Source organism: Heptranchias perlo, unplaced genomic scaffold (assembly GCF_035084215.1).
Source record: "Heptranchias perlo isolate sHepPer1 unplaced genomic scaffold, sHepPer1.hap1 HAP1_SCAFFOLD_50, whole genome shotgun sequence".
Lineage (NCBI taxonomy): Eukaryota > Metazoa > Chordata > Chondrichthyes > Hexanchiformes > Hexanchidae > Heptranchias > Heptranchias perlo.
The window spans coordinates 5,692,788-5,802,710 of record NW_027139516.1 but is presented as its reverse complement, the minus strand read 5'-3'; the positions used below and the strand labels follow the sequence as shown (position 1 = coordinate 5,802,710).

At 47.9% G+C, this 109,923-nt stretch overlaps 1 protein-coding gene across 1 annotated transcript; it reads left to right on the top strand.

The window, feature by feature from the left end:
• The first annotated feature begins 57,756 nt into the window (after positions 1-57,756).
• Positions 57,757-108,872, top strand: LOC137314010 (NACHT, LRR and PYD domains-containing protein 3-like). Its single transcript, XM_067979696.1, has 10 exons — positions 57,757-58,257; positions 90,226-90,321; positions 94,759-94,925; positions 95,773-95,944; positions 96,050-96,115; positions 103,278-105,015; positions 106,446-106,532; positions 106,695-106,865; positions 107,013-107,180; positions 107,353-108,872. The coding sequence occupies exons 1-10, from the start codon at positions 57,789-57,791 to the stop codon at positions 107,438-107,440; spliced, it is 3,222 nt and encodes a 1,073-aa protein (XP_067835797.1). The 5' UTR covers positions 57,757-57,788; the 3' UTR covers positions 107,441-108,872.
• Positions 108,873-109,923: the final 1,051 nt, after the last annotated feature.

Sequence of the window (109,923 nt, the reverse complement as noted above, 5' to 3'; positions counted from 1 at the left end):
CTCCCTGTCTGCCTCCAACTCTCTCTTTGTCTCTGACTCTCCCTCTCTCATTCTCTCATTCTCTCTGTCTCCCTCTCTCTGTCGCTGTCTCTCTCTAATTGCCTCTCCCTTTCTCTCCCTCTTTCTCGCTCCCTCACTCCCTCTTTCTCACTCTCTCTCTGTCTCCCGTTCTCCCCCTCCCCTCTCTCTCTGTCCCTCTCTCTGTCTCCCCTCTCTCTATCCCTCTCTCCCTTCCTCTCTCCCTCCCTCTCACCATTTATGTGAAGTACACAGATCCTGATCAGGTCCACAGAAGTGACTGATTTCCAGCTTTGCCCATTTTGTCTTGCGGTCAGTTAATTAAAGTCCAGCTGAAATCTTTAGTGCCGCGACTTTGAACAACAATTCACGTGTTGTCTGCAAAGCAAATGCTGCCTCAATAGGTCAGATTATCAATAAAATATAATCTCAGAATCAGATTTAAGATCCTTTCATATTTATGTGCTGCTAATATAAAATGCACTTTCCATCCCCTGGGAAGTGTAGGGGATGGAGAATGAAATGGGATTTAGTTCTAGTGCTTGAAACCCTTCAGCTCTTTCTATGATTTCACTAATTTAACAATTAGATTGAGTGGGTATTTCACCGCGTTCTTCAGCTCCTCTCTGAATTTAGTTTGGGTCAGGACATAAATACACGTGTTTGTGCAGGAACTGAGAAGCCGCAGCATCTTTGCTGTGCGATCTGTGAGATAAACAGGGTCAGTGTAGGAGTAAAAATACCGAATGTCTGCAATTCGCACATAAATGTAAAATACAACATATGTCAGCCACAACAGTATAAAACTGCCCGATATACTGAAGAGTAAAATGATGGATTTCTTTCGGTTCTCCATCTCTGGATCGCTCTGATTCTCTCCATTGCTGCGGCCCCGGAGTCCCCTGCGGACTCGACTGGACACTAAAATACGCCTGACGGTCAGAACATTGAGAAGCAAAATCAGACAGAACGGGAGACAAGGGGTTAAAATGACGTCAAACATGTCAAATGCGGCCCATGAGGGGGAAGAACGGAAGCTCGGTTTCGTCACACAAAACAAGGGAACATTATCAATTATATATACAGCTTCAAATGCAAAGTACCAGGGGACATTCACCAAACAGCCCAGCACACTCACTGTTCCCAGAACCACAGCCGCTGTTCTCTCGGTGCAATATTTAGTTTTCAGCTTCACACAACAAATGGCCACAAATCGATCAAAGGTGAAAGCGACTGTGAACCAGACAGAAACATCCGTGGCTGCATTACTCAAGAAGGCAATAAAACTACACACGGGAGTAATGTGCAGGAATGACCGTGTGAAATACATCCCAACAATCCAATTCAGTATCACACCAATGATAACGACCAGGAGATCGCCCACTGCCATTCCCACCAAGTAGCGACTGATACATTTGGAGAGACCGCACTTTCCTCGGGACAGGATCACAATCGCCACCAAATTAACTGTAAGAGAGAGAAAGGGAGACAGAGAAATTACTGATCAGACCTGGAGCCAAAGCAGCAAATTTAGAGGATCTGGGGTGAAATTTCCAGCTTTGTTGCTGCTTCGAAAGGTGGAAAGTGATTCATTGACCTGGGCAGCGCTTTCGGGCAGAGAGATGTTTTTAAACACGATGATCAATAATGAATTGGGAGATGGATACAGAAAGTGAATAAAGTGAGCCCCGGATCCACTGGAAGGGCTGAGTGAGGGCACAGTGCCGGTGGGGAAGGTAGAAGGGGTTTTACACACCGGGAATCCAGCGGATTAAAGCCAGATTTGGGCTCCAGACGGATGGGAAAGAGAGGGAAGTATCGGAAGGTGAGGGGACAGGGGAGGTGCAGCTTGTGTGTTGCTCTGGGTTAAGAGAGTCGACAGTGAGTGAGACTGGGAGGGAGTCAAGGAAAAGAGTAGTGTACATGAACGTATCGGAGCTGGAGAGGAGTCAGGATTAGATGGTTTGGGAAAACGGACAAACTGAAGGAACCGACGAGACAGAGGATTCATTGCAGTGAGAGGAGAGGCTGGGATTCACAGGGAGAGACTGTACACAATCCAACTAATACATTTAACTATTCATTTCTGTAGTTATTGGTGTCAGGGAACCTGTGTTTGGTACAAAATGTGTTTAATAAATTTAAGTTGCAAATTCAATGAATCTTAAAATGAAAGTATTGATAAAATGTATCACGTTGTTATTGAACTTATCCGAGCTTGAAAAATACAGTTTCCGAATAATTGATTACAATCAAGAAATTTCTGATTCTATTTTTGAAGTAAATTTTTAATTATGTTTACTGTTAAGTTGGAAAGCAAGGAACATTCACAAAAACAGACTGAGGACCTGACAGGGATATGAACATGAGGAGCGAGTCCCACAATAAAAACTCACCCAATCTGACCACATCATAATAACACCTTCAAATCACATTTTCTATGTTTAATTGTACTGGAAGTTTCAGCAATTCATTCTGATGAATTATTCACACCACAGCCTCTCGCTTTCCCTCTCAGTCGCCCTCTCCATCACTCACTCTACTCTCTTTCCCAAGTCCATTTTCATATCCGATTAAATCCTATCATCCTGTGCCTGTATGCTGTTCACCAGCCCCGTGTTCCACCGATCCTATTCTCAGTCTCAGTTTATTAAATAGTGAAGCCTCTGTGGAATAGTTTAATGTTTCTACAGATCATTCAATTCTCCACCTGTTCAACAACACTGTTCACTTCGTCTACAAATCATGGAATAAACAGAATCGATTGCCTCTCCGAGGCTGATCTCACAATAATTGAGATTCCTTTTCCAGTAATTATAAAGTAAAGTGATAGATTGCGGGACTGTTTAATTAACAAAACGCCAACATCACACTTATAATCTACAGATACATAGAGGGCCTCCTGATTCCAACAGGGACAGTGCAAATTGAGACAACAAAACAACAAAACATTTCATTTTCCAGTGAAGTCCAGTGACAGTCAGTGATTTCATCCACAATGAAGCAGAGAAGGAGATGTGAAAGAGTCAGCAGCAAACTCAGTTCAGTAACCAGATATCTGAAGCGACGTCAGATACACACATAATGAAATAATATTTCATAACCAATAAATACATTGAAATCCCAGTTAAACTGAAGCATGTTATTGGGGAGTGAAGACATTGCACTGCCTCCTTTTAACACTGAGACCGTGAGCTGTCTTATTATCAATCATTGAAAACACATTGATGAAAACATATTCCAGGGCAGGGTAGTTCCACAACAAGAAAACCTTAACAGCTCCTGATGGTCTGATACCAACTCTTCGCCCAGATTCCTCATTGCAATACATTCAGTGCAGAGAATGATCCAGTAACAATGCCAGGGATGGATATACAAAGTTCATGACAGATGTAATGCACCTCCTGCAAGACTGAAAGAGCAGAGACTTAACACATTCCACCATTCAACCAATAGTACAGAACAGGTGACTGTGTAAAATATGCAGGGGGAAAAACAATTTGCCAAGTACAGCAGAAGAGTTAACACCGATTTAGACAATTAACAGCTGAAATAACGGCTTACCCGGAACTCCAACGGCTGCAAGAACAGGATAATAAATACGTTCTATCTGAACCATCACTAGATATTCCATTTCTGTGAGAAGCACTGACTTCTGTTACCCTGGAAACCACAGCTCCAGCAGGCACTCTGAGCTGATCCATTCCAACAAGCCCTGATTTATACAGGGGATAAGTCTCCACTGACACGGTTATACTCCTGATCATTGCTATTACTTACAATCAGTTTAACAAACACATTACATCTGCAGCCTCGACTCCGATATAAATAATGTGGTGAATAGAACACATAGATCTCAAAGTCCATGTTATTCTGTTAATCAGATCTCTCTCAGGAATAAAGTTTAAATCTGTTCTCATACAGGACTGATCCTACAATAATGAGTGGCTCCATTTATAGTTTTTATATAATTGTATTGACCATGTTCACTCCTGGAGATTCATTTATAAATGTTACCGATTCTCCGCAGTGTGGACTGAATCCAGGGACAGGAGCAGACCCGTTACACTCTGTTCCTGCAGTTTCCCAGTTAAAATATGAATTGTGAGTCTCTGACACGAGGACAGTTAAAGGGCAGGTTGAGGATTGCAACCGAGAAATGCCTGTGGGTGATTTTAGGGGACGGACACTCCGTTATTTTACTTCAGATGTTTACCCGTTTATTCTACATTGGTGAACGGCTCCAGTAAAATTGGCCCCGTGTAAAACCGAGCTCAGCTCATGACCTGATCTGACCTCCATCACAAGGCCCGGTGATTCCCTCACCCGCCTCCATTCCTTCCTCAGCCCATTGCCATTGAAACCCTCATCAATGCCTCTGTCCCCTCCAGACTCCATTCCTCCAATGCCGTCCTGGCCGGCCACCCAAACTCCACCTTCCATAAACGTGAACTCGTCCAAAACTGTGTAGTCTGTGTCCAACCAGCACCAGGTCCTGTTCGGCCTCACTGACCCTCACCGACTTCCGATCCCATATCCATTACATTTATAATTCTCATTCTTGGGTTTAATCCGCCCCACGGCCCACCCTTCCCCATCTCCACACCTACAGCAAACCACCCGTCACCTCCTCATTCATCGGACACTGACCTCTTTTGCTGGGACCACCCTCTCTTGGTTCCACTCACCTATCTGATCAGAGCCAGGAGAAGCTTCTCTTCCCGCCCTATCACCGTTATCTCTGATGTTTCTGAAGGTTCAATCCTTGACTCCCTCCTCTTCCTCATCTACATGCTGCCCTTTGGTGACACAGTCCACAGACATGGACCAGCTTTCAGATGGTTGCTTTCAAAACTACAACCTCTCTTGACCCTTCCAATGTCTTTGTGCTATCAGAGTGACATTCTGTTCTGGATGAGCCACCATTTCATCCAGTTAAAAATTGGGAAGTCATGATCTTTGACCCCACAATCTCCACATCCTTTCTTCTGATTTCGTCCCCACCCATCTCTTTTGGATTCGACAGTCCCTCACCAATCATCCTAGTGCTTAGTGACCTGCCGTGGCTTCCAGTCTCCTAAGCCGTGAAATCAATTTTATTCTTCCTTACACTTAAATCCACCAGGCCTCACCCCTCCCTTTCTCTGTAACTTCTTCCAGCCCTGCCGCCCCTGCCAAACACTCCGCTCCACCACCTCTGGCCGCTTGTGCATCCTCAGTCCATTTACCCTACTTTTGACAGCCGTGCCTTCAGCCATATCCACGCTCCAGAATTCCCTCCCTATGCCATCTCCATCTCCCACTCCACCTTTCAGGTTTCAGCCGTGGTTCAATGACAGCAGTGTCGACTCTGAGATCGAAGGTTATGAGTTCATTCACACTCCAGAGACTTGAACACATAATCCAGGCTGACATTACAGTGCATTACAAGGGAGCACTGGACTGTCGCAGCTGTCTACTTTCTTAGGACATGTTAAACGGAAAACCAATCTGCCCTCTCAAGTTGATGTAAACGATTCCAAGGCAGTATTCGAAAAAGAACAGGGGAGCTCTCCCTACTTTCATGGACAATATTTATCCCTTAACCAACATTACTAAAACCGATTTTCTGCTCATTTATCTCATTGCAGTTTGTGGGAACTTGCTGCGTGCGAAATGGATGCCACGTTTCCTACATTACCACAGTCAGTGCACTTCAAAACGTACTTCATTCACTGTAAAGCGTTTTGGGATGTCCTGAGGTCTTGAAAGGTGCTATATAAAGGAAAGTTTCTTCCTTCTTTCAGACTTTCTATGAAAGCCATCCCTTGCTTCATGTTTCTGTCATCCCTCGTAACATCTCCTTCTTTGGCCGCGGGTCCATTTTTGTCTGAATATACCTCAGTAAATCGGCTCAGGATATTTATCTATGTTAAATTTGCTCTATAAATACAAGTAGTTATTGTTATATTTTACCATCCTCCACTCTCTTCATCCCACCATCGGTGGACAATCCTTCAGACATCTAAATTCAACTCTCAAAAACCAACCTTATCCCCTCCGTCTCTCCACTTGCTTCTCCTCCTTTTACACCCTCCTTAAACTCACTCGTTGACCCAGGTTTTCACCAGTCCTCCTGATATCTTCCTATTCCTTTAGTGCCCGTTTTTACCCATTCCTCCATGAAACCCCTTGGGAATGTTTATTGCATTCAAGACGGTCTGTGAATGCAAGTTATTGTTAACTTTCATTGGAATGTGTTCATTATTTGTCCAATGTATGAGCAGAAGTAATTTTTGGCCTAATATTCTTGTACCAGAAAGAGATTTATAAAATAGACGGACTTGTGGAAATAAATTAACATTGGCCACTGCTTGTGGACACTGTTATGTTCGAACAACATAAGTCGGTTTATCTAAAACCATCGAATTGAAAAAGTGGGCAATCTGGAGCTTGGATGTCACTGAAGGCATGGCTGTCAATAGTTGGGCGAATGGACTGCGAAGGCATATATGATGAGACCAGTTACAGTGACCGGGGTGAAGGTTTATTAGTTATTTGTCTTTCTTCTCTTTGGTAAAACCCGTTTTATTTCTATCTCGGGCGATTGGAACTTAGAAACATAGAAAATAGGAGCAGGAATAGCCCATTGGTCCATTCGAGCCTGCTCCGCCATTCAATATATTCTTAGCTGATCCTCTATATCAGTACCATATCCCGCTCTCTCCCCATACCCCTTGACGCCTTTTGTGTCCAGAAATCTATCTAGCTTCTTCTTAAATATATTCAGTGTCTTGGCATCCACAGCCTTCTGTGGTAGAGAATTCCATCGGTTCACAATCCTCTGAGTGAAGGAATTTCTCCTCATCTCAGTCCTACCCCTTATCCTGAGACTGTGAACCCTCAGACAGGGGAAACATCTTCCCTGCATCCAGTCTGTCTAGTCCTGTCAGAAATGTATACGTTTCAATGAGATCCCCTCTCATTCTTCGAAACGCTAGTGAATACAGGCCTAGTCGACCCAATCTCTTCTCATGCGATATTCCTGCCATTCCAGGAATCAGTCTGGTGAACCTTCACTGCACTCCCTCTATGGCAAGTATATCCTTTCTCAGCTAAGGAAACCAAAACTACACACAATACTCCAGACGTGGTCTCACCAAGGCCCTGTATAACTGCAGTAAGACATCCCTGTTCCTGTACTCAAATCCTTTTGCAATGAAGGCCAACATAACATTTGCCTTCCTAACTGCACCTGCATGTTTGCTTTCAGTAGCTAGTGTACAAGGACACCCAGGTCTCTTTGTACATCTACATTTCCCAATCTATCACAATTTAAGTAATTCTCTGCCTTTCTGTTTTTCCTTCCAAACTGGATAACTTCACATTTATCCACGTTATACTGCATCTTCCATGTATTTGCCTATTCATTCAACTTGCCTAAATCGCCTTGAAGCCTCTTTGCATCCTACTCACAACTCACAATCCCACCTAGTTTTGTGTCGTCAGCAAACTTGTAAATATTACATTTGGTTCCCTCATCCAAATCATTGATATATATTGTGAATAGTTGGGGGCTAAGCACGGATCCCTGGGGGACACCACTAGTCACCGCCAGCCACCCCGAAAAAGACCAATTTATTCCTACTATCTGTTTCAAAAGACCAATTTATTCCATCTCTCTTAATATGATGTAGCTTTATGAGTTATTCTCTTTGGTTAAAGCCCATAGATCCAGAGTTTAGTCTGCGGTTTGATGGCCATTATAGAAACAACATTCAACCCACAGAGAGCACAAAACAGATTCTCCCGAATGAGGCCCGGGAAGGGAAACTGTATGGGGAAAGACGTGAAATTCCGGGATTTCTTCTATGGAAATGGAGGAGAGGAGACTTAAAATTCAAATCAAGAAGTTGTTTGATAGAGTAATAGAGAATGATTGCAACTTTGGTTGTGAGGATCAGTGGTAGAGTAATACAGAATTAATGTATCCTCAGGTTGAGAGGATCAGTGTTAGAGTAATAGAGATTACTGTATCCTCTGGTTGTGAGGATCAGTGATAGAGTAATAGAGAATTACTGTAACCTCTGGTTGTGAGGATCAGTGCTAGAGTAATAGAGAATTACTGTATCCTTTGGTTATGAGGGTCAGTGATGGAGTAATACAGAATTACTGTATCATTTGGTTATGAGGATCAGTGATGGAGTCATAGAGAATTACTGTATCCACTGGTTGTGAGGCTCAGTGATAGAGTAATAGAGAATTACTGTAACCTCTGGTTGTGAGGATTATTGACGGAGTAATAGACAATTACTGTATCCTTTGTATGAGGATCAGTGATAGATCAATAGAGAATTACTGTATCCTCTGATTGTTAGGATCAGTGATAGTGTAATAGAGGATTACAGTATCCCCTGGTTGTTAGGATCAGTGATAGTGTAATAGAGAATTACTGTATCCTCTGATTGTGAGGATCAGTGATAGAGTAATATAGAATTGCTGTGACCTCTGGTTGTGAGGATAAGTGAATGAGTAATAGAGAATTACTGTATCCTCTGGTTATGAGGATCAGTGCTAGAGTAATAGAGAATTACTGTATCCTTTGGTTATGAGGGTCAGTGATGGAGTAATACAGAATTACTGTATCATTTGGTTATGAGGATCAGTGATGGAGTCATAGAGAATTACTGTATCCTCTGGTTAAGAGTATCAGTGATCGATTAATAGAGAATTTCTGTATCCTCTGGTTGTGAGGATTATTGATAGAGTAATCGAGAATTACTGTATCCTCCGGTATGAGGATCAGTCATAGAGTGATAGAGAATTACTGTATCCTCTGTTATGAGGATCAGTGATGGAGTAATACAGAATTAATGTATCCTCTGGTTTTGAAGATCAGTGATAGAGTATTAGAGAATTAATGTATCCTCTGATTGTGAGGATCAGTGATGGAGTAATAGAGAATTACTGTATCCTCTGGTTGTGAGGATGATTGATTGAGTAATGGAGAATTACTGTATCCTCCGGTTGTGAAGATCAGCGATAGAGTCATGGAGAATTACTGTAACCTCTGGTTCTGATAATCAGTGATAGAGTAACATAAAATTACTGTATCCTCCGGTTATGAGGATCAGTGATAGAGTAATCGAGAATTGCTGTATCCTCTGGTTGTGAGCATCAGTGATAGACTAATGGAGAATTATTGTATCCTCTGGTTGTGAAGATCAGTGATTGAGTAAGAGAATTACTGTATCCTTTAGTTATGAGGATCAGTGATGGAGTAATACAGAATCACTGTATCATTTGGTTATGAGGATCAGTGATCGATTAATAGAGAATTACTGTATCCTCTGGTTGTGAGGATTATTAATTGAGTAATAGAGAATTACTTTATCCTCCGGTATGAGGATCAGTGATAGAGTAATCGAGAATTGCTGTATCCTCTGGTTGTAAGGATCAGTTATAGACTAATAGAGAATTATTGAATCCTCTGGTTGTGAAGATCAGTGATAGAGTAAGATAATTACGGTATCCTCTGGTTATGGATATCAGTGATAGTGTAATAGAGAATTACTGTATCCTTTGGTTGTGAGGATCAGTGATAGTGTAATACAGAATTAATGTATCCTTTGGTTTTGAAGATCAGTGATAGAGTAATAGAGAATTACTGTATCCTCTGGTTTTGAAGATCAGTGATAGAGTAATAGAGAATTACTGTATCCTCTGGTTTTGAAGATCAGTGATACAGTAATAGAGAATTACTGTATCCTCTGGTTTTGAAGATCAGTGATACAGTAATAGAGAATTACTGTATCCTCTGGTTGTGAGGATCAGTGATAGCGTAATACAGAATTAATGTATCCTCTGGTTTTGAGGATCAGTGATCGAGTAATAGAGAATTACTGTATCCTCTGGTTTTGAAGATCAGTGATAGAGTAATACAGAATTACCGTATCCTCTGGTTATGGGGATCAGTGATGGAGTAATAGAGAATTACTGTATCCTCTGGTTGTGAGGATCAGTGATAGAGTAATAGATAATTACTGTATCCCCTGGTTGTGAGGATCAGTGATGGAGTAATAGAGAATTACTGTATCCTCTGGTTGTGAGGAACAATGCTGGAGTAATCGAGAATTACTGTATCCTCTGGTTGTTAGTATCAGTGACAAGAGTTCATTAATTCCAGCTCATCATGAAAGAGTTTAGTTTTAAATTCTTCACGCACAGATTTTTTGAAGCATGGAATATTTTCCTTCGGGAATGGAATAACCAGACAGAGACAATTGCAACTTTTACCATTGCATTATTTAAGAGAAAATTGAATACATATTTGAAATTGATGAAGATCAGGGGTATTTGGAAGAAAGTTTGCCATTTCATGCATTTCGAATTGCTTTAACCATGAACTGGCACTGACACGATGGGCCCCTGTTTTGTAAACCGCAATGCTTCATGTTTCTCCTAGATTGAGATTTGTGATGTGCTTGAATGATCCTGAAGGCCGCTGTGCTGCCCTATATCTCACAATATGACAGTGTAACCCAAGGATGTAACAATAGTTCCCCCTTCTAATCTAAACTGGATCGTCGTGTTTCTGCACTGCCCAATGCCAAACAATATGATAGTGTAAACCAGGAATGTAACAATAGTTCCCCTTTATAATTGGATCTGGATATTTATGTTGCTGCATATCTCACAATACGACAGTGTTAACAAGTGAAGTTACAATAGTTTCTCTCATTATCTGAACTGGATATTCATGTGCCTGCAACGACCAATATCTAACAATACGCTAATATAACCCAGGAATATAACAATAGGTCCCCCTTATAATCTGAGCTGGATTTTCGTGTTCCTTCACTGTCCAATATCTCACAATAGGAGAGTGGAATCCAGGGATGTAACAACAGTTCTCCCTTTAATCTAGACTGAATATCCGTGTTTCTGCACTATCCAATATCTCATAATACGACAGTGTAACCCATGAATGTAACAACAGTTCTCCCTTTAATCTGGACTGAATTTCCATGTTTCTGCAATATCCAATATCTCACAATACGACAGTGTGACCCAGGGATGTAACAATAGTTCCCCCTTTAATCTGGACAGGATAATTATATTTCTGCACCGTCCAATTTCTAACAATACGACAGTGTAACGCAAAGATGCATCAACAGATTCCGTTTTAAAACTGAACTGTATATTCGTGTTTCTGGACTGCCATATAACTAATAATACCACAGTGTAACCAAGGGACGTGACAGTAATTCCCCATATAATCTGAAAACTGGATATTCGTGTTCTGCACTGCCCAATATCTAACTATATGATAGTGTAACACATGAATCTAACAGTAGTCACCCATGGGATTAAAGGGACAGTGACAGCGCGGAAACAAAATTGACAAGGAGACAGACAGCAGAGAGTAATGGGAACAGTGGTTTTTCAGACTGGAGGGAAGTATACAGTGGTGGTCATGGGAACATAGGAACATAGGAACGGGAGTTGGTCATTCAGCCCCTCGTGCCTGCTCCACCATTTGATATGATCACGGCTGATCTGTGATCTAACTCCATATACCTGCCTTTGGCCCATATCCATTAATACCTTTGGTTGCCAAAAAGCTATCTATCTCAGATTTAAATTTAGCAATTGAGCTAGTATCAATTGCCATTTGCGGAAGAGAGTTCCAAACTTCTACCACCCTTTGTGTGTAGAAATGTTTTCTAATCTCACTCCTGAAAGGTCTGGCTCTAATTTTTAGACTGTGCCCCCTACTCCCAGAATCCCCAACCAGCGGAAATAGTTTCTCTCTATCCACCCTATCTGTTCCCCTTAATATCTTATGAACTTCGATCAGATCACCCCTTAACCTTCGAAACTCTAGAGAATACAACCCCAATTTGTGTAATCTCTCCTCGTAACTTAACCCTTGAAGTCCGGGTATCATTCTAGCAAACGTACGCTGCACTCCCTCTAAGGTCAATATGTCCTTCCGAAAATGCGGTGCCCAGAACTGCTCACAGTACTCCAGGTGTTGCCTAACCAGGGTTTTGTATAGCTGTAGCATAACGTCTGTCCCCTTGTACTCCAGTCCTCGAGATATAAAGGCCAGCATTCCATTAGCCTTCTTGATTATTTTCTGCACCTGTTCATGACACTTCAATGGCCTGTGTACCTGAACCCCTAAGTCCCTTTGGACATCCACTGTTTTTAACTTTTTACCATTTAGAAAGTACCCTGTTCTATCCCTTTTTGATCCAAAGTGGATGACCTCACATTTGTCCACATTGAATTCCATTTGCCACAGTTTTGCCCATTCACCTAATCGATCAATATCGCTTTGTAATTTTATGTTTCCATCTACACCGCTTACAATGCCACCAATCTTTGTGTCATCGGCAAACTTAGATATGAGACTTTCTATGCCTTCATCTAAGTCATCAATAAATATTGTGAATAACTGAGGCCCCAAGACAGATCCCTGCGGGACTCCACTAGTCACATCCTGCCAATGTGAATACTTACCCATTATCCCTACTCTCTGTCGCCTTTCGCTCAGCCAATTTCCTAACCAAATCCGTATTTTTCCCTCGATTCCATGGGCTTCGAACTTAGCTAACAGTCTCTTATGTGGGACTTTATCAAATGCCTTCTGGAAGTCCATATAAATAACATCCATTGACATTCCCCTGTCCACTACTTTAGTCATCTCTTCAAAAAATTCAATCAAGTTTGTCAGGCACGACCTACCTTTCACAAATCCATGCTGGCTCTCTCTGATTAACTGAAAATACTCGAGGTGTTCAGTCACCCTAACTTAATTATAGACTCCAGCATTTTCCCCACAACAGATATTAGGCTAACTGGTGTATAATTCCCCAGTTTCCCTCTCTCTCCTTTCTTAAAAAGCGGAGTGACATGTGCAATTTTCCAATCTAGAGGGACAGTTCCTGAATCTAGAGAACTTTGAAAGATTATAGTTGGGGCATCTGCAATCCCCAGGGGTCAGCAATAGGACTGCTCGATTTGATGTATATAAATGACCTGGACTTGGGTACAGAGGGTATCATTTCAAAGTTTACAGATGACACGAAACTCGGAAATGTAGCAAATAATGTGGAGGATAGTAAGAGACTTCAGGAGGACATAGACAGACTGGTCAAATGGGAAGACACATGGCAGGTGAAATGCAATCAGAGAAGTGTGAAGTGATGCATGTTGGTAGGAAGAATGAGGAGAGGCGGTTCTTCCTTTCGCAGTGAGTAGTGAGCCTCTGGAATGCGTTGCTGGCTGGTGTGGTGTGTGCTGACTCTCTGTCTGCCTTCTCCAGGGAACTGGACCGGTTTTTGGCTGGGCCAGAGATCGTAACATAGAAAAGGTAAGAGGATTTACAATTAACGTGCGACTGGTTTCGATCACCTGCTGGGGTGAGGGAGGAATTTTCCAGTGTATTCTATCCCTTAAAGGCCCTGGATTTCTCCCAAGATCTTTGCCTCTCCCAGGAGATTACATGGCTCCGGGCGGGGGAGAGGGAGTAAGTGTCAGTAATGATGATCCAGCCATCACGAGTGAGGGGCCAGGCTTGATGGACCAACTGGTCTTTTACTGTCCGTCATTTCCGTTTGTTCGTCTACATCCCCAGCTCGTCATGGTGCTTTCAAAGAAACGATCTTCACACAAACCCACACCTGGGGCATGTCCTGCGTCTGCCCTTTGTGAAACCAGACTTAATGTCTCTGCGTCTCACATTATTTTCCTCTGAAGCTCAAGGACGCGAATTATTCTTGCAGGCCTCTGCTACAATGTGCCTGATAATTTCTAGTCCTGTCCAACCGTCCGCTATGGGACTATACGGCTGATGTCCGCTTGGAGCACAAGAGGAGATGATTTTAAGCCCAGTAAATCATTGGCTGGTCTTAAGACAGTAAGCACTCAGTCCTTCTACCCTTGGTTAGAGGTCTGTTGGATTCGGGGTTGTAGCTCAGTGGTGTTGCGCTTGCTTTGCGTGTATATATTTCTGGGTTCCATATCTAACACCTCCACCATTTCTTTCACCAGAATGTCCCACAGAAAGACGAATCGTGTTTTCAGAGGGAAGCGAGTTCCAACTTCTGAGACAAATATTCAATTGTCCCGGAGCAGGACTTCATCTCATGGTCCCCTCAGCAGCTCAGCTCATAGCAGCCGTCGACTGACCGGAATTCAAAATTTGAAACCTGAATTGCTTGGGGATAGATCCCGAGAGCTCATACACGCGAAGCATGCGGTCTATCACTGAACTCCACCACCAGATAATGAAGACCTCTAACCAAGAATAAAAGGATTGAGTGCCTCACTTTCCTCAGGCCACCCCGAGGATTTACTGGGCTGAAAAGCATCTCCTTTTGTACTCCAAGCAGACAACTATACCTGAGGTACGCGGACCTGATGCAACTGTGGGTGAACAGAAGAAACCAGGTCTCGCCACTCAGAGAAATGAGAAACGGAGCGTTGAGAATAACGTCTGGGAGAGGGGGAAAGTCTCCTCGGGCTGTGCTGACCATTATTTCTGATTCAGGTCGCCGTTCTTCGAACGCTCCCGTTATCAGTCACGAGGCTGAGGGTTGGACAGGACTGGAAATGCTCAGGAACATTGTAGCAGAGGCCAGCAGGAATATTTCGAGTTCTTGAGCTTCAGAGGAGTGCAAGGTGAGGCGGGGAGAGCATTGAGTCTCATTTCACTATGAAAGGACGCAGAACTTGCCCCAGGTGTGGGTTTGTGTTCAAAGATCTTTTCACAAAAAACACCTTGACGATCTGGGGTTACAGACGGACATGACGGGCAGGAAATGACCAGTTGGTTCATCAATCCTGCCCCACATGCCTGGAGCATCGTGACTGGACACTTCCTACACACACCACCCGCCCCACCCACAGGAAACATGGAATCTCCTGGGAGCGGTTACAAACCAGAAATAAATCCAGGGCCAATAAGAAGGGGAAGTTCTGAGAAATTCCTCCTCGACTCCCTCAGGCGATCGAATCGAGTTCAGTGGATCACACTGACCATTTGTAGGTTAATTGTAAAACCACTCACCTTCTATATGATGCGATCTCTGCCCCAGAAAAGAAGCCGTCCAGATCCCTCGAGAAGGCAGAGAGAGAGAGTCAGCAACCAGCACATCAGCCGGGGATGCATTCCAGAGGGTCAGTACTCTCTGGGATAAGAAGAACCTCCCAACATCCGGACGATTGTTACATCTGTGTGGTCTAAACGTCTGTCTGCTGCTCCTCCCCAATCTGTGAAACTGGAAATAATCTATTTCTTCACTCAGAGGGTGGTGAACCTGTGGAATTCTCTACCACAGAAGGCTGTGGAGGCCAAGTCACTGAATATATTAAGAAGGAGCCAGATAGATTTCTAGACACAAAAGACATCAAGGGGTATGGGGAGTCAGTGGGAAGACAATGTTGAGATAAGGGATCAGCCATGATCATATTGAATGGCGGAGCATGCTCGAAGGGCCGAATGTCCTACTCCTGCTCCTATTTTCGATCACTGGGCACGCTATTCAGCCCCAGAATTGGATCCATTTAAAAGGCCGTGCGTGCTTCAATTGAATTATATCGTGTGCAGAGCGTTAGGTTTTCATCGATGTGAAGAAGCTCTTGTCTGTCCTTTTGTGCAACGGTGAGGAGAGGCAAAGAGGATCTTACCAAAATTCGAAACATAACGCGGTTGAAGATGCCAGGAATTCACCCCGGGACCTCATATATGCGAAGCATGCGCTCTACCACTGAGCTGTATCACCACAGAAAAGCAAGAGCCACTTTAGAAATAAACTAGTTGGCTTTCCGTTCCTTCTCTCCCAGACAACGAGATGCCCAGCGGTCCCACTTGCTCACAATGTTCAACCTTTGCTTCACTTCACGGGGTTTCTGCTCCTCTTTACTTTAAAATTACTTTAAACCTTCCAAAAATTATCTGCTGAAATAAAAAATACAATTGCCAATAGTCAGTGACTGGGCTGAAATCCAAGCTCTGAATCATAGAGTGAGATCGAAGAATGACAGAGCGTCAAACAGGAACAAGAGCTGGGGTTGCTTGCTCGACATTGCACCGTCACACATTCCCGTCAGTCGGCGGCTGAGCAGGCCGTGAGATGAAGTCTTTTGTCCAGGACAACTTAATGCTCGTGGAGCCTCAGAAGTTACAACTCGTTGCGCTCAGAAAGATCGATTAGCCTTTCCTTGCGTAATTCTGGTGAGAAATATCTTTGGAGATGTTGGGGATTAAACGCAGGACCCCGTACATGCGAAACATGCGCTCTACCACTGAACTAGATCTCCAGATAACAGTAATCTCCAACCAAGGAAAGAAGAACTGATTGTCCTCATTTTATGAGGCCGCCCAAGTTGGGTTTGCCCAGTGGTAGATTATTTCTAGTTTCCCAGTACAGCTGCAACACTGGCATTTACCCAACAAATGTGGAAAATTGCCCAGGTATGTCCTGTCCACAAAAAGCAGGACAATTCAAATCCGGCTAATTACTGCCAATTAATATACTCTCAATCACTAGCAAAGTGATTGAAGGTGTCGTCGACAGTGCTATCAAGCGGCACTTACTCACCAAACACCTGCTCACTGATGCTCAGCTTGGGTTCCGCCAGGACCACTCGGCTCCAGACCTCATTACAGCCTTGATCCAAACATGGACAAAAGAGCTGAATTCCAGACGTGAGGTGGGAGTAACTGCCATTGACATCAAGGCAGCATTTGACTGAGTGTGGCACCAAGGAGTCCTAGTAAAATTGAAGTCAATGGGAATCAGGGGGAAAACTCCCAAGTGGCTGGAGTCATACTTAGCACAAAGGAAGATGGTAGTGGTTGTTGGAGGCCAATCATCTCAATCCCAGGGCATTGCTGCAGGAGTTCCTCAGAGCAGTGTCCGAGGCCCAACCATCTCCAACTGCTTCATCAATGACCTTCCCTCCATCATAAGGTCCTCAGGTTTGAGGGTCGAATCGGCCTCTAGTAACAGTGTAACGGGCTCCAGAGGTCGAACAGCCTTAAGGTACTTGCCGCTATTTCTTCGAAGATGGCTGCCGTAATAGCCGCCATTTTATCCAAAATCGCCACCGTACTTGCATACAAGTTGTTATTGTTGTATTATATGTTGTGGTGTTGGTCGAAATATAAAGACTGCCACTCTGGGATCCCTCTGAGGTGTCTGGGTGCACTCTGCGATCCATGGGTGCACTCCGGGTTCACTCAGGAGTCCCTGAGACATTCTGGGGTCACTGTGGTGTCACCGAGGTCAGACTGCGTGGTACTTGCCGCAATTTTGTTCAAGATGGCCGACGTACGTGCCGCCATTTTGTCCAAGATGGCCGCCGTACTTGCCGCCATTTTGTCCAAGATGGCACCCGTACTTGCGGCCATTTTGTCCAAGCTGGCTACCGGACATGCCACTCTCCTGGCCGTGTCTAAATAGACGTATATATATATCAGACATATATGACATAAATATTATAAATACATGTTATATTCGTTGTAGATGTTGTGGTGGTGGTCTAAATATGAAGTCTGGCACTTTGGGGTCCGTCTGGGGAGAACGATGCCACCCCCAGAGGGGACTGACCGAGGCCTCCTCTCCCAGAGGGGACGGACCGAGGCCTCCCACAGCGGGGCCCGACCCAGGCGTCCTCCAGAGGGGAGCGACTGAGGCCTCCTCCACATGCAGTACCCAAACAGGGCCCACGAGATTTCGGTCTGTTTATTGCCCTGTGATTTAATTTCCTCTCTGGGCCCTGGTTTTGGGACCTCGGTTTAACATGTTCCTGTTCGATTGTGACCGTTGTGATTTAACCAGGTTAAAGCCTGGGGTTAAAGTAGCCCGGCCTGCAATGTTATACAAACACGTTAACCCAGTTTGAGACAAACAGGGGCCGAGAGGAGATTAACGTCGGAAACATGAACCCCTGTACGGGCTTCGAGGGTTTGTTATAATTTCAAAATGATGCTTGTGTTTCGGGGAGATGCGACAACTTTGAGGGGACAAAGCGGCGATTTGAGGGATTTTATTGGAGTAAATGAGGAGAATCTGTTTCCAGTGGCAGAGGGTCGGTAACCAGAGGACACAGATTCAAAATAATTATCAGAAGAGCCAGAGGTGACATGAGGAAGGCATCTTTTTTGCAGCGCGTTGTAATGATTTGCAATTCACTGTGTGAAAGGGAGGTGGAAGCAGATCCAATGGTAAATTTAAAAAGGGAATTGGATAAATACTGTAAAATATCATTCTGTGATATTGCAGCAGGTTCATGGCGGCCATTTTACGTTGAACGTCGAGAGGCCATTTTGTGGAGTCCCAGCTGAGCCCCTTTGCTCACAGTCCGTCTCACCATTTGGTGTAAATTGCATACCAGACCCTCACCCCGGGTAAGACCCACCCACTTCAATAGACCGACCGGTCACATCTATGATGCCATTTAGAGGAGGTGTGATGTAGTTTCCAGGAAAAATTATTCAATATTTTAAAATAGGAAAACCAGTAATTTAATTTTTAATAATGAGGAGACCAGGCCTGAGCTGAAGTAAACGGTGGAGTTTTATTAACACAGCACACGGACAACAACTTACATTTATATATCGCCTTTATAGTAGTGAAACTTCCCATGGTACTCCACAGGAGCATTCGTACAAAATTTGACACTGAGAAACATAAGGAAATATCAGGGCAGGCGGTCAAAGAGGTAGGTTTTAAGGAACATCTGAAAGGAGGAGAGAGAGGGAGAGAGGTGGAGAAGCTTAGGGAGTGAATTCCAGAGCGTAGGGCCTCGGCAGCTGAAGGCCCGGTACAGAGGGACACGTTCACACACACACACACACACACACGGTTCACAAGACCAAACAGTCACGTCTGCGATGCCGTTTGGAGGAGGTGGGATGGAATTTCCAGGATCCTTTACTCAATATTTTAAAACACTAACACCATTTAAAAAATAATAACGAGACCAGGCCTGAGCTGAAATAATCGGTGGGGTTTTATTAACACAGCACACAGACAACAACTTACATTTATATTGCACCTTTATAGTAGTAAAACGTCACAGGGCGCTTCACAGGAGCCATTCATGTGACACCGCGACTCACAAGAAGGCATTAGGACGAGTCACCAAAAGCTTGGGTAAAGAGGTAGGTTTTAAGAAGCGTCTTAAAGGAGGAGAACGTGGCGGAGAGGTTCAGGGAGGGAATTCCAGAGCTTATGGCCCAGACAGCTAAAGGCACGGCCGCCAATGGTGGAGCAATGGCAGTGGTGGATTTGCAAGAGGCCAAAATATTGGAGCGTAGAAATCTTGGAGGGTTGCAGGGAAACTTGTTGCAGAGTCAGACTCCTCACTGGGAGGGACACACACTGTGCAGAGGGACACTTGTTACTCTCGATACTTTCTGTCTGTACAAAGACCCAGTGTCCCAATGCATCCCAGACTGAGCCCCACCCTGGGCCCTTCCTGTCTGTACATTGACCCAGTGGCTCAATGCATCCCAGACTGAGCCCCACCCTGGGCCCTTCCTGTCTGTACATTGACCCAGTGACTCAATGCATCCCAGACTGAGCCCCACCCTGGGCCCTTCCTGTCTGTACATTGACCCAGTGTCCCACTGCAGCCCAGACTGAGCCCCAGCTTGGGCCCTTCCTGTCTGTACATTGACCCAGTGTCCCACTGCAGCCCAGACTGAGCCACACCCTGGGCCCTTCCTGTCTGTACATTGACCCAGTGTCCCACTGTAGCCCAGACTGAGCCCCACCCTGGGCCCTTCCTGTCTGTACATTGACCCAGTGTTCCACTGCAGCCCAGATTGAGCCCCACCCTGGGCCCTTCCTGTCTGTACATTGACCCAGTGTCCTACTGCAGCCCAGACTGAGCCCCACCCTGGGCCCTTCCAGTCTGTACATTGACCCAGTGTCCCACTGCAGGCCAGACGGAGCCCCAACCTGGGCCCTTCTTGTCGGTACATTGACCCAGTGTCCCACTGCATCCCAGACTGAGTCCCAACCTGGGCCCTTCCTGTCTGTACATTGACCCAGTGTCCCACTGCATCCCAGACTGAGCCCCACCCTGGGCCCTTCCTGTCTGTACATTGACCCAGTGCCCCACTGCAGCCCAGACAGTGTCCCACCCTGGGCCCTTCCTGTCTGCACATTGACCCAGTGTCCTACTGCAGTCCAGACTGAGCCCCACCCTGGGCCCTTCCTGTCTGTACATTGACCCAGTGTCCCACTGCAGCCCAGACTGAGCCCCACCCTGAGCCCTTCCTGTCTGTACATTGACCCTGTGTCCCACTGCAGCCCAGACTAAGCCCCACCCTGGGCCTTTCCTGTCTGTACATTGACCCAGTATCCCACTGCATCCCAGACTGAGCCCCACCCTGGGCCCTTCCTGTCTGTACATTGACCCAGTGTCCCACTGCAGCCCAGACTGAGCCCCACTCTGGGCCCTTCCTGTCTGTACATTGACCCAGTGTCCCACTGCAGCCCAGACTGAGCCCCACTCTGGGCCCTTCCTGTCTGTACATTGACCCAGTGTCCCACTGCAGCCCAGACTGAGCCCCACCCTGGGCCCTTCCTGTCTGTACATTGACCCAGTGTCCCACTGCAGCCCAGACTGAGCCCCAACCTGGGCCCTTCGTGTCTGTACATTGACCCAGTGTCCCACTGCATCCCAGACTGAGCCCCACCCTGGGCCCTTCCTGTCTGTACATTGACCCAGTGCCCCACTGCAGCCCAGACTGAGCCCCACTCTGGGCCCTTCCTGTCTGTACATTGACCCAGTGTCCCACTGCAGCCCAGACTGAGCCCCACCCTGGGCCCTTCCTGTCTGTACATTGACCCAGTGTCCCACTGCAGCCCAGACTGAGCCCCACCCTGGGCCCTTCCTGTCTGTTCATTGACCCAGTGCCCCATTGGGGACCATCCAGCCCCGGATATCCGGCAGAATCAGCGCTGGGGGACCGGGTGACTGAGTCTCGTGACCCTGTCACTGGGCCTCTGACGTCACAATGGGAGACGACGCTCGCTCAGCTCGAGCTGGAAACCGTTCAAGGGCCGTTCGGATTTAAACCTGGAGCGCGGCCGGTTAAAGGGGAGGGATAGAGAATCGGCCAAAAATGTTCATATAATGACACCAGGAATGGTTTTAAATTGAAATGTTCATATAATGAGACCAGGAATGGTTATAAATTGAATTGTTCATATAATGACACCAGGAATGGTTATAAATTGAAATGTTCATATAATGACACCAGGAATGGTTATAAATTGAAATGTTCATATTATGAGACCAGGAATGGTTATAAATTGAAATGTTCATATAATGAGACCAGGAATGGTTACAAATTGAAATGTTCATACAATGAGACCAGGAATGGTTATAAATTGAAATGTTCATATAATGAGACCAGGAATGGTTATAAATTGAAATGTTCATATAATGAGACCAGGAATGGTTATAAATTGAAATGTTCATATTATGAGACCAGGAATGGTTATAAATTGAAATGTTCATATAATGAGACCAGGAATGGTTATAAATTGAAATGTTCACACTGTCACTCTCCGTTCGGGTCTGAATTCCCGCAGTGACTCCAGGTGTCTCCTTCCGTTTGGACTGAACTGATTCCCCCTCAGCCTGTAACAGATTAATGATTAAACAGGAAATAAACAGATTGAACAACAGTGTAAATAACAGGGAGACTGGGGTTAATATTTCAATAATAATCACAGACCAATATCACCCATAAAAGGGACTGCTTCCCATTGATATTTTGTTAATTACATTAATCTTTAACACAAACACTCACCAGATACACTCCAGATTCCTATGGGTCAGTATGAGGGAGCAGAAAGCGGGGACAGATCGGTCTGTGAAGGAGTTTGATCCCAGGTTCAGATCCGTCAGTGATCGGTTTGCACTGAGAGCGGAGACGAGATCCTCGTTACAAGAATCTGTGAGACCATTACCCCATAACCTGGAGATCAGATGGAGGAGAAGGAGAGAAATAACAGGAATCAGAGTAAATTCTCAGTATTTGTTTGTATTATTATTACTCACACTGACATGAATGTACCATGTTAGACATCCAGTTATGATTAACACAATCTCATACAGTCTGATACTTACCACAGTTCCTGTATTTTACAGTCCGGGTTCCTCAGAGCCGCAGACAGTGGTTTCACTCCTGAATCTCCCAGTTTATTTCTCCCCAGTCTAAACACAAACAGAGAGTGAGAAACAAACTGAATCCAAACCCCGATCTGACACAATTTCTCTCTGATACTACATGAAACACTGAAAAATCTTCAGGAAATTAACTGCCAGATTTCCCTGTCACTGACAATGAATCTCACTCTGCCCAACGCCTCATATTCAGGGACTGTCAGTAAATGTATTTATTAAATAAAGTGCTGTCTGTTTGAAGACTTTAAATGTCCCTCAATCCGGTCTCATTCCCTGATGATCAGAATTACCCTCCTGGAGGTCAGTGACCGGTCCCGTCATGTTTGGGGAAACTTGTCTCATTTCTGCTGTTTGTTAAATCCCAGATTTTATGGGAATGAAGCGATTTTCCCCGAATTAAATAATAAAGCGGTGATTACCTGTACTTTATGCAGTATCATATTAATCTGTATAATATCTCGGGGTGAGTTATATTTTGAAACAACGCTAACGGCTGCTGTAAAATCCGTGCCCCAGAATTTTATGTAACAAGGAGAGTTTATTCTGTTCTGTTACAAGTTTTAAATGTCCCTTTACTCCTAGTTTCTAGGGGAGGGAAGTCTCTCACTTTATTCCCATTAAACTGGCTCAACATTTATTTCGGGTGCAACGGGCCCGACAGTTTTTGGGGAATTTTGTGAAGATCCCCACCCCGTGCGGGGCCTCACACACAGTGGAGGAGATTATGGGAAAATCCCGGGTTCAATGCCTCCTGCTGTCCCACCGCTGGCCGGTGTGCGTCTGTACTCCTGGGCTAATAACCCACATCCCCTTAGATTTGAACTTATTCACCAGCAGACTTTAGCTCCCAAATCCCACTGAAGTGTCGGCCTGGATTAATGAGCGAGGGGCCTGAATCCACGACCTTCTGACTCAGAGGCACGAGTGCTGCCAGCTGGGTGAAGAGATGGTGGATGTATTGGAGAGTGTGAGGGGCAGTGTCATTGATGAGTTAAGATGACGGACCGCCGTCCTGCGGGGAAAGCTCAGCTCGCCCACTGACGGTTGACTGCCCGAAAGCTGTGTTTTGCTCTTCGTTACTGAATGTTTGGTGTTTCTGCTTCCCTCTCCTGCACACGTTGACAGTCCGGTGACTGTCACTTGCCCGCACACCTCGGTAAGAGGGAGGGATGCTCCGTCACACAGACTGCTGCAGTTCGTGTCGGTATATGTGCAAGTAACAGTGAGAAGGAGCCTCTTCAATGGACGTATCTCAGGCAGTGAGAAAAACAGCAATAAATATAATTTATTGCAATTACATTATCAGACTCTTTCAGTGACCTGTATTTACTGATCCGATAAAGACTGTAAAATCCCGACTTGTTCACAAGGATCCATTTTAGATTGTCCAGTTATTAGGGAATTACTAACAGATCCTCTTATCATTTGTCATATTTGTGTTGAATCTGCTTCTCTCTGGTTTAACTGAACTGTTTGTTTCCCTTCATTACGGAGCAACAATACAATCCGTGACTGTTCCACAATTGGCCAAACAGTTAGAGACAAATAAAAAGTTACCTCAACACCTGGCATTTGTGCAGTGCGGGTCCCAGCCTCTGGAGTCCTTCACACTGAATGGAGCAGTACCACAGATCGAGGTGTTTTATTGTATCACAGAGTCCAATGACATGAGAAAGAACCGCACAGTCAATCGGGGTGAGTTGCAATGCTTGCAGTGAGTCCCAGTGTCCAAATATAAGTGTTTCCACAGATCCCACTGTGACCTGAGCCAATGTTTTATTCTGAGACTCAAACAGGTAGTGGATTGTGTTCAGGAGGTTCCTTTTACCAGTTTTACTCTCTGTCTTTCCAATCTCTCCTTCAACCTTCTCCTTCACCCAGTCAATCACTCCACAGATTGTTTGATGAAGAAATGGACCGAGAAACTCCTCCAGGGGCCGAGCTGACTGTGAAGAGGAGAGACCAACAACAAAACGTAGAAATATCTCAAATCTCCCATCTTCCTTGCTGTGGGCTTCACTGAGGATTTTCCCGATGTCCGCTGGATCCGGAGTCAGGAATTGTGCGAGTGCGGCTACAAACTCTTGGATGGTGAGGTGCGAGAATGTGTAAACCACACTCTGGGCAGAATCATCTCTCTCCAAAAGTTCCATCATGAACCCAGACAGGAACTGGGAAGGTTGCAGATTGTACTTGATCAAATCTCCATTTTGAAACACAATCTTCTTCTCGGAGACTCCTGTGAAGGCCATCTCACCGATCTTCAGTAACACGTCACGGGGGGATTCAATCTCTCGGCCATGGTTTTTCAGAATGTTGTAAATATAGTAGGAATATAGTTGGGTGATGGTCTTGGGAAGTCGCTGCTGTTTCCGGTCTCTTTGTGTGAAGAAGGGGCCCAGTGACAGACCGAGGATCCAGCAGTAGGAAGGGTTGTAACACATGGTGTACAGGATCTCGTTCTCCTCCACATGTTTGAAAACAGCTGCTGCCACCACCTGATCTTCAAAAAACTTGTTGAAATATTCCTTCCGTTCTTCACCAACAAATCCCAGGATTTCAGCCCAGACACTGATCTCAGCCTTTTCCAATAAATGTAATGCAGTGGGGCGGCTGGTCACTAGCACTGAACATCCTGGGAGCAGCTTGTGCTGTATTAAACTGGACACAATATCAGACACTTGACACCAGTCTTCAGGATCTGTGCAGATGTAATCAGCCTCTGTATTTCTCCGATTGTCAGCAAAATCGATACTTTCCTTGAATTCATCTAAACCATCGAATATAAACAGTAATCTCTTTTGGTTCTTCCAGAGCTCTCCCAGAATATTCCCAAAGTAAGGATACAGATCCAGTATCAGATTCCTCAGGTTTATTTTACAGTTAATAGCGTTCAAATCCCGGAATTTAAAACTGAAAACAAATTGAAAGTGTGGGTATATTTTTCCAGTGGCCCAGTCATAAACAATCTTTTGTACCATTGTTGTTTTTCCAATCCCCGCGACTCCGCTCACTGCTGCTGAACTCCCAGATTTGGATTTTCTCTGGGAAAAACTGCTCTGGAACAACTGATCAGTTCGGATTTTTTCCAGTTCTCTCCGGAGATGTTTCTCTCTCCACTCTTCATGGTCTCGGCCTCTTGCCAGCAGTTCATGTTCGACAAGTGTCCGATCTCGAACAGTAGAAATGACCGTTAGCTCAGTGTATAGACTGACCAGCTGGAAAATCTTAACCTTCTCCTTTATTAGGATCGTGTTCACTCTAAGTGTTTCAGTTTGGACCCGGAGTGATTCCTTGTGTTTCTGTTGAACATCTTCAATTAGAGCAGACAGACAGTGGTTCTCAGTGTTAGTTGTATTGACAGAAAAACAAATTCTCAATATCACTTTACTATTCAGTAAAATGTTCCGAGATTGAATTCACAGCTTCAATAGAGGTGCGAGCAGGAAATTAAACTCAGTTACTGAAAACCTCGCTTGAAAGTGAATAATGGCAGAGAAAAGTTTCAAATCCTCACTTGATTCTAATATTTACTGAAAATGGAGAGATGGATAAAGGTGATATTTTCTGTCTGATGGTTAACACTATCAGCCCTTGCCCCTACAAGAGACATCTCATTACAAATCCAAACGTGATTATGCGAAAGTAGAGGTTCTAGGGATTAATCTATGAGTCTGTCAGTGGTGCTGACCTTCTGCGGAAATGGGAAAGAAGGTATTGGCTATCAGTTGAAGAGGGACAGACTGTGAATGGACAGAAGTTCCACTGTTCAACCTCGCTGGTGAGGAAGCTTTTAGTAACGCGACTCGGGTATGTTATCTGGGGTATTACCTGCACTTCTATAGTCACTTGATCACAGGTAAAGGTTACTGCCCTTCTGAAGGCACAGTGGGGAATCAGAAAGATTATTTCTGATATTCGGAGGTTTGGTTGAGGGAATGGTGAGAGGGTTTGATATGTTTTGTTTGGGCAATAGACTCGGTATTGAAATGTTTCAATGCAATTCCCAACATTAGTAAGGGTATATTAAGATATGAAATGGGAGCAGGAGTAAGCCATATGGTCCGTCGAACCTGCTCCACCATTCATTAAGATCATGGCTGATCTACCTCAAATCCACTTTCCCGCCCTATTCCGATGTCCAAAAATCTATTGATCTGTATTGAATATACTCATCGGAGAAAGGAAACAGTCTCTCAATCAACAAAATAATTAATAACGGAGAAAATTGAATGTCAGAAATACGAAGGGAAATCAGGGCAATTTTCTGACCCAAAGTTTCAGAGAGCGAAGTCCAGTTACCAGGGAAGGACACTAAAGGGGCAAAGTAAGTGGGATCAAGAGACAATTGAACGTGTTACGGATAGACAGGAGGGGCAGGTGGGGTCATATCTCGAACAGGGACAGGCTTATTTGGGCCAAATGGCCTTTTCCTGTCCCTTATCATTCTCCTGTTATCTTGTGTTTCAGAAATTGTGAACAAATTTTCCGCAGTTTTACACCTACATTGAATGTGTTTTCCGAACAGTCCAGTCATATCAGCGATTAGAATTAGAATTAGAACTACTGCCCACATCACTCAGTGTGATGTTATAGCAGAAAACATTCACAGTTCATTTCAACTGTTCTCCCAATAATTATACTCTGTTGTTTCATTTTAGTCTGAATTTCCCATAATGAAAGTTTGGGAAATTACAAATCTCTTTCCATTGGTCATTATAATGGGTCTAAAAAGACCCTGAGTTAAAGGACTATTCTTTGAGGAGAATAAGTTCTTTCATTCTCTGCCATTAGGACGCCAGTCCATAAGTTCGGAATTACCTTGAACATTGTCTTTCCCTCACATGTCTCCACGAATTAATTATCAATTTTGTGAACATCTGTTCATGTTCTCAGATCAGATCAAACACTTTCACGTCTCGATCTGTGCTGTGAAATGCTAATATTTTATCCACTGCTTTCCCTGCAGTTGATGGTGGGTCAGGTTTCTCGGGGCGCACGTAACGCTTAACGTCTGGCTCAAGACACCGCTCTTTAATTGTGAGCTCAGAGCATCTGTGCGGCACATAGGAGATGTGTATGGGGATTCACAGTGTATCGGGATGCTGCCAGGTGTGTATGGGGATTCACAGTGTATCAGGATCCTGCCAGATGTGTATGGGGATTCACAGTGTATCAGGATCCTGCCAGGTGTGTATGGAGATTCACAGTGTATCGGGATCCTGCCAGGTGTGTATGGGGATTCACAGTGTATCAGGATCCTGCCAGGTGTGTATGGGGATTCACAGTGTATCAGGATCCTGCCAGGTGTGTATGGGGATTCAGTGTATCAGCATCCTGCCAGGTGTGTATGGGGATTTAGTGTATCAGGATCCTCCCAAGTATGAACGTTTTTTCACAACTCTTTCAATCAGCACCTGGAATGGCTGGAGTAATAAAACATCTGCTCATTTACAAATAATTTAGAAAAGCGAATAGGAACGGATTGCGCAGAGGGTTTGAAGATTATTAACAAATCAAAATCAAATTTTATTCTCTTTCCTCCACCCTTTGAATTTCTGATTCCCAGATTCTGACAATCTCGAAACAAACGTCTACAGTCAAACATTCTGATTCTCAGAAGTGAAATAAACAGTTTGAAATCTCCATTTCATCAATTACCTTTCAGGTGACTGGGTATTTCAGATAAACCTCGTCCGATGTTCATATAATCAAATGGATCAGGACCTGTTTAAATCAATGAGCTTTCGTGAAATCAGAGCTGTGTAATATTACAATAAATGCTGCAGTGTTTCAATCCGAAATTGAATTCACTGTGTGATTTTACCCGTACCAAGTTCCTGAATATCTTTCAGTATTTTGTCCAACTTTGGTAATCTGTGGTGCATTTTCAGAAAGGATTCCCACATCACCCTTCGGGCCCGAGAGCCTTTCTCCATCACCAGATTTAGGAGAAGTTTGAAACTGCCCGCCCTGTTTCCATTCTCCACAAGCTCAGTGACTTTCTGTAAAGAATAATAATGAATATATTGAGCAGCGAAGTGAAAGACAAAGACTGAGAATGAGAAGGAAAGGAGCTGCTCCGTGATGGGATCTCCCAGTTTATATTGAGGAGTGGAGTGAAAGACAATGACTGAGAATGAGAAGGAAAGGAGCTGCTCCGTGATGGGATCTCCCAGTTTATATTGAGGAGTGCAGTGAAAGACAATGACTGAGAATGAGAAGGAAAGGAGCTGCTCCGCGATGGGATCTCCCAGTTTATATTGAACACAGAAAGTAATCATTGGGCCGGGTATTGATCCATTCTGAACATGAGCAGAATATTCTCTAAACACTTTGATTCAGTCATTAACGGGAATGAAAAGTGATGAAACTGCCATGGAAATGAGAAATATCGTTCTCGGAGAGTGAGGAATCACTGAGAATCTGCAGTAGTTTTAATGGGACTAGTTTTCTCTGTCCTTCAGTGTCCAACATGACATCAGATTACTGATTGACAATATGATACTCTTGTTTCTCACATTTACTTCCTGCTCTCACAATTTGTTGATTTGTCTAAAAATAAAACAGCAGCGAATCTGAACTGAAGTGACAGGGAAGGGACGATTCTCAAGTTAGGGAATCAGCTGGGAAACTGGCTGAGAAATTATCACTCCTGCTTCATCAGTGAGGAGAGCTGACCAATAATAATAACGGTGTAAAATATCCGTCACTTTTCAGTTCGTAATTAAATGTCTGACATCCAGGTTTCTGCACATCCGCTGTTGGTATGAAACCTCAGGAACCGGGAGCACTGATGCAGCAATGGGGCTCATGTAGTCGGGACTGTCATCAGCAACAACGTACATTTATATAATGCCTTTAATGCAGAAAAAACGTCCCAACACTGGACCACTACTGCTAGGGTGATGATGAGATGTACAAGATGCTAGAGCCAGAGCAATAGAGAATTCTTGGGACGCAGGAAGGCCGTAAGGCAGAGGAGGTTACAGAGAAAAGGAGGTACGAGGCCATGGTGTGGCTTAAACAGGAGGATGGGAATTGAAAAGTGAAGGCATTCGAAAACTGTGAGGCAATAGGTGAGTGAGCACAGGAGTGAGAGGTGAGTGGGACCTGGGGAGGGACAGGGTACAGGCAGCAACGTTTTGGATGAGCTGAAGTTTCCCGAAGGCAGAGGATGGGACGCCGGCCAGGAGAGCATTGGAATAGTTGAGTCCAGAGCAAATTTCCTCCAATGAATTATTGGAAAGACCAAATCCATCCCTTTGTCACCTACAGACTCCATTGTTCCAATACGCCCCTGGCCGGCCTCCCATCTTCCACCCTCCATAAACTTGAGCTCATCCAAAACTCTGTTGCCTGTATCCTAACTCGCACCAAGTCCCATCACACATCACCCCCTGTGCTTGCTGACCGACATTGGCTCCCGGTCCGACACAGCCTCGATTTTAAAATGCTCACCGTTGTTTTCAAATCCTTCCTTGGCCCTCGCTCCTCCCTATCTCTGTAACCTCCTTCAGCCCTACAACCCTCTGAGATCTCTGCACTCCTCCAATGTTTGCCTTTTGCGCATCTCCGACGGCAATCGCTCCACCATTGACAGCCGTGCCTTCAGCTCCCTCGGCCCTAAACTCCGGAATTCCCTCCCTAAACCTCTCCACCTCTCTACCTCTCCTTTCCTTTGAAGACACTCCTTATAATCTGCCTCTTTGACTAAGCTCTCCTAATATCTCTTCATATGGCTCAGTGTCAAAATTTGTTTGATAATCGCTCCTGTGAAGCGCCTTGGGACGTTTTACTATGTAAAAGGCGCTATATCAATGCAAGTTGATGTTACCCAGTCCTTTCTCCGTATAGATACTGAACGATCCGCTGGATATTTCCATCTCATCGTATCATTGGTTCAGATTCAGAATATTTGTAGTTTCATCCATTTCTCCTCTATTTTGCCTGTTTCTGTTCTGTAACATTCTATGATTCTAAGATGTGATAGTCTGTCAGTTCTGTTTTGTTATGTTTAAATAATCCAAACTCATTCTGTATCCAACCCACTTACGCGGTACTCCTGTCCACTGAAATATTTCTCATACGTTAATACGAAGTTGACGCCCTCCACCCCCTCTTCAATCGCCTGTTCTAGTCTGTCCCGGTAGAATTTCGTCAACTGGAACAGTTGGTAATCGTCGCACTTTGTCAGGAACTTATTGATTGCAGTGTTCGGATCTGTGAACAAAAATGGAGAAAACTAAACACATTATCGACTTTCTATCCGGGCGGCTACATTTCCTCTTAGACCAAACGGCTGAAGCCTCCTGTGAGGCGCATTATCAAACACCTTCTGAAAACGCATATATACCGCGTGTGCTACATTCCATTGAACTGCAAAGTCAATTCTTAAAAAATAATATTAAAATATGTCAAATACGACTTGATCACAGCGAATCGCTTCCAGCCTCCCCTGATCATCCCCTGTTTCTCTAAATTTTCACTAATTCGAACTGGAATTGCAGATTCGAGGAATTTTCCCACTACTGACGGAGACTAATTGGTCTCGTTACCCGGTTTATCTTCTCTCTCTCTTGAACAGAGACATTACTTTGTCTCTTTCTAATCCATCAGCACAGTTTTTTTTATCCAAAGTGTCCACCCTGACCTCATTTAACCGCATCAGTTGTGGGTCATAAGAACATAAGAACGTAAGAAATAGGAGCAGGAGTAGGCCAATCGGCCCCTCGAGCCTGCTCCACCATTCAATAATTCATGGCTGATCTGATCCTAACCTCAAATCTAAATTCATGTCCAATTTCCTGCCCGCTCCCCGTAACCCCGAATTCCCTTTACTTCTAGGAAACTGTCTATTTCTGTTTTAAATTTATTTAATGATGTAGCTTCTCCAATTTGGCTATTTTTGTCAGATCCAAATCCTCCTCTCGTTATCTCTAACTCTGGCCCCACATGCTCCTCCAATGCACCAACATTCCCACTAACACCATCAATGTTAGAATCTTCATTAATCGCCCATCAAAATGTTATAACCAGAAAGATTTTGATCTGAGCCCCTCGTAAACCTAAACCGTATGGTCTCATAGATCCAGAACCATATGTATTAAGCTTCTGAATTTTCAAATGTGTTTGGAATTATTTGCACATTCACAGACACAACACTTAATCCCACCTCCGATTTTGTCGGAATTTTAAACATTATTCGCGTTCATTTGGACAACCAATTACTATCTCTCATTACTTCAAAACAATAACTTTATCTCTCACTACTTCAAAACAATAACTTTATCTCTCACTATTTCAAAACAATAACTTTATCTCTCAATACTTCAAAACAATAACTTTGTCTCTCAATACTTCAAAACAATAACTTTATCTCTCACTATTTCAAAACAATAACTTTATCTCTCAATACTTCAAAACAATAACTTTATCTCTCAATACTTCGAAACAAAAACTATCTCTCAATACTTAAAAACAATAACTTTATTGATCACTACTTCAAATCAATAACTTAATATCTCAATACTTCGAAACAATAAATTTTATCCCTCAATACTTCAAAACTATAACTTTATTTATCACTACTTCAAATCAATAACTTTATCTCTCATTAGTTCAAAACCTCCTTCCTTTCTTCCTGCTCATAACTTTTCATTATTTCATAAATCTTCTGTTTCTGCTCCAACAATTTTATTAATTCCACTCTCTCGCCTCAGATCCGGATATTTCCCACCCTCCACTCAGATCAGCTGAAACCCTTCCCTCCTGCTTCATTCATCCAGTCTGTAAAACGATTGTTGGTCGGTTTAGATAATGACCGTCCCTTCCCTTCTCCCTGAACTCACTCTCGTCCCCAAGACCGTGAACCCTTCCCTCCTGCTCCAGCCCTGCAGCCACACATTGACCTGTTTCAAATTTCACTCCTTATGCGGCCCAGTGTAAAACAATCCGGAGATCAAAACCTGGAGGCCTTGTGTTTGAATCTACTGCCTCAGTCTTAATATTCACTCTATAATCGTATTTCTTTCCGTGTTATTGGTTCCGACCATGGCTATTCTCTGTTTTCCTTTCCTTCCAAGAGATGGTCCCACCTGTTCCTGGAAATTCTTCCCTCTGGCACCAGGAGGCAACTTGCCATTCGGGACCTGCTCAAGGCTGCAGAAGAGTCCGTCTATTTCCCTGACTAAATAATCTCCCACCACTATCGCTTTCCGATTCCTGTGTCCCACCTGCCTCTCACCCCCGCCCCACTCGGGGTGTCCCCCTGCTCCCCAGTCTCATACAGTTACTCAGGAAGACCATCCTCTGAGTCACTTTCTCTATCCACCTTACAGTCCCCAACACCAGGTAACTATTGGACAGTTCCAGTACTCAGGAGATCCCTCCACCTGTGACTGCACTGTCCCTTTAGATGGTCACTCACTTCCCTCTATGAACACAGTATCTGTGCTGTTACCTCTTCCTGTGTGAGCTGAAGGTTCCTGTTCGTGATCTGGACCCTTTGTCAGGTCGGAAAATCAATTTTGAAGAATTTTCTGAACCTACCTGTGTCCATTCTCATTCTTGTTGATGATGTTGGATCTTCTCCCCTGCTTGAACCTTCAGCCATGGTGGTGACAGACGTTCCCAGATTCTGATGCTCTGTAATAACTATAATATTAATAGGAGGGCTAGACAGAAATATTACAATGAGCAGAGCAGCGTTGCCTTATTAAACATGATACCAAGTCCATCCTCTCCCATCAGTACATAGCTGTCAGCTCTGGGATCGAGCATTTCCCGAGTGCTATGATCAACACTCCACATCAGGTGTGACACAGACAGCTGTACAGTGAAACCCAGTGAGTCCCGCTGATCTCCACAATCCAGTTCCAGTCGGGCTGCCGTCGGTCGAGACTCTGCATTGGGAGCGCCTATTGGTAAGATTTACTCACACAGTACAGGACAGAACCAGCCATATTCCTGAGGTAGTGAATATTCTGGAGGGAATTTTGGAGCGGGGTGATCATTGATGAATTAAATGACCCTTCACTCGGTTTTACACAGTCTGGGGCATTTGTATTATTTTTATTCACAAAATTGTGGTGAATATTTATGATTTGTTGAGTTTCGTCATTAAATTCAGATACTTTATGAAAATGATATCTATCAACAAACACAATATATAGCGGGGTGTGATTCCGCTGCTCTCTCTGGGCAGTGACTTCCTCCGTGTGTTCATGGAGATATGTCCTGGTTGCTGCTTTTATTAGAATATATTTACCACAGCACTCATGGTGTTAGCATCTGACCAATGCGCACTGTAGGAGGTTAGGAGATTTACCACTGTTCTAATATTAGCACTAATGAGCACTGTAGGAGGTGAGGAGATTTACCACTGTTCTAATATTAGCACTAATGAGCACGGTAGGAGGTGAGGAGATTTACCACTGTTCGAATATTAACACTAATGAGCACTGTAGGAGGTGAGGAGATTCACCACTGTGCTAATATTAAAACTAATGATCACTATAGGAGGTGAGGAGATTTACCACTGGGCTAATATTAACATTAATGAGCACTGAAGGAGGTGAGGGGATTTACCACTGTTCTAATATTAACATTAATGAGCACTGCAGGAGGTGAGGAGATTTCCCACTGTTCTAATATTAACACTAATGAGCACTGTCGGAGGTGAGGAGATTTCCCACTGTTCTAATATTATCACTAATGAGCACTGTCGGAGGTGAGGAGATTTCCCACTGTTCTAATATTAACAATAATGAGCACTGTAGAAGGTGAGGAGATTTACCACTGTTCTAATATTAACACTAATGAGCACTGTAGGAGGTGAGGAGATTTACCACTGTTCCAATATTAACACTAATGAGCACTGTAGGAGGTGAGGAGATTTACCACTGTTCCAATATTAACACCAATGAACACTGTAGGAGATGAGGAGATTTACCACTGTTCCAATATTAACACTAATGAGCACTGTAGGAGGTGAGTAGTGCTGTCAGTATACAAGTGAAAGCTGACTCCTTGTCTTCGAATAATGTCTCCAAGGGGCAGCATGTCGATGAGAAATAGACGGGCGAGGTTGGATCCATGGGGTTTTCCAGAGGTAACATTCCGGGGGCGGGAAGAGAAGCCATTGATGAAGATTCTCCTGCAATGACTGAACAGGTAAAAGTGGAACCAAGTGAGGGCAGTCCCACTGAGCTGGATAATGGAGGACAGGCGTTGGAGGAGGATATTGTGATCGACCGTGTCAAAGACTACAGAGGTGGAGAATGAAGCGGGATCGTTCACCTCAGTCACAGTCCTAGAAGGTATTACTTGTGACATTGAATATTGCCATTTCAGTGCTGTGACAGGAGGGGGAACCTGATTGGAGAGATTCAAACATGATGTCCACCCTAACCACGTCCAAGAGACCATCCCCTATGGACAGGCCCTGCGAATACACAGGGTCTGCTCAGACGAGGAGGAACGCGATGGACACCTACAGACACTGAAAGACGCTCTAGTAAGAACGGGATATGATGCTCGACTCATCGATCGACAGTTCCGACGGGCCACAGCGAAAAATCGCGTAGACCTCCTCAGCAGACTAACATGGGACACAACCAACAGAGTACTCTTTGTCGTCCAGTACTTCCCCGGAGCGGAGAAACTACACCATGTTCTCCGCAGCCTTCAACATGTCATCGATGATGACGAACACCTCGCTATGGCCATCCCCACACCTCCACTACTCGCCTTTAAACAGCCACCCAGCCTCAAACAGACCATCGTTCGCAGCAAATTACCCAGTTTTCAGGAGAACAGCGTCCACGACGCCACACAACCCTGCCACGGTAACCTCTGCAAGACATGCCAGATCATCGACACAGATACCACCATCACACGAGAGGGCACCACCCACCAGGTGCACGGTTCATACTCCTGTGACTCGGCCAACGTTGTCTACCTCATACGTTGCAGGAAAGGATGCCCCAGAGCATGGTACATTGGCGAGACCATGCAGACGCTGCGACAACGGATGAACGGACACCGCGCAACAATCGCCAAACAGGAGGGTTCTCTCCCTGTCGGGGAACACTTCAGCAGTCATCGACATTCAGCCACCGACCTTCGGGTAAGCATACTCCAAGGCGGCCTTCGAGACACACGACAACGCAAAATCGTCGAGCAGAAATTGATAGCCAAGTTCCGCACCCATGAGGACGGTCTCAACCGGGATCTTGGGTTCATGTCACACTACACGTAACCCCACCAGCGAACAAATGTATTTAATATAACGGGTCATTGACTTACTTCCTTCTCTCTCTCTCTCTTTTTTTTGTGGGGGGGTTGTATATTCGGTGGCCTTTTAGGTGACACCTTTCTGTCTGCTCACTGTGATTGCCTTGGCAACGGGCAGTAATCACCAGGCATTGTTCTGTGACTTTCAAATGCGAAGGATTCGAAAATTTCATTTGCACAGCATTCACCTGAGGAAGGAGGAAGCCTCCGAAAGCTTGTGGATTTTAAAATAAATTTGTTGGACTATAACTTGGTGTTGTAAAATTGTTTACAATTGAGAAAGATGAGCAGAGATTCGGGAGGCGACAAAACATTGAGAGGAAAGGGAAGCTCGAGATGGAGATACACGTGTCTAACTATTCACCACGTGTCAAACTGGGCGCCTCTCTTTGGTAAAACCCTTTCCCTCTGTAATACACAAGTCTCATTTGTGGTTTAATGGTATAGAACAATTTAAACTCAGTCAACTTTTACATAACATTCCATGCTCTGGCTGAGAAACTGGAATCTCCCTGTTCCACCGGACAAGTTCACTTATTGAAGGATAGAGAATTAGAGAAAAGATTCCGGTATTCTCATTTTACAAAACTGATTCATAAAATCGAGCCTCGTCACTTCCCTTTTCTACATAGAATTACACAGGATGTACAGCACAGAAATAGGCCATTCGGCCCGTCTGGTCCATGTGGAGTTGATGGTCCACTTGAGTCTCCTTCAAACCCTCTTCATCTAATCAGGATACCATTCTATTCCTTACTCGCTCATGTATTTAACTAGTTCCGCTTAAATACATCATTTTTTTGTTATGAGGGTCTGTAAACTGCAGATTGCCGTCTCACCGACGTGTTGTTGTTCCTCCGTCCCACAATCACAAATCCGCGCCGACACCCCACCGACCCTGCACTGCGCCCACACCCCACCGTGCCGCCCCCAGCGCCGACACCCAACCAACCCGGCCCCGCGCCGACACCCCACCAACCCGGCCCCGCGCCGACACCCCACCGACCCGGCCCCGCGCCGACACCCCACCAACCCGGCCCCGCGCCGACACCCCACCGACCCGGCCCCAGCGCCGACACCCCACTGACCCAGTCCCAACCGACACCCCACTCACCCAGTCCCACACCGACACCCCACTGACCCAGTCCCACACCAACATCCCACTCACCCAGTCCCACACCCACACCCCACTGACCCAGTCCCATACCGAACCCCACTGACCAAGTCCCATACCGACACCACACTGACAAAGTCCCACACCCACACCCCACTGACCCAGTCCCACACCGACACCCCACTGAACCAGTCCCATACCGACACCCCACTGACCAAGTCCCACACCCACACCCCACTGACCCGGTCCAATACCGACACCCCACTGACCAAGTCCCACACCCACACCCCACTGACCCAGTCCCACACCGACACCCCACTGACCCAGTCCCACACCGACACCCCACTGACCAAGTCCCACACCCACACCCCACTGACCCAGTCCCACACCCACACCCCACTGACCCAGTCCAACACCCACACCCCATTGACCCAGTCCCACACCCACACCCCACTGACCCAGTCCAACACCCACACCCCACTGACCCAGTCCCACACCCACACACCACTGACCCAGTCCCACACCCACACCCCACTGACCCAGTCCCACACCCACACCCCACTGACCCAGTCCCACACCGACACCCCACTGACCCAGTCCCATACCGACACCCCACTGACCAAGTCCCACATCCACACCCCACTGACCCAGTCCCACACCGACACCCCACTGACCCATTCCTACAGACACCCCACTGACCCGGTCCCACGCCGAAACCCCACCGACCCAGTCCCAACCGACACCCCACTGACCCTTCCAACCACTACATTAATGAACAAAGGCTCCCTGCAAGCGGCGTTTTCAATTGACCACATTCTTTACATAGATGTTCTTTACTCCCGGTCTTACCGCTATCACAGGTGTCTGTCTGTAGCCAATTCGGTTCACACCACGTGTGAATGAACAGGAGACAGTGGATACCATGGCCCCTGACTACATCCCACCATCGTGCTGAAGAACGAGCTGTCGCCCAGACTAACTGTAGCAGTGCACCAATTATACTGGCTCTACCCGCCAATGTACAAGGTGGAACTGCTGTGTCCAGTGTACAGAATCAAGGACTAATTGGACCCGCACAATCAGCAACCTATCAGTCACCTCTCAATGATCAGCAAAGTGATGGAGGGAGTTGGTCCATCAAGTAACACTCGCTCGTCAATAATCTGCCCGCTAGCACTCAGAACCGATTCCGGCAGAACGATTCTGTTTCAGACTTCTTTATAGTATCAATCCACAAATGGATGCGAGAGTGGAGAACCAGAGGAGAAGTGAGCAGAACTGATCCCGTCAACAAGCAGCGTTTGACAGAGTGCGGCACCAAAGAGCTCCAGCAAACTGAGGTCAACGGGAGTCAAAGGGAAAACCTCCAGTGGCTGGAAGGATACGGGCCACCACACTGGGTTATGTTGGTGGTTTGGGGCTGTGTTGTATGTTGCAAAGTGTCAACCTCCAACTGTTTGTTCATAAGAGATGTAATAATTCAGAAATATCTTCCAATAATATTATAAACAATAGAATTTTAGCGAGAGAGAATAGATTGAAGTTTTAGCCTCTTAAATGACGCTGCCACGAATGTTAATTTCAAGAACTAAACAAGCCTTACATTCTGATCCGTGAGTAACTCCCCGACTTTCAATATAATTGAATTACTTCACAAGTAAACGGCGAAAGCCCCATTGGTCTACTTTAAAACACAATAATGGTGCTCAGTATATTCGGGGTCCTGACCTTGTGTTGCGGCTCCTGATTCTTGTTCCATAGTGTCTGGGTAAGTTCGGGTTGTGGGGTCTGCAGGTTAATGAACACACCCTGGAGTAAAGATCAGTTACACATCACCGTCATAAACACGACCTTCAGCCTGATCAGTACAATCCCTCACAGCCCTGTTCTCTAGTGTGGGGCTCGGTCTGAATCACACACCGTCTCAATCGGATTGAATTATCTGATAAACTATTGATTTTTAACCAAAACCATTAATTCTTTGTGTGGAAATAATTAATAAGTCCCTCCAGCTCTTCCATCTGCGGTTCAGAAGACCGCGCAGTGAAACTTTATTCTGTAGCCGGATTCAGTTCCGTGTCGTCAATTCGATTTTAATACTCACCATAAAATCCTGTTTATTATCGAACCATAAAAGGGGACAGATAGCAAGGGGCAAAGCTCGCTGTTAGTTTATTGGGGTCAAACACCAAAGGGAAGGACTCAGAGAACTCTCTGAGTTGAAACGTTAAGTGTTTGGAATTATCATCCCTATCAATAATTGGCCGTTTCTTTGTCCCGATTCTAACTCTGTATAAATGTAACACATTCTGATCCCGGCTCTATTAATCTCAGTATGGGGTCTATTATAATGTTAATCTGATCTAATTGCCCTGAATTTGTACAATTCCTATCACGTGACTGGTTACAGTTTATTTTCCAATGATGATCATTTATTACCAACAGAGCAATGATTATAATCTCCTGCAGAAAGTCTCCAGTTAATGAGTAACAGTCTCGGCCTTGATCAGGATATTCACACCCTTCAGAATCAGGCTCCAGGTTTCACTTACTGGAACTGAATCCGCAAGTGTGTGCGGTAAACAAATGACTTTTCAGTTCATCGGCCTGTTAATCTTTATTGGGGGTGATGGAATTTCACCTTTTCATTTAATCTTTGTTATAAAAGTTTAGGAGCGGGTTCAATTTATCGTGAGGCTGAGAAACTCTGAAGATTAAATTAATTTCCAAATTAATATTTGTATTTAATAGAAATATTAAAAGATCATGCTACCCATTGCGACTCCCGCACGTCTGATTCCCCTTCCTGCTTCTCTGTCCTCCCACTCCGTTTACGGCTCCTCCTTCTTCGTGTCTGAAATCCCTGCCTTTTACCTGTCTACTCCCCCCACCGATTCTGTGCCTGAACTTTAACGTTTGCTACACCCCCTCCACCGGTTCCATATCTGTTTCTCCCCTTGTTTCCATTCCCTCAGCTATATGTCTGATTCAGTTCTAACTTGCCTTCCCCAGATGCACTTTCCATCCCACCTGCTCTGTGACTGAATGTCCCCCTGCACCTGCAACCGCCTCCAGTTCGACGGCCTTCCCCCACTCCTAACTCTCCCCTAACCCTATATTCCATCCCCACCTGCTGCAATCCTAATTCTCCCTTTGCCCTTCCTTTCCTCCTGTTCCCGGCCTGATCTTCCCCACATCCTTTCGCCCTCCTGCTCTATAACTGATTCTCCCCCTCCTTTCCATTCCACCTTCCCAATGCCTGATTACCTTTCCTGCTTCCTTCCCCATCCTGCTGCATGTCTGATTCCCCACCCACCACAAAGGATGCAACAAAGCTATTCTAAGTACTCCAGCGTCACACGAAGTGCGAGGAGAATCTAACATCTACTGCACAGCCCATCCCATTTCATTTTCACCGATTAGTTACAGACTCGAGAAATAATCTCCACAATAATCCACCAGCATCAGGCTAATGTTTCTCTTCACTATTCTTATCTGTTTGGTCACACGTCTCCATGTTAAAGATTCCACTTGTGGTATTTTGCCGATTTTTAATCTCACTGTGTTAAGGCCTCATTCTAAATTCCAATTATGCTGTGTTTGTCTTTCACTTCTATTTCCCCATTGAATGAATAGTTCACATCTGGAAGTTTTAGTGATGTGGCAGCAAGTCATAGATTGTCATGAAACATAGGAACAGGAGTAGACCATTCCGACCCTAGAGCCGGCTCCACTATTTTTTGACCCCTTTATTTATCACAAGATCAAACGAATCTAGAATCAAATCCGAACTATATTCTCAGTGTCGATGATGCACTCCAGTCCCCGCAGAGCCCACCGGTGGCGAAAAACCTCAAGCGCATACCTGCTCGAATGTTGAGTGAGATCATGGCTGGTCTGTAGCTTAATGAACACACCCTGGGTAAAGATCAGTTACACATCACCGTCATAAACACGACCTTCAGCCTGATCAGTACAATCCCTCCCCGCCCTGTTCTCTGGTGTGGGGCTCGTTCTGAATCACACACCGTCTCATTCGGATTGAATTGTTCCGATAAATTACTGATCTTTTAACCAAAGTCATTAATTCTTTGTGTGGTAACAATGATTACATTGTCCCCCAGCTCTTCCATATGTGGTTCAGGAGACCCCATAGAGCAACTGTGCTCTGTAGCCCGATTCCGTTCCGTGTCCTCAATTCGATTTGATTGCTCATCATAACATTATCGGAAAATAAAAGGGCAGAGACAGCAAGGGGAAAAGCTCGCTGTTAGTTTATAGGCGTCAAACACAGAGGGAAGGACACAGTGAACTCTCTGAGTTGAAATGTTAAGTGTTTGGAATTATCTTGCCTTTCGATCAGTAGCTGTTTCTTTATCCCTATTCTAATTCCGTGTAAATAAATTGCATTCTGATCCCGGCTTTATTAATCTCAGTATCAGCCCCTTTATAATGCTACTCTGATCCTTATTGCCCTGAATTTGTATAATTGCCGTCACAGGTTATTTTCCTATTAACGACAGAGCAATGATTACGCAGGCAGAAAGGAAATGGGTGACCACCAGGCAGAGTAAAAGGACTAGGCATGTCGAGCAGGAGTCCTGTGGTGCCATCTCCCTCTCGAACAGATATACCGCTTTGGATACTTTTTGGGGAGATGGTTTGACAGGGGAAAGCAGCAAGAGCCAAGTTCGTGGCACCACGGGTGTCTCTGCTGCACAGGAGGGGAGGAAAGAAGTGGCAGGGCTATATTGATAGAGCATTCAGTTGTAATGGGAACAGATAGGCGTGTCTGTGGCCGCAAACTTGACTCCAGGATGGTATGTTGCCTCCCTGGTGCTAGGGTGAAGGATGCCATGGAACGGGGCTGCAGGGCATTCTGGAGGGGGAGGATGAACAGCCAGTAGTCGTGGTCCATATCGGTACCAACGACATAGGTAAAAAGGGATGAAGTCCTGCAAGGTGAATTTAAGGAGTTAGGAGATAAATTAAAAAGCAGGACCTCAAAGGCAATGACCTCAGGATTACTACCAGTGCTACGAGATCGTGAGTATAGGAACAGGATAATAGACTTGATGAATGCGGGATGGTGTAGGAGGGAGGGATTTAGATTCCTGGGAATGATTAAATCACTTCAATGATAAAGGAGGACATAACGAGAGGTAAGCAGCCAACAGAGGCCTTATGGGTTGAATTGAGAAATAGGAAAGCATCTAAGACTATAGTGGGAGTTGTGTATAGGACCCCTGCCAGCAGCTTTGAAGTGCTAGATTGTGTGAATGCAGAGATTAGACTGGGATTGGGAAAAGCAGACTAGCAACTGTCAGAAAGGTAGTGAATTTCTTGAGTGTGTCCGGGATAGTTTTCTACAGCAGTATGTCCTAGAGGTAACAAGGGGGCAAGCCATACTAGATTTAGTAATGAGTAATGAAACAGATTTAGTTAACAGCTTAAATGCGTGAACATCTATCCAACTGCGTTCGAAATATGATCGAGTTCAGGGTAGTGTTTGAAAGGGGAAAAAAGTGAATCAGCTGCTAAGATCCAAGACTTGGGAAAGGCCGACTTCAATGGGATGAGACAGAGATTGTCCACAGTAAACTGCGCAAATCTGTTAATGGGGAAAACGTCTGATGATCAGTGGGAAATGTTGAAAGAATCGGTTTGTAGCCCTGAGGGGCAAGAACTCTTCTTGCCAAAAAAAACCCAGCCATGGACAATTAAAGAGGTCAGGGACATTATAAGACATAAGAAAGGGCATACAAAAAGGAAAAAAATGGCGAATGGGAAAGATACAAGGATCAATAAAGGGTCACAAAACAGATAGAAAGAGCGATAAAAAGAGAGTGTGAAAAGAAACTTGCAAGGGATATCAAAACCAATGCGAAGAACTTTTATAGTTATATTAGGAAAAAGAGGGTGGTTAGGAGCAGTGTTGGCCCCTTAAAAACTGAAAGTGGGGATATTGTCATTGACAATGGGGAAATGGCGGACATGTTGAATAATTACTTTGCGTCAATATTTACAGTAGATAAAGAGGATAGCATGCCGGAAATCCCAAGAAAACTAATATTGAATCGGGGACATGGACTCGATAAAATTAACATAAGTAAAACAACAGGAATGAAGATAATAATAACACTAAAGTGTGACAAATCCCCAGGACCAGATGATATCCAACCCAGGGTTTTAAAGGAAGTAGGTGAGCACATTGAAGATGCCCGAACTATAATCTTTCAAAGTTCTCTAGATTCAGGAACTGTCCTTCCAGATTGGAAAATTGCACGTCACTCTGCTTTTTAAGAAAGGAGAGAGTGGGAAACCAGGGAATTACAGACCAGTTAGCCTAACATCTGTTGTGGGGAAAATGCTGGAGTCTATAATTAAGGATAGGGTGACTGAACACCTCGAGAATTTTCAGTTAATGAGAGAGAGCCAGCATGGATTTCTGAAAGGTAGGTCGTGCCTGACAAGCCTGATTGAATTTTTTGAAAAGTTGACGAATGTAATGGACAGGGGAATGTCAATGGATGTTATTTATATGGACTTCCAGAAGGCATTTGATAAAGTCCCACATAAGAGGCTGTTAGCTAAGATAGAAGCCCATGGAATCGAGGGAAAAGTACGGACTTGGTTAGGAAGTTGGCAGAGCGAAAGGCGACAGAGAGTAAGGATAATGGGTAGGTACTCACATTGGCAGGATGTGACTAGTGGAGTCCCACAGGGATCTGTCTTGGGGCCTCAATTATTCACAATATTTATTAACGACTTAGATGAAGGCATAGAAAGTCTCATATCTAAGTTTGCCGACGACACAAAGATTGGTGGTATTGTAAGTAGTGTAGATGAAAACACAAAATTACAAAGCGATATTGATAGATAAGGTGAATGGGCAAAACTGTGGCAAATGGAATTCAATGTAGACAAATGTGAGGTCATCCACTTTGGATCGAAAAAGGAAGAACAGGGTACTTTCTAAATGGTAAAAAGTTAAAAACAATGGATGTCCAAAGGGACCAAGGGGTTCAGGTGCATAGATCATTGAAGTGTCATGAACAGGTGTAGAAAATAATCAAGAAGGCTAATGGAATGCTGGCCTTTATATCTAGAGGACTAGAGTACAAGGGGGCAGAAGTTATGCTGCAGCTATAAAAAAAAAACCTGGTTAGACCGCACATGGAGTACTGTGAGCAGTTCTGGGCACCGCACCTTCGGAAGGACATATTGGCCTTGGAGGGAGTGCAGTGCAGGTTCACGAGAATGAAACCCGGACTTCAAGGGTTAAGTTACGAGGAGAGATTACACAAATTGGGGTTGTATTCTCCAGAGTTTAGAAGGTCAAGGGGTGATCTGATCGAAGTTTATAAGCTATTAAGGGGAATATATAAGGTGGATAAAGAGAAACTATTTCCGTTGGTTGGGGATTCGAGGAGTTGAGTGCATAGTCTGAAAATTAGAGCCAGACCTTTCAGGAGTGAGTTTAGAAAACATTTCTACACACAAAGGGTTGTAGAAGTTTGGAACTCTCTTCCGCAAACAGTAATTGATACTAGCTCAACTGCAAAATTTAAATCTGAGATAGATAGCTTTTTGGCAACCAAAGGTATTAAGGGATATGGGCCAAATGCGGGTATATGGAGTTAGATCACAGATGAAACATGATCTCATCAAACGGCAGAGCATGCGCGAGGGGCTGAATGGCCGACTCCTGTTCCGAGATTCCTACGGCTCTGTATATCAGTGAGTGACTCTGATTGAGTGTGTGTGAGAGAGAGGATGCCTCTGTATATCAGTGAGTGAATCTGAGTGAATGTGTGAGAGAGAGGATGCCCCTGTATATCAGTGAGTGAGTGTGTCACCGAGGATGGCTGTGTGTATCAGTGAGTGAATCTGAGTGAGTGTGTGTGAGAGAGGATGCCTCTGCATATCAGTGAGTGACTCTGATTGAGTGAGTGTGTCACCGAGGATGCCTGTGCATGTCAGTGAGTGAGGATGCCCCGTATATCCGTGAGTCAGTGTGAGAGGATGCCACTGTATATCAGTGAGTGACTGAGTGTGTGAGGGAGGGGATGACTCCGTATATCAGTGAGTAACTCTGAGTGAGTGTGTGAGAGAGAGAGGATGCCTCTGGAGATCAGTGAGTGCCTCTGAGTTAGTGTGTCAGAAAGAGAGGATGTCTCTGTATATCAGTGAATGTGTGAGAGAGAGGATGCCCCTCTATATCAGTGAGTGTCTGAGCGAAGATGCCTCTGTCGATCAGTGAGTGAGTGTGAGAGCAAGGATGACTGTATATATCAGTGAGTGTGTGATCGAGGATTCCCTGGATATCAGTGAGTGAGTTTGAGAGCAAGGATGACTGTATATATCAGTGAGTGTGTGATCGAGGATTCCCTGGATATCAGTGAGTGAGTGTGAGAGCGAGGATGCCCCTTTTTATCAGTGAGTGTGATCGAGGATGCCCCTGTGTATCAGTGGGTGTGAACGAGGATGCCCCTGCATATCAGTGAGTGTGAGCGAGGAAGCTCCGGTATATCAGTGAGTGACTCTGAGTGAGTGTGTGGGAGAGGATGCCTCTGTTTATCAGTGAGTGACTCTGAGTGAGTAAGTGAGTGAGTGAGAGAGGATGCCTCTGTATATCAGTGAGTGAGTGTGTGTGTGAGAGAGGATGCTCCTGTGTATCAGTGAGTGACTCTGAGTGAGTGTGTGTGAGAGAGAGGATGCCTCTGTATATCAGTGAGTGACTCTGTGTGAGTGTGAGAGAGAGGATGCCTCTGTATATCAGTGAGTGACTCTGAGTGAGTGTGTGTGAGAGAGGATGCCTCTGTATATCAGTGAGTGTAAGCGAGGATGTCCCTGTATATCAGTGAGTGTGAGTGAGGGTGCACCTGTATGACAGTGAGTGGTGCAAGGATGCCTTTGTATATCAGTGAGTGTGTGAGCGAGGATGCCCCTGTATATCAGTGAGTGTGAGCGAGGATGCCCGTGCATCAGTGAGTGTGATCGAGGATGCCCCTGTATATCAGTGAGTGTGAGCCCGACTGCTCCTGTATATCAGAGAGTGTGAGCGAGGATGCCCCTGTGTATCAGCGAGTGTGAGCGAGGATGCCACTGTGTATCAGCGAGTTTGAGCGTGGATGCCCCTGTATATCAGTGAGTGTGAGCGAGGATGCCCCTGTATTTCAGTGAGTGTGAGCGAGGATGCCCCTGAATATCAGTGAGTGTGAGCGAGGATGCCCCTTTGTATCAGTGAGTGTGAGCGAGGATGCCCCTGTATATCAGTGAGTGACTCTGAGTGAATGTGAGGCATAGGATGCCTCTGTACATCAGTGAGTGTGTGTGAGAGAGAGAGGCTGCCTCTGTTTATCAGTGAGTGACTCTGAGTGAGTGTGTGAGTGAGAGAGGATGCATCTGTATATCAGTGAGAGAGTTAGTGTGAGAGAGAGGATTCCCCTGTGTATCAGTGAGTGACTCTGAGTGAGTGTGTGTGAGAGAGAGGATGCCTCTGTGTATCAGTGAGTGACTCTGTGTGAGTGTGAGGGAGAGGATGCCTCTGTATATCAGTGAGTGAGTGTGAGCGAGGATGCCCCTTTATATAGAATAGAATCATAGAAGTTTACAACATGGAAACAGGCCCTTCGGCCCAACATGTCCATGTCGCCCAGTTTATACCACTAAGCTAGTCCCAATTGCCTGCACTTGGCCCATATCCCTCTATACCCATCTTACCCATGTAACTGTCCAAATGCTTGTTAAAAGACAAAATTGTACCCGCCTCTACTACTGCCTCTGGCAGCTCGTTCCAGACACTCACCACCCTTTGAGTGAAAAAATTGCCCCTCTGGACCCTTTTGTATCCCTCCCCTCTCAGCTTAAATCTAAGTCCCCTCGTTATAGACTCCCCTACCTTTGGGAAAAGATTTTGACTATCTACCTTATCTATGCCCCTCATTATTTTATAGACTTGTATAAGATCACCCCTCAACCTCCTACTCTCCAAGGAAAAAAGTTCCAGTCTATCTAACCTCTCCCTATAAGTCAAACCATCAAGTCCCGGCAGCATCCTAGTAAATATTTTCTGCACTCTTTCTAGTTTAATAATATCCTTTCTATAATAGGGTGACCAGAACTGTACACAGTATTCCAAGTGTGGCCGAACTAATGTCTTGTACAACTTCAACAAGACATCCCAACTCCTGTATTCAATGTTCTGACCAATGCAACCAAGCAAGCTGAATGCCTTCTTCACCACCCTATCCTCCTGTGACTCCACTTTCAAGGAGCTATGAACCTGTACTCCTCGATCTCTTTGTTCTATAACTCTCCCCAACGCCCTACCATTAACGGAGTAGGTCCTGGCCCGATTCGATCTCCCAAAATGCATCACCTCACATTTATCTAAATTAAACTCCATCTGCCATTCATCGGCCCACTGGCCCAATTTATCAAGATCCCGTTGCAATCCTAGATAACCTTCTTCACTGTCCACGATGCCACCAATCTTTGTGTCATCTGCAAACTTACTAACCATGCCTCCTAAATTCTCATCCAAATCATTAATATAAATAACAAATAACAGTGAGTGTGAGCGAGGATGCCCCTTTATATCAGTGAGTTTGAGCGAGGATGCCCCTGTATATCAGTGAGTGTGAGCGAGGATGGCCCTGTATGTCAGTGAGTGTGAATGAGGATGCCCCTATGTATCAGTGAGTTTGTGAGAGCGGATGCCTCTGAATATCAGTGAGTGAATATGAGTGAGTGTGTGAGAGACAGGGGATGCCTCTGTATGACAGGGAGTGAGTGTGAGAGAGGATGCCCCTGTATATCAATGAGTGACTCTGAGTGAGTGTGAGGGAGATGATGCCTCTGTCCATCAATGAGTGAGTGTGAGAGAGAGAGGATGCCTCTGTTTATCAGTGAGTGACTCTGAGTTAGTATGTCAGAAAGAGAGAATGTCTCTGCATATCAGTGAATGTGTGAGAGAGAGGTTGCCCCTGTATATCAGTGAGTGTCTGAGCGAGGATGCCTCTGTCGATCAGTGAGTGAGTGTGTGAGCAAGGATGCCCCTGTATATCAGTGAGTTTGAGCAAGGATGCCCCTGTATATCAGTGTGTGTGAGCGAGGATGCACCTGTATATCAGTGAGTGTGAGCGAGGATGCCCCTGTATATCAGTGAGTGTGTGCGAGTATGCCCCTGTATTTCAGTGAGTGTGAGCGAGGATGCCCCTTTGTATCAGTGTGTGTGAGCGAGGATGCCCCTGTGTATCAGTGAGTTTGAGCGAGGATGCACCTGTATAACAGTGATTTTGAGCAAGGATGCCCCTGTATATCATTGTGTGTGAGCGAGGATGCACCTGTATATCAGTGAGTGTGAGCGAGGATGCCCCTGTATATCAGAGAGTTTGAGCGAGGATGCCCCTGTATATCAGTGAGTGTGTGCGAGTATTCCCCTGTATTTCAGTGAGTGTGAGCGAGGATGCCCCTGTGTATCAGTGAGTGTCGAAACGAGGATGCCCCTGTATATCAGTGAGTGTGTGCAAGGATGCCCCTGTATATCAGTGAGTGTGAGCGAGGATGCCCCAGTGTATCAGTGAGTGTGAGCGAGGATGCCCCTGTGTATCAGTGAGTTGAGCGAGGATGCCCCTGTATATCAGTGAGTGTGAGCGAGGATGCCCCTGTATATCAGTGAGTGTGATCGAGGATGCCCCTGTATATTAGTGAGTGACTCTGAATGAGTGTGAGGGAGAGGATGCCTCTTTACATCAGTGAGTGAGTTTGAGAGAGAGAGGATGCCTCTGTTTATCAGTGATTGACTCTGAGTTAGTATGTGAGTGAGAGAGGATGCCTCTGTATATCAATGAGTGAGTGTGTGTGTGAGAGAGGATGCCCCTGTGTATCAGTGAGTGACTCTGAGTGAGTGTGTGTGAGAGAGAGGATGCCTCTGTATATCAGTGAGTGTCTCTGTGTGATTGTGAGGGAGAGGATGCCTCTGTATATCAGTGAGTGACTCTGAGTTAGTATGTGAGTGAGAGAGGATGCCTCTGTATATCAGTGAGTGACTCTGAGTTAGTATGTGAGTGAGAGAGGACTCCTCTGTATATCAATGAGTGAGTGTGTGTGTGAGAGAGGATGCCCCTGTGTATCAGTGAGTGACTCTGAGTGAGTGTGTGTGAGAGAGTGGATGCCTCTGTATATCAGTGAGTGTCTCTGTATGAGTGTGAGGGAGAGGATGCCTCTGTATATCAGTGAGTGACTCTGAGTGTGTGTGTGTGAGAGAGAGGATGCCTCTGTATATCAGTGAGTGACTCTGAGTGAATGTGTGAGAGAGAGGATGCGCCTGTATATCAGTGAGTGAGTGTGATCGAGGATGCCCCTTTATATCAGTGAGTGTGAGCGAGGATGCCGCTCTATATCAGTGAGTGTGAGTGAGGATGCCCCTGTATATCAAAGAGTGTGAGCGAGGATGCCCCTGTATATCAGTGAGTGTGACCGAGGATGCTACTGTATATCAGTGAGTGTGATCGAGGATGCCCCTGTATATCAGTAAGTGTGAGCGAGGATGCCCCTGTATATCGGTGAGTGTGAACGAGGATGCCCCTGTTTATTAGTGAGTGACTCTGAGTGAGTGTGAGGAGAGGATGCCTCTTTACATCAGTGAGTGAGTTTGAGAGAGAGAGGATGCCTCTGTTTATCAGTGAGTAACTCTGAGTGCGTGAGTGAGTGAGAGAGGATGCCTCTGTATATCAATGAGTGAGTGTGTGTGAGAGAGGATGCCTCTGCATATCAGTGAGTGACTCTGTGTGAGTGTGAGGGAGAGGATGCCTCTGTATATCATTGAGTGACTCTGAGTGAGTGTGTGTGAGAGAGGATGCGCCTGTATATCAGTGAGTGAGTGTGAGCGAGGATGTCCCTTTATATCATTGATTTTGAGCGAGGATGCCCCTTCATATCACTGAGTGTGATTGAGGATGCCCCTTTATATCAGTGAGTGTGAGCGAGGATGCCCCTGTGTATCAGTGAGTGTGAGCGAGGATGCCCCTTTGTATCAGTGAGGGTGAGCGAGGATGCCCCTGTGTATCAGTGAGTGTAAGCGAGGATGCCCCTGTGTATCAGTGAGGGTGAGCGAGGATGCCTCTGTATATCAGTGGGTGTGAGCGAGGAAGCCCCTGTATATCAGTGAGTGTGAGCGAGGTTGCCCCTCTATACCAGTGAGTGTGAGCGAGGATGCCCCTATATCTAGTGAGTGTGAGCGAGGATGCCCCTGTGTATCAGTGAGTGACTCTGAGTGAGTGTGAGGGACAGGATGCCTCTGTATATCAGTGAGTCACTCTGAGTGAGTGTGTGAGAGGGAGAGGATGCCTCTGTATATCAGTGATTGACTCTGAATGAGTGTGAGAGAGAGGATGCCTCTGTACATCAGTGAGTGAGTGTGAGATAGAGAGGATGCCTCTCTATATCAGTGAGTGGCTCTGAGTAAGTGTGAGAGAGAGGATGCCCCTGCATATCAGCGAGTGTCCCTGAGTGAGTGTGAGAGAGAAATTATGCCTTTGTATATCCGTGAATGTGTGAGAGAGATAGAGAGGATGCCTCTGTCTATCGGCGAGTGACCCTGAGTGAGTGTGAGAGAGGGAGGATGCCTCTGTATATCATTGAGTGACTGTGAGTGAGTGTGTGTGAGAGAAAGGATGCCTCTGTTTTTCAGTGAGTGACTCTGGGTGAGTGAGTTTGTGAGAGAGAGGATGCCTCTGTATGTCAGTGAGTGTGTGTGAGAGAGAGGATGCCTCTGTATATCAGTGAGTGACTGAGTATCTGAGTGTATTTTGTGTTGGGGACAAGCGGCAGGATGATGAAACCCGACCTTTAGCTATCAACAACTTGTAAAATCCGACACAGACTGGGACTGAACAAGTTAAATTGTCAGAAGACACGTGTCCATATCACAGGTTGGATCAGACTCAGCGAGTGCTGTCTACGTGCAAAGTGCAGAAAGCTCTTCCTCAGATCAACCCAAAGTTTGAGGAAGTGAGTTCCCACAAACGGAAACCGTTCGCCTCTGTCTCTGCAAGTTTCAGCATTTTGCTGTTACTTTGTGTCACTCAGGGGCAGGCATTTTGAGACCGACTCAGTTCCCCCTTCAATTTGACTTTTTTACCAGAAGGTTTATTCAATCCCACGTGTTTTGATTAAAGCAGCTCTGGGTTTTAATTTGACCCGAACATCATCTGAGAATAATGGGGTCACCCGCATTTGCTGTTGATTAATTGTCTGCATTAGGTTTTATCATTAATTCTGATCACCATCTGGTTTCCACCCAGAATCTCATTTCCGTTCCCCGAGCTCGCTGACAACTTACAGCCGCCAAGTGGAAAAAAGTGTTTTGAACTTTGTGTCTCTGCACTTATACTTGTTTTACATAGAACATATTATAACCTCGCCATTTCTCAACAACGGTATTACTTATGATGATCACTTTGTAATATGAAAGTTACATGACACGCCAGACTTGTACATTAATCTAAAGGGCCTGTCTCTCACTGATATTTTGAAATCACATATTAAAACACAGTCCTCTATTTACACCTGCTAAGTAAAATTAAATTTATTTATTAATCGATAAACGGATGGTTAGAAAAATCCTTTTAAGATTAATATGCGTCGATAATCTGTATCTGTCTTCACAGCAGAAGACACAAAAAGCATACCGGAAATAGTGGGGAACCAAGGGGCAAATGAGAGTGTGGAACTTTAAACAATTAATATCAGTAGAGAAAAAGTACTTGAGAAACTAATGGGACTAAAGCTGATAAATCCCCTGGACCTGAAGGCCTACATCCGAGGGTTCTAAAAGAGGTGGCTGCAGAGAGAGTGGATGCATTGGTTATGATCTTCCAAAATTCCCTCGATTCTCGAGCGGTCCCAGCGGATTGGAAGGTACCAAATGTAACCCCGCTATTCAAGAAAGGAGGGAGAGAAAAAACAGGGAACGACAGGCCAGTTAGCCTGACATCAGTCATCAGGAAAATGTTGGAATCGATTAAGGCAGTGGTAACAGGGCACTTAGAAAATCATAATATGATTAGGCAGTGTAAACATGGTTTTATGAAGGTAAATTTGTTAAACACGATTTTCCTAAGAGTTCTTTGAAGATGTAACAAGCAGAGTAGTTAAAGGGGAACCAGTGGATGTAGAATACTTGGATTTCCAAAAGTCATTCGATAAGGTGTCACATAAAAGGTTGTTACGTAAGTTAAGGGGGTTGGGGTTAATATATTAGCATGGATAGAGGGTTGGTTATCACACAGAAAACAGAGAGCAGGGATAAATGGTCCATTTTCAGTTTGGCAGGCTGTAACTAGTGGGGTGCTGCAGGGATCGGTGCTTGGGCCTCAGCTATTAACAATCTATATTAATGTTACGTGGATCGACTGGAGAAGCTGGGGTTTTTCTCCTTGGAACAGAGAAGGTTTAGAGGAGATCTGATAGAGGTATTCAAAATCACGAAGGGAACATACAGAGTGGATAGAGAGAATCTGTTCCCATTGGCGGAAGGGTCAAGAATCAGAAGACATAGATTTAAGGTGATTGGCAAAAGAACCAAAAGCGACATAAGGAAAATCTTTTTTATGCAGTGAGTGGTTAGGATCTGGAATGCACTGCCTGAGGGGGCGGTGGAAGCAGATTCAATCATGGCCTTCAAAAGGGAATTGGATAAATACTTGAAGGGAAAAAACTGCAGGGCTACGTGGATAGGGCGGGGGAGTGGGACGAGCTGGATTGCTTTCGCAGAGATCCAGCATGGATTCGTCGGGCCAAATGGCCTCCTTCCATGTTGTAACCATTCTATGACTTAGATGAAGGGACCAAGTGTAATGTATCCAAGTTTGCTGACGATACAAAGGTAGGTGGGAAAGTAAGCTGTGAGGAGGACACAAAGAGTCTGCAAAAGGATATGGACAGGTTAAGTGAGTGGGCAAGAAGGTGGCAGATGGAATATAATGTGGGGAAATGTGAGGTTATTCACTTTGGTCGGAAGAATATAAAAACAGATTATTTTTAAATGGTGAGAAACTACTGAATGTTGGTGTTCAGCGAGATTTCGGTGTCCTCGTACAAGAAACAGAGAAAGTTAACATGCAGGTACAGCAAGCAATTAGGAAGGCAAATGCAATGTTGGCCTTTATGGCAAGGGGGTGGAGTACAAGAGTAAGGGAGTCTCACTACAGTTGTACTGAGCTTTGGTGAGACCACACCTGGAGTACTGTGCACAGTTTTGGTCTCCTTATCTAAGGAAGGATATATTTACCTCAGAGGCGTGCAACAAAGGTACACTGGATTGATTCCTGGGGTGAGAGGGTTGTCCTATGAGGAGAGATTGAGTAGAATGGGCCCATACTCTCTGGAGTTCAGAAGAATGAGAGATGATCTCATTGAAACATAAGATTCTGAGGAGGCTTGACAGGGTAGAGGCTGAGAGGTTGTTTCCCCTGGCTGGAGAGTCTAGAACTATGGGGCATAATCTCAGGATAAGGGGTCGGCCATTTAAGACTGAGATAAGGAGGAACTTCTTCACTCAAAGAGTTGTGAATATTTGGAATTCTCTACCTCAAAAGGGCTGTGGATGCTCAGTCGTTGAGTGTATTCAAGACTGAGATGGATAGATATTTGGACTCTCGGGGAAATTGAGGGATATGAGGATCGGGCGGGAAAGTGGAGTTAAGGTCAAAGATCATCCATGATATGATTAAATTTTGCAGCAGGCTCGAGTGGACATTTGGCCTACTCCTGCTCCGAGTTCTTATAATCAGGGGACACAGATTTAAGATAATTGGCAAAAGAACCAGAGGGGGAGATGAAGAGATTTGTTTTAACGTGGCGAGTTGTTATGATCTGGAATGCACTGTCTGAAAGGGAAGCAGATTCCATAGTAAATTTCAACAGGGAATTGGATAAATACGTGAAAAGGAAAAATCTGTAGGGCTATGGGGAAAGAGCAGGGTAGTGGGACTAATTGGATCGTCCTTTCAAAGAGCCGACACAGAAACAATGGGCTAAATGGCCTCCTTCTGTGCTGTAACATATTATGATATGTAACAGGCAGTGAATGTGACCGAAGACGAGTGCAACATTAAGTGTGAAGCTTACAGAAAGTGTTCATAATAAGTAAGACTTTTAAGTCATGACGACTGAATACCCATGGCCTTGTTCATACTGGGACAGATGAACTGGAATGTGTTCTCACTGTGTTTGTTAAAACAGGCCAGAATGGCAGGCTGACACGTGTGAATGTTCACTACAGTGTCAACAGTGGAGTCAACAAGGGAAGAGGCCATACTGGATTTAGTAATCAGTGAGGAACCAGAATTAGTTAACAGTCTGATGGTAAGGGACTATCTTGCAAATCGTGACCACAATATAATTTAATATTAGGTTTGAGAGGGAGAAGGGAGATTCACAATACAATATTGTCAATTGAAGTGAGGCAAACTTGGAAGGGATGCGAAAGGAACGAACTGCAGTAAACTGGGCTCAACAAACAGTGGGAAGTAATCCACAAAGCATTTGGTGCTACACAAAACCAGCAGATAGCCCAAAGAGGCAAAAACTCCACGAGTATTGAAACAACCATAGTCAACAAATGAGGTAAGAGACAGTATTAAACTAAAAGAAAAGGGGGACTCAAATGGAAGGGAATGTGGAAATCCCGCAGACTGGGAGAGCTGTAAAAAGCTGCAAACAAATACAAAGAAAGTAATAAGAGGCATTCAAAGGGAATATGGAGAATAAAACTTGCAAGGGATATCAAAACTAAGAGCGAAAGTTTTTATAAAGACCCAAGTGAGAGAGTGTGGCGATGGCCAGTGGAGGCCTGTTAAAGACCGATCAAGGTGAGATTATAATGGATAATAAGTAAATGGCAGACTTGTTTAATAAGTACCTTGCATCCATTGTCACCGTGAAGCAAGAGGACAAAATACACACGATACAAGAGAACCTAAAAATAAGACATGGGAAGGAACTTCGTGGAGAAAATAATGGGACTGAAGGTAGAAAAATCTCCACCCCAGAGTATTAAAAGAAATAGGTATGGAAATTGCAGGTGCCATATTCATAATTTTCTAAAACTGTCTAGATTCTGGAATTGTGCCTTTGGATTCGAAAATTCTAAATGCTATCCCACTATCTAAGGAGAGAGGGAGAGGCAGAGAGAGATAAACCAGGTAATTAAAGAGCTGTCTGTTTAACATCAATTGTGAAGTAGTTACTGGAATCTATCATCGGACTGATACTGGTCCAAGCACTCAGTCACCCTGATCAACCAGAGTTAGCATGGATTTGTAGAGGATAGGTTATGTCTGACTCATCTAGTTGAATATTTTGAGGAAGTCACGAGCATAGTGGATAGGGGAGTGTCTATGCATGTTGTCTACATAGACTTCCAGAAGGAATTTGTTACGGTTCTGCACAGATTCACTAGATTATATCAGGGCTTAAAGGGTCAAATTGTGAGAACAGGTTGCATAAACTTGCTTGTACTCCCTGGTGTGTGGAAGGTTGAGCGGTGGTCTAGGCGAGGTGCTCAAGATGATAAATGGATTTGATACGGTTGATAGAGAAACTAATGCTTCTGGTGGGGGAATCCAGAACATCTTAAAATGAAAGGTTGGCCATTTAGGAGTAATACGAAGGCACATTGAGGTGTACAAAATTATGAGGAGCCCGGAAAGAGTAGACAGGAAGTTCCTGTTTCCCCGAGCGGAGAGTTCAAAAACTAGAGGAAATAGATTTAAGCTGATTGGCAGAAGGATGAGAGGGGACATGAGGAAAAACTTTTTTATGCAGAGGGTGGTGGGTGTATGGAATTCGCTGCCCGAATTGGTGGTAGAGGCAGGGACCCTCAACTCTTTCTAAAAAGTACATTGTCCTGCACCAAAAGTGCTGTAAGCTGCAGGGCTATGGAACGGGTGCTGGAAGGTGGGATTAGAATGGGCACCTGGTTGTTCTTCAAGCTGGCGTAGAAACGATGGGCTGAATGGCCCCCTTCTGTGCTTTATCTTTTCTATGGTTCTATGGTTTCATGGTCTGAATATATCGAAAAGAGTTTACACTGAATGTTTCATGGTCTGAATATATCGATAGGAGTTTACACTGAATGTTTCATGGTCTTTTGGATATAAATTGGAACCAACGTCTCTTGTACTGAGATCTGACAGATTGTTACCCTGGCAACAGAGGAAATCACTCAACGAAAATAACTGAAACGGAAATAACAAAAACCACCATCGTGTTGAGAGTTTAGTTCAGATGAAGATTAACCCTGAACATTCAGACACTTTTTCGAACCATGAAGCTGCGATTCCAATAATGGATTTTTACACCACAAGACCTGATACTGGGGATTTACTGAATTCACAGTCAGTTTGAGCTCGACAGAACATTAAGCAGCATCGCATCTACAGAAGGATGTGGATAAAACAGTCACATTATTAAAAACAGTCCCCGTCTGCTCTGAAAATTTGATTTTCTTAATCACTCAAAACCTGTAACTGTTAACAGTGACCATTTCAAATATTGCCACAATACTGAATTCGATGGCGAAACATCTGGCTGTCACATTCTTTTTCCATCTGGAATGTTAAAAAAAATTGGATAAACGACATTTCTGCAAACTCCAGTTAGTGTTTAAAGGGCTGAAAGACGGTGTTTATATTTTCTGCGAAAAGCATGTTCCCATAACAAGAATATAAGAAATCGCAGCAGGAGTAGGCCATACGGCCCCTCAAGCCTGCTTCACCATTCAATAAGATCATGGCTGATCTTCAAGCTCAACTCCACTTACCCGCCCGATTCCCATTTCCCTTGATTCCTCTCGAGTCTAAAAATCTATCGAACTCAGCCTTGAATATATTCAATGACTGAGCATCCACAGCCCTCTGTGGTAGAGAATTCCAAAGATTCACAATCCTCTGAGTGAAGAAATCCCTCCTCATCTCAGTCCAAAATGGCCGACCCCATATCCTGAGACTACACTCCCTCATTCTAGATTCTCCGGCCAGGGGAAACAGCCTCTCAGCATCTACCCAGTCAAGCCTCCTCAAAATCTTTTGTTTCAATGAGATCACCTCTCATTATTTTAAACTCCAGAGAGTATAGGCCCATTCTACTCAACCTCTCCTCATAGGACAACCCTCTCATCCTAGGAATCAATCTAGTGAAACTTCATTGCACCCCAGCTGATACAAGTATATCCCTTCCTTAGATAAGGAGACCAAAACTGTACACAGTACTCCAGGTGTGGTCTCACCAAAGCCCTGTACAATTGCAGCAAGGCTTTCTTATCCTTGTGCTCCAACCTTCTAACAATAATCAGGTGATTGTGTTGAAAGAGCATGGAAATGAATGCAGATTGTATGGGGAAAAAGATCGCTCTCAGTGTAATAAAAAAGACCCCTCGGCCGAGGCCGGGAGCTGGATCAAGTGATCACCCGGAACATTATTCTGATACAAAACACAAAATAATCAATTGGAAGAAATTTTACAAATCACTATTTAAAAAAAAGTAAGATTTACGTATTATTTTATCACCAGTTTATATTTAAATTATCATTTAATTCAACTGCAATTGTGTAATCCAGAAATAGATTTACTGATGGGAAATAACATAAAGTAAAACTCAGCATCCAGTTCAGAATTGCAAGATGATTGATTTTGATGGATATGAAGTATATTTGAATTCAGTAACACTGTCTGGTACAACATTAACACACAGTGTTTTATTGATACTGTGGGGGCTGTAAAGGTAGGTTATTTCCGAGTTGGTGCTCGAAACGGGGAGACACTGTCAATCTGCTGGGCTCTGCCTCAGACTGGAGTCACCTTTGAGATCATTTTCACGTCATCTTTATTCACGGGGCGGGGCTGTGTTGCGCGCAGGCGCACCGCCTCTTGCGGGCGAGGTTTGCTCCGTGCGTTCACTGGCGGCCATTTTGTTATCGCTGCCGCCCGGGAGGAGGCGGAGGGTCGGGGAGGAGGAGAAGGCGGAGGGTCGGGGAGGAGGAGGCGGAGGGTCGGGCGGGGAGCCGCGATGGCGGCGGCGGCGGCGGAGGATCGGATCCAGGCCGTGGAGCGACGGTTCCAGGCCGTGGAGCGGCAGTTCCGGGACATGGTGGAGGTGCAGAAGGTGGTGGTGAGGAGGGGCGGCGGTGAGGACTGGTTCCAGGCCGTGGAGGGGTGGTTGCGGGTCGCGGAGGAGCAGTTCCGAGAAGTGGAGCGGGCCCAGGCCGAGGAGGAGCGGCTGTTCCAGGTCATGATGGGCGATGATGAGGATCGGTCCTCGGACGATGAGAATTTGTGCTTGGATGATGAGGTTTGGTTCTTGGATGATAAGGTTTGGTTCTTGGACGATGAGGATTCGACATTGGACGATGAGGATTCGACGTTGGACGATGAGGATTGCTTCCAGGTCTTTCCGAATTCGTACTCGTTTGTGAAGGAGATGCAGTTACAGCCCAGGGCGCCCAAAGAGGCCGCGTTGATGGGCGGTGGTGAGGAGCGGCGGGTCCGGGCCAGCGGGCCGATCTGCAGATCGCTGAATCGAAGGCCCCGCGGCATGTGGTCGAAGAAAGCGGCAGGTGGGTGCTGCAGAACGGGAAGTGGTCAGTACTGAGAGTGAGGGTGATGGAGCGGGTCAGTACTGAGAATGAGGGTGATGGAGCGGGTCAGTACTGAGAGTGAGGTTGATGGAGAGGGTCAGTACTGAGAGTGAGGGTGATGGAGAGGGTCAGTACTGAGAGTGAGGGTGATGGAGCGGGTCAGTACTGAGAGTGAGGGTGATGGAGAGGGTCAGTACTGAGAGTGAGGGTGATGGAGCGGGTCAGTACTGAGAGTGAGGGTGATGGAGAGGGTCACTACTGAGAGTGAGGGTGATGGAGCGGGTCAGTACTGAGAGTGAGGGTGATGGAGAGGGTCAGTACTGAGAGTGAGGGTGACGGAGCGGGTCAGTACTGAGAGTGAGGGTGATGGAGCGGGTCAGTCCTGAGAGTAAGGGTGATGGAGCGGGTCAGTCGTGAGCGTGAGGGTGATGGAGAGGGTCAGTACTGACAGTGAGGGTGAAGGAGAGGGTCAGTACTGAGAGTGAGGGTGATGGAGCGGGTCAGTACTGAGAGTGAGGGTGATGGAGCGGGTCAGGACTGAGAGTGAGGGTGATGGAGACGGTCAGTACTGAGAGTGAGGGTAATGGAGCGGGTCAGTACTGAGAGTGAGGGTGATGGAGCGAGTCAGTCCTGAGAGTGAGGGTGATGGAGCGGGTCAGTCCTGAGAGTGAGGGTGATGGAGAGGGTCACGACTGAGAGTGAGGGTGATGGAGCGTGTCAGTACTGAGAGTGAGGGTGATGGATAGGGTCAGTACTGAGAGTGAGGGGAATGGAGCGGTTCAGTACTGAGAGTGAGGTTGAAGGAGAGGGTCAGTACTGAGAGTGAAGGTGACGGAGCGGGTCAGTACTGAGAGTGATGGTGACGGAGCGGGTCAGTACTGAGAGTGACTTTGAAGGAGCGGGTCAGTACTGAGAGTGAGGGTGAGGGAGTGGGTCAGTACTGAGAGTGAGGATGACGGAGAGGGGCAGCACTGAGAGTGAGGGTGATGGAACGGGTCAGTACTGAGAGTGAGGGTGATGGAGAGGGTCAGTACTGAGAGTGAGGGTGATGGAGAGGGTCAGTACTGAGAGTGAGGATGATGGAGCGGGTCAGTACTGAGAGTGAGTGTGATGGAGCGGATCAGTACTGAGAGTGAGGATCATGGAGCGGGTCAGTACTGAGAGTGAGTGTGATGGAGAGGGGCAGAACTGAGAGTGAGGGTGACGGAGAGGGTCAGTACTGAGTGTGAGGGTGACGGAGCGTGTCAGTACTGAGAGTGAGTGTGATGGAGTGGGGCAGTACTAGGAGTGAGGGTGATGGAGTGGGGCACTACTGAGAGTGAGGGTGATGGAGTGGGGCAATACTGGGAGTGAGGGTGATGGAGTGGGGCACTACTAAGAGTGAGGGTGATGGAGTGGGGCAGTACTGAGAGTGAGGGTGATAGAGCGGGTCAATAATGAGAGTGAGGCTCATGGAGCAGGTCAGTACTGAGAGTGAGGGTGACGGAGCGGGTCAGCACTGAGATTGAGGGTGACGGAGAGGGGCAGTGCTGAGAGTGAGGGTGATGGAGCGGGTTAGTACTGAGAGTGAGGTTGACGGAGCGGGTCAGTACTGAGAGTGAGGGTGACGGAGCGGGTCAGTACTGAGAGTGATGGTGACGGAGCGGGTGAGTACTGAGAGTGAGGGTGACGGAGCGGGGCAGTCCTGATAGTGAGGGTGTTGGAGTGGGTCAGTACTGAGAGTGAGGTTGACGGAGCGGGTCAGTACTGAGAGTGAGGGTGACGGAGCGGGGCAGTGCTGAGAGTGATTATGACGGAGAGGGTCATTACTGAGAGTGAGGGTGACGTAGCGGGGCAGTACTGAGAGTGAGGGTGACGGAGTGGGGCAGCACTGAGAGTGAGGGTGATGGACTCAGTAAGTGCTGAGAGTGAGGGTGATGGAGCGGGTCAGTACTGTGAGTGACGGTGATGGAGTGAGTCAGACGTGAGAGCGAGGGTGCTGGAGCGCGTCAGCACTGAGAGTGAAGGTGATGGAGCGGGTTAGTACAGAGATTGAGGGTGATGGAGCGGGTCAGAACTGAGAGTGAGTTTGATGGAGCGGGTCAGCTCTGAGAGTGAGGGTGATGCAGCGGTTCAGTATTGAGAGTGAGGATGTTGGAATGGGGCAGTACTGAGTGTGAGTGTGAAGGAGAGGGTCAGTACTGAGAGTGAGGGTGATGGAGCGGGTCAGTACTGAGAGTGAGGGTGATGGAGCGGGTCAGTCCTGAGAGTGAGGGTGATGGAGCGGGTCAGTCCTGAGAGTGAGGGTGATGGAGAGGGTCACTACTGAGAGTGAGGGTGATGGAGCGGGTCAGTACTGAGAGTGAGGGTGATGGAGCGGATCAGTACTGAGAGTGAGGATCATGGAGCGGGTCAGTACTGAGAGTGAGGGTGATGGAGCGGGTCAGTACTGAGAGTGAGGGTGATGGAGCGAGTCAGTCCTGAGAGTGAGGGTGATGGAGCGGGTCAGTCCTGAGAGTGAGGGTGATGGAGAGGGTCACGACTGAGAGTGAGGGTGATGGAGCGTGTCAGTACTGAGAGTGAGGGTGATGGATAGGGTCAGTACTGAGAGTGAGGGGAATGGAGCGGTTCAGTACTGAGAGTGAGGTTGAAGGAGAGGGTCAGTACTGAGAGTGAAGGTGACGGAGCGGGTCAGTACTGAGAGTGATGGTGACGGAGCGGGTCAGTACTGAGAGTGACTTTGAAGGAGCGGGTCAGTACTGAGAGTGAGGGTGAGGGAGTGGGTCAGTACTGAGAGTGAGGATGACGGAGAGGGGCAGCACTGAGAGTGAGGGTGATGGAACGGGTCAGTACTGAGAGTGAGGGTGATGGAGAGGGTCAGTACTGAGAGTGAGGGTGATGGAGAGGGTCAGTACTGAGAGTGAGGATGATGGAGCGGGTCAGTACTGAGAGTGAGTGTGATGGAGCGGATCAGTACTGAGAGTGAGGATCATGGAGCGGGTCAGTACTGAGAGTGAGTGTGATGGAGAGGGGCAGAACTGAGAGTGAGGGTGACGGAGAGGGTCAGTACTGAGTGTGAGGGTGACGGAGCGTGTCAGTACTGAGAGTGAGTGTGATGGAGTGGGGCAGTACTAGGAGTGAGGGTGATGGAGTGGGGCACTACTGAGAGTGAGGGTGATGGAGTGGGGCAATACTGGGAGTGAGGGTGATGGAGTGGGGCACTACTAAGAGTGAGGGTGATGGAGTGGGGCAGTACTGAGAGTGAGGGTGATAGAGCGGGTCAATAATGAGAGTGAGGCTCATGGAGCAGGTCAGTACTGAGAGTGAGGGTGACGGAGCGGGTCAGCACTGAGATTGAGGGTGACGGAGAGGGGCAGTGCTGAGAGTGAGGGTGATGGAGCGGGTTAGTACTGAGAGTGAGGTTGACGGAGCGGGTCAGTACTGAGAGTGAGGGTGACGGAGCGGGTCAGTACTGAGAGTGAGTGTGATGGAGTGGGGCAGTACTAGGAGTGAGGGTGATGGAGTGGGGCACTACTGAGAGTGAGGGTGATGGAGTGGGGCAATACTGGGAGTGAGGGTGATGGAGTGGGGCACTACTAAGAGTGAGGGTGATGGAGTGGGGCAGTACTGAGAGTGAGGGTGATAGAGCGGGTCAATAATGAGAGTGAGGCTCATGGAGCAGGTCAGTACTGAGAGTGAGGGTGACGGAGCGGGTCAGCACTGAGATTGAGGGTGACGGAGAGGGGCAGTGCTGAGAGTGAGGGTGATGGAGCGGGTTAGTACTGAGAGTGAGGTTGACGGAGCGGGTCAGTACTGAGAGTGAGGGTGACGGAGCGGGTCAGTACTGAGAGTGATGGTGACGGAGCGGGTGAGTACTGAGAGTGAGGGTGACGGAGCGGGGCAGTCCTGATAGTGAGGGTGTTGGAGTGGGTCAGTACTGAGAGTGAGGTTGACGGAGCGGGTCAGTACTGAGAGTGAGGGTGACGGAGCGGGGCAGTGCTGAGAGTGATTATGACGGAGAGGGTCATTACTGAGAGTGAGGGTGACGTAGCGGGGCAGTACTGAGAGTGAGGGTGACGGAGTGGGGCAGCACTGAGAGTGAGGGTGATGGACTCAGTAAGTGCTGAGAGTGAGGGTGATGGAGCGGGTCAGTACTGTGAGTGACGGTGATGGAGTGAGTCAGACGTGAGAGCGAGGGTGCTGGAGCGCGTCAGCACTGAGAGTGAAGGTGATGGAGCGGGTTAGTACAGAGATTGAGGGTGATGGAGCGGGTCAGAACTGAGAGTGAGTTTGATGGAGCGGGTCAGCTCTGAGAGTGAGGGTGATGCAGCGGTTCAGTATTGAGAGTGAGGATGTTGGAATGGGGCAGTACTGAGTGTGAGTGTGAAGGAGAGGGTCAGTACTGAGAGTGAGGGTGATGGAGCGGGTCAGTACTGAGAGTGAGGGTGATGGAGCGGGTCAGTCCTGAGAGTGAGGGTGATGGAGCGGGTCAGTCCTGAGAGTGAGGGTGATGGAGAGGGTCACTACTGAGAGTGAGGGTGATGGAGCGGGTCAGTACTGAGAGTGAGGGTGATGGAGCGGATCAGTACTGAGAGTGAGGATCATGGAGCGGGTCAGTACTGAGAGTGAGGGTGATGGAGAGGGGCAGAACTGAGACTGAGGGTGACGGAGAGGGTCAGTACTGAGTGTGAGGGTGACGGAGCGTGTCAGTACTGAGAGTGAGTGTGATGGAGTGGGGCAGTACTAAGAGTGAGGGTGATGGAGTGGGGCACTACTGAGAGTGAGGGTGATGGAGTGGGGCAATACTGGGAGTGAGGGTGATGGAGTGGGTCTCCACTAAGAGTGAGGGTGATGGAGTGGGGCAGTACTGAGAGTGAGGGTGATAGAGCGGGTCAATAATGAGAGTGAGGCTCATGGAGCATGTCAGCACTGAGAGTGAGGGTGACGGAGCGGGTCAGCACTGAGATTGAGGGTGACGGAGAGGGGCAGTGCTGAGAGTGAGGGTGATGGAGCCGGTTAGTACTGAGAGTGAGGTTGACGGAGCGGGTCAGTACTGAGAGTGAGGGTGACGGAGCGGTCAGTACTGAGAGTGATGGTGACGGAGCGGGTCAGTACTGAGAGTGAGGGTGACGGAGCGGGGCAGTCCTGAGAGTGAGGGTGTTGGAGTGGGTCAGTACTGAGAGTGAGGTTGACGGAGCGGGTCAGTACTGAGAGTGAGGGTGACGGAGCGGGGCAGTCCTGAGAGTGAGGGTGTTGGAGTGGGTCAGTACTGAGAGTGAGGTTGACGGAGCGGGTCAGTACTGAGAGTGAGGGTGACCGAGCGGGGCAGTGCTGAGAGTGATTGTGACGGAGCGGGTCATTACTGAGAGTGAGGGTGACGGAGCGGGGCAGTACTGAGAGTGAGAGTGACGGAGCGGGGCAGCACTGAGAGTGAGGGTGATGGACTCAGTAAGTGCTGAGAGTGAGGGTGATGGAGCGGGTCAGTACTGTGAGTGACGGTGATGGAGTGAGTCAGACTTGAGAGTGAGGGTGATGGAGCGCGTCAGCACTGAGAGTGAAGGTGATGGAGCGGGTTAGTACAGAGATTGAGGGTGATGGAGCGGGTCAGTACTGAGTGTGAGTGTGAAGGAGAGGGTCAGTACTGAGAGTGAGGGTGATGGAGCGGGTCAGTACTGAGAGTGAGGGTGATGGAGCGGGTCAGTGCTGAGAGTGAGGTTCATGGAGCAGGTCAGTACTGAGAGTGAGGATCATGGAGCGGGTCAGTACTGAGAGTGAGGGTGATGGAGAGGGGCAGAACTGAAAGTGAGGGTGACGGAGAGGGTCAGTACTGAGTGTGAGGGTGACGGAGCGTGTCAGTACTGAGAGTGAGTGTGATGGAGTGGGGCAGTACCAAGTGTGAGGGTGATGGAGTGGGGCACTACTGAGAGTGAGGGTGATGGAGTGGGGCAATACTGGGAGTGAGGGTGATGGAGTGGGGCACTACTAAGAGTGAGGGTGATGGAGTGGGGCAGTACTGAGAGTGAGGGTGATAGAGCGGGTCAATAATGAGAGTGAGGCTCATGGAGCATGTCAGCACAGAGAGTGAGGGTGACGGAGCGGGTCAGCACTGAGATTGAGGGTGACGGAGAGGGGCAGTGCTGAGAGTGAGGGTGATGGAGCGGGTTAGTACTGAGAGTGAAGTTGACGGAGCGGGTCAGTACTGAGAGTGAGGGTGACGGAGCGGTCAGTACTGAGAGTGATGGTGACGGAGCGGGTCAGTACTGAGAGTGAAGGTGACGGAGCGGGGCAGTCCTGAGAGTGAGGGTGTTGGAGTGGGTCAGTACTGAGAGTGAGGTTGACGGAGCGGGTCAGTACTGAGAGTGAGGGTGACGGAGCGGGGCAGTCCTGAGAGTGAGGGTGTTGGAGTGGGTCAGTACTGAGAGTGAGGTTGACGGAGCGGGTCAGTACTGAGAGTGAGGGTGACCGAGCGGGGCAGTGCTGAGAGTGATTGTGACGGAGCGGGTCATTACTGAGAGTGAGGGTGACGGAGCGGGGCAGTACTGAGAGTGAGAGTGACGGAGCGGGGCAGCACTGAGAGTGAGGGTGATGGACTCAGTCAGTGCTGAGAGTGAGGGTGATGGAGCGGGTCAGCACTGAGAGTGAAGGTGATGGAGCGGGTTAGTACAGAGATTGAGGGTGATGGAGCGGGTCAGTACTGAGAGTGAGGTTGATGGAGCGGGTCAGCTCTGAGAGTGAGGGTGACGGAGCGCGTCAGTATTGAGAGTGAGGATGTTGGAATGGGGCAGTACTGAGTGTGAGTGTGAAGGAGAGGGTCAGTACTGAGAGTGAGGGTGATGGAGCGGGTCAGTACTGAGAGTGAGGGTGATGGAGCGGGTCAGTGCTGAGAGTGAGGTTCATGGAGCGGGTCAGTACTGAGAGTGAGGGTGATGGAGCGGGTCAGTACTGAGAGTGAGGGTGATGGAGCGGGTCAGTGCTGAGAGTAAGGTTCATGGAGCGGGTCAGTACTGAGAGTGAGGGTGATGGAGCGGGTCAGTACTGAGAGTGAGGGTGATGGAGCGGGTCAGTGCTGAGAGTGAGGTTCATGGAGCGGGTCAGTACTGAGAGTGAGGGTGATGGAGCGGATCAGTACTGAGAGTGAGGGTGATGGAGCGGGTCAGTACTGAGAGTGACTGTGACGGAGATGGTCAGTTCTGAGAGTGAAGTTGACGGAGCGGGTCAGTACTGAGAGTGAGGGTGACGTTGCGGGTCAGTCCTGAGAGTGATGGTGACGGACCGGGTCAGTACTGAGAGTGTGTGTCATGGAGCGGGTCAGTACTGAGATTGAGGGTAACGTAGCGGACCAGAACTGAGAGTGAGGGTGACGGAGCGGGTCAGTACTGAGAGTGTGGATGATGGAGCGGGTCAGTAATGAGAGTGAGGGTGAAGGTGCGGGGCAGGACCGAGAGTGAGGGTGTTGGAATGGGTCAGTACTGAGAGTGAGGTTGACGGAGCGGGTCAGTACTGAGAGTGAGGGTGACGGAGCGGAGCAGTCCTGAGAGTGATTGTGTTGGAGTGGGTCAGTACTGAGAGTGAGTTTGCCGGAGCGGGTCAGTGCTGAGAGTGAGGGTGACGGAGCGGGGCAGTACTGAGAGTGACGTTGACGGAGCGGGTCAGGACTGAGAGTGAGTGTGACGGAGCGGGTCAGTACTGAGAGTGAGGTTGAGGGAGCGGGTCATTACTGAGAGTGAGGGTGACGGAGCGGGGCAGTACTGAGAGTGAGGGTGACGGAGCGGGGCAGCACTGAGAGTGAGGGTGATGGACTCCTTCAGTACTGAGAGTGAGGATGATGGAGCGGGTCAGTACTGTGAGTGACGGTGATGGAGTGAGTCAGACTTGAGAGTGAGGGTGATGGACCGCGTCAGCACTGAGAGTGAAGGTGATGGAGCGGGTCAGTACAGAGAGTGAGGGTGATGGAGCGGGTTAGTACAGAGATTGAGAGTGATTGAGCGGGTCAGTACTGAGACTGAGGTTGATGAAGCGAGTCAGCTCTGAGAGTGAGGGTGATGGAGCGGGTCAGTATTGAGAGTGAGGATGTTGGAGTGGGGCAGTACTGAGTGTGAGGGTGATGGAATTTGGCATTACTGTGAGTGACGGTGATGGAGTGAGTCAGACTTGAGAGTGAGGGTGATGGAGCGCGTCAGCAATTTGAGTGAGGGTGATGGAGCAGGTCAGTACATGGGAGTAAGGGTGATGGAGTGGGTCAGTAATGGGAGTGAGAGAGATGGAGCGGGTCAGTACTGAGAGTGAGGGTGATGGAGCGGGTCAGTACTGAGAGTGAGGGTGATGGAGCGGGTCAGTACTGAGAGTGAGGGTGATGGAGCGGGTCATTACTGAGAGTGAGGGTGATGGAGTTTGGCATTACTCTGAGTGAGGGTGATGGAACGGGTCAGTAATGAGAGTGAGTGTGATGGAGCGGGTCAGTGCTGAGAGTGAGGTTTATGGAGCGGGTCAGTTCTGAGAGTGAGGGTGATGGAGCGGGTCAGTACTGAGAGTGAGGGTGATGGAGCGGGTCAGTCCTGAGAGTGACTGTGACGGAGACGGTCAGTACTGAGAGTGAAGGTGACGGAGCGGGTCAGTACTGAGAGTGAGGGTGACGGAGCGGGTCAGTACTGAGAGTGTGTGTGACGGAGCGGGTCGGTACTGAGAGTGAGGCTGCCGGAGTGGGTCACTACTGAGAGTGAGTGTGACGGAGCGGGACAGCACTGAGAGTGAGGGAAACGTAGCGGATCAGTACTGAGAGTGAGGGTGACGGAGCGGGTCAGTAATGAGAGTGAGGTTGAAGGAGCGGGGCAGTACTGAGTGTTCGGGTGACGGAGCGGGGCAGCACTGAGAGTGAGGGTGATGGACTCGGTAAGTACTGAGAGTGAGGGTTATGGAGGGGGTCAGTACTGTGAGTGACCGTGATGGAGTGAGTCAGTCTTGAGAGTGAGGGTGATGGAGCGCGTCAGCACTGAGTGAAGGAGATGGAGCGGGTCAGTACAGAGAGTGAGGATAATGGAGCGTGTCAGTACTGAGTGTGAGGGTGTTGGAGCGGGTCAGTCCTGGGAGTAAGGGTGATGGAGTACGTCAGTGCTGAGAGTGAGGGTGATGGAGTGGGGCAGTACTGAGAGTGAGGGTGAAGGAGCGGCGCAGGACTGAGAGTGAGGGTGTTGGTCTGGGGCAGTACTGAGATTGAGGGTGATTGAGTTTGGCATTGCTGTGAGTGAGGGTGATGGAACGGGTCAGTAACGAGAGTGAAGGTGATGGAGCGGGTCAGTACTGAGAGTGAGGGTGATGGAGCGGGTCAGCACTGAGAGTGAGGTTGACGGAGCGGGTCAGTACTGAGATTGAGGGTGACGGACCGGGGCAGTCCTGAGAGTGATGGTGACGGAGCGGGTCAGTACTGAGATTGAGTGTGACAGAGCGTGTCAGTACTGAGAGTGAGGGTGAGGGAGCGGGTCAGTACAGAGAGTGAGGGTGATGGAGCGGGTCAGTACAGATAGTGAGGGTGATGGAGCGGGTCAGGACTGAGAGTGAGGTTGAAGGAGCGGGTCAGCTCTGAGAGTGAGGGTGATGGAGCGGGTCAGTATTGAGAGTGAGGGTGTTCGAGTCGGGCAGTGCTGAATGTGAGGGTGATGGAGCAGGTCAGTATTGGGAGTAAGGCTGATGGAGTGCGTCAGTACTGAGAGTGAGGGTGATGGAGTTTGGCATTACTGTGAGTGAGGGTGATGGAACGGGTCAGTAATGAGAGAGAAGTTGATTGAGCGGGTCAGTACTGAGAGTGAGGGTGATGGAGAGGGTCAGTACTGAGAGTGAGGGTGATGGAGTTTGGCATTACATGTGAGTGAGGGTGATGGAATGGGTCAGTAATGAGAGTGAGGGTGATGGAGCGGGTCATTACTGAGAGTGAGGGTGATGGCGTTTGGCATTACTGTGAGTGAGGTTGATGGAACGGGTCAGTAATGAGAGTGAGAGTGATGGAGCCGGTCAGTGATGAGAGTGAGGTTTATGGAGCGGGTCATTACTGAGAGTGAGGGTGATGTAGCGGGTCAGTACTGAGAGTGAGGATGACGGAGCGGGTCAGTACTGAGAGTGAAGGTGACGGAGCGGGTCAGTACTGAGAGTGAGGGTGACGGAGCGCGTCAGCACTGAGAGTGAGGGTGATGGAGCAGGTCAGTACTGGGAGTAAGGGTGATGGAGTGGGTCAGTAATGGGAGTGAGAGAGATGGAGCGGGTCAGTACTGAGAGTGAGGGTTACGGAGCGGGTCAGTACTGAGAGTGAGGGTGCCGGAGCGGGTCACTACTGAGAGTGAGTGTGACGGAGCGGGTCAGTACTGAGAGTGACGGTAACGTAGCGGGTCAGTACTGAGAGTGAGGGTGACGGAGCGGGACAGTACTGAGAGTGAGGGTGACGGAGCGGGTCAGTACTGAGAGTGTGGATGACGGAGCGGGTCAGTACTGAGAGTGAGGGTGATGGAGCGGGTCAGTCTTGAGAGTGAGGTTGATGGAGCGCGTCAGCACTGAGATTGAAGGAGATGGAGCGGGTCAGTACAGAGAGTGAGGGTAATGGAGCGTGTCAGTACTGAGAGTGAGGTTGATGGAGCGGGTCAGTCTTGAGAGTGAGGGTGATGGAGTGGGGCAGTACTGAGTGTGAGGGTGATGGAGCGGGTCAGTACTGGAAGTAAGGGTGATGGAGTGTGTCAGTACTGAGAGTGAGGTTGATGGAGTGGTGCAGTACTGAGAGTGAGGGTGATGGACTGGGGCAGTTCTGAGATTGAGGGTGATGGACTTTGGCATTACTGTGAGTGAGGATGATGGAACGGGTCAGTAATGAGAGTGAAGTTGATTGAGCAGGTCAGTACTGAGAGTGAGGGTGATGGAGAGGGTCAGTACTGAGAGTGAGGGAGATTGAGTTTGGCATTACATGTGAGTGAGGGTGATGGAATGGGTCAGTAATGAGAGTGAGGGTGATGGAGCGGGTCAGTACTGAGAGTGAGGGTGATGGAGCGGGTCAGTACTGAGAGAGAGGGTGATGGAGCGGGTCAGTACTGAGAGTGAGGGTGCTGGAGCGGGTCAGTACTGAGAGTGAGGGTGATGGAGCGGGTCACTACTGAGAGTGAGGGTGATGGAGCGTGTCAGTCCTGAGAGTGATGGTGAAGGAGAGGGTCAGTACTGAGAGTGAGGGTGAAGGAGCGGGGCAGCACTGAGAGTGAGGGTGATGGAGCGGGTCAGTACTGAGAGTGACTATGGCGGAGAGGGTCAGTACTGAGAGTGAAGTTGACGGAGCGGGTCAGTACTGAGAGTGAGGGTGACGGAGCGCGTCAGCACTGAGAGTGAGGGTGATGGAGCAGGTCAGTACTGGGAGTAAGGATGATTGAGTGGGTCAGTAATGGGAGTGAGAGAGATGGAGCGAGTCAGTACTGAGAGTGAGGGTGACGGAGCGGGTCAGTACTGAGAATGAGGGTGCCGGAGCGGGTCACTACTGAGAGTGAGTGTGACGGAGCGGGTCAGTACTGAGAGTGACGGTAACGTCGCGCGTCAGTACTGAGAGTGAGGGTGAAGGAGCGGGACAGTACTGAGAGTGAGGGTGACGGAGCGGGTCAGTACTGAGAGTGTGGATGACGGAGCGGGTCAGTACTGAGAGTGAGGGTGATGGAGCGGGTCAGTCTTGAGAGTGAGGTTGATGGAGCGCGTCAGCACTGAGATTGAAGGAGATGGAGCGGGTCAGTACAGAGAGTGAGGGTAATGGAGCGTGTCAGTACTGAGAGTGAGGTTGATGGAGCGGGTCAGTCTTGAGAGTGAGGGTGATGGAGTGGGGCAGTACTGAGTGTGAGGGTGATGGAGCGGGTCAGTACTGGAAGTAAGGGTGATTGAGTGTGTCAGTACTGAGAGTGAGGGTGATGGAGTGGTGCAGTACTGAGAGTGAGGGTGATGGACTGGGGCAGTTCTGAGATTGAGGGTGATGGAGTTTGGCATTACTGTGAGTGAGGGTGATGGAACGGGTCAGTAATGAGAGTGAAGTTGATTGAGCAGGTCAGTACTGAGAGTGAGGGTGATGGAGAGGGTCAGTACTGAGAGTGAGGGTGATGGAGTTTGGCATTACATGTGAGTGAGGGTGATGGAATGGGTCAGTAATGAGAGTGAGGGTGATGGAGCGGGTCAGTACTGAGACTGAGGGTGATGGAGCGAGTCAGCACTGAGAGAGAGGGTGATGGAGCGGGTCAGTACTGAGAGTGAGGGTGCTGGAGCGGGTCAGTACTGAGAGTGAGGGTGATGGAGCGGGTCACTACTGAGAGTGAGGGTGATGGAGCGTTTCAGTCCTGAGAGTGATGGTGAAGGAGAGGGTCAGTACTGAGAGTGAGGGTGAAGGAGCGGGGCAGCACTGAGATTGAGGGTGATGGACTCGGTAAGTACTGAGAGTGAGGGTTCTGGAGGGGGTCAGTACTGTGAGTGACCGTGATGGAGTGAGTCAGTCTTGAGAGTGAGGGTGATGGACCTCGTCAGCACTGAGAGTGAAGGTGACGGAGCGGGTCAGTACTGAGAGTGAGGGTGACGGAGCGCGTCAGCACTGAGAGTGAGGGTGATGGAGCAGGTCAGTACTGGGAGTAAGGGTGATGGAGTGGGTCAGTAATGGGAGTGAGAGAGATGGAGCGGGTCAGTACTGAGAGTGAGGGTTACGGAGCGGGTCAGTACTGAGAGTGAGGGTGCCGGAGCGGGTCACTACTGAGAGTGAGTGTGACGGAGCGGGTCAGTACTGAGAGTGACGGTAACGTAGCGGGTCAGTACTGAGAGTGAGGGTGACGGAGCGGGACAGTACTGAGAGTGAGGGTGACGGAGCGGGTCAGTACTGAGAGTGTGGATGACGGAGCGGGTCAGTACTGAGAGTGAGGGTGATGGAGCGGGTCAGTCTTGAGAGTGAGGTTGATGGAGCGCGTCAGCACTGAGATTGAAGGAGATGGAGCGGGTCAGTACAGAGAGTGAGGGTAATGGAGCGTGTCAGTACTGAGAGTGAGGTTGATGGAGCGGGTCAGTCTTGAGAGTGAGGGTGATGGAGTGGGGCAGTCCTGAGTGTGAGGGTGATGGAGCGGGTCATTACTGGAAGTAAGGGTGATTGAGTGTGTCAGTACTGAGAGTGAGGGTGATGGAGTGGTGCAGTACTGAGAGTGAGGGTGATGGACTGGGGCAGTTCTGAGATTGAGGGTGATGGAGTTTGGCATTCCTGTGAGTGAGGGTGATGGAACGGGTCAGTAATGAGAGTGAAGTTGATTGAGCGGGTCAGTACTGAGAGTGAGGGTGATGGAGATGGTCAGTACTGAGAGTGAGGGTGATGGAGTTTGGCATTACATGTGAGTGAGGGTGATGGAATGGGTCAGTAATGAGAGTGAGGGTGATGGAGCGGGTCAGTACTGAGACTGAGGGTGATGGAGCGAGTCAGCACTGAGAGAGAGGGTGATGGAGCGGGTCAGTACTGAGAGTGAGGGTGCTGGAGCGGGTCAGTACTGAGAGTGAGGGTGATGGAGCGGGTCACTACTGAGAGTGAGGGTGATGGAGCGTTTCAGTCCTGAGAGTGATGGTGAAGGAGAGGGTCAGTACTGAGAGTGAGGGTGAAGGAGCGGGGCAGCACTGAGAGTGAGGGTGATGGACTCGGTAAGTACTGAGAGTGAGGGTTCTGGAGGGGGTCAGTACTGTGAGTGACCGTGATGGAGTGAGTCAGTCTTGAGAGTGAGGGTGATGGACCTCGTCAGCACTGAGAGTGAAGGTGACGGAGCGGGTCAGTACTGAGAGTGAGGGTGACGGAGCGCGTCAGCACTGAGAGTGAGGGTGATGGAGCAGGTCAGTACTGGGAGTAAGGGTGATGGAGTGGGTCAGTAATGGGAGTGAGAGAGATGGAGCGGGTCAGCACTGAGAGTGAGGGTTACGGAGCGGGTCAGTACTGAGAGTGAGGGTGCCGGAGCGGGTCACTACTGAGAGTGAGTGTGACGGAGCGGGTCAGTACTGAGAGTGACGGTAACGTCGCGGGTCAGTACTGAGAGTGAGGGTGACGGAGCGGGACAGTACTGAGAGTGAGGGTGACGGAGCGGGTCAGTACTGAGAGTGTGGATGAAGGAGCGGGTCAGTACTGAGAGTGAGGGTGATGGAGCGGGTCAGTCTTGAGAGTGAGGTTGATGGAGCGCGTCAGCACTGAGATTGAAGGAGATGGAGCGGGTCAGTACAGAGAGTGAGGGTAATGGAGCGTGTCAGTACTGAGAGTGAGGTTGATGGAGCGGGTCAGTCTTGAGAGTGAGGGTGATGGAGTGGGGCAGTACTGAGTGTGAGGGTGATGGAGCGGGTCAGTACTGGAAGTAAGGGTGATGGAGTGTGTCAGTACTGAGAGTGAGGGTGATGGAGTGGTGCAGTACTGAGAGTGAGGGTGATGGACTGGGGCAGTTCTGAGATTGAGGGTGATGGACTTTGGCATTACTGTGAGTGAGGATGATGGAACGGGTCAGTAATGAGAGTGAAGTTGATTGAGCAGGTCAGTACTGAGAGTGAGGGTGATGGAGAGGGTCAGTACTGAGAGTGAGGGAGATTGAGTTTGGCATTACATTTGAGTGAGGGTGATGGAATGGGTAGGTAATGAGAGTGAGGGTGATGGAGCGGGTCAGTACTGAGAGTGAGGGTGATGGAGCGGGTCAGTACTGAGAGAGAGGGTGATGGAGCGGGTCAGTACTGAGAGTGAGGGTGCTGGAGCGGGTCAGTACTGAGAGTGAGGGTGATGGAGCGGGTCACGACTGAGAGTGAGGGTGATGGAGCGTGTCAGTCCTGAGAGTGATGGTGAAGGAGAGGGTCAGTACTGAGAGTGAGGGTGAAGGAGCGGGGCAGCACTGAGAGTGAGGGTGATGGAGCGGGTCAGTACTGAGAGTGACTATGGCGGAGAGGGTCAGTACTGAGAGTGAAGTTGACGGAGCGGGTCAGTACTGAGAGTGATGGTGACGGAGCGCGTCAGCACTGAGAGTGAGGGTGATGGAGCAGGTCAGTACTGGGAGTAAGGATGATTGAGTGGGTCAGTAATGGGAGTGAGAGAGATGGAGCGGGTCAGTACTGAGAGTGAGGGTGACGGAGCGGGTCAGTACTGAGAATGAGGGTGCCGGAGCGGGTCACTACTGAGAGTGAGTGTGACGGAGCGGGTCAGTACTGAGAGTGACGGTAACGTCGCGGGTCAGTACTGAGAGTGAGGGTGAAGGAGCGGGACAGTACTGAGAGTGAGGGTGAAGGAGCGGGTCAGTACTGAGAGTGTGGATGACGGAGCGGGTCAGTACTGAGAGTGAGGGTGATGGAGCGGGTCAGTCTTGAGAGTGAGGTTGATGGAGCGCGTCAGCACTGAGATTGAAGGAGATGGAGCGGGTCAGTACAGAGAGTGAGGGTAATGGAGCGTGTCAGTACTGAGAGTGAGGTTGATGGAGCGGGTCAGTCTTGAGAGTGAGGGTGATGGAGTGGGGCAGTACTGAGTGTGAGGGTGATGGAGCGGGTCAGTACTGGAAGTAAGGGTGATTGAGTGTGTCAGTACTGAGAGTGAGGGTGATGGAGTGGTGCAGTACTGAGAGTGAGGGTGATGGAGTTTGGCATTACTGTGAGTGAGGGTGATGGAACGGGTCAGTAATGAGAGTGAAGTTGATTGAGCGGGTCAGTACTGAGAGTGAGGGTGATGGAGAGGGTCAGTACTGAGAGTGAGGGTGATGGAGTTTGGCATTACATGTGAGTGAGGGTGATGGAATGGGTCAGTAATGAGAGTGAGGGTGATGGAGCGGGTCAGTACTGAGACTGAGGGTGATGGAGCGAGTCAGCACTGAGAGAGAGGGTGATGGAGCGGGTCAGTACTGAGAGTGAGGGTGCTGGAGCGGGTCAGTACTGAGAGTGAGGGTGATGGAGCGGGTCACTACTGAGAGTGAGGGTGATGGAGCGTTTCAGTCCTGAGAGTGATGGTGAAGGAGAGGGTCAGTACTGAGAGTGAGGGTGAACGAGCGGGGCAGCACTGAGAGTGAGGGTGATGGACTCGGTAAGTACTGAGAGTGAGGGTTCTGGAGGGGGTCAGTACTGTGAGTGACCGTGATGGAGTGAGTCAGTCTTGAGAGTGAGGGTGATGGAGCGCGTCAGCACTGAGAGTGAAGGAGATGGAGCGGGTCAGTACAGAGAGTAAGGGTAATGGAGCGTGTCAGTACTGATTGTGAGGGTGTTGGAGCGGGTCAGTACTGGGAGTAAGGGTGATGGAGTACGTCAGTGCTGAGACTGAGGGTGATGGAGTGGGGCAGTACTGAGAGTGAGGGTGAAGGAGCGGCGCAGGACTGAGAGTGAGGGTATTGGTCTGGGGCAGTACTGAGATTGAGGGTGATGGAGTTTGGCATTACTGTGAGTGAGGGTGATGGAACGGGTCAGTAACGAGAGTGAAGGTGATGGAGCGGGTCAGTACTGAGAGTGAGGGTGATGGAGCGGGTCAGTCCTGAGAGTGAGGGTGACGGACCGGGGCAGTACTGAGAGTGATGGCGACGGAGCGGGTCAGTACTGAGATTGAGTGTGACGGAGCGTGTCAGTACTGAGAGTGAGGGTGAGGGTGCGGGTCAGTACTGAGAGTGAGGGTGATGTAGCGGGTCAGTACAGAGAGTGAGGGTGATGGAGCGTGTTAGTACAGAGAGTGAGGGTGATGGAGCGGGTTAGTACAGAGAGTGACGATGATGGAGCGGGTCAGTACTGAGAGTGAGGTTGAAGGAGCGGGTCAGCTCTGAGAGTGAGGGTGATGGATCGGGTCAGCATTGAGAGTGAGGGTGTTCGAGTCGGGCAGTACTGAATGTGAGGGTGATGGAGCAGGTCAGTCCTGGGAGTAAGGGTGATGGAGTGGGTCAGTAATGGGAGTGAGAGAGATGGAGCGGGTCAGTACTGAGAGTGAGGGTGATGGAGCGGGTCAGTACTGAGAGTGAGGGTGATTCAGCGGGTCAGTACTGAGAGTGAGGGTGATGGAGCGGGTCTTTACTGAGAGTGAGGGTGATGGCGTTTGGCATTGCTGTGAGTGAGGTTGATGGAACGGGTCAGTACTGAGAGTGAGAGTTATGGAGCGGGTCAGTGATGAGAGTGAGGTTTATGGAGCGGGTCAGTACTGAGAGTGAGGGTGATGGAGCGGGTCAGTTCTGAGATTGAGGATGATTGAGCGGGTCAGAACTGGGAGTGACTGTGACGGAGAGGGTCAGTCCTGAGAGTGAAGGTGACGGAGCGGGTCAGTACTGAGAGTGAGGGTGACGGAGCGGGTCATTACTGAGAGTGATGGTGACGGAGCGGGTCAGTACTGAGAGTGAGGGTGCCGGAGCGGGTCACTACTGAGAGTGAGTGTTACGGAGCGGGTCAGTACTGAGAGTGAAGGTAACGTAGCGGGTCAGTATTGAGAGTGAGGGTGACGGAGCGGGACAGTACTGAGAGTGAGGGTGACGGAGCGGGTCAGTACTGAGAGTGAGGATGACGGAGCGGGTCAGTACTGAGAGTGAGGGTGATGGAGCGGGTCAGTCTTGAGAGTGAGGGTGATGGAGCGCGTCAGCACTGAGATTGAAGAAGATGAAGCGGGTCAGTATAGAGAGTGAGGGTAATGGAGCGTGTCAGTACTGAGAGTGAGGTTGATGGAGCGGGTCAGTCTTGAGATTGAGGGTGATGGAGTTTGGCATTACTGTGAGTGAGGGTGATGGAACGTGGCAGTAACGAGAGTGAAGTTGATTGAGCGGGTCAGTACTGAGAGTGAGGGTGATGGAGCGTGTCAGTCCTGAGAGTGATGGTGAAGGAGAGGGTCAGTACTGAGAGTGAGGGTGAAGGAGCGGGGCAGTACTGAGAGTGAGGGTGATGGAGCGGGTCAGTACTGAGAGTGAGGGTGATGGAGCGGGTCAGTACTGAGAGTGAGGTTGATGGAGCGGGTCACTACTGAGAGTGAGGGTGATGGAGCGGGTCAGTACTGAGAGTGAGGGTGATGGAGCGGGTCAGTCTTGAGAGTGAGGGTGATGGAGCGCGTCAGCACTGAGATTGAAGAAGATGGAGCGGGTCAGTACAGAGAGTGAGGGTAATGGAGCGTGTCAGTCCTGAGAGTGAGGTTGATGGAGCGGGTCAGTCTTGAGATTGAGAGTGATGGAGTTTGGCATTACTGTGAGTGAGGGTGATGGAACGTGGCAGTAACGAGAGTGAAGTTGATTGAGCGGGTCACTACTGAGAGTGAGGGTGATGGAGCGTTTCAGTCCTGAGAGTGATGGTGAAGGAGAGGGTCAGTACTGAGAGTGAGGGTGAAGGAGCGGGGCAGCACTGAGAGTGAGGGTGATGGACTCGGTAAGTACTGAGAGTGAGGGTTCTGGAGGGGGTCAGTACTGTGAGTGACCGTGATGGAGTGAGTCAGTCTTGAGAGTGAGGGTGATGGAGCGCGTCAGCACTGAGAGTGAAGGAGATGGAGCCGGTCAGTACAGAGAGTAAGGGTAATGGAGCGTGTCAGTACTGATTGTGAGGGTGTTGGAGCGGGTCAGTACTGGGAGTAAGGGTGATGGAGTACGTCAGTGCTGAGACTGAGGGTGATGGAGTGGGGCAGTACTGAGAGTGAGGGTATTGGTCTGGGGCAGTACTGAGATTGAGGGTGATGGAGTTTGGCATTACTGTGAGTGAGGGTGATGGAACGGGTCAGTAACGAGAGTGAAGGTGATGGAGCGGGTCAGCACTGAGAGTGAGGGTGACGGACCGGGGCAGTACTGAGAGTGATGGCGACGGAGCGGGTCAGTACTGAGATTGAGTGTGACGGAGCGTGTCAGTCCTGAGAGTGAGGGTGAGGGTGCGGGTCAGTACTGAGAGTGAGGGTGATGTAGCGGGTCAGTACAGAGAGTGAGGGTGATGGAGCGGGTTAGTACAGAGAGTGAGGGTGATGGAGCGGGTTAGTACAGAGAGTGACGATGATGGAGCGGGTCAGTACTGAGAGTGAGGTTGAAGGAGCGGGTCAGCTCTGAGAGTGAGGGTGATGGAGCGGGTCAGTATTGAGAGTGAGGGTGTTCGAGTCGGGCAGTACTGAATGTGAGGGTGATGGTGCAGGTCAGTCCTGGGAGTAAGGGTGATGGAGTGGGTCAGTAATGGGAGTGAGGGTGACGGAGCGGGTCAGTACTGAGAGTGAGGGTGATGGAGCGGGTCAGTACTGAGAGTGAGGGTGATGGAGCGGGTCAGTACTGAGAGTGAGGGTGATTCAGCGGGTCAGTACTGAGAGTGAGGGTGATGGAGCGGGTCATTACTGAGAGTGAGGGTGATGGCGTTTGGCATTGCTGTGAGTGAGGTTGATGGAACTGGTCAGTAATGAGAGTGAGAGTTATGGAGCGGGTCAGTGATGAGAGTGAGGTTTATGGAGCGGGTCAGTACTGAGAGTGAGGGTGATGGAGCGGGTCAGTACTGAGATTGAGGATGATTGAGCGGGTCAGGACTGAGAGTGACTGTGACGGAGAGGGTCAGTCCTGAGAGTGAAGGTGACGGAGCGGGTCAGTACTGAGAGTGAGGGTGACGGAGCGGGTCATTACTGAGAGTGATGGTGACGGAGCGGGTCAGTACTGAGAGTGTGTGTGACGGAGCGGGTCAGTACTGAGAGTGAGGGTGCCGGAGCGGGTCACTACTGAGAGTGAGTGTTACGGAGCGGGTCAGTACTGAGAGTGAGGATGACGGAGCGGGTCAGTACTGAGAGTGAGGGTGATGGAGCGGGTCAGTCTTGAGAGTGAGGGTGATGGAGCGCGTCAGCACTGAGATTGAAGAAGATGGAGCGGGTCAGTACAGAGAGTGAGGTTAATGGAGCGTGTCAGTACTGAGAGTGAGGTTGATGGAGCGGGTCAGTCTTGAGATTGAGGGTGATGGAGTTTGGCATTACTGTGAGTGAGGGTGATGGAACGTGGCAGTAACGAGAGTGAAGTTGATTGAGCGGGTCAGTACTGAGTATGAGGATCATGGAGCGTGTCAGTCCTGAGAGTGATGGTGAAGGAGAGGGTCAGTACTGAGAGTGAGGGTGAAGGAGCGGGGCAGTACTGAGAGTGAGGGTGATGGAGCGGGTCAGTACTGAGAGGGAGGGTGATGGAGCGGGTCAGTACTGAGAGTGAGGTTGATGGAGCGGGTCACTACTGAGAGTGAGGGTGATGGAGCGTGTCAGTCCTGAAAGTGATGGTGAAGGAGAGGGTCAGTACTGAGAGTGAGGGTGAAGGAGCGGGGCAGCACTGAGAGTGAGGGTGATGGAGCGGGTCAGTACTGAGAGTGACTATGACGGAGAGGGTTAGTACTGAGAGTGAGGGTGACGGAGCGCGTCAGCACTGAGAGTGAGTGTGATGGAGCGGGTCAGTATTGAGAGTGAGGGTGTTCGAGTCGGGCAGTACTGAATGTGAGGGTGATGGTGCAGGTCAGTCCTGGGAGTAAGGGTGATGGAGTGGGTCAGTAATGGGAGTGAGGGTGACGGAGCGGGTCAGTACTGAGAGTGAGGGTGATGGAGCGGGTCAGTACTGAGAGTGAGGGTGATGGAGCGGGTCAGTACTGAGAGTGAGGGTGATTCAGCGGGTCAGTACTGAGAGTGAGGGTGATGGAGCGGGTCATTACTGAGAGTGAGGGTGATGGCGTTTGGCATTGCTGTGAGTGAGGTTGATGGAACTGGTCAGTAATGAGAGTGAGAGTTATGGAGCGGGTCAGTGATGAGAGTGAGGTTTATGGAGCGGGTCAGTACTGAGAGTGAGGGTGATGGAGCGGGTCAGTACTGAGATTGAGGATGATTGAGCGGGTCAGGACTGAGAGTGACTGTGACGGAGAGGGTCAGTCCTGAGAGTGAAGGTGACGGAGCGGGTCAGTACTGAGAGTGAGGGTGACGGAGCGGGTCATTACTGAGAGTGATGGTGACGGAGCGGGTCAGTACTGAGAGTGTGTGTGACGGAGCGGGTCAGTACTGAGAGTGAGGGTGCCGGAGCGGGTCACTACTGAGAGTGAGTGTTACGGAGCGGGTCAGTACTGAGAGTGAGGATGACGGAGCGGGTCAGTACTGAGAGTGAGGGTGATGGAGCGGGTCAGTCTTGAGAGTGAGGGTGATGGAGCGCGTCAGCACTGAGATTGAAGAAGATGGAGCGGGTCAGTACAGAGAGTGAGGTTAATGGAGCGTGTCAGTACTGAGAGTGAGGTTGATGGAGCGGGTCAGTCTTGAGATTGAGGGTGATGGAGTTTGGCATTACTGTGAGTGAGGGTGATGGAACGTGGCAGTAACGAGAGTGAAGTTGATTGAGCGGGTCAGTACTGAGTATGAGGGTCATGGAGCGTGTCAGTCCTGAGAGTGATGGTGAAGGAGAGGGTCAGTACTGAGAGTGAGGGTGAAGGAGCGGGGCAGTACTGAGAGTGAGGGTGATGGAGCGGGTCAGTACTGAGAGGGAGGGTGATGGAGCGGGTCAGTACTGAGAGTGAGGTTGATGGAGCGGGTCACTACTGAGAGTGAGGGTGATGGAGCGTGTCAGTCCTGAAAGTGATGGTGAAGGAGAGGGTCAGTACTGAGAGTGAGGGTGAAGGAGCGGGGCAGCACTGAGAGTGAGGGTGATGGAGCGGGTCAGTACTGAGAGTGACTATGACGGAGAGGGTTAGTACTGAGAGTGAGGGTGACGGAGCGCGTCAGCACTGAGAGTGAGTGTGATGGAGCAGGTCAGTACTGGGAGTAAGGATGATTGAGTGGCTCAGTAATGGGAGTGAGAGAGTTGGAGCGGGTCAGTACTGAGAGTGAGGGTGACGGAGCGGGTCAGTACTGAGAATGAGGGTGCCGGAGCGGGTCACTACTGAGAGTGAGTGTGACGGAGCGGGTCAGGACTGAGTGTGACGGTAACTTTGCGGGTCAGTACTGAGAGTGAGGGTGAAGGAGCGGGACAGTACTGAGAGTGAGGGTGACGGAGCGGGTCAGTACTGAGAGTGTGGATGACGGAGCGGGTCAGTACTGAGAGTGAGGGTGATGGAGCGGGTCAGTCTTGAGAGTGAGGTTGATGGAGCGCGTCAGCACTGAGATTGAAGGAGATGGAGCGGGTCAGTACAGAGAGTGAGGGTAATGGAGCGTGTCAGTACTGAGAGTGAGGTTGATGGAGCGGGTCAGTCTTGAGAGTGAAGGTGATGGAGTGGGGCAGTACTGAGTGTGAGGGTGATGGAGCGGGTCACTACTGAGAGTGAGGGTGATGGAGTGGTGCAGTACTGAGAGTGAGGGTGATGGACTGGGGCAGTTCTGAGATTGAGGGTGATGGAGTTTGGCATTACTGTGAGTGAGGATGATGGAACGGGTCAGTAATGAGAGTGAAGTTGATTGAGCGGGTCAGTACTGAGAGTGAGGGTGATTGAGCGGGTCAGTACTGAGAGTGAGGGTGATGGAGTTTGGCATTACATGTGAGTGAGGGTGATGGAATGGGTCAGTAATGAGAGTGAGGGTGATGGAGCGGGTCAGTACTGAGACTGAGGGTGATGGAGCGAGTCAGCACTGAGAGAGAGGGTGATGGAGCGGGTCAGTACTGAGAGTGAGGGTGCTGGAGCGGGTCAGTACTGAGAGTGAGGGTGAAGGAGCGGGGCAGCACTGAGAGTGAGGGTGATGGACTCGGTAAGTACTGAGAGTGAGGGTTCTGGAGGGGGTCAGTACTGTGATTGACCGTGATGGAGTGAGTCAGTCTTGAGAGTGAGGGTGATGGAGCGCGTCAGCACTGAGAGTGAAGGAGATGGAGCGGGTCAGTACAGAGAGTAAGGGTAATGGATCGTGTCAGTACTGATTGTGAGGGTGTTGGAGCGGGTCAGTACTGGGAGTAAGGGTGATGGAGTACGTCAGTGCTGAGACTGAGGGTGATGGAGTGGGGCAGTACTGAGAGTGAGGGTGAAGGAGCGGCGCAGGACTGAGAGTGAGTGTATTGGTCTGGGGCAGTACTGAGATTGAGGGTGATGGAGTTTGGCATTACTATGAGTGAGGGTGATGGAACGGGTCAGTAACGAGAGTGAAGGTGATGGAGCGGGACAGTACTGAGAGTGGGGGTGATGGAGCGGGTCAGTGCTGAGAGTGAGGGTGACGGACCGGGGCAGTACTGAGAGTGATGGCGACGGAGCGGGTCAGTACTGAGATTGAGTGTGACGGAGCGTGTCAGTACTGAGAGTGAGGGTGAGGGTGCGGGTCAGTACTGAGAGTGAGGGTGATGTAGCGGGTCAGTACAGAGAGTGAGGGTGATGGAGCGGGTTAGTACAGAGAGTGAGGGTGATGGAGCGGGTTAGTACAGAGAGTGACGATGATGGAGCGGGTCAGTACTGAGAGTGAGGTTGAAGGAGCGGGTCAGCTCTGAGAGTGAGGGTGATGGAGCGGGTCAGTATTGAGAGTGAGGGTGTTCGAGTCGGGCAGTACTGAATGTGAGGGTGATGGAGCAGGTCAGTACTGGGAGTAAGGGTGATGGAGTGGGTCAGTAATGGGAGTGAGAGAGATGGAGCGGGTCAGTACTGAGACTGAGGGTGATGGAGCGAGTCAGCACTGAGATTGAAGAAGATGGAGCGGGTCAGTACAGAGAGTGAGGGTAATGGAGCGGGTCAGTACTGAGAGTGAGGGTGATTCAGCGGGTCAGTACTGAGAGTGAGGGTGATGGAGCGGGTCATTACTGAGAGTGAGGGTGATGGAGCGGGTCATTACTGAGAGTGAGGGTGATGGCGTTTGGCATTGCTGTGAGTGAGGTTGATGGAACGGGTCAGTAATGAGAGTGAGGTTTATGGAGCGGGTCAGTACTGAGAGTGAGGGTGATGGAGCGGGTCAGTCGTGAGATTGAGGATGATTGAGCGGGTCAGGACTGAGAGTGACTGTGACGGAGAGGGTCAGTCCTGAGAGTGAAGGTGACGGAGCGGGTCAGTACTGAGAGTGAGGGTGACGGAGCGGGTCATTACTGAGAGTGATGGTGACGGAGCGGGTCAGTACTGAGAGTGTGTGTGACGGAGCGGGTCAGTACTGAGAGTGAGGGTGCCGGAGCGGGTCACTACTGAGAGTGAGTGTTACGGAGCGGGTCAGTACTGAGAGTGACGGTAACGTAGCGGGTCAGTACAGAGAGTTAGGGTGACGGAGCGGGACAGTACTGAGAGTGAGGGTGACGGAGCGGGTCAGTACTGAGAGTGAGGATGACGGAGCGGGTCAGTACTGAGAGTGAGGGTGATGGAGCGCGTCAGCACTGAGATTGAAGAAGATGGAGCGGGTCAGTGCAGAGAGTGAGGGTCATGGAGCGTGTCAGTACTGAGAGTGAGGTTGATGGAGCGGGTCAGTCTTGAGATTGAGGGTGATGGAGTTTGGCATTACTGTGAGTGAGGGTGATGGAACGTGTCAGTAACGAGAGTGAAGTTGATTGAGCGGGTCAGTACTGAGAGTGAGGGTGATGGAGCGTGTCAGTCCTGAGAGTGATGGTGAAGGAGAGGGTCAGTACTGAGAGTGAGGGTGAAGGAGCGGGGCAGTACTGAGAGTGAGGGTGATGGAGCGGGTCAGTACTGAGAGTGAGGATGATGGAGTGGGTCAATACTGAGAGTGAGGGTGATGGAACGGGTCATTACTGAGAGTGAGGGTGATGGAGCGGGTTAGTGCTGAGTGAGGGTGATGGAGCGGGTCAGTACTGAGAGTGAGGGTGATGGAGCGGGTCAGTACTGAGCGTGAGGTTGATGGAGCGGTTCAGTACTGAGAGTGAGTGTGACGGAGCGGGTCAGTACTGAGTGAGGGTGATGGAGCGGGTCAGTACTGAGAGTGAGGGTGATGGAGCGGGTCAGTACTGAGAGTGAGGGTGCTGGAGCGGGTCAGTACTGCGAGTGAGGGTGATGTAGCGGGTCAGTACTGAGAGTGAGGTTGATGGAGCGGGTCAGTACTGAGAGTGAGGGTAATGGAGCGGGTCAGTTCTGAGAGTGAGGGTGATGGAGCTGGTCAGTACTGAGAGTGAACGTGATGGAGCGGGTCAGTACTGAGAGTGAGGGTGCTGGAGCGGGTCAGTACTGAGAGTGAGGGTGCTGGAGCGGGTCAGTACTGAGAGTGAGGCTGATGTAGCGGGTCAGTACTGAGAGTGAGGTTGATGTAGCGGGTCAGTACTGAGAGTGAGGGTGATGGAGCGGGTCAGTACTGAGAGTGAGGGTGATGGAGCGTGGCAGTACTGAGAGTGAGGATGATGGAGTGGGTCAGTACTGAGATTGAGGGTGATGGAACGGGTCAGTACTGAGAGTGAGGATGATGGAACGGGTCAGTACTGAGAGTGAGGGTGACGGAGCGGGTCAGTTTTGAGAATGAGGTCTTGGAGCGGTTCAGTGCTGAGAGTGAGGGTGATGGAGCGGTTTCAGTCCTGAGTGAGGGTAATGGAGCGGGTCAGTCCTGAGAGAGAGGGTGATGGAGTGGGTCAGTGCTGAGAGAGAGGGTGATGGAGTGGGTCAGTGCTGAGAGAGAGGGTGATGGAGTGAGTCAGTACTGAAATTGAGTGTGATGACGCGGGTCGGTACTGAGAGTGAGTGTGATGGAGCGTGTCATTACTCAGATTGAGGGTGGCGGATCGGGTGACGCCCCGCTGCCCCATCCCCTCTCCGGCGCCCCACTGACCCGGCCCCTCTCCGACGCCCCGCTGAATTTAAGGGGAAGTTGGATAAACACATGAGGGAGAAATGAATCGAAGGATATTCTGATGGGGTTCGATGTCGATGTCGGGGACAGGCTCGTGTGGAACAGTTGGGCCCAATGGCGTATTTCTATGCTGTCCATCCTGTGTCATTCTGCGTAAAAAGGGGAAGTGATGAGGCTGCTTTTTCTGAACCAGTTTTGTAAAAAGACAATATCGGGAGCTTTGCACCAATTCTGTATCATGGTACTAGATAACTCCTCTGATGGAACTGGGAGATTCCAGCCAGAGCTTGGAATGTTATGTAAATGTGAAATGAATTTATCTTCTTCGAGAACATTAAACTACAAATGAGACCCTTGCATTACAGAGAAGAGGGTTTGAGTGGGTGAACAGTTCAGACACGTGCATCTCCATCTCCAGCCTCTCTTTCCTTTCAATATTTTGTCTCCTCCCAAATTTCTGCCCATCTTTCTCACAACTCCATGTGTGAATCTCTCCAATCAGGTTTCCCCTCCTGTCACAGCACTGAAGTGGCAATAATCAAAGTCACAAATAACACCTACTGTGTCTGTGACTGTGGTAATCTATCCCTCCTCATTCTTCTCCACCTCTGCAGTCTTTGACACGGTCGATCACAATATCCTCCTCCAACGGCTTTCCTCCATTGTCCAGCTCATTGGGACTGCCCTCACTTGGTTCCACTTTTCCCTGTCCAGTCGTAGCTGGAGAATCTTCATCAATGGATTCTCTTCCCACCCCCGCACTTTTACCTCTGGAATCCCCTTGAGATCTAATCTCACCCCCTCCTCTTTCTCCTCCAAATGCTGCCCCTTGGACACATTATCTTTAGACAAGGGGTCAGCTTTAACATGCACTGACAATACTCTGTTCTACCTCTCCACCCCTCCACTGCCTCTGCTTTGTCAAGCTGCTTGCCCGACATCCAGTCCCCTTGACATTCAACGGCATTACCATCGCCGAATCCCCCACCATCAACATCCTGGGGGTCACCATTGACCAGAAACTTAACTGGACCAGCCACATAAATACTGTGGCTGCAAGAGCAGGTCAGAGGCTGGGTATTCTGTGGCGATTGACTCACCTGAGCAACTCGCCAAGGCTTCTTCGACAGCACCTCCAAACCAGCGACTTCTACCACCTGGAAGGACAAGGGCAGGAGGCACATGGGAACAACAACACCTGCACGTCCCGCTCCAAATCAAACACCATCCCGACTTGGAAATATATCGCCGTTCCTTCATCGTCGCTGGGTCAAAATCCTGGAACTCCGTTCCTAACAACAATGTGGGAGAACCATCACCACACGGAGTGCAGCGGTTCAAGAAGGCGGCTCACCACCACCTTTTCAAGGGCAATTAGGGATGGGCAATAAATGCTGGCCATGCCAGCGACGCCCACATCGCATGAACGAATTTTAAAAAATATTTCTCAAAGTAAACATTGGGAAGACCAAAGACACCGTCTTAAGCCACTGCCATGAATATTGTTCCCTCGCCAGTCATTCCATTCCCGTCTCAGCCAATATTTCCGATTGAACCCGACTGTTCACAACCTCAGCGTTCGATTTGACATCAAGCTGAGCTTCTGATCTGATATTCTCTCCATCACAAGGACCGCTTGATTCCACCTCTGTAACATCGTCCATCTCCATCCCTGCTTCAGCCCATCTGCTGCTGAAACCCTCAGCCATGCTTTTATCACCTGTGGACTCGATTTTTCCAAAACTTTCCGGGCCGGCTTTGCTCCTTTGACCCTTTGTAAACTTAAGTGAATCCAAAACCCTGCTCACCGATCACTTCTGAACCTGCATTAGCTCCTGGTCCCCCAGCATCTCCAAATTAAAACTCTCATCCTTGTGTTTAAATCCCTCCATGGTCCCATCTCACCCTATCTCTAACCGACTCCAGCCCTACAAGCCCCTACCACCAAGATCTCTCTGTTCCTCCGACTGTGGCCTCTTCTATATTTCACTCCCTCCTCACCCCATCTATGGCAGTTCTGCTTTAGAATCTTAGAATCATAGAAAATTTATGGCACAGAAGGAGGCAATTCCACCCATTGTGTCCGCGCTGGCCCAAAAAGAGCCATCCAGCCTAACCCCATTTTGCAGCACTTGGTCCATAGCCTTGTAGGTTACGGCACTTCAGGTGCACATCCAGGTACTTCCTAAATGCGATGAAGGTTTCTACCTCGACCACCCTTTCAGGCAGTGAGTTCCAGACCCCCATAACCATCTGGGTGAAAACATTTCTCCTCAGCTCCCCTCTAATCCTTCTACCAATTAATTTAAATCTATGCCCCCGGTTATTGATCTCTCTGCTAAGGGAAATAGGTCCTTCCTATCCACTCTATCTAAGCCCCTCAAATTTTATACACCTCAATTAATTCACCCCTCAGCCTCCTCTGTCCCAAAGAGAACAACCCCAGCCTATCCACTCTTTCCCCAGAGCTAAAATTCTCCAGTCCTGGCAACATCTTCATAAATCTCCTCTGTCCCCTCTCCAGTGCAACTACATCCTTCCTGTAATGTGGCGACCAGAGCTGTACTAGTACTCAAGATGTGGCCTAACCAGTTTTTTATTCAGTTCCAGCATAACCTCCCTGCTCTTACATTCTATGCCTCGGCTAATAAAGGAAAGTATCCCGTATGCCGCCTTAGCCAACTTATCTACCGGTCCTGCTACCTTCAGGGATCGGTGAACATGCATTCCAAGGTCCCTTTGTTCCTCTAAACCTCAGTATCCTCCCATTTATTGTGTACTTCCTTGCCTTGTTTGCCTTCCCCAAATGCATTACCTCACACTTCTCTGGGTTGAATTCCATTTGCCACTTTTCTGCCTACCTGACCAGTCCATTGATATCTTCCTGCAGTCTACAGTTTTCCTCCTCACTATCAACCACACGGCCAATTTTTATATCATCTACCAACTTCTTAATCATGCTCCCTATATTTAAGTCGAAATCATTAACATATATCACAAAAAGCAAGGTACCTCGTACTGAGCCCTGTGGAACCCCACTGGAAGCAGCCTTCCAGTCTCAAAAACACCTGTCCATCATGACCCTATGCTTCCTGCCACTGGGACAATTTTGGACCCAACTTGCCACTTTCCTTGGATCCAATGGGCTTTTACTTTTTTGACCATTCTACCTTGTGGGACCTTGTCAAAAGCCTTTGCGAAAATCCATGTAGACTGCATCAAATGCACTACCCTTATCAACCCTCCTTGTTACCACCTCAAAAAATTCAATCAAGTAAGTCAGACACGATCTTCCCTTAAATCCATGCTGGCTGTGCTTGATTACTTCGTGCTTTTCTAGGTGACAGTTTATTCTGTCCCTCAGAATTGATTGCAATAATTTGCCCACCACCGATGTTAGACTGACTGGCCTGTCATTACTCTGTCTGTGGTGCACTCCCTTTTAAAACAACGGTACAACATTAGCAGTCCTCCAATCCACAGGCACCACGCCTGTGTCCAGTGAGGATTGGAAAATGAAGGTCAGAGCATCCGCTATTTCCTCCCTTGCTTCTCTTAAAAGCCTGGGAAACATTTTATCTGGCCCTGGTGATTTATCTACTTTCAAAGATGCTAATCCCCTTAATACTTGCTCTCTCACGATGTTTATCCCATCCAATATTTCACACTCCTCCCCCTTAACTACAATCTCTGCATCGTCCCCCTCTTTTGTGAGGACAGATGCAAAGTATTCATTAAGAACCACACCAACATCTTCCGCCTCCAAACATAGTAAAGCCTTCAGTTATCCCGGCTCGATGTTCTGCAATTCTCTCCCCAAACCACTCCACCTCCTTCTGCTCCTTTAAGACCCTTCTAAAATCCACTTCTTGAACCAACCGTTTGACCACCCCTTCTTCATTCAGCATCCATCTCTTCTCTGATTCGGGTTCTGTGAAACGCCTTGGAATTTTTTTGATGTTAAAGGCGCTGTGGAGATGCAAGTTGTCGCTGTTTATTTATTATACGAGTATCAGTGTGAGTGAAACAGCAGTTACTGAATTTTACAAAGTCTCAAACTTGGTTATAAATTAATGCCGCAGAATAACTTCGAGAGTTTGGAGAAATTACTGAGCCGAGACTAAATCACTTTTACATTTCCACAGTGGGGAAAGGAAAGGACACAGACTGATAGTTTGATGGGAAACGCGAGTGTGGGGTCATACACAAGTGGAGAATCTTCATTGTAAAAGAGTAGCCATATCTACCAATTATATATTGATGGCGTTTTCTGAGATTGCAAGATGTTTAAAGAAAAACAACAAATAAATTCTGTGCACCACCTAAGGGTTTAAAGTTACACGATCCAGAACATTTCACATTAGTGTTAATATTAGAACAGTATTAATTCTCCTCACCTCCTACAGTGCTCATTAGTGTTAATATTAGAACAGTGGTAAATCTCCTCACCTCCTGCAGTGCTCATTAGTGTTAATATTAGAACAGTGGTAAATCTCCTCACCTCCAACAGTGCTCATTACTGTTAATATTAGAACAGTGGTAAATCTCCTCACCTCCTACAGTGCTCATTAGTGTTAATATTAGAACAGTGGTAAATCTCCTCACCTCCTACAGTACTCATTCGTGTTAATATTAGAACAGCGGTAAATCTCCTCACCTCCTACAGTGCTCATTAGTGTTAATTTTAGAACAGTGGTAAATCTCCTCACTTCCTACAGTGCGCATTAGTGTTAATATTAGAACAGTGGTAAATCTCCTCATCTCCTACAGTGCTCATTAGTGTTAATATTAGAACAGTGGTCAATCTCCTCACTTCCTACAGTGCTCATTAGTGTTAATATTAGAACAGTGGTAAATCTCCTCACCTCCTACAGTGCTCATTAGTGTTAATATTGGAACAGTGGTAAATCTCCTCACCTCCTACAGTGCGCATTAGTGTTAATATTAGAACAGTGGTAAATCTCCTCACTTCCTACAATGCTCATTGGTGTTAATATTAGAACAGTGGTCAATCTCCTCACTTCCTACAGTGCTCATTAGTGTTAATATTAGAACAGTGGTAAATCTCCTCACCTCCTACAGTGCTCATTAGTGTTAATATTGGAACAGTGGTAAATCTCCTCACCTCCTACAGTGCGCATTAGTGTTAATATTAGAACAGTGGTAAATCTCCTCACTTCCTACAATGCTCATTGGTGATAATATTAGAACAGTGGTAAATCTCCTCACCTCCTACAGTGCGCATTAGTGTTAATATTAGAACAGTGGTAAATCTCCTCACCTCCTGCAGTGCTCATTAGTGTTAATATTATAACAGTGGTAAATCTCCGCACGTCCTACAGTGCTCATTCGTGTTAATATAAGAACAGTGGCAAATCTCCTCACCTCCTACAGTGCGCATTAGTGTTAATATTAGAACAGTGCTAAAACTCCTCACCTCCTACAGTGCACATTGGTGTTAATATTAGAACAGTGGTAAATCTCCTCACCTCCTACAGTGCTCATTGGTGTTAATATTAGAACAGTGGTAAATCTCCTCACCTCCTACAGTGCTCATTAGTGTTAATATTAGAACAGTGGTAAATCTCCTACAGTGCTCATTAGTGTTAATATTAGAACAGTGATAAATCTCCTCACCTGCTCCAGTGCTCATTGGTGTTAATATCAGAACAATTGTAAATCTCCTCACCTCCTACAGTGCTCATTATTCCGGTGCTGACACCATGAGTGATGTGGTAAATATATTCTAATAGAAGCACAAACCAGGACATATCTCCATGAACACACGGACAATGTCGCTGCCCACAAACACCAGCGGAATCAGACCCAGCTATATATTGTATTTGTAGATAGGTATCATATTCATATTCTGAATTCAATACCGAAGCTCAACAAATCAAAAATATTCAATACATCTGTAAATTAAATGATACAATACCCCCAGACTGTGTAAAACCGATTGAAGGTTAATTTAATTCATCATTGATCACCCCGCTCCAGGTTTCCTTTGAGATTATTCACTACCTCAGGAATAAGGCTGGTTCTGGCGTGCACTGTGTGAGTAAATCTTACCAATTCGGCGCTCCCAGTGCAGAGTCTCGGCCGACGGGAACTGGGTTGTGGAGATCAGTGGGACTCACTGGATTTCACTGGGCAGCTGTCTGTGTCACACCTGATATGGAGCGTTGATCATAACACTCGGGAAAGGCTTGATCCCAGAACTAACAGCTGTTGTACTGATGGGGGAGGAGAGACTTGACATCATGTTTAGCAAGGGAACGTTCTCCTGCTCATTTTAATATTTCTGTCTAACCCTCCTATTAATACATTTATTACAGAGCATCAGAATTTGGGAACGTCTGTCACCACCATGGCTGAAGGTTCAAACAGAGGAGAAGATCCAACACCTTCACCAAGAATGAGAATGGACACAGGTAGGTTCAGAAAATTCATCAAAATATAATTTCTGTCCTGACAAAGGGTTCAGATCACGAGCAAGAACCTGCAGCTTACACACAAGAGGTAACAGCACAGATGCAGTGTTGATAGAGGGAAGTGAGTGACCATCTAGAGGGACGGTGCAATCACAGGCGGAGGGATCTCCTGAGTACTGGAACTGTCCAATTGATACCTGGTGTTGGGGACTGTAAGGTGGAAAGAGACAGTGACTCAGAGGATGGTCTTCCTGCGTAACAGTGTGAGACCAGAGAACGGGGGACACCCCGAGTGTGGTGGGGGTGAGAGGCAGGTGGGACACAGGAATCGGAGAGTGATAGTGGTGGGAGATTCTATTGTTAGGGGAATAGAGAGTCTCTTCTGCAGCCTTGAGCAGGTCCCGAATAGTGAGTTGCCTCCCTGGTGCTAGAGTGAACAACATCCTGGAATGCGTAGGATCATCTCTGGAAGTGAAGGGGGATCGGCAAATAGCCATAGTCGGAAACAATAATACGAATACGATTATAGAGGGAATATTAAGATTTCGGCTCGAGACTGAAAAAAACAAGCCCTCCAGGTGGTTGTCTCCAAATTGTTTTACACTGGGCTGCTGAGGATGGAAATATGAGTCAGGTCAATGTGTGGCTGCAGGGCTGGAGCAGGAGGGAAGGGTTCACGCTCTTGGGGATAGAGTGAGTTCAGGGAGAAGGGAAGGGACGGTCACTGTCTGAACCGACCATTCAATGGTTTTACAGACTGGGTGAATGGAGCAGGAGGGAAGGGTTCAAGGTCTTGCGACAGTCGAGTGAGTTCAGGGAGAAGGGAAGGGACGGTCACGGTCTGAACCGATCAACAATGGTTTTACAGACTGTATGAATGGGGCTTCAGTTGATATGACTGGAGGGTGTGAAATATCCGGGTCTGAGACTGGAGAGTGGAATTAATAAAACTGTTGGAGGAGAAACAAAAGATTTATGAAATAGTGAAAAGTTATTTGCAGGAAAAAAGGAATGTTGTTTTGAAGTATTGAGAGATAACGTCACTTGATATTGGGGAAAAAAAACGAAGAAACGTAAACGGGTCAACATTCCAAAAAATCGGAGTTATGGTTGAGTTTCATGTCTGTGAATCTACAAATCATTCCAAACACATTTGGGAAGTCAGAATCATGGCATGTAATGTAGTAAATATAAGACAGGGTGTGATTTTTCACAGCACTCAAAGCGAAAAGGTCCTGGTTATAACATTTTAAGTGGAGCGAACAATAGTTCTGGACGCCACTATTAATAAAGGTTCTATGACAGAGCTGAAACAATAACAACTTGCATTTGTCTAGCAACATTAATGTCGTAAAATGACCCAGGGCGCCTCACAGGACCGATTATCAAAAAAAAATTGACAGTGAATCAAATAAGGGGATATTAGGACGGGTGACCAAAAGCGTGTTCAAAGATATAGGTTTTAAGGAGCGTCTTAAAGGAGAACAGAGAGGGAGAGAGAAGGAGAGGTTGAGAACATAATGTTGATCCAGGGAGCTATGTTAAGACAGAATCCATAAGTACCCAGTTAAGTAATAGCAAGGGAAATGGCACAATTCTCAATGGGTTTTGCAGGCCAGCACGCAGTGGAGGTGAGATAGAGGGAGAACTGCGGGTAAGTAATTGTGGATGAAGGTTTGGGGAGATACAAAATATTTCCTTTAGCTTCTAAAAATGATGGTGGAAGTGAAAATGTTGGTGTGCTAGAGGAGGATGAGGGACCATAGTTTTGAGAACTGCAGAGAAGGATTTGGATCTGAGAAACATCGCCGAGGTGGATAAATCACTGGGCCCAGAGATAAAACACCCGAGGCTGTTAAAGGAAGTCAGAGAGGAGATAGGAGGGGCTGTGATCAAAATTTCTCAATCCTCGATTGTTATCAAAAATATCCAGGTGGACTGAAGGAGACCAAGTAATGTCTCTGTTAAAATAGGGAGAGAGGGTGAAGGGGTAACTGGAGACCAATTAGTCTCCGTCAGTAGTGGGCAGACTCCTCGAATCTCTAATTCCAGGTCGAATTAGTGAACATTGAGAGATGCAGGGGATGATCAGGGGAAGCGGGAATAGATTCGCTGCAGACAAGCGTATTTGACAAACCTGATACAGCTTTGTTGAAAGGTGACTATATAGATCGATGGAATGCAGCACATGCGGTGTATATGGGTTTTCAGAAGGTGTTTGACAATGTGTCTCACAGGAGGCTTCAGCCGTTTGTTATTAGACGAAATCATAGAATCATAGAATTATACAGCACGGATAGAGTCCCTTCGGCCCATCGTGCCCGCGCCGGCCATCAAGCCCTGTCTAATCGAATCCCATATTCCAGCATTTGGTCCGTAGCCTTGTATGCTATGGCATTTCAAGTGCTCATCCAAATGCTTCTTGAAAGTTGTGAGGGTTCCTGCCTCCACAACCCTTTCAGGCAGTGAGTTCCAGGCGCCAACCACCCTCTGGGTGAAAAAGTTCTTTCTCAAATCCCCTCTAAACCTCCCGCCTTTTACCTTGAATCTATGCCCCCTTGTTATAGAACCCTCAACGAAGGGGAAAAGCTCCTTAGTATCCATCCTATCTATGCCCCTCATAATTTTGTACACCTCAATCATGTCCCCCCTCAGCCTCCTCTGCTCCAAGGAAAACAAACCCAATCTTCCCAGTCTCTCTTCACAGCTGAAGCGCTCCAGCCCTGGTAACATCCTGGTGAATCTCCTCTGCACCCTCTCCAAAGCGATCACATCCTTCCTGTAGTGTGGCGACCAGAACTGCACACAGTACTCTAGCTGTGGCCTAACCAGTGTTTTATACAGTACCATCATAACCTCCTTGCCCTTATATTCTATGCCTCTGCTAATAAAGGCAAGTATCCCATATGCCTTCTTTACCACCTTATCTACCTGTTCCACCGCCTTCAGGGATCTGTGAACTTGCACACCAAGATGCCTCTGACCATCTGTCTTGCCTAGGGTCTTCCCATTCATTGTGTATTTCCTTGCCTTGTTAGTCCCTCCAAAGTGCATCACCTCGCACTTTTCCGGGTTAAATTCCATTTGCCACTGTTCCGCCCATCCGACCAACCCATCTATATCGTCCTGCAGACTGAGGCTATCCTCCTCGCTATTTACCACCCTACCATTTTTTGTATCATCAGCGAACTTACTGATCATACCTTTTACATTCATATCCAAGTCATTAATGTAGACCACAAACAGCAAGGGACCCAGTACCGATCCCTGTGGTACCCCACTGGCCAGAGGCTTCCAGTCACAAAAACAACCTTCGACCATCACCCTCTGCCTTCTGCCACTAAGCCAGTTTTGTATCCAAAGTGCCAAGGCAACCTGGATTCCATGGGCTCGTACCTTCTTGACCAGTCTCCTGTGCGGGACTTTATCGAAGGCCTTACTGAAATCCATGTATACCACATCCACTGCGTTACCCTCATCCACACGCCTAGTCACCCCCTCAAAAAATTCAATCAAATTAGTCAGACATGATCTTCCCTTGACAAAGCCATGTTGACTATCCCTGATTAATCCTTGCTTCTCCAAGTGGAGACTAATTTTGTCCTTCAGAATTTTTTCCAATAATTTTCCTACCACTGATGTTAGGCTCACTGGCCTGTAGTTCCCTGGTTTTTCCCGACTCCCCTTCTTGAATAATGGTACTACATTAGCGGTTCTCCAGTCCTCTGGCACATCCCCTGTGGCCAGAGAGGTTCTGAATATATGTGTTCGAGCCCCCGCAATCTCCTCCTTTGCCTCACACAGTAGCCTGGGATACATTTCGTCCGGGCCTGGGGATTTATCCATTTTTAGGCCTGCTAAAACCGCCAATACCTCCTCCTGCTCGATGTTAATATGTTCGAGTATATCACAGTCCCCCTGCCGTATTTCTATGTCTACATCGTCCTTCTCTATAGTGAAAACAGATGCAAAACATTCATTTAGAACCCCTCCTACATCTTCCGGCTCCACACACAGATTGCCATTTTTGTCCCGAATGGGCCCTATTTTTGCCCTAGTTATCCTCTTACCCTTAATATACTTATAAAACATCTTAGGATTTTCCTTTATTTTGCTCGCCAGTGTTATTTCATGGCCCCTCCTTGATCTTCTAATTTATTTTTTTAAGTATCCCCCTGCACTTTTTGTACTCCTCGAGGGCTTCCCCCGTCTTTAGCCTTTTGTATCTGCAAAAAGCCCTCCTTTTTTTCCTAATCCATTCTCGTATATCCCCTGACATCCAAGGTTCCCTGGAGTTCTTGGAACCACCCTTGACCTTTACGGGAACATGTTGCCATTGTATGGTCTCAATCTCCCTTCTGAAAGACTCCCATTGCTCCAATGCGGCCCGGATAGAAAGTCGACAATGTGTTTAGTTTTCTCCATTTTTGTTCACAGATCCGAACACTGCAATCACTGAGTTCCTCACAAAGTGCGACGATTACCAGCTGTTCCAGTTGACGAAATTCTACCGGGACAGACTAGAACAGGCGATTGAAGAAGGGGTGGACGGGGTCAGCTCGTTGTTAACATACGAGAGGCATTTCAGTGGACACGAACATCGGGTAAGTGGGAGGGATACAGAATTTTTTTTATTCGTTCGTGGGATGTGGGCGTCGCTGGCGAAGCCAGCATTTATTGCCCATCCCTAATTGCCCTTTAGAAGGTGTTGGTGAGCCGCCTTCTTGAACCGCTGCAGTCCGTGCGGTGAAGGTTCTCCCACAGTGCTGTTCTGGAGGGAGTTCCAGGATTTTGACCCAGCGACGAGGAAGGAACGGCGATATGTTTCCAAGTCGGGATGGTGTGTGACTTGGAGGGGAACGTGCAGGTGGTGTTGTTCCCATGTGCCTGCTGTCCTTGTCCTTCCATGTGGTAGAGGTCGCGGGTTTGGGAGGTGCTGTCGAAGAAGCCTTGGCGAGTTGCTGCAGTGCATCCTGTGGATGGGACACACTGCAGCCACTGTGCGCCGGTGGTGAAGGGAGTGAATGTTTAGGGTGGTGGATGGGGTGCCAATCAAGTGGGCTGCTTTATCTTGGATGGTGTCGAGCTTCTTGAGTGTTGTTGGAGCTGCACCATTCCAGGCAAGTGGAGAGTATTCCATCACAGTCCTGACTTGTGCCTTGTAGAATGAGTTTGGATTATTTAAACATCAGAGAAGTAACAGGATATCATATCTTGGAATCATAAAATACGACAGAACTGAAATGGGCCAAATAGGTAAGAAATGGATAAAACTGATAGTGCAGTTAATCTGAAACAATGATACGAAGAGGTGAAAATACCCAGTGGATCGGTCAGTGTCTGCACAAAGTACAGGCGAACGGTTCGGGTATGGGACTGAAAACAAAGGGAAACAGTTTGATTGGGACTGGGAAAAGGAGAGGCCCATATGTTAATTATTATCCTTTACAGACAGTCGTTGATCTCGTGGAGAAGGGAAACAGGGCGGACAGTTCCAAACTTCTCCTAAATCTGGTGATGGAGAACGGCTCTCGGGCCCGAAGGGTGATGTGGGAATCCTTTGTGAAAATGCACCATGCGGTACCAAAGTTGGACAAAATACTGAAAGAGATGCAGGAACTTGGTACGGTAAAATCACACACTGAATTCAATTTCAGATTGAAACACTGCAGAATTTACTATAATATGACACAGATCTGATTTTATGAAATCTCATTGATTTAAACAGGTCCTGATCCATTTGATTCTATGAACATCGGACGAGGTTTATCTGAAATACCCAGTCAACTGAAAGGTAAGTGATGACATGGAGATTTCAAACTGTTTATTTCACTTCTGAGAAGTAGAATGTTCTACTGTAGTCTTTTGTTTCGAGATTGTCAGAATCTGTGAATCAGATGTTGAAAGGACGGCGGGAACAGAATAAAGTATGATTTTGAATTCTTCATCAACTTCAAATCGTCTGCGCGATCCGTTAGTATTCGCTGATCTCAATTGTTTGCAAAGTTGCAGATGTTTTATTACTCCAGCCAATCCAGGTGCTGATTGCGAACAGTTGTGAAAAACCATTCACACCTGGGAGGATCCTGATACACTGTGAATCCCCATACACACCTGAAAGGATCCTGATAAACTGTGAAACCACACACACACCTGGCAGGATCCTGATACACTGTGAACCCCATACACACCTGGCAGGATCCTGATACAATGTGAATCCCCATACACACCTGGAAGGATCCTGATACACTGTGAATCCCCATACACACCTGGAAGGATCCTGATACACTGTGAATCCCCATACACACCTGGAAGGATCCTGATACACTGTGAATCCCCATACACACGTGGCAGGACCCTGATACACTGTGAATCCCCACATACACCTGGCAGGATCCTGATCACTTCGAATCCCCATACACACCTGACAGGATCCTGATACAATGTGAATCTCCATACACACCTGGCAGGATCCTGATACACTGTGAATACGCTTACAAACCTGGCCGGATAGTGAAAGTCTGTGAGCCCCCATTCACATCTGGCAGGATCCAGATACAGTGTGAATCCCCATACACACCTGGTAGGATGCAGATACACTGTGAACCCCCATACGCACCTGGCAGGATCCTGATACACTGTGAATCCCCATACACACCTGGCAGGATCCCGATACACTGTGAATCCTCATACTTAATTAGCAGGATCCTGATACACTGTGAATCCCCATACAGTCCTGGCAGGATCCTGATATATTGTGAATCCTGTACACAACTCCAATGTGCCCCACAGATGCTTTCGGCTCACAATCGATGAGCAGTGCTTTGTGCCAGACGTCACGGTTTTCCTGCGCCCCGAGAAAGCTGCTCCCAATCACCTGTAGCGAACGAGGTGGAGAAATGCGAAATATTAAAAATGATATCATTTCACAAAGTGTTCGACCTTATCTGAGAAGATGTACAGATGTTTACACAATAAATCATGGATCCTTGGAGAAATGTGAGGAAAGACAATGATCAGGGTAATTCGGAAGTTCTGGGCTGGCTTCCTAATGGCAGAGAAAGAGAGAACTTATTCTCCTCAAATAATAGTCCTTTAACTCAGGGTCTTTTTAGACCCAATGGAATGACTGATGGAAACAGATTTGTAATTTCCCAAACCTGCATTGTAGGAAATTTAGACCAAAATGAAACAACGGAGTATAATTATTGGGAGAACAGTTGAAATGAACTGTGAATGTTTTCCGATCAAACATTACACTGAGTGATGTGGGCAGTAGTTCTAATTCTAATTCTAATCGGTGATATGAGAGGACTGTTCGGAAAGCACATTCGAAGTTGATGGAAAACGGCAGAAAAATTGTTCGCAATTTCTGAAACACAATATAACATGAGAATGATTAGAGACAGGAAAAGGCCATTTGGCCCAAATGAGCCTGTCCCTGTTGGAGAGATGACCCCACCTCTCAGTGCATCCACAGAAACACGTTCAATTGTCTCTTCACCCCACTTACACTGCCCCTTTCGTGTCCTTCCCAGGCTCTCTCGCCCTTCGGGTGAGAAAATTACCCTGACTTCCCTTCCGCGTTAGTAATTACTTTGTTGATTGTGAGCCTGTTTCCTGTTTCCGTTGAGTATATTCAAGAATGAGATCGATAGATTTTTGGACACGAAGGGTATCAGTGGCTATGTCGACAGGGTGGGCAAGTGGATTTGAGGTCGATCAGCAGTGACCTTAATGAATGGCGGAGCTTGCTCGAGGGGGCAGATGGCCTACTCCTGCTTCTATTTCTTATGTTCTTATGTTCTTAGCAATGTTGGGAATTCCACTGAAACATTTCAATCATGAATTCGCTTGCCCAAACAAAATACACCAAACCCTCTCGCCATTCCCTCAACCTAAAGTCCGAATACCTTACATAATGAGTCTGATTCCCCTCTGTACCTTTAGAATGGCAGTAATCGTTACCGGTTAAAATGTGACTAAAGAAATGTACGCAATACGCCAGAGAATCTGCCCGAGTCCTGAAACTATCGCAATTTAACTGATGTGTATTCAATTTAACCCCCTCCCAGTGCCCACAATATAGCAGATAACCTGCCCGAGGTCCGATACAATAACAGTGGAACTTCTGTCCATTCATAGTCTGTCCCTCTCCCAGAGCCCACAATATCACAGATAACCTGCCCGAGGCCTGATACAATAACAGTGGGACCTCTGCCCATTCACAGTCTGTCCCTCGCCCAATGTCCACAATATCTCAGATAACCTGCCCGAGGTCTGATACCACAACAGTGGGACTTCTGTCCATTCACAGTCTTTCCCTCTCCCAGTGCCCACAATATCCCAGATAACCTGCCCGAGGTCTGATACAATAACAGTGGAACTTCTGTCCATTCACAGCCTGTCCCTCTCCCAGTGCCCACAATATTTTTATTTTTTATTTTTATTTTTTTAGTCGTTCACGGGATGTGGGCATCGCTGGCAAGGCCGGCATTTATTGCCCATCCCTAATTGCCCTCGAGAAGGTGGTGGTGAGCCGCCTTCTTGAACCGCTGCAGTCCGTGTGGTGACGGTTCTCCCACAGTGCTGTTAGGAAGGGAGTTCCAGGATTTTGACCCAGCGACAATGAAGGAACGGCGATATATTTCCAAGTCGGGATGGTGTGTGACTTGGAGGGGAACGTGCAGGTGGTGTTGTTCCCATGCGCCTGCGGCCCTTGTCCTTTTAGGTGGTAGAGGTCGCGGGTTTGGGAGGTGCTGTCGAAGAAGCCTTGGCGAGTTGCTGCAGTGCATCCTGTGGATGGTGCACACTGCAGACACAGTGCGCCGGTGGTGAAGGGAGTGAATGTTTCGGGTGGTGGATGGGGTGCCAATCAAGCGGGCTGCTTTATCTTGGATGGTGTCGAGCTTCTTGAGTGTTGTTGGAGCTGCACTCATCCAGTGAAGTGGAGAGTATTCCATCACACTCCTGACTTGTGCCTTGTAGATGGTGGAAAGGTTTTGGGGAGTCAGGAGGTGAGTCACTCGCAGCAGAATACCCAGCCTCTGAACTGCTCTCGTAGCCACAGTATTTATATGGCTGGTCCAGTTCAATTTCTGGTCAATGGTGACCCCCAGGATGTTTATGGTGGGGGATTCGGCGATGGTAATGCCGTTGAATGTCAAGGGGAGGTGGTTAGACTCTCTCTTGTTGGAGATGGTCATTGCCTGGCAATTATCTGGCGCGAATGTTACTTGCCACTTATCAGCCCAAGCCTGGATGTTGTCCAGGTCTTGCTGCATGCAGGCTCGGACTGCTTCATTATCTGAGGGGTTGCGAATGGAACTGAACACTGTGCAGTCATCAGCGAACATCCCCATTTCTGACCTTATGATGGAGGGAAGGTCATTGATGAAGCAGCTGAAGATGGTTGGGCCTAGGACACTGCCCTGAGGAACTCCTGCAGCAATGCCCTGGGGCTGAGATGATTGGCCTCCAACAACCACTACCATCTTCCTTTGTGCTAGGTATGACTCCAGCCACTGGAGAGTTTTCCCCGTGACTCCCATTGACTTCAATTTTACTCGGGCTCCTTGGTGCCACACTCTGTCAAATGCTGCCTTGATGTCAAGGGCAGTCACTCTCACCTCACCTCTGGAATTCAGCTCTTTTGTCCATGTTTGGACCAAGGCTGTAATGAGGTCTGGAGCCGAGTGGTCCTGGCGGAACCCAAACTGAGCATCGGTGAGCAGGTTATTGGTGAGTAAGTGCCGCTTGATAGCACTGTCGACGACACCTTCCATCACTTTGCTGATGATTGAGAGTAGACTGATGGGGCGGTAATTGGTCGGATTGGATTTGTCCTGCTTTTTGTGGACAGGACATACCTGGGCAATTTTCCACATTGTCGGGTGGATGCCAGTGTTGTAGCTGTACTGGAACAGCTTGGCTAGAGGCGCAGCTAGTTCTGGAGCACAAGTCTTCAGCACTACAGCTGGGATGTTGTCGGGGCCCATAGCCTTTGCTGCATCCAGTGCACTCAGCCGTTTCTTGATATCACGTGGAGTGAATCGAATTGGCCGAAGACTGGCTTCCGTGATGGTGGGGATATCGGGAGGAGGCTGAGATGGATTATCCACTCGGCCCTTCTGGCTGAAGATGGTTGCAAACGCTTCAGCCTTGTCTTTTGCACTCACGTGCTGGACTCCGCCATCATTGAGAATGGGGATGTTTGCAGAGCCTCCTCCTCCCGTTAGTTGTTTAATTGTCCACCACCATTCACGACTGGATGTGGCAGGACTGCAGAGCTTTGATCTGATCCGTTGGTTGTGGAATCGCTTAGCTCTGTCTATGGCATGTTGCTTCCGCTGTTTAGCATGCATGTAGTCCTGAGTTGTAGCTTCACCAGGTTGGCACCTCATTTTTCGGTACGCCTGGTGCTGCTCCTGGCATGCTCTTCTACACTCCTCATTGAACCAGGGTTGATCCCCTGGCTTGTTGGTAATGGTAGAGTGAGGAATATGCCGGGCCATGAGGTTACAGATTGTGCTGGAATACAATTCTGCTGCTGCTGATGGCCCACAGCGCCTCATGGATGCCCAGTTTTGAGCTGCTCGATCTGTTCTGAATCTATCCCATTTAGCACGGTGGTCGTGCCACACAACACGTTGGATGGTGTCCTCAGTGCGAAGACGGGATTTCATCTCCACGAGGACTGTGCGGTGGTCACTCCTACCAATACTGTCATGGACAGATGCATTTGCGACAGGTAGATTGGTGAGGACGAGGTCAAGTAAGTTTTTCCCTCGTGTTGGTTCGCTCACCACCTGCCGCAGGCCCAGTCTGGCAGCTATGTCCTTCAGGACTCGGCCAGCTCGGTCAGTAGTGGTGCTACAGAGCCACTCTTGGTGATGGACATTGAAGTCCCCCACCCAGAGTACATTTTGTGCCCTTGCGACCCTCAGTGCTTCCTTCAAGTGGTGCTCAACATGGAGGAGGACTGATTCATCAGCTGAGGGAGGACGGTAGGTGGTAATCAGCAGGAGGTTTCCTTGCCCATGTTTGACCTGATGCCATGAGATTTCATGGGGTCCAGAGTCAATGTTGAGGACTCCCAGGGCCACTCCCTCCTGACTGTATATCACTGTACCGCCACCTCTGGTGGGTCTGTCCTGCCGGTGGGACAAGACATACCCAGGGATTGTGATGGAAGATTCTGGGACGTTGGCTGAAAGATATGATTCTGTGAGTATGGCTATGTCAGGCTGTTGCTTGACTGGTCTGTGGGACAGCTCTCCCAATTTTGGCACAAGTCCCCAGATGTTAGTAAGGATGACATTGCAGGGTCGACTGGGCTTGGTGTTTTGCCATTGTCGTGTCCGGTGCCTAGTGGTCCGATGCCGGGTGGTCCGTCCGGTTTTATTCTTATTATGACTTTTCGTAGCGAGATTTTACAACTGAGTGGCTTGCTAGGCCATTTCAGAGGGCAATTAAGAATCAACCACATTGCTGTGGGTCTGGAGTCACATATAGGCCAGACCGGGTCAGGGCGGCAGGTCTCCTTCCCGAAAGGACATCAGTGAACCAGATGGGTTTTTCCGACAATCCGGTAGTTTCATGGCCATCATTACTGATACTAGTATTTTAATTCCAGATTTTATTTTTCATTAATTGAATTTAATTAATTAATTGAATTTAAATTCGCCAGCTGCCGTGGCGCGATTTAAACTCATGACTCTGGATTTTAGTCCAGGCCTCTGGATTACTAGCCCAGTAACATAACCACTATGCTACCGTATCCCAGATAACCTGCCCAAGGTCCGATACCATAAGAGTGGAACTTCTGTCCATTCAGTCTGTCCCTCTCCCAGTGCCCACAACATCACAGATAACCTGCCCGAGGCCTGATACAATAAGAGTGAAACATCTGTCCATTCAGTCTGTCCCTCTCACAGTGCCCACAATATCCCAGATAACCTGCCCGAGGTCTGATACAATAACAGTGGAACTTCTGTCCATTCACAGTCTGTCCCTCTCCCAGTGCCCACAACATCACAGATAACCTGCCCGAGGCCTGATACAATAAGAGTGAAACATCTGTCCATTCAGTCTGTCCCTCTCACAGTGCCCACAATATCCCAGATAACCTGCCCGAGGTCTGATAGAATAACAGTGGGACTTCTGTCCATTCACAGTCTGTTCCTCTCCCAGTGACAACAATATCCCAGATAACCTGCCCGAGGTCTCATACAATAACAGTGGAACTTCTGTCCATTCAAAGTCTGTTCCTCTCCCAGTGCCCACAATATCCCAGATAACCTGCCCGAGGTCTGATACAATAACAGTGGAACTTCTGTCCATTCACAGTCTGTCCCTCTCCCAGTGCCCACAATACCCCAGATAACCTGCCCGAGGTCTGATACAATAACAGTGGAACTTCTGTCCATTCACAGTCTGTCCCTCTCCCAGTGACCACAATATCCCAGATAACCTGCCCGAGGTCTGATACAATAACAGTGGAACTTCTGTCAACTCACAGTCTGTCCCTCTCCCAATGCAAACAATAACCTATTTCCCGTTTCCGCAGAGGGTCAGTACCAATGACGGTTTCATAAATTATTCCACTCGAACCTCAAGTTTCGGATAACCAGAATCACCTTTGGATTAGTAATGAGATGTTCATGGTAAAGGGCAGGACTGATAGTATTAACCATCAGACGGAAAATATCACCTTCATTTAAATCTCCATGTTCAGTAAATATTAGAATCAAGTGAGGATTTGAAACTTTTCTCCGCCATTATTCACTTTCAAGCGAGGTTTTCAGTAACTGAGTTTAATTTCCTGCTCACACCTCAATTGAAGCTATGAATTAAATCTAGGAAAATTTTAATGAATAGGAAAGTGATTTTGAGAATTTGTTTTTATGCCAATACAACTAACATTGAGAACCACTTCCTGTCTGTTCTAATTGAAGATATTCAACAGAAACACAAGGAAACACTCCGGGTCCAAACTGAAACACTGAGAGTGAACACGATCCTAATAAAGGAGAAGGTTAAGATTTTCCAGCTGGTCACTCTATACACTGAGCTAACGGTCATTTCTACAGTTCGAGATCGGACACTTGTAGAACATGAACTGCTGGCAAGAGGCCGAGACCATGAAGGGTGGCGAAAGAAACATCTCCGGAGAGAACTGGAAAAAATCCGAACTGATCAATTGTTCCAGAGCAGTTTTTCCCAGAGAAAATCCAAATCTGGGAGTTCAGCAGCAGTGAGCGGAGTCGCGGGGATTGGAAAAACAACAATGGTACAAAAGATTGTTTATGACTGGGCCACTGGGAAAATATACCCACACTTTCAATTTGTTTTCAGTTTTAAATTCCGGGATTTGAACGCGATTAACTGTAGAATAAACCTGAAGAATCTGATACTGGATCTGTATCCTTACTTTGGGAATATTCTGGGAGAGCTCTGGAAGAACGCAGAGGGATTACTGTTTATATTCGATGGTTTAGATGAATTCAAGGACAGTATCGATTTTGATAATAATCGGATAAATACAGAGGCTGATTACATGTGCACAGATCCTGAAGACTGGTGTGAAGTGTCTGACATTGTGTACAGTTTAATACAGCACAAGCTGCTCCCAGGATGTTCAGTGCTAGTGACCAGCCGCCCCACTGCATTACATTTATTGGAAAAGGCTGAGATCAGTGTCTGGGCTGAAATCCTGGGATTTGTTGGTGAGGAACGGAAGGAATATTTCAACAAGTATTTTGAAGATCAGGCGGTGGCAGCAGCTGTATTCAAACATGTGGAGGAGAACGAGATCCTGTACACCATGTGTTACAACCCGTCCTACTGCTGTATCCTCGGTCTGTCACTGGGTCCCTTCTTCACACGAAGATACAGGAAACAGCAGCGAGTTCCCAAGACCATCACCCAACTATATTCCAACTATATTTACAACATTCTGAAAAACCATGGCCGAGAGATTGAATCCCCCCGTGATGTGTTACTGAAGATCGGTGAGATGGCCTTCACAGGAGTCTCCGAGAAGAAGATTGTGTTTAGAAATGGAGATTTGATCAAGTACAATCTGCAACCTTCCCATTTCCTGTCTGGGTTCATGATGGAACTTTTGGAGAGAGATGATTCTGCCCAGAGTGTGGTTTACACATTCCCGCACCTCACCATCCAAGAGTTTGTAGCCGCACTCGCACAATTCCTGACTCCAAATCCAGGGGACATCCAGAAACTCCTCAGTGAAGCCTACAGCAAGAAAGATGGGCGATTTGAGATATTTCTCCGTTTTGTTGTTGGTCTCTCCTCCTCACAGTCAGCTCGGCCCCTGGAGGAGTTTCTGGGGCAGTTTCTTCATCAAACAATCTGCGGAGTGATTGACTGGGTGAAGGAGAAGTTTGAAGGAGAGACTGGAAACACAAAGAGTGAAACTGATAAAAGGGACCTCCTGAACACACTCCATTACCTGTTTGAGTCTCAGAATCAAACACTGGCTCGGGTCACAGTGGGATCTGTTGAAACACTTACATTTAGTAGATTGGGACTGACCCCGATTGACTGTGCGGTCCTGTCTCATGTCATTGGACTCTGTGATGCAATAAAACACCTCGATCTGCGGAACTGCTCCATTCAGAGTGAAGGACTCCAGCGGCTGGGACCCGCACTGCACAAATGCCAGGTGTTGAGGTAACTGTTTATTTGTCTCTCACTGTTGGGCCAATTTTCGAACAGTCATGGATTGAATTGTTGCTCCGTAATGAAGGGAAACAAACAGTTCAGTTAAAGCAGAGAGAAGCAGATTCAACACAAATATGCCAAATGATAAAAGGATCGTTTAGTAATTCCGTAAGAACTGGAAAATCTAAAATGGATCCTTGTGAACAAGTCGGGATTAGTGAATACAGGTCACTGAAAAAGTCTGATAATTTAATTGCAATAAATTATATTAACTGCAGCAGTCTGTGTGTTGGAGCATCCCACACTCTCACTAGACTGTCAACGTGTGCAGGAGAGGGAATCAGAAACACCAAACATTCAGCAACAAAGAGCAAAACACAGCTTTCGGGCATTCAACCGCCAGTGGGCGAGCTGAGCTTTCCCCACAGGACATCGGTCCGTTATCTTAACTCATCAATGACACAGCCCTTCACACTCTCCAATACATCCACCATCTCTTCACCCAGCTGGCAGCACTTGTGCCTCTGAGTCAGAAGGTCGTGGATTCAGGCCCGGCGCTTATTAATCCAGGCCGACACTTCAATGGGATTTGGGAGCTAAAATTTGCGGGTAAAAAGGTTCCAATCTAACGGGTTGTGGGTATCAGCCCAGGAGTACAGACACACACCAGCCAGCGGTGGGGCCTCACACACAACGCGTAGCTCCTGGATTAACCAGGGGAAGTGAACCCGGGAATTTCCCATAACCTGCCCCCTGTGTGAGGCCCCGCTTGCGGAGGGAAATTTCAGAAAATTCCTCATAAACTGCCGGGCCCGTTGGACCTGAAATAAATGTGGAGCCAGTTTAATGGGAATAAAGGGAGAGACTCCGCTCCCCTATAATCTGGGAGCAAAGGGGAATTTAAACTAGTAACAGGACAGAATAAACTCTCCTTGTTATATGAAATCCTGGGGGATGGATTTTACAGCAATAGTTGGTGCCGATTCACAATGTAACTCACCCCGAGATATTATGCAGATTAATATAATACTGCGTAATGTCCAGGAAATTATCGCTTTATCAATTAATTCGTGGAAAATCACCCCATTCCCATAAAATCTGGGATTTAAGAAGCAGCAGAAACGAGACAAGTTTCCCCAAACATGACGGGACCGGTCACTGACCTCCAGGAGGGTCAGTCTGATCATCAGGGAATGAGGCCGGACTGAGGGACATTTAAAGGCTTCACACAAACAACAGTTTCTTTAATAAATTCATTTACTGACAGTCCCTGAATATATGGGGTGTTGGACAGAGTGAGATTCATTGTCAGTGACAGGGAAATCTGGTTATTAATTTCCTGAAGTTTTTTCAGTGTTTCCTGTAATATCAGAGAGAAATTGTATCAGATCGGGGATTGGGTTCAGTTTGTTTCTCACTCTCTGTCTGTTTGTGTTTAGACTGGGGAGAAATAAACTGGGAGATTCAGGAGTGAAACTATTATCTGCGGCTCTGAGGAAACCGGACTGTAAAATACAGGAACTGGGGTAAGTATCCGACTGTGTGAGATTGTGTTTACAATAACTGGATGTCTAACACGGTACATTAATGTCAGTAAAAGTAATAATACAAATAAATACTGGGAATTTACTCTGATTCCTGTTATCTCTGTTTGTCTCTGTCTCTCTCTCTCTCTCTCTTATCTGCAGGTTGCGGGATAATGACCTCACAGATTCTTGTACCGAGGATCTCTCCTCCGCTCTCAGTGCAAACCGTTCACTGACGCATCTGAACCTGAGTGATAATAAACTGGGAGATTCAGGAGTGAAACTACTGTCTGCAGCTCTGAGGAACACGGATTGTAAAATAGAGAAACTGCGGTAAGTATCAGACTGTGAGATTGTGTTTATAATAACTGGATGCCGAACACTGTACATTATTATTAGTATAAGTAATAATAATACAAATAAATACTGGGGATTTAACCTGATTGCTGTTATTTCTCTCTCTCTCTCTCTGATCCCCAGTCTATGGGATGCCGGTCTCACAGATTCTTGTACCGAGGATCTCGTCTCCGCTCTCAGTACAAACCGATCACTGACGGATCTGTCGCTGGGATCAAACTCCTTCACAGACCGATCTGTCCACGCTCTCCGCTCCCTCATACTGACCCGCAGGAGTCTGAAGTGGATCGGGTGAGTGTTTGTGTTAATGTTCAATGTAATAAATAAAATATCAATGGGATTCAGTCCTTTTTATGGGTAATATTTGTCTGCAATTATTACTGAAATATTAACCCCAGTCTCCCTGTTATTGACACTGTTGTTCAATCTGTTTATTTCCTGTTTAATCATTAATCTGTTTCAGGCTGTGGGGGAATCAGTTCAGTTCAAACGGAAAGAGACACCTGGAGTCACTGCGGGAATCCAGACCCGGACTGAGAGTGGGAGTGTGAACATTTCAATTTATAACCATTCCTGGTCTCATTATATGAACATTTCAATTTATAACCAGAACTGGTCTCATTATATGAACATTTCAATTTATAACCATTCCTGGTCTCATTATATGAATATTTTCGGCCGATTCTCTGTCCCTCCCCTTTAACCGGCCGCGCTCCAGGTTTAAATCCTAACGGCCCTTTAACGGTTTCCAGCTCGAGCTGAGCGAGCGTCGTCTCCCATTGTGACGTCAGAGGCCCAGCGACAGGGTCACGAGACTCAGTCACCCGGTCCCACAGCGCTGATTCTGCCGGATATCCGGGGCTGGATGGTCCCCAATGGGGCACTGGGTCAATGTACAGACAGGAAGGGCCCAGGGTGGGGCTCAGTCTGGGCTGCAGTGGGACACTGGGTCAGTGTACAGACAGGAAGGGCCCAGGGTGGGGCTCAGTCTGGGCTGCAGTGGGACACTGGGTCAATGTACAGACAGGAAGGGCCCAGGGTGGGGCTCAGTTTGGGCTGCAATGGGACACTGGGTCAATGTACAGACAGGAAGGGCCCTGGGTGTGGCTCAGTCAGGGCTGCAGTGGGACACTGGGTCAATGTACAGACAGGAAGGCCCCAGGGTGGGGCTCAGTCTGAGCTGCAGTGGGACACTGGTCAATGTACGGACAGGAAGGGCCCAGGGTGGGGCTCAGTCTGGGCTGCATTGGGACACGTTCAATGTACAGACAGGAAGGGCCCAGTGTGGGCCTCGGACTGGGGTGCAGTGAGAAACTGAGTCAATGCACAAACATGAAGGGCTCAGGATTTTGCTCAGTCTGGGCTGCATTGGGACACTGGGTCAATGTATAGACAGGAAGGGCCCAGGGTGGGGCTCAGTTTGGGCTGCAATGGGACACTGGGTCAATGTACAGACAGGAAGGGCCCTGGGTGTGGCTCAGTCAGGGCTGCAGTGGGACACTGGGTCAATTTACAGACAGGAAGGGCCCTGGGTGTGGCTCAGTCAGGGCTGCAGTGGGACACTGGGTCAATGTACAGACAGGAAGGGCCCAGGGTGGGGCTCAGTCTGGTCTGCAGTGGGACACTGATATTTGGACTCAGTACTCCTGGGTGCCTCTCCCAATGAGGAGTCAGAATTTGGAACGTGTCCCTGTGTACCGGGCCTTCAGCTGCCGAGACCGTGAGCTCTGCAATTCCCTCCCTAAAGCTTTCCACCTTTCTCCCTCTCTCTCTCACTCCCTCCTTCTTCAATATACTTGTTAAAACCTCCCTCTTTGCTCAAGCTTTTGGCCACCTGTCCTTATATTTCCTTATAAGGCGCAGTGTCAACTTTTGTCTCATTGCTCCTTTGAAGCACCTTGGGACGTTTTACGACTGTAAAGGGCTCTATAAATGTAAGTTGTTGTCTGTGTGATCTGTTAATAAAGTGCACCGTTTACTTCAGCTCAGGCCTGGTCTCCTCGTTATTTAAAATAAAATAAAAATACTGTTTTTTAAAATATTGAATATTTTTTGCTCGAAACTGCATCACACCTCCTCCAACTGGCATCATAGATGTGACCGGTCGGTCTGTTGAACCGGGTTGGTCTTCCCCGGTGTTGAGGGCTGGATATGCAATTTACGCAAAATGGTGAGACGGACTGTGAGTCAAAGATCTCAGCTGGGACTCCACAAAATGGCCTCCCGACATGCAACGCAAAATGGCCGCCTTGTACCAATTGCAATATCACAGAATGATGCATCACAGAAGCAGGCCATTCGGCCCATTGTGCCTGTGCCGGCTATTTTACAGAGCTATCCAGTTCGTCCCACTCCCCTGATCGTTCCCTAAACCCAATAACGTTTTACTTTTCGAATATTTATCCAATTCCCTTTTGATATTTACTATTGAATCTGCTTCCACCTCCCTTTCAGACAGTGAATTGTAGACATAACCACTCGCTGCGTAAAAATAATCCTTCCTCATGTCACCTCTGACTCTTTGGTTAATTATTTTGAATCTGTGTCCTTTGGCGACCGACCCTCCTGCCACTGGAAACAGATTCTCCTTATTTACTCCATCAAAACCCCTCAAATGGCCGCTCTGACCCCTCAAAGTTGTCCCATCTCCCCGAAACACAAGCATCATATTGAAATTATAACAAACCCTCGAAGCCCGTACAGGAGATCACGTTTCCGACGTTAATCTCCTCTCGGCCCCTGTTTGTCTCACACTGGGTTAACGTGTTTGTATAACATTGCAGGCCGGGCTACTTTAACCCCAGGCTTTAACCTGGTTAAATCACAACGGTCACAATCGAACAGGAACATGTTAAACCGAGGCCCCTAAACCAGGGCCCAGAGAGGAAATTAAACCCCAGGGCAATAAACAGGCAAAACTCTCGTGGGCCCTGTTTGGGTGCAGCCTGTGGAGGAGGCCTCGGCTGTTCCCTCTGGGGGAGGCATCGGTCAACCCAGAGTGATCCCAGAGTTGCAGTCTTTATATTTAGACCAC

What these genes read in the sequence shown, in the direction of transcription:
- LOC137314010 (XM_067979696.1), top strand. Translation starts at nt 57,789, where the DNA reads ATGGTGGAGGTGCAGAAGGTGGTGGTGAGGAGGGGCGGCGGTGAGGAC. An exon ending in AAGAATGAGAATGGACACAG is followed by an intron (nt 90,322 to 94,758) that starts GTAGGTTCAGAA and finishes TTTTGTTCACAG; the next exon opens with ATCCGAACACTGCAATCACT. An exon ending in TGTAAAATACAGGAACTGGG is followed by an intron (nt 106,533 to 106,694) that starts GTAAGTATCCGA and finishes TCTTATCTGCAG; the next exon opens with GTTGCGGGATAATGACCTCA.